This window comes from Podarcis raffonei, chromosome 9, assembly GCF_027172205.1.
Source record: "Podarcis raffonei isolate rPodRaf1 chromosome 9, rPodRaf1.pri, whole genome shotgun sequence".
NCBI classification, from domain to species: Eukaryota; Metazoa; Chordata; class Lepidosauria; order Squamata; family Lacertidae; genus Podarcis; species Podarcis raffonei.
The window spans coordinates 44144724-44288902 of NC_070610.1; the positions used below are offsets into that span (position 1 = coordinate 44144724).

Here is a 144179-nt window from a genome sequence, read left to right on the forward strand (position 1 = left end):
AAGGGTAACCAACAACATCTGGAATCTGACTGGAAAGAAGGAATAACTGAAAGTGCAACTCGTAAGGGAAAACAGAATGCAGATTGCAACCAATTAGCAAAGATCAAAAGTTCCCGTGGAAAGATGCTGTGGTTGAAAGCAGCGTAAAGTATTACAAAAGACAAACGTAGTTGTTTCTTCTTACTTGGAAAGCTTTATTGGAGCTTCCTCTCACACTGAAGATCTTCATATTTAGCTCAGCTTGATATGATATTTGGGCTGCAGCAAATCTACTGAAGTCAGAGGCATGGTTTCCAAGTGGCAGGGCAAAACAAATAGCAACTTGCGTGGCTCTGCATTCAGAGCTTGTATTAACATTTCACAGACTTCTTTCCCAACCCACACAGCAAAAGGCTCGTGATTTCATTATTATCTTAGGAAAGGCAGCCACACAACTATCTTGTGTAATTTGCCACAACGTATCATTGGCTATATATGTTACACTGCATTGGCGCTCATAAATCATGTTATCATCACCTTTTCCGGTCACATGGAGCCAATCATAACTGCCACTCTCCATTTCATGCAGAAGGCAAACTTCAAAGCAACCCTGGGACACCTCCAGCATCAATTTTTCTGTCTCAATGCATGGACTACAGCCCAACGCCTTCTCTTTTGGAGAAGCCTTGTGCCACCATTGAAAGCCCATCTGACGAGGAAGCATTGTGAAATATCTGACATCTCCAGAAAGGCTTTGTGTCTGCCCTGTAATAGGTTGCAGGGGTGGGAAGGAGTCACTCCAGCTTGGAAATGTAGGACTTTCCTGACCATTGTACCAGATTCTTTTCTCTCCCCTTTATTCTTCTCCCTAACTTGGCTAAGCAGTTGGCTCCTTACCTCTCTCGCCCTGACCTAGCCACTGTGATCCACGCGACGGTCACCTCCAGACTGGATTATTGTAACTCGCTCTATGTGGGGCTGCCCTTGAGACTGACCCAGAAACTCCAGCGGGTGCAGAATGCCGCGGCGAGACTCCTTACGGGGTCCTCGCTGCAAGATCACATTCACACAGTGCTATACCAGCTGCACTGGCTCCCGGTGGAGTACAGGATCAGGTGCTGGTTTTAACCTTTGAAGCCCTATACGGCCTAGGACCCTCGTACCTACAGGATCACCTCTCCTGGTATGTCCCACAGAGGAACTTACGGTCTTCAAACAAAAACATCTTGAAGGTCCCAGGCCACAGAGAGGTTAGGCTGGCGTCAACCAGAGCCAGGGCTTTTTCAGCTATGGCTCCGATCTGGTGTAACGCTCTGTCACAAGAGACTAGGGCCCTGCGGGACTTGACATCTTTCTGCAGGGCCTGGAAGACAGAGCTGTTCCACCAGGCCTTTGGTCAGGGCGCAGCCTGACTCCCTCCTTTGGCAATCTTCACAGAACTCTAGCCCAATGGTTGCCATCAAATTTGATTTGAATTAATTTTATAATGAAATGATTTTAGAATGTTGTACTATTTTATTGTTGTTAGCCACCCTGAGCCCGGCTTCGGCTGGGGAGGGTAGGATATAAATAAAATTTAATATTATTATTATTGTTGTTGTTGTTGTTGTTGTTATTGTTATTGTTAGTCTTCCATTGGTCTTGTGGGCCACAACTGTGCAGCGGAAAAACCCTATAGGCCTACAGGGAAACTTAAATGCAAACTACAGCTGCTCATTAAGTCGAGGTTTTTAGTTGATTACCTAATCAATTTTCAGACAAATTATTAATCCATAAAACTTAAATAAATGTGTATATTACCAACACCTCAAAACTGCTACCTCTTGGGAATGCTGAAGGAAGTTCAAGGTGACTTACAATTTAATAATCACAATTTTAATAAAAACAAAACACCATCTGGATATTTTCCTTTGCATTTCCTGCCTTAGTAATGGTCCAAACATAGTTTTAAAGATATAAAATATGCCCTTCAACAATTAAAACCTTCCCCTACCAACCTCTCACTGTTCACTCACATTCTCTAGCACTACAATGAAGATCTTGTACAATTAAACAATGCCATTCATTCCTCAAGGCTAACCTTGTCCACTTTTGGAAAATGGGGGAATAGAGTATCTCCCTGCAGGTGGGTAGCCAAAACTTGTGGTTTTGCCACAGGAGGAGCCATCAATCTAGAAACACCCTTAAAATCTCTAAATCATATCACAGCTGCTTGGATTACAAATGTGGGGATTGCTTTATTTGCTTGGTGTGTGTGTGTGTGTGTGTGTGTGTGTGTGTGAGAGAGAGAGAGAGAGAGAGAGAGAGAGAGAGAGAGAGAGAGAGGGATTCCACTCATGCAACAGAACTTCCCCTTGCTTTCCATTCCAGGCACCCCCACAGTCCTCTGCAACAGATTTTGAAGGTGTGTGGGGAAATACAGGGGAAAGCAGAAGAGGGGAAATTCCATTGCGCAACTAGGTTGCATGAGTGGAACAGCTGCACTAGAATACAACCCATTTTGGAAGTATTTTCAACCCTGACAAAGTGCAACAACATCTGCATTACATTGTAATAATCACTACCCTCTGGAAACTTACAGCATTGTATGACCATGAACCACTGGTGAGCCACATATTATTATTATTATTATTATTATTATTATTATTATTATTATTATTATTATTATTTATTCCACACATTTGACGGGGTTGACCCAGCCACTCTTGGTGGCTTCTAACAAATTATTAAAGCACAGTAAAACATCAGACATGAAAAACTTCCCTATACAGGGAATACTGATGTTCTGTTTGTTCTGCTATATGGTTAATATGACAAAGAATGGCCATGTTGGATGAAACTCATTTTCTATAATTCTGTTTGCACCATGCACATAACAGGCATGTATCAAGTTCTCAAAAATAAAATAAAATGATTCTGAGCTGTTTCACTCATCAGTAATACATAAAAATGATCAAGTTACTTTTGTTGCATCACTGACAAAGCAGCTGTCTGCAAGGAGCGGATCTTTGAAGGGAACATCCTGACATTCTTCCTCGCTTCTGTTCTGCCCATTTGAAAAACTTGCTGTGGTTCACCCTTCTTGCTCCTCTTCATGCTCCAAGCGCATGCAGCGCAGCTGTTTCTACAGCTTCATCGCTTCTTAGGTGTTGTTGTTTAGCCGTTTCTCTTGCCTTCCTCAATGCCTCTTTCATTGAGACACAGAGAGATTGTCAGGAAGAGCAATATTGGAAAGCCATTATACGCGGTTTCTGCCAACAACTAGACCAAAAAAAATGCTATAGTTCATTTAACTTATTCAGATGTTATCTGTATCCCATCCACAAATGCTACTTAGCAATGTAGAGAGAGAATAATTACAGAGAGCTGAATTTTAGCTTTTAAAAAATTAAATTTGATTCTGTGAAGATAAGCCTTGATTCTAGATGGTACATTCTTGACATTTGAGTTATTATTATTATTATTATTATTATTATTATTATTATTATTATTATTATGTGTGGTTTTTACGGACAGCATTTGTTTTTTAAACTGGGCTTTTATTGGACAACTTGTTTGGCTTATTTGTGTATTGCAGTTTATCTGTGGGGCATATCAGCATAAATTTGCAATCACCACATGGACAAAATATCGGATGAGTTTAAAGCAGAGTTAAAAAAGGATGTCGACAAGACTAGTTAAATTAAGCCGGGTGGAGGAGGCAGCTCTGCATGTTCAAATTTCACTTTGACCAGGTCATCAGAAGGTGATTTTACATCAGTCTTATGAATGTAACCTCACATAAGTTCATTTGCTGTACGGGAAAAGGGAATCACTGCAGGAGGAGCAGGTGCACAAGGGGCTGACACTACTACTACCTGTGTGACATCCATTCTGCCTTCAGCCTCCCTTGTTGAGCAGGGAGGCCTGAAGGGAGTTTCCAAGTCCATTTGGTTGACTGCACAACTGGGAACACTGCATTATCAGGTCCCAGGTGGGAAGAAGAATGAAATCAGAGAATTGTAGAGTTGGAAAGGACCCTGAGGATCATCTAGTCCAACCTGCTGCAATGCAGGAATTTGCAGCTGTCCCATACAAGAATCAAACCTGCAACCTTGGTATTATCATGGGAGGAGCATTAGAACAGGCTGGTGCTCATCTCCATGTCTCCTACGCATGTTGTGATCCCTGTCATAGCTCACTGGTAGAGCACATTGTGACTCAACAGGGCTAGAGTGACATCAGGCATTACTACGTTAGGACAGGAGAAATGCTAGCCAGGATCCGTGAAATGGTGAATGCCAATCTTCATCAAGATCAGACAATTTTCCCTTGTCAAAAGTAACATGCAGAGTGGCCCTCCTTTGTTGTAACTTTCTTGTAACTTGGATGTTACTGAATTAGTGCTTTTCAGTCCAACCCTAGCCATGTAAATAAGTCAGAAGAAAGTCCTGTTGAATTAAAGGGGGGCAGGGTTACTCTCAGGTAAGTGGAGGGAGGATTGCAGCCTCATCATCCCAATCTATTTTCACTCAAATAATAAAAACAGATGAATTGTTTACTGAGCACCCGTCTTGATTTGCTTGCAGAAAGGTTGTAGCGTGCTCTTTCTTATTTGTTTATGTGGAAGTTATACAGCAAGGAGCATTCATTCCAATTTCACTGCAATTTGGATGATGGTTGTACATCTGTCCATTAATCAGTTGTTTATCCCACATCTACTTGTGCACTTCACCGTCACTTTCCTAACCAAATTTTTTTTTAAAGTGAAGTTGTTGTTCCAGAGCAGTTTAATCCACTTTAATTGTGCAAATCTGGATTTCCATCATGTGATTGAATCCCTCCTGGAAAATACTGACATACTGAAGGTGACCAACAACAACAAACAGCCAAACAGCAAGAGAGAGGTTAGGCTGAGATAGTGATCTGCCAAAAAGGCACCCAGGGAGCTTTCGTGGCTGTGGAGAACAAAGCCCAGGCCCCCTGCATTCAAATTTTAGCTCATTGAAATAATATTTAGAAGCACAGAGATGTCTGTGCATAAACCAACTTCCTAAAGAGATTTTAAGCATTAAGTATAATGATGTTGGGTTCAATTCAAAGCCAGATAATGGCTTTGAAATGCAGAATATTCAGCAGTCAGATGCAAAAAGAGCCAACAGATGGAAAAATGAAATGTGCTCTCAATCTACTTGGGAAGTTTGACTTGTCTGTAGATGTAGATGTTGATGAGAGATCTCAGGATTAAGTTACCTTAAAGAAGTGAATGGGTGGTCTTAACAGAAATTAATATTTGAGATAAAAATCAAAGTGGAAGGGTACAGAGAGAGGGATAAATTGTTAACCTCTCTGTTTAGACAGGGATTCAGTTTCAGTAGAAACTCATTTTTTAAAAACATGACAGCTTTGGCTTTTTTAGCAGGGAAATAGTTTGTGGGCAGAGGTATGACAAACTTCCACAGCTGCTCAGAAAACGTTTTTTGGTTCACCTGAGGTTTTGCATTTAACTTGATGTGAAATGGTAAAGGACAGCTGTATGTATGCATGCAAGGGGTAAACAGCTTTTTTAAAAAAAGTTTTTTTTTTAACCAGAAGAGTAATAACGCAATTTAGTTGTGTTCTGAGAAACCCATTAAAAGATTTTCCAGAGGGATAGTCATGTTGGTCTGTTGCAGCAAAAAGTGCCAAGACCTTAAAGTCCTAAGAAACCTATTATGGCATATGTTTTATGGACCACTGGAATCTCTACTTCATCAGGTGTATGAAGTGCAATCTTCAGTTGGAAATCAAATACATTGTAAAAATGGGGAGGTTGGCATTAAATGGCAATGAAATGCAAAAAAATACAGTCAGTGGTGATTCAATTGGATCTTGAATGCATGCAATAGAAGCATAGTGGTTAGGCTGAGATAGTGATCTGCCAAAAAGGCACCCAGTGTAATAGATGCTTAACAGAAATAGGACCTGAGTGCAAAAGCAGTTCCAAGCAGCTGGTATCCAGAGGCATATTGCCTCCAACAGTGGAGGTAGAGCTTAGTTGATTATAAACTGATTGTGATTTTTGTTTCTATGGTGCAGTTGTGCATTAAATGCGTGGAAACTTGCAGTCAAACCTAACAATGCTAGTTAGTATATGACGGGGTTAAGGACCACAGAGTTCTAAATTGCTAGAGGGTCACATCCCCGCTCTTCTCCAGACTGTGACCTTGGATTAAGTAAGTAAAGCATTTTTTAATTTACTTCAGTGTGGCCTGTTTCATTGCATGTGAGTAGAAGGGGGCCAGCTGCCTCAAGCAGTTGGAGTGGAATTAAAGGAAGGTTTAATAGTCTATTCCTATGCTTCTTTAATCTGCCTAACAATAGGATTTAAACTGCTACCAGGACTCTTTATGTGATAGCTCTGTGTTTTTAGAAACAGGCACCACCCATTCCCCCTTTGTTAGTTAAAGACTCTCCTCCCTGGAAGAGAGGGGAGTGGTTGTGGGCGGGAGCCCGAGCTCCGCCCCTGGCCGGGGGCCTTAGCCCCCGCCCCTCCTCACCTGGCTGGTGCCCACGCCCACCGGAGGCAGCCAACCAGGTGTCTCCGGGGGGCGTGTTTAGCAGCTTAATGCTGCGGCTCCAGCTCCGCCTCCTCCTCAGTCGTCGTCGTCCTGCAGCGAGTCATCAGCTAGCAGAGAAGAGCCATGAGGTTTGGAGTCGGGGGGGGGGGGGCGGGTCTGGTTCCTTGCATGCCTTTTCACTTTAAGAGGCTTGCATGCGCTCATTGCTTTACTGCTTTTAAAAACCCAGGCATCCAGGTTTGCCTTGCTGTGTGCTCTTTTCCGTGTAAAAACCTACATTTAACCTTCTATTTCCCCCCACTCCTGGTGCTTGATTTGTTTGTGCCCAGCACGTGCCCCCAGCGAGGTCTGAGTGTGAGTGTGGCTCCATCTTTCTTTCTCCCTCGTCTCCTCACTTTCCTTCCATTTTGGCCAGGATGCTTGTATGTTTTCCCCTCTATTGCCCTTGCCTGTCCAATTGCATGGCTGGTCTGGGTGACTGAGTGGGTTTGCCTTACATTTAATTTGTTGGCCAGGGTGCTTATGTGTTTTTCCCCTCCATTGTCCTTGAGAGCCTGTATGGGACAGCTAAATATTTCTGCATTGCTTGGGTTGGACTAGATGATCCTCAGGGCTCCTCTCCAATTTTAAGTCGTGTGTGTGTGTTTGCAGCGTGTGTTTGTGCCTGCCGTTTATTGATTATTACTCTTCTAGCGTGGGTTTAATTTACCCTGCCATCCCTTCCATTGGTACCACTTAAATCGGGAGCCCACTGTAAAATTTAAAGGCTGCTGGGGCTTGGAATACATTGTGCACTTAAACCTCACCCCTCTTGGTTTCTCTAAGCCACCCCTCTAAGCCATCGCTTGATGTTTGGGGGAAGAAATAAGGCAGGGCTCGGGGTGGACAATTCAGGGTTTATGAGCAGGGAACCATTCCTCAGCACTGCATGTTTATACGTTTAGAACCTTTGAAGGTGTGCCTTTGCCTGGTTCTTGTCATTGGCTGCATTTGCCAGTACAGGCTCCCTAAAGAAAACTGCTTTTAAACAACAACAACAAAAAAGGTTTTGGCTTATAGTACCTTACTAAAAAGTCCAGGTTAACTCACGGTTTATATTTCCACTTCAGTTTGGCTCACTATAAAGGACAGCTATTTTCCTTTTCTTCAAACTTTTTCCTTCATTTTACTCCCTCCACCCCTCCTCCCTCCAAACTCCCCCCCACGCTTTCCTTCTCCTCCCTCCACCCCTCCTCCCTCCCTACACCCCCCACCCTTTCAGGAAAGATACATCACATTCACCTTAATAAATAAATAAATAAATAAATAAATAAATAAATAATAATAATAAGGCATCTTTGGATTTCCCTTTGCTTCTTGCCTGAGTCATCAGTTACCAGACAGGTTTTTTCAAATGCTGGGCAGGCTTGATTGTTCTTTGAGTGACCGGCAGATTGTGAGGCATTGTCTTTAAGCACCGGGCAGTTCAGCAGCTCTAGTTGCATTGTCAGTTTAACTAACCAGCAGTTTGACCAATTACAGTCTTTTGTCTATTTAAGCACCTTTATTTCCATCAACTGGTCTTGAGCCGACCTTGTGGGCAAAAAATTTACTTTCTTTGTTTGGCAAAGTTTCTTTTGTTTGGTGTAAGTTTCCCCTTAAGAGCAACCTCACCCCTCCTTTTCAGAGGGCCGCTGGTGTGGGCCTGGAATCTTATTGATTTCCTTTTCTCTTAATTTGGCTGCAGCTTCTGAGCATCCCCTTGTAAGCAGTTATTTTCAATTCTGTTTGATTACTTGGCAATGCTTTGCACCTAGATTTGCCTATCATTTAAAAGGGGCAACTTTTTATTGTAGGCAATTATCTTCTAATTCTGTTTGACTGCAGTTGGGGTTGCTTTGTGTATGGGATTGTTCCTTGGAGCCAGGTGCTAATATGTAGCTGAGCGCTGCTGCTTGAACTCTTGCTGGGTTGTGATTTAACAAATATAAATAAATACAAGCGGTGCAGTTAAGTGACGTATAGCTTGTTCATTTTGTCAGCAGTTACGTGGAGCAATTGATAATAGTAATTTCTACTCATAGCTATAAATACATTGGCTATTAATTGAGATACTATCGATTAATAATTAATTCATCAACTGTGCTTTGAACTTTATTGATGCACAATAATTGTATACTGACATTTAATTACAGTCAAGCTATTAATTGATTGGTGATATTAATACTAATTAAAAATAACCACAACAATAATAAAATAAAATAAAATAAATTTGAAAAATAAATAATAATAAGTAATTATAATAAGTAATTATAATTATAAAAAAATAAAAAATTATAATAATTAATATTAAAAATATAGATAAATAAATAAATAAATGAAAATTGAATTTAAAATAAAATAAAATAATTAGTGACGAAATAAATAGTAGGCACATTTTACAAGAGGAAGCGCACGGGTGCAGTACCAGCACACATTGCAGATGGCAACCGTCGTAATAATAAACCCAAACCCATTTCGCAGTTCCTCAATGCCTTCAGATCATTCAATTTATTGTATTAAGTAAGCTTCTGAGCACATCTGCCTCAGTGGCAATTTATATACAGTATAAATAAAGGAGGGAGGAAGCAAATACAATTTATTATATTTTAAATAGCTTCAACAGTGCAGTTCACTGACATTCAGCTTAATCATTTGCCTCCAGTGGCAGCGAGCTATTGATAACAGTAATATTAAAACTAAGTTATAGATACAATTTCATTGGGGGTTACTCGAGGAACTAATAACAATTGTTTAATATTGAATTCATCTACCTTGCTGTGGACGCTATTGGTTGTACAGTAATTACATATTAACATTACAATCAAGTGATTAATTGATTGCTGGTAATAATATTGATCATTTTAACGATAGTAATAATAAAATAAATAAATAATAGAACAAATAATAATAACAAAAGTAATAAATAAATATTAATAATGATAAATAACAATAATAAGTAATAAATATTAATGAATAATAATAAAATAAATAATAAAATAACAAAAAAGTAAAATAAATAAATAAATATTAAATAACAACCCAACTCGTTAAATAACAACTACACTTTATCACAGCACAACACAGCTCATGGTGCCCTAAGGAAAGCACGCATCAGAAACAGCACGTAATGTGACGGGAAATCCATCACGGGGAGCTAAGCGGAAGGAATTATAACCAAAAGCCCATTTCCCATTTTCTCAAGGCATTTAGGTCAATTATGGATGATTATGAGCAACGTTTTCCCGATCAAAAGCCCAGCCCACCCCCATCCGCTGATGCCTTTCCTGATACAATCCAGAGAGTGGAGCCTATTCTCAGGTTGTTCCAGAGAGCCCTCCTCCTTCTCAGTGGGATGACCTTCCCGGCACCTCGGTTGCACTCTCTGGTGACTCTCAACCAACAAGGGCGGGTGTAAGCACCAGGGCAGAGCCAGTCCGGACTAGGTCCCAGTTACTTTTCGCAGCATCCACTCCTCGGTTTGTTACTTTGCGGCAAGAATTATATAGTGCTTCGGAAACCAAGTGGCTGCTCATACATCTATCATTTCATAGTAGCCAACTGACGTTTCATACAGCTTATTTAAGTTTTCGGGTATATTAGTAAAAGGCGGCGTGCCCCTTTATAGTAACCTCGTGACCTCGTGACCAGTGGGGGGGGGGGATTGTATATTTGAACTAGGAACCTTGTCTTCGTGAGTTTTCACAGCTTTTCTGTACTTTTTGGCTTTATTGCACTGAAGTTACACTGGTCTGGGTACAGCTGAGCACAGCACAAGTGTTGCTTGGTGCATTATTTCATTGCAATTCAAAGCAATCACTAACCAAAGCTAATCTAATACATTCATTAATTGATGTTGGCACGGTCATTTTAATTAGCTTGTTTTCTACAATTTATTTCCGAAGTTGGGCGTAGTCATTAGGGGCAAGTCTATTGAACCGAACGCAGTTGACTGCACACCAAAAAATAAACAAACAAACAAACAAACAAACAAATAATAAATAAATAAATAAATAAATAAATAAATAGAATAGAATAGAATAAATTGAATTCAATAATAATAATAATAATAATAATAATAATAATAATAATAATAATAATTTAATTATTTCATTGCGATTTTGTTGCCTTACGCCCAGCACAGTTTACTTGAATACATTAATTCATGGTAAGTGATTTGGGTTATTTGTTCATAAAGGCCGGTGTCTGTTTAGTATCTTTCACGTCCTTTTTTCGGGCGGAAAGGTAATACAACTCTGTCCATTATTGAGTTGTTATAGATTTGAAGCAGCTGGGTTAACTCAGTTAGTAGAGCATCAGGCTCTTAATCTCACAGTTGTGGGTTCGAGCCCCACATTGGGGAAAAGATTCCTGCCTTGTAGGGGGCTGGACTAGAGGACCCCTTTTAAAATACATAAATAATAAACAATTGATCCCAGTTTCATTTGCCATTAGGGATTAGTGGTTTGAATCTGATTTCTTTCCAAGTGTGGTCGGTTTAATCAATACGGAACTAGGCCGGCTGGGCTAAAGTGTCCTCTGGTAATAAAGGCTTAAGTTAAAAGGGAAAGACACAGGCTGGCGGTTCTAAACAGTGCCTGGCCTGCTTGACCAATTTGCTCAATTGAAGTGATATAGAATCGGCTTTTCGCCTTTTGCCAGTGCACCCCAAGGACTTTTGGCTGCTGGGTTTCAAATTCCAAGAGAAGTATTACATTGACAAGGCTATGCCAATGGGCTGCTCAGTAGCTTGCTCGGCATTTGAATCATTTAGCACCTTCTTGGATTGGGCCCTACGATTCCGAACTAACGCCAATGGGGTCACACACTTCTTTTCGTGGGGAAACCAAACACTGGGGAATGCGCCTCTCTACTTGGGGCCTTTTCAGGACCAGGGTGTTCCCCTAGCAGCCGGAAAAAATGGAAGGTCCGACTACGTGCCTCACGTATTTGGGTATTGAGCTGGATACAGTTGCCCAATCATTCCGCTTACCGGAAGAGAAGATTGACACCCTTAAGGAATTAATTCATGCTACCCTCACACTTAGGAAAGATACAATCCCTGTTAGGCCATTTCAGACAGATACAATCAGACAGATACAACCCCTGTTAGGCCGTGTCAATTTTGCTTGTAGAGGGGTTTCCCCTGGATGCCCTTTCTGTGCCCGCCTAGCCAGGCTCTCGGTGGGTCTCAAGCACCCACACCACAGAGTCCGTCTTTCAAAGACAGTTAAGGCCGACCTGGAGGTTTGGGCGACATTTTTGGGAACACTATAATGGAGTGTCCCTATGGCAGGATGTCCTTAACTTGTCCTCAGATTTTCAGGTCCAATTGGATGCAGCAGGCTCTCTGGGATTTGGCTTGTATTTCAAGGGTCGATGATGCGCCCAACATTGGCCAACGGGGTGGCAGGGCAAGGGCATCACGCGGGATCTCACTTTTCTCGAGTTTTTTCCAATAGTAGTGGCCGTGCATATCTGGACGGAGGAGTTCCAAAATCGCAGAGTGTGCTTCAGAACCAACAACCTGGCAGTGATGTCTCGCTTCCGGTCGCTGGCACCTCGAGCACAGCTGTTGCCCAAACCCTTTCCGGAGCACCTGTGGAACGTTGGAGACGCAAAGTGATTAAGGGAGTATTAGCGTCTGTCGCACCCTCCACCCTCAGGCTTTACAAGAAGGCCTGGCGCGATTTCTTGGGCTTCAGGTCTGGGACATCTGGGCTTTCGCCTAACGTGTCGCCCACCACTGACTACGTTCTGCAATACCTTTCACACCTCGATGACTTAGGACGTGCGCCTAAAACCTCAAAAATACATGTAGCTGCCATTAGCTTCTTCGCTAAGGCCACGTTCTCCTCCGATCCATGCAGTGACTTCCTGATCCGCAGAGCTATCGAAGGCTGGGGCAGGTTACAACCGGCCGAGGGCCGTAAGCCAATTTCTTACGGGTTGCTCTCTCAAATACGCAAAAACAAAACAAAAAAAAAACACAAAAAAAAACTTAGGTCAATCTGTTGGTCCCGGTTTGAGGCCTGCCTCTTTTCCTCGGCATATGCCATCGCTTTTTGCCGCCCTAAGAGTAGGCGAGGTTGTAGTTGAAGGTGGCGCAAATGGTTTAATGCGTGGCCTCCTTATGGAAGACGTGCAGCTGTCCGAGACGAGCATGATGGTACGGAAATGTCAATCCAAAACTGATCAGGCCGGTAGGGGTGTCCTTCTTAAACTCACAGCGTCTGGGGGAGCAGGGCCCATGCCTGGTAAAGGACACTAGGCGGTATCTTTGCCTCAGACCGCCTGGCCAAGGTCCGCTTTTGATTCACGAAGACGGGTCCCCCTTATTGAGACACCAATTCACAAGGGTACTCCGCAAAGCTATTGATGCTTGCGGTTTAGCTTCCCGGGATTGTGCTGCCCACTCCTTTAGGACGGCGCTGCCTCAACTGCTGCGCGCTTGGGCTCGCCTGCGGACAAGTTTAAAGAAATGGGCCGATGGAAATCCAATGCTTATAAAGGGTATATCCGCTAGTATATCCTCCGCTATGTTGAATCTACTTACCCGTTTTCCCCTTTTCCTTTCGTCCTCAGCTGTTCCCAGGTGAAGTGTGTGGATTTGTGGCCACAGTATAGTCCATTGGGCCCGCGTTCGGGCGGTCAGCTGCGGCCTTACCCATCATTTTGGTTTGCCACCTGGGATGCGAGTTTCCTGGTTTTCGAGACGCGGCATGCGTTGGGAAGAGCTTATACCATTGCGGATTGACAGAGTAGCCACGTTTGGCCCTCCTGACATCCTTATCATTCACTTGTGAGAGAATGACCTTGCTAATAGGAGAAGCGTGGACTTGTTGTGGAATATAAAGAGAGACTTGGAGGCGATCGCGGCCTGGTGCCCCAGAACAATGGTGTTCTGGTCCTCCTTCTTGGCGCGGTGCACAGATCTGTATGGCCATTGAAAAAACCAGGAAACTCTTGAACCGGGCGGTAGCCCGTTGTGTACGCTTTATGTATGGCCAAGTCATTTATCATAACCGTATCCGGATCGGCGAACAAGCCATGTACCGGAATGACTGAGTTCATCTAACAGACATTGGGAATGACATCTGGTTGGACAGCGTCATTAGTAGCATTAGGGATTGGTTGCAGCTGTGAGGGTATTGGCGGCGAGCCCCTTTGCGGCTCGGGTGGCGGTTAGGCATTGGATTCATGTGTGTCAAGGGCTAGGTGTGGCCATCGCCTATGCTATCTACCGTGGGTTATTCCGTTAAAGGAATCTGGCGGTCGTGTATTCCGTCCGATGCCTGCTTGGCGGGAGGCCATGGCACGACCCTCGGTGACATCAGGGGGTGAGCCTATAGTTGGATTAGCATCAACAGGCTCCACCTACTGTTGAATAAACCCACCTCCTATAGTCATCCAATGCCTAAGCCAATACCTTTTCACTGCTGTAATCAATAAAGTTGTGGCCTTTTCTTGCCCATTAACCTTATATCACGTGTCCTTGTGTGTTTATTTCACATAGCGGGGGTCGGGCCCTCGATCCACAAAGACTCTCCTCCCTGGAAGAGAGGGGAGTGGTTGTGGGCGGGAGCCCGAGCTCTGCCCCTGGCCGGGGGCCTTAGCCCCCGCCCCTCCTCACCTGGCTGGCGCCCACGCCCACCGGAGGCAGCCAACCAGGTGTCTCCGGGGGGCGTGTTTAGCAGCTTAATGCTGCGGCTCCAGCTCCGCCTCCTCCTCAGTCGTCGTCATCCCGCAGCGAGTCACCCACCCTCCACTCCCATTTAGCTCAGGGTCTAGGTTTTTTGGCCTTGCTATGGACCTTAGGTTGGTCGCCCCGGTTGTCTGGGGGGCCTGGTAGGAATTTTTCCATTTGGCATTAGGCTTTTTGGTTTTTTCGCCTACCTCGTAGCAATTGTCACAACTTTTGTGGTATTGGTGGGTCGGTTAGGCATTGGATTCATGTGTGTCAAGGGCTAGGTGTGGCCATCGCCTATGCTATCTACCGTGGGTTATTCCGTTAAAGGAATCTGGCGGTCGTGTATTCCGTCCGATGCCTGCTTGGCGGGAGGCCATGGCACGACCCTCGGTGACATCAGGGGTGAGCCTATAGTTGGATTAGCATCAACAGGCTCCACCTACTGTTGAATAAACCCACCTCCTATAGTCATCCAATGCCTAAGCCAATACCTTTTCACTGCTGTAATCAATAAAGTTGTGGCCTTTTCTTGCCCATTAACCTTATATCACGTGTCCTTGTGTGTTTATTTCACATAGCGGGGGTCGGGCCCTCGATCCACAACCCACACACGTGGGTCTGTAGAGGATTAAATATAATTAATATATATTCTTACCAATACCCATCATAATGCATTAGCGCTCCTTTTTAGAATGATAATGAAAGGCAAAGTCCCACAGTTATGATGGGACTGCGTCACATCAGAATTCAGGTAGGAGACTGTACTGTATTCTAGAGCTCATACAGTCACATGAGAGGGTTATATATTATACCTGCCTTGTATGCTTACATTAGTTCTAAGGATGGATTAACATGTTTATTTTACCAACGGTAACATTTGTACTCAACAAAATTCCATTGTTTTGTTTTGGGTTTTTTTTTGCACTGGTTCCATTTCATACAAATGCCCCCCGTCATGCTTCACCCATAGTCTGATGTGGCATTGTCCTACATTAACAGCCATGAGCCTTTTATCACCTTAAAGACTAAAAATTTATTATTTGCATTGACTTTTAAATTCCACGTGTCTTCCAAGAAGCTCAAGGCAGTGCCCAGTTTTATTTTGGCACAAGTTTTTATGGACTGGAATCCACTCTAGCACTCCTACAATATGATCATCAGTTTATATAGACCAGGCCTAAAACTTCTACACCAATCACTGTTATTTCCATTTTTAAGGCTGAGGAGATGGAGGAATTTGTCAAGGCAAAACAAAGCAGGCCTAAAGCCAAGATCCTGCCAACTGGACCATACTAGCCTAATTGGAACAAAACATTGAAAGGGTTGCAAGACCCTTGGCAAAGGGAGGCATGACATTTCCCTTCTCCTTCCATCCAACTGAATTTTTCTGGAGTGATGTCCAGTTCCCAGTCCCCACCCAGGCAGCATTGCATGAGGTAAGGGAGCCCTCCATGTAGCCCCACCACTGGGTGCTGCGTTACGCTTTCCCTGCTTGGAAGTCTCTCATAACTACCTCACACCTGGCTATATTTCAAAGATTAATGAGCAGCATCTTGTCAGGTTTAATATATCACCCTGCTTAAGTTTACTTTGACGATGTAATCATAAATTCCCTGACTTGTGGACTACTCCTTCAGGATTTGCATGCAAATTATAAGGAGAAAGGAGGGAAAATACAGAAAGGATCATAAAATAGAATAAGTGCCAGTTTGGAGAAAAGGAACTGTTATTTTTATTAATTATTTTAAAATGTTGGGTTTTCTCTCTCAAGGATTACATGCAGACTAAACAGAGTTGAAGCCATAAAAATTTAAAGACACCAGAAAACATAATAAAAATAAAAATCCTTTTTAGGTATGAGGAAAATTTATACCCAATTATACCACCCAAGCAGAGCTGTTAATTAACCTAATGAGAAAATATGTTCCATTTCCATGCTCCAAAAGCATCTGATACTTCTCAAAGCAACATCCATTCATTATGCTGAAGACACATCCTAAAAATGGTACCTAGAAGCAAGTTCTCAGGCAAAACAGAGAGGACAGAAGAAAATTCCCTGTTAATGGTATGTGTAAAACACTAACAGGTAAAGCTAATCTCTTTGCAGCTATGGAAGCCTCCATTAAACTCATAGCATAGAACATAGGACTGCTGAAGAAGCCTTTTCTGTTTATTTCTGTGAAAAGTGATGATGACTCCTCTGCATTGGGCTATGTGCCGTGTATGTTGTTGGCGCCCCCAAGCAAATAGTTGATCTCACCCATACAACATTATTATTGATGCTATTTTGATGCTAGCTTTCAGATATATCTTCCTTGTAAAAAAAACAAGGTGCAACATTTGAAATGAATGGGTGGAATATCCATCTATGGTGATGTGATGAACCTATTAATCAAGAGGAAGAACCCATGGCTAGTGCTCTTGTAAAATTCACCATCAGACATCCTGGTTAAGATAAACCCATGGGACAATGCTTACACTGTGAGTCTTTAAGTTATCACAATGTGACACGCTTCACATCATTCAAACAATGCCTTAGTCAATGCCTGGGATTGGCAATATGTGACCCTAGGTACTCTGATGCTACAGCAGACGGAAGGAATCTTCACCTTCGATCACTTTGGGAAATGGTAGAATATTGGCCTTGCATACAGAAGGTTCTGGGTACAATCTTCAGTATCTCTATGTAGGGCTGGGAATACACCCAATCAGAAACCCTGCTGCCAAACCCTGTGTTGATACTGAGCTAGATAGACCAATGGTCCAGCTCAGTATAAGGCAACCTTTTCCTAAAGCAAAGGAAAATAGAAGGAGGCAGGTGAGAGCCACACAAGGGAGAACTTGCATTCATCACATTACATTTTTCTAGAGGGGTAGCTGTGTCTACAGCAGGATTAACATCAAAGAGTCTTGATCTTCATGGACCACAGTCCACTCTCTTAGCTGTTGCAGAGAATATGCACCTGCTGCACTGCTGCTGCTGCTCCTGCTCCTTTTCTCCTCACTGCTAACATGGCAGTGATGCTGCCAATCGTTTCCCGGAGATGGTGCTCCACTTTTCACTGGTAGGCTGTGCCTTCAAGCAGGTTCCTCCTAACTTTTGGGTACTTGCTCTTCTACTTTGCCTGCTTTAGGTGGCAGTTAAAGGAGAAGGGACAAGAGGACTGGTGGTGAAACAGAGTGGGAAGGCTGTGCAATGTCTGCAGCTTGTTTTCTGGGATGGTTCCAATTTTGGGAAAGCCCGGGTAGAGCACCCCCTGGTGTATGCCTTCCTTCTGGTAGTGTTTGTGGCCAGCAGTCTAGTAACACCAGGAGGCTAAGTCTACCCACTATTTAAAATTTCCCCTGGAGTGGGGCAGAGCTGCAGAGCCACCCATCTCTACTGGCATCCCTACAACATACCTGGATGGTAATGGGGCAGGGTGGGTTGGCAAGGTTGGGGCTGTGCAGGTGAACTAGTGGAGCCAAACCAGTTAAGCCTCCTTCTGGCTCATTCATGCAGCTCTAACCTGAACACCATTCTGTCCCATTCCTGTGCCATCCAGATACAGCAATGCTGGTATCAAAAGGGTGATTCTTCAGCTCCGTCCTACCAGAGGGGACACTACAGAGGTTGACACAGATCCTACATGTTAGGTGCCCTGGAGTATTTAAAACTTGCAGGCACCAATTTTTTTTTTGGGGGGGGAGCCTTGACAGCTGAAAGCCTTTGCCACGTAACCTCACAAATATCATTCATACAATATACATGGTTCATCAAAGTAAGCAATGTTTTACAGACTTTAATTAGCAAATATATAAATATCAGTTTGAACAGTAAAGTGGAGACATTTAAAGCCAAAGAAACAGAAGAAATGAGAGCAGCATGTTGATTCCTGAATCTTTAAGTTAGATACCCACCTCCAATTAGATCCCCTAAGTCAGTAGCTGTCATAACAGTGCAATTGATGGAGCTAATGTTAGTGTTAGCTTGAGCTGGTGGCATATGCCCAGATATGGTTACAGTCCTCCTAGCCTTCCTTTTTTGCAGTCCTAAATGTATTTGAGCTGCTGGATCCCTGTAAACGTCAATGAAACTTCACTGGCACAAGTGCATTTGTGATCACAGCCAGGATAAGCAACTGGTGTTTTTGAATTGCAAGATGACACAGTTCATAAATAACTCTCAGGGTGGGTCTGACCTCACAGCAATCCACCAGCATTCAAGGGATGCATGAAGTCCCAATGTGCTGAACTACATTTTCTCTCACTTTTGTAAATTTCAGACTTTATTGAATATAAATGTAACATGTTATACTTCTTTATTTTTTTAAATCCCTTTCCTTTGCTCTTGATCTTCTCCTGAGTAATGGAGCCATCAAAGCCTTCTGTGACCATTACAAACTGCAGCTGCAGCAATAATATTACGTTTCCTAGCAGGTGTACTCTCCACCCATTAGTTTGTAATATTGTGAGGAGGTGGGGTCCCAAATGCAAATCCTTTGATTCCAAGCTGATCAGGTGACTCCACCCTTCCTGGCAATTGGCGATGAGCGTCCAGACAGCCTAACACCTGAAACACTCCCATGAGACAGATTGGTTTTTTTTACAAAAAATCCTAAATACAATTCTACTGAAAAAGAAAAATATAACCCAGATGTTGTTTTGAGGTGTTGATGGAATGAAAGACTCATTATTCCAAATGGACACCATCCTGAAATCACATCCTGGCACGTCTCTCATTTCAATGAGATTACTTAAATGCAGTGGCTTGCAGGATGGAGGCCAGCTGAGCATTCCCAGGACTTGAGGTAAAACCCATGTGCAAAGTTCTTCAAAACAAAAATGAAAGGTCAGGTGCATATTAATTACAAGACGTATAAATATGTCAGCAGGTTTTTGTAACTTCTTAATAAATCACCAAAGCAAGCAAAGCCAGCTCATGATGGCAGGACCATATGCTGAGTAATTAGGGCCTGAGCCTTACGGAGTTCTTTTCTGTGCAACAGAGCCTATCAAATGTAACACATATTTTTTTTTTGGTCCTCCCTCTGATATTATAATAACCAGGCGCAACTGGATGGAAGCAGAGGTGCACCTCTCTCCATCACCATGGTGGAAAAGCTGCAGCTGTCATGCAGCTGCTATGGGCACAGCCAGGAAAAATAAAACACTGCAACAGAAGGGAAACGGGTACCTGATTTGTACCAGCTCAGGCTCTTGCCAGCTTAGCTTAGCTTGGCCTTATTTGTCATGGGTAGCAGCAATTCAGGGTCACACGTAGAATCTTTCATGTTGCCTGCTACCTGATCCTTTTAGCTGGAGGAGCCAGGGATTAAAGCTGGGACCTTCTGTCTGCAGATCATGTGGTCCACCACTGAGCTACAGCTGACTATAGCAAAAGTTGGTTGCAATGTGCTTTCATTGAGTCAGCAGCATGTGGGTTAATTACATTAAGGCTGCTATCCTGTGCACACTTACCTAAGCGTCAATACCACTGAATTCAATGGGAATTACCTCTGAGTAGACGTGCCTAGGCTGCTGTTGCTAAATCCCATTTCACTGCTTTTTATTTTCTTGCATTTATATCCCACTTTTCTTCCAACATGGAACCCAAGGTGGCATACATGTTCCCAGGTAGTCTTCCATTTGAGCACTGACCAGGCCCAGATCTGCTTAGTTTGAAACATGGGACTAATAACTGGGCTTCAGTTGCAACCCTAGGCAAATTTACTTAATTTCATCCTTCTCCTTCAAGAGTCATCCCCCCAACCAAAAAAAATCTAAATGTATTTTGTGGAGTGGGGAGGGATATAGCAGACATACTTGGAGAGATTAAAAAGTAGATGTTTTATTGTTATATAAGCAAGCAGACAATGTTTGAAAAGTTGAAGGAGAAATACAAATATGTAATATACTAAACTTCATTAACAATATGTAGGCTTTGTTGTGTAGCATTGCAAACCAAGACTTCAGCTATGGCTCCTTTCTTCCTTGTTCAAACACATGTCTCCCATGTTTTAGTTGATAACATTATGATGTCTATATACACTAGTGTGATAAAGATATGCTACATATAGAATGAGGATATCTATAATCATGTGTGATCTGAAATCAGTGTTAGAGCTGCACTTATTTTAAAATAATTGAAAACTTTTAAATCGTAAAAATGCCATAAAAAGCCATCCCTTACTCCTTGTAAATGCAATCCTGCAAATTATCATGTTACAGGGAAGTTGTGCTGAGCAAGATCTGCAGGCTTGGTACAGGAATGGACCAATGAACATCACTGCTTGTTACTCCAGAGGCATGGGAACAGATATAGGATTACCTTCTTCATTTGTTCAGACCTCCTCCTAACTGGACTAGCCACATATCTCTGCATGTATCCTGTTGTACTGGTGCTTTGTTTTCAAAACAGTAAGAGTTACTCTTTGTTCTGCTTGACAGATTAATCATTAGGCTGGGAATGCTAAAGAGCTGAAACCAAGAAAAGCAGAGCCCTGTTTTAGTGTGATGAAGAACATAAGAGGAGTCTGCTGGATCAGACCAATGGCCCATCTAGTTCAGCATCCTGTTTCCACAGCGGCCAACCAGTTGCTTGTGGGAAATTACTAAGCAGGATTTGAGCACAATAACACTCTCCTCTCCTGTGGTTTCCAGCAACTGGTATTCAGAAACATTACTGCCTCCAAACATAAGGGAACCTCAGCCTTGCTGTTTCCTTAACATTCCACACTGTGATAAGGAATGATGAGGAAACCCAAAATACTGCATTGTCTAGCTTATTACAAAGGGCAGAACCACTGCTCTCTGTATGCCATTATAGGTGCCATTTGAGAGTGGGGCAGGAATGGGTTTTGTTTTGCACTTGTCTACATGATTTCCTCACTATGCAGTCAGGTACTGAAGGGCATAAGCACCAGAGAGGCGTGGAGTGAGACCCAGATAATTTATCCACCTAGCACAGGACCAGCATATTCATACTTCAAGCGTGACCAATCACCCTGCTATTATGAAGTGTCCCGACATCATCCCATCCAGCATCAGCGTAGGCAGCTGAGCCCTGAAAATCCAGCATGTTTGGAACGTAAGAGTTCAGCAGCCCTCTGCAGTTCTGGACACAGTTAGTTATTTTGAGCAGTCATAGTTAAAGGAAATAAATGGAAATAGAGTTGCCCATGTTTTACTTACCAGTCCTTAATTCTATAATAATTCCATTGATAGCCTGGGCCTCTCTACATCCATAGATTTCTCTTACCTTTGACTGTACCAACTGATCACTGCACCTTCAGTGGTACAACTTCAGCCCTTAAGGCTGCAACCCTGTCCCCAATTATCTAGGAATATGGAACATGGTGGGATATAAACCCCAGACAACATACATAGACATGCCCCAAATTTCATGCAGTTCCTTTAATGTGGACTTGGTTGAGTGCCAGTCTGTGGTTTTTGGCCTAATCATAGGCCCTGGACATGCAACATAATAGTCAGCTGACGGAAGAAAATATACAGGCCTGCTATAACTAATTAGAAAATAGCTTAATGATGGCACCTTAATATCACAAGAACTGTGACATTTCTGTCAAATATCCAGGCTCTCAAGAGTCATGTAATGACAGACCAGTGGGTCTACACACACTTGTCACTAATTAATGGTTGCTATAGTTATTTATACATTATTAGTTAAATATTTTTCATAAGAGATTTCTTGTTTGCATTGTTCTTTAAAGGTGAGAGATAAAATTATTGAAATTTATTCAACTTCGTAAGTAGATATACGCATATGCACTGGCATATGCAGAGTTTTTCTGCATGAGAGCACTTTCTACCCCAAAATATCAATACTGTGAAAACAAAGACAATATTTCAAAATAACCTCATTAGAATTGCAGACCAGGAGAGGCTGATGAAAGAAAAGCTTGAGCACAAGTACAAAAGTCATATGCTCTTCTTTGAGCCTATTAACTGATTGCCCCACCGACTTTAATTTTTACTGGGGGCAAAAGTTTCATTGTAAACTTCATTTTTAGGGTCGCATTGTGAGTTGCCATGGTGTGAGCTTAATTAGCAATGAAATTGTCACAGAAATAATCTACATATTTTTGCATGCCATTACTCAAGGTAATTACTATATTCTGTGAAGCCTCTTTTTAAGGCTTAAAGGGCAGTTTTTAGAAATAAGGCTTAAAGTCATCCACTGACTTCTTCAATAATTGTGGTGCTTTTCATAAATATGCAGCTTAGTTTTTCAGTGAATTTACTAAAAACAATTTATTTCCATCAGGGAGTTCTCATGCTATATTATACACTTGTAGGAGACGTTCACAGACACACATTCCTTTCCATATTATTCCAATTCAATATTTTAACTGTGTAGTTTGGGCTGTTTCAGGGCTGTTGGGCTGCTACTCCAGTTCAATATTATAAAACAGACTTTGTGTCATTGCCACTTGCACTGCAATTAGTTATTGCAAATTGGCAAGAGTTTTGGGGGTTTTTTGTATAACCACTAACAAAATAATGCCATGATTTCAGTTATTATATATCCCTGTGTTTTTTTTATGAACCAACGTGTGTGGTTGACATATTTACTCACTTCAAGATTTTAACCTTCTATAAGAATGCAGCCTTGGGCTCTTGTTACCAGAGTTTACCTTCTATTGTTTAAATTGCTTGAAAAACATAGGAACTGAACATATTTGCTTGTCATAGATGAAGTTTTGCTAGCTATGAAAAAAACCCTCTCTTTCTCCCTCACCCAGGTCTGCATGGAAATACCAGCTCTTTGAATCATCTAAATGTGAGTTGCTTGTAAACGTTGCAGTAGCTTCATTCTTACTCTGGCAAAGCTATGTGAACAGTGTAATGTGTAATAAAACAGCACGATTTGATAGATTTAGACAGCTGCCTCATTCTCTAGAAGTTCACATTTTGTTAATGCCACCCCCACGTTGAATAAGAGAAGATTAGAAGGTAAGGTCAATGTACGAAAATGGTTGCCAGGACATTTTTTTTTTAATTGTAAAACTTTTTGTGATGTGATTCAGTAAAAAGACTATAGGGAGAAAGCAATGGAGACAAAGGGCTGCTATTAACCTACAGATGCAGGCTATTGCAGGGTTCATTGCGAGATTTGTCACACTGCTTAGCCAATGACGTGCTAGCAGGACTGGAAGAGACCACCCTTTTCTGGGGTAAGAGGGTAATTTGGTCTCCATGCTCATTTAATCCTGAACCTTCTCTGAATAGAGTGTCAGTTGGGTCTACATTGTGCAAAATTATGCATGCACTTTTTAATGCTGCCCCATTGTTCACTAAGCACTCGACCAAGATTTCTCAACCAATTTCCATTTGTCAGGAGGTCACTTGAAACCCAAGAGGAATCATAGGTGGATGGCAAGTGCAGGCTCTGCTTCCTTCTGCTGCCTCTAAAACAGATGTTTGGACACCAACAGCTTACCTATTGCGTTTTGCTTACAAATTGCAGCAGTACTAAAATTTATGAAGAAATGGCTTGATTTCATTTAGTGACTGAAGAACTCACTCTTATAAATGCATTCCCTCTCCTACAGATACCATTGTCAAGGAGGCTGGGGATGTTTGGTCAAAGTGTCAGGCTACATTGCTTAAAACATTGCACACTGTTGGTGTAGGAGGAACAGGTGTTTGATGAACTGTGGGACGAAGGGCACCCTTGCTCTTCCCTTCTCTCTGTGTGGGAAGACTTCTCTGCAAAAACAATAGCACAAAGAGAAATTGATATACACCGCAAGTATGAACACACAGACTACAGCACAAGTATTGCAGGAATAAGCATTTTAAATTCTGAGGGTGATCCTATAGTTCCAATATTAATCAATACTTTAACAATTCTGAATACAGCATGTACATCAAATTTATTGATACATTTACAAAAAGGAAACAGCATTATGTTAACTCTCCAAGAAACATTTACATTTTGAACCATATTTGGCAATAATCATAATTTTAATGATTTGTACAAGTGTCCTCTTAACACAGGCAAGACTTTAGCTAAAGTGAGCTCCCATCCAGTGAAGTTCCATTCAATGTGAATTCTGTAATAAATTCAAATACCATATAAAAATGGGCCTGTCCTGATATAGTGGAAAGAACTCTATCAACATTTGCAGCGACTGGTTGATTGGCTGCAGCTGTTTCTCCGTCGATTACGAACAAAGGCTGACACAAGGATACATTTCTACATTATGTCCACAACACATTAAAGAGTGTGTTTGCTCTTTTGCTCCCCGTCATTCCAATTAATTTGGAGAAAAATGTAACTTTAGTATTTGACAGGACATGGCAAAGCTGTTCATCTAGATGATGTCTATATTATAAAAAATTAAAATAAAATAATATAAATATGTAACACAAACCCAGTGCCCATTGTTAAATAAGATATTCAGTAAAAAAACAAAAAAACAAAAAACAAAAAAACAGACCTTCTACAATGACTGGTTTTAAAATATGCAGATATAATTTAATTATGAAGAACTTGAAACAGTGTGGAAATTAAGCTGCAATAGCCAGATTTTTGCATCTATGCCAGATAAAGTAGTTAAGTGCATAACATTCTGTTACATTGATAGAAGTGTAGATTACAATCTTACAATGAATTGCCTATATAAGAATGCATTCAGGAGTTCCGAAACATTGTCTTAAAACAGTGGGGTAGATTCACATGGTCATGTTTTTGATACGCTAACTGCAATTTTAACGTCATAATTTGTTCATCTGAAGATTCCAGTGGATAATAGCTCTTACTAAAATACCCTTTTCCCATCCTGTTCAGAGAACAGCTTTTAATGGAAAGGAGGGGAAATTACCAATGTGTTTATTGTTACATGAATTTGATGGCAATTGGTCATTTGAATCCACCTGCCAAATATCTTAACCATGGTTAAAATCAAAATTTAATAATGGCCAACAGTTTCAAAACTCCTTTTCTGACTGCTATACTCAGATAGTTATACACAAAAAATGGTGGGATATCAAATAATTCATAGTGACACTATTAGAAATTATTTGTGGTAACAGTGGCATTTCTGTGTAAACTACTTCACATGAGGAAATATAATTTTGGAATTCCACTAGTTATGCAACCAGATGTTTGTGCGTGAATTGTACGTTTTTGCTTCTCTGAAAAGGTAAAAAGGCAGATCTAGAAACCCAGTGGAATCACTGGAGTTTCAAAGCAGGATAAGAGTCTTTTGGTGGGGGGGAAGAGAGAGAGAGATAGAAGAGAAGAGAAGATTTGAAAAACAAATGCCCATTGAAAATGTGGTATCCAAATAAGTCCCAGACACTATACAATGTAGCTGGTTAGATCCAGCAAATAGGATGTCATGTCTATGATCTGATCAAGAATACCTGCCCTTGTCACTCTTCGGATGTTTCTATCCACTTGCTCACACTGAAGACCAAGATATCCTTTTTTACACATGCATTTATTTGGTCGTATGCAGACACCCCCGTGTCGACAGGCTGGTTCACATTTTGCTGTAAAACACACACACAAAAAAACTCTTATGTAGAGGCTTTCCCAAGAATCAGGGAAAAAATCCATATGTACAAAATGGGAACTATTTCTCTATCATAATGGCAGCAGTATGGATTTATTTAGTTATTTCCAAAAAAATGAACCATTTGCTTTTGTCTGTTTCTCAGAATATAAAATAGGCCATGAAACTTGGATAAAAATATAACAGAAATGTGTAAAAGAATACCTTGCTCAAATATAACAGAAATATGTAAAAGAATTCCTTGCTCATGAAAGTATCTCTCTGATTTAGGGAGTCTACCACATTCTTATCAACTGTTATTCTGCATATGGTCTGCAATTGTCTTTTTCTTTGGTAAAGAAATTCCTTGAGCTGCAAGGAATTCTAACCATCAAGAGCTCCATTTTAAAATTAAGTTTTGTTTTTTTAAAAAAAATATGGCTGTGAAATGTACAAATTAATCTAAAAATGATATGTTTTATTTTGCTCCAACTCATGCAGAGTGAGTATTGGGAGGGTCAACAGAGACTCTTGGACAGGGTAGGTACTACATCCATAGACACTGTTCTAACTCACTAGGATCCCTTCCTGGAGTGCATTGCCCTTAGCTGGCCAGATGGCGGTGGTCAGAATGTCTCCTTTGAACAGAATGACCTTAGGAAATTCCTTCTGGTCTTTGAACAGTATGGTGAGACAGATGTCCCTCAAGGACTCTATGGCTGCATGCTTCAGAGGTTTCCTTGCCTCACTCATTCTCTCTATTTAACCTGTATCCCGCTTCCATCTTCTCATCCTAAGGTCTATTTCCACAGCTTAGCTCCTCTTGTGTGCACAGAGAAATTGACTGAAAGTGTGGAGAAGCATTTGAAGGATGGCAAATGAATATTTATGTTTGGTAACCGTGTTAGTCCCCAGATGTGTGTCGTTTCATTCCAGTGGTCCCAAACAGACTACATATGAGCAACATCCAGGATAGCTTTGGCACAGTTTATCAAATGCACACATGTCATTTGATGAAAGCAAATTTCCGAGTCTCTTGCTCTTTGTGATTTCCCTTCCCCTCCCACCCATTCATTGCTTGCTGATAGAAGCTTGAGTAAATGAGGAATTTAAAATATATGGATTAAAAAAAACCCAACTTTTGTCAGAAGTTGATGGAAGCTTGCTATTTCCATGAATTATTGTGAACGGAATACTAACCAATTCTGCAGAACTCGCCTTCCCAGCCTTGATTACAGCAGCATTTTCCCGTGGGAGTGCAGTGCCCATTTCGACAATGCCTTGAGCATTCAGATGTCAATATCTGGGCAGGAAGAGTTGTTCTTTTGCATTCTTCTGGGACTAAAGGCCTGTAGAAAAATATACAGGCAACATACGTATTTAAAAGTCAGGGTCAAAGAGAAATTGTTTACACATAGACTGGATTCATTTTTTTTCCTCACAAAGAAAGCTGTTTAAAATGGTCCATGCAACAGTTTATGAAGTTGTGGAAAATTATATCTTGCATACATTTTAAGAGTTTTTATGATGATGAAATCCACTGTTTTAGAACAATATCCTATTCAGCAAACATTATAACAAGCAACAATATTTTCATAGAAGCCTGGTCACACTGCTTTACAGTTCAATTGTCCAAGAGTACTTAGGAGGAGCTTTCTGCTAACTTGGTAAAAACAGAACTTTTAAAAATTAGTTTAGGTGCTAATAAGAATGAAGTTGCCATCCTTTTTTAAAATCTCATTTCAAGCACACCAGTATCAGCAGTTAATGATAATGGTGCTACTGATTTTTGAAGTTCTTACTAATATTTTTACCGGAGATATATATGTAGGACTAAAATGGCATTCACATATTCTACCTACCTACCTACCTACCTACCTACCTACCTGTGTATAGAACTACACACATCATAAGAATAATCATTAACTCATAGAGTTGGAAGGGGCCATGAGAATAATCTAGTTCAAACCCCTGTAATGCAGGAACTTTTTGCCCAACGCGGGGCTCGAACCCATGACCCACTATAGTTAGAGTAGTTAGAGGGAGAAAGAACGAAGTATGTGTAGGTGGAAGGGGGAGAGACCTGGGATTGAGGAACTAGAGTAATGAAGCAAGCACAGAACAGGAGAACCAGGAGGGACAACTGGACCTGGGGTCAGAACTGAACTTGAGGCAACTGGAGGTCACCTGTGTTTGCAGGCTAATAGACAATTTCACATAAGAACCAATAGTTTTGTACATGTTGCTTTTTCTTTTCCCTGTGTTTGCTGTAGCTTAATTAATCTTATTTTTAACATGTACGTTTGAACTTGTCTGATCTATCACTGCTTGGTTCAGATGGTGGAAAGATAACAACAGTGGACTCCAGTTTAAACAGAGTGGGAGAATCTCTGCTGGAGAAAGTTGGGAGCACATAAAAAAATATCTCACAAAAATTCCCACGAAAGCTACCATCTATTCATATAGCCCAGAAGCCAAAACTGACACAGATTATTATAGATTCAAGCATTCAGAATGTCTGTTGGCAATCATATATCCCAGTACCACACACTCACACATTAGGATTGCAGCTCTGTAATATACCACAAAGGACCTAGAGAAGCAATCAAGTTTTCATGAATACCGTGTAATGAAATAAACAGAGGACCTTGTCTTATGATAGTGTCACACAATAATAAACCTTCAGGTGCTGAAACTGCCATGGAAGGTATGGAATTCTCCCTTGCTAGAGGTTTGTAAGCATAGACTGGATGGCCAACTCTCAGGAATGTTCTGGTGGTGGACTTCCTGCATTGCCGCTGAGCTAGATGAGTTGAGATCCCTTCCAGCTCTGTAATTCTATGCTTCTATTACTGTATGCTTCTATTACCATGAGCTCCAGAAATGCATTATTGGATACTTTGGGTCATGTTACACTTGTATCATTTTTTTAATTGAAAGCATTTTGCCCCACATTTTGGCTAAAAAGAGTTCCTGAGCAGCACAGAGCAGCCCACAGCCCTCAGGCTTACTATCTTGAAGAAACAACATAAAAGGAAAAAGGGCAGGAGGAGGAAGGGGCTAAAAAAACTTAGACACCAGCTCTTAAAGCTACAGTTCTTACAATGACAAGTTGAGATAGAAACAGTTCAGGTAGACTGATGGAATGTGCATTACTGGGTGACAGATAAGAGGAGAAAAGAAGGGCCACAGGCAGCTTGTCTTTCAGCACCGATGGAATAGCCCTGCTTCCATTCTCTCCCTCTGCTGGAGCCTGATGGAATGGCTGCTGTGAGGCGACACTTGAAGGAAAGACAAAGGCAGCTGGCCTCTCAGCAGAGCCAACAGAATGATAAGTGAAGCCGGAGTCATGGACAAGTCGGGGGAGCAAACCACTACATGAGTTCCAGAGGCTTAAGCTGATCTTCATACTTAGGAGTCTCAATCGATGTGATCTGGCAGCCCTGTGTTCAACATAATCAGTTACCGTACATTACATATAATGGCGCATGTGTGTGCCTGCATGCAGTTTCATGCTGACATGTACATTTATTCCTGAAAGCCCTGTCCATGGGATCTTTTTTTCTTTTGGTTTCAATTCCAAGTCCAGAAGCAGTAAGCTGCAACATATGCTGATGACACACAGTTCTACTTCTCCTTACCATCTACAGGTGTGGCAGCGGGCGTGCTGGACCCTTGTCTTGCCTTGGTAATGGACTGGATGGGAGCCAACAAACTGAAGCTCAATCCAGAGAAGACCAGGGCACTGGTAGTAGGCAGTTCTCTAGACTGCATGGATGAGAGGCTGCATGCTCTTGATGGGATTACACCCCCTCTGAAGGAGTGGGTACATAGCTTGGGGGTAATTCCTGGATCCTTTGCTGTCACTTGAGGGTCAGTTTGTCTTAATGGTGTGGAGTGTCTTCCATCAGCTTCAGCTGGTGGCCCAGCTGTGCCCCTATCTGGACATGGATAGTCTAAGGCCTGTTGCCTATGCTCTAGTAACCTCTAGCTTAGATTACTGCAATGCATTATACATAAGGCTGCCTTTGAAGATGCTTTGGAAACTTCAGCTGGTGCAGAATTTTGGGGCCAGGTTGCTCACTAGGGTAAGATGGTTTGAGCATTTTACATTGATCCTGGCCCAACTGCTCTCCCAATGCAAACCCACCCAGACCCTGCAATCACCATCTGAGTGATCTCATTGTGTGCCACCCCCACAAGCAGTCTGGAGGGTGGCAACATGGGAACATGCCTTTTCTGCAGTGGCTCCCCATTTGTGGAATGCCCTCCCAGGGAGGCTCACCTGGTGCCTGCATTATATATCTTTAGGTACCAGGCGTAAGCATTTCTCTATAAGCAGGTCTTTGGTTGATAACAGTCTATACACCCTTTTAAATGTGTTTGTGGGAGAAGGGTTTATTTTTTCTTGTTCTTCTTACTTTTATTATGTATTTTGGGTTTTCATTTTGTATTTTTATGTTGTGAACCTCTCTGTGATCTTCAGATGAAGGGTGGTATACAAATGAACAACAACAACAGGTTTACACAAACATGCATTCAAGTGCACAAGCACCAGCAATGTCAAAGGCTATCTTTACAACAACAATTAGAGATTTGAGGGGACGTTATGAAATTAACCCCATTCCCCTGTCAGTGGCAGAAATCCCACCTAAAATTGTCTTTATCCAGGTGTGATGGAAGAGGAAGTGGGACCAAAGGAAAGAATCAAAAATTTTCTTCAGAGGACAGCAATGCAAACATTTTCTAATTAATTTCTCCTTAGGCCTAATCACCAACAGAGGCTTCATCACTCTTGATTTTAAAGAAAACCCTGGATATGTTTCCCCCCCCAGTCTGTATTTGGTTAATCAGCTGCATAAAAATAATGTTTAGCAGCTAATGCTTTTGTTTTGAATATAATGGATTTTAATTTAATGGTATGTTTGCTATTACTGTATTTTATTTTATTTAATTACAAACTGCCTTGTGAGAGCAGTGTACCCTAAAAGGCAGGTTAAAAATTCTTTAAATAAAACAAATAAGTAACTACTTCTCTAGCATAAACACAGCACCCCTTCAGGTATGATTTTTCAGTACATTTGCTTTCAGTGCTGGGAGGCATGCCAAGAGCTCATTACTTGATTTACTACAAGGGAATGATGTGGGGAGGAAGAAAAAGAGCCTTCCCTGCTTTCAGATTTTTAAACCCAGCAGCATATCAAATTTATTCTTATATGGTATACTTGTTCATGACCTCTAGTCTTTAAGAAATTCTGTCATATTTGAAAACTAGTCCCCAGCGGAGCCTGTATCAGTGTTAATAGCTGTGAGGTCAATGCAACTGCTAAACAGTTTGTATTACTGTCAGGGTGGTCATGAAAACAACACCTGCTGCATGAGGCCTTGGCAGCTGGGTCAACAGGCACTGTGGGAATTTATCAATTTAGGGGGCCACTTGCATAGCACTTTGACGGATGAATCGGGAAAGAAACTGGCTTACGGGGCTAAAGCTGCTCAATTATGTATTACATTCTTTACGGCAGCAGAGAAAGCAGCTCCGTGCATGCATCCGAAAACAGGCAAAATATAAACCGAAGAGGTATTTTTTTGCCTTATAAAATGAAGTACACAAAGAGGTCCTTAATAGCCAATGTTAGAAAGGAAGGGAGGGGGAATGGAAGTGCTCTGTGCATGGATTAAGATGTGACTTTAAAAATAATACCCCCCCCCCATAACTGATGTTACAAAGTTTAAAGTCTTTGGGTTTACAAAGTCAAAGAACGTTAATGTGCATGTTTCACCTACAAGGAAGGCAGCTCCATGTAGATAGGAAAATGAGCTAATTATGTTATTCTAAATATACATATGTATTTTGAAGCACTCGTTCTGGGCTTCTACAACTGCGAATGACTTTAAGGATTAGGTACATTTTGAATTCAAGGGACTCTCATGGTCCACTTGGGTGGATTCCCCGGTCAACTGCTGTTTGCTGACAGCTTTATATTACATAGTTCCACAGTATTATTTAAAGGCAATCGGGCATAAGAAGATAATTGTGGAGAAGAGGTTTTCATTCTTCATGTTTTACGGAATCATAGGGTTGTAAAAGGGTCTGAAATCATCCTGAGGAACCACTACCTTAAAGTAGGGTGTCCCCCCCCACAAAGTTATATAGAATGCAGTTTTATGCTCTTTATTCTTAATTCATATCTTCTAAGGTAAAGTGCTCCTCACAAATGAAACAGAACTGAATGATGTTATTTGTGCCAGAAGTGTTTGTACAGTGCATAGAAAAACTACTCCAAAAGTACAAGAAATGTGAGCTAAATGTCATTGGTGCTCATTTATACAGGACAGGGTAAATAAAGTATTCTGCAGCAGTTCTTATCTCATTCCTCAAACATGTTCATCAGATTTGGCTGAAAGATCATTATTTGTCTAAGGCTGTGGTGTCCAAACTTTTTTCAAAGAGGGCCAGATTTGATGAAGAGGAGGGCCATAAGGGCCAACCAAATTTGTTGACCTTTTTTTAGGATTGAAGTTGTTGAGGTTTCTTTCAGGATTTTAGCCCAGGAAATAAACTGCCACAAGGGCCAGATTAGGCCCCCGAAACGGACTTTGGACATGCCTGGTCTAAGGCTAGCAAGGTAAGACATAACTGAACCACCACCAGCACAGTTTCATGTTTCTTTCCATTGCCCCAAATTAGTTTGCTCATTTTCCATATACGTACACGCTTCTGGATCACAGATTTGTTTCTTTGTGGGTTTCTTTTGCTCATGACTATTACAGCTTCATGTGTACTAATGCAACATTCAAAAAATAAATCCCTCCAAAAGGGAGGGAGGGAGAGAAGCTAGGTATGTCTGCAAGGCATTTGTTGTGCTCTCCCTGCAAAGAAATTCGGAGAAGAAATGGAGCAAGAAGGTAAATAAGGAAATGTTGCTTTTAAAACTTTATAAAATGTGGGGAATGCCCTCACTGTGGATGAAGGTGAGAATGAATGTACAAACAGGAGCAAATTAAGCTTCAATTAAAAGAAGACAAAACAATGGAACAGGGTTATTGTTTCACGCCATCCCTATTTAAATACTGAAAAACCTGCCTGTGCCCTTGAGCAGGGCTAATATTAAGGGAGTTCAAAAGACCAACAATATGTTGAAAAGATGGCTGAGGGGGACTGTAGGAACATGTGGCCTGCACTCCTTCCCCACAATCTGTGCATTTGGTTGGTGTCAAAAGGGATTTTATACAAGGACTGTAGAGTTTCCTTACATAATGATCGAACGTGCAGATGTGTGTGGCCACAGTGTGTGTCAGCAATGGTAGTCAGACTGCTCTTTGCAGCTCTGCAACCCCCATCTGACTTCTTCCAAAGCATGTGGAGGGCACCTGAAACCCCCTTATTATGATGAAAGTTGTTCCTTGAAGTGTTGTTGCCTTCCTTCAGGCAGCTTGGCAATGAAGACTTTCCTCATCTCTATGAAGGCTGAGCACAGATATGACTAATGAAGTGTGGAAAACTTCTGCTGTACAAGAGAAGCCAATAGCAATTTATTTTACAATATCTCAATGCTGCTTTTCAGGCAAACCTTACAAAGTGGTTTACATTAAAAAAAAAAATAGATCAAGAATCATGAATGCGTCTCTAGAATGAAACAGTAGCAGCAAATTGGAGGGTGAGGAAACTTCTGGAAAGCCGTATTTGTCCTCCTTTCAAGGCAAGATGGTTCATGAGTAGCCCTGTAGTAGCAGTTGGGGGCAAGAGGGAGGAGTCACCTCTCCTGGAACACTAGGAGGTATGTGGTGGACAGCTCTCAAGGCTCCTCACCTTTCTCTTCTCCCCACAAGTGCAATGCAGTTGTAAAGGTGACAGAAGCAGTGTTCAGGGTTTGTTTTGTTGATTCTTTGAAGTGACGGATTGTGTATCATGCATATGAATTTCAGAAAATCATTTTATTGACTTTCATCACTGGCCACTCTATCAAATGTGAGGCAGTTCATGGAGTGGACAGTTCCAACTCAGTGGCTTCCAAAAGCACATTGGGCCACTGACAGCCTCATACCATGACCTATTATCACCTGAAAGGCTTGACTTTCACTTGACTTGTATTTTGATTGTACAGTGGTACCTTGGGTTAAGTACTTAATTCGTTCCGGAGGTCCATACTTAAACTGTTCTTAACCTGAAGCACCACTTCAGCTAATGGGGCCTTCTGCTGCTGCCACGCCGCCGGAGCCCGATTTCTGTTCTCATCCTGAAACAAAGTTCTTAACCTGAAGCAATATTTCTGGGTTAGCGGAGTCTGTAACCTGAAGCGTATGTAACCCGAGGTACCACTGTATTGTATTGTTAATTCCCCTGGGTCTGAGAGCTTTACTTATTGTGAAAATGCCATCTTACCCACTTGAAGCTCAGTTAAGCAAAATTTCTTCAGTTTTTCTGTGCATCTGATAAGATCCAGTTTTTAAGATAAATGTCAGTTCTTATTGACTAGACATCTAGCAGGTCTGTTCTATTTATTCTTGGAAGAAATGCTTGGTGTATTTAAAGGGTATTAGGAAATGTTTTAATCCAGTAATCCTCTTCCACATGTACTTGGTATGTTGCGTGTACAGAAGAGCAGTTTTACATGTTCTATCCCTGTGGGATCCTGCTGCTTGCATCAAACAAGAGCAGAGCTACTGCTCTGCCTTCCACTTACAGAAACTGGTGTGGAATCCTACTGCAGAGAAGTAACAAGGGAATTCTGTGCAGACTGGCAGGGAAAGCCCACTGGTATAGTTCCATCTGTACTAAGCACTGCACATACATGAGAGAACAGTACTATGGCGATGCTGTGCAAAGAGCCACATGGCCTTAGTTGTACAGAGCTCTTTTCTATGTGTGCTTTAGATCTAGCCATTTCATTCAAAAGCTGTACTGAATGTGAAATAATGATTTCAATGCAATTTTGCCCACATGCCAAAACACCCGTGAAAGAAATCTTGTGAAATCCTTTAGTGCTGCTATCTTAACAAAATATTTCCTGGCTTTCCATTTTTAAAATCAGTTTCATTTCGAATGTATGCCAGAGTACATAGTGTCATTAGCACAGTCTATTTTCCCCTCTTGTCTTATTCTAGCCAGATGCATTACCCTCTGCCACACATTAAATAGCTAACCAGGAACTCTGCATTGGGAGGTCTGGCCTTTCAGGTATGTCATTTTGAGACCACCCTAATCGCCGAGGCAACAGGAGCACAAAGCCAAGGTCAAACAAAGCAACCCCCTTGTAATTAGATACTAATAGTGGATTAAAGGTGTAAAATTCGCCTAAATCCACACACCAACAGACTAAACAATCCAAATGAAGCCAGCAAGATTTGTTTTGCAAAAGTACTTTTCCACCTAGAATTCATAAATAAAAAAAATATAGTATGCTTGATTGACTGCAGTAACATCTGCTTCTTAATTAATAACATTTCAGTGGCAGATACATGACAAAGTAATGGAACTTTCCTTTATGTTATTAATTTACTGTTAGGTTGTTCAAAATTCTGAATCACTTATACACCCTCTGTCAAAGCAGAGCCCTCTTATTTCAGCTTCCCTGCCACTTTGCCATTTCCTGCACATCTCAATAGTCTACACATCCAAGTATTGATGGACTACCTTGCCTCTACAGTACCTTCTCCATTTCCAATAAAAAAGCTGTTGTTTTAATATTTTACTCATGATTTTGAAAGCTTATTCATTTGAATGACAAAGAGTGGGTTTTCATAGGGAAGGCTCCGGAGACAGAAAAAAGGGTGGGTGGGTGCTTGGACTATGCCTGGAAATAACAGAGGAAAGGTAAGTGTGGATAAGCCCTTTTTCTCTCTGCTTAGCCGTGTGACTCTTGGCAGTGCTGTTTCTCTAAAAAAAAGAGGTACCAGAACTCACCACGAATACCTCCCTTGTATAATGGCAATGGTGCCCACCTGAGTGGTGCCAGAACTGAGTTCTGGTGAGTTCCAGTGGGAAAAAAAGCCTCCTTATGGCAGGTGAGCCGCTGCTGCTTACTGGGAGGAAGAGGGGAGGGTAGCATGGTGCAAATGCACAGGAAGGAGTGCTGGATTGGTTCCACCTATGTGCTTGCACAATGTCAACCTCGCCACTGCCTCTCCTCTAGGTAAACGGCACCAACTCACTCACTCACTAAAGCATCTCTTACCTTTTGGGGTCAACAATTTTGTAGAGCTTCCCATTGTGAGAGTGTGTCATGCTTTTACTGCTTGCTAAGATGTAGACCTCACCTGTTAAGAAAACGCATACCATAAATGATTAGTGGTATCCACTAAAAAACTGAAAAGTTGATGTACAATTTGTGGCTCTTTCTTGTTGTGTGGCAAGGATATTACAATATTTAATTTAATTCTGCTTTACATTAGTATTTCCGGTTTCTTTTTGTTTTTTTTAAAAGCAAACAGAACTGAGAAAGAACAACTTGGCTGATAAAGCCCCAAAGATCCACAGCAGGGCATGGAAACTGAACCCAGGATCCCCTGGTCAAAGTCTAAAGATCCGAAGATACATTCTGTGCTTGAGTCTCAGTATCTGACCTCAGTCTCAGTCCTTGTTGTGCATTTATGTGAATATATTTCTCCTAAAGCCCCTGGCACAAAAGAGGCATATAAACTTTGCTGGCAATTTCTCTTTCTCTTTCTGTCACAGTGTGAAAAAGGATTAAGGGAGCAATCCTAACTAACCTCCTACAGTCTGCTGCGGCTTTATGGGATGGTAGGGCCAAAGTTATATCCAAAGCTTTGTGGCCAGGACAGAGGGTAGTGGGCAGGCAGATGGCTGTGCCAGCCTAGATCTGATTCAGCCTCACCATAAGAAAACTGGGGTCTTTCTGCTGGCTTCTGCTGCCAGGGTCCCTACTGGGAGCACTTCTGCCTGTCCACATATTTGCAGGTGGAAGAGGGAGTTTCACTCCAGTAGTCAGTGGGAGGGTGAAAGCATCAATGTGGTTTCAATTGCTCTTGTAGCATGAGCAGGGCAATTTGGGAAAACAATTCGTAGAGTTTTGTTATTTTAGAAAAATGAAGAATCAATCATTCTGCAGATATGATGCAACTGATATACTCAGTACACTGCACATTACGGAGATAGCTTGTCCATGTTCTGGAAACCTCCTGTTTAGATATATTCTGGAGCTGTTATTGAGAGTATAGCTTGTCTGTGCTTATGTAGCTCCTTTGGCTTTTGTTCTAGTACTATTCCAAGTGCCAGTGCTTACTTTTAAGGCTCTGCACAGATCAGGATGTGGATATCAGAAGGAAAGTCCACTTCCATCTTTGGAGCCCCTTCTTAAGCACCCACACTACCTGAAGTTTTTATTTATTTAAATGCATGTATAAATTGCTTAATATATAAAAAATCTCTAATTGAGGCAAGAAGTGACAGGGCCTTTTTGGTATTGGCCCGTTTATAGTATTCTCTCTCTAGGAAGGCTCTCCTGGTGCCTACACTAAGTTATTTTGGGTCCCAGGGGAAGATTTTTTAAATTTCCCCAGGCTTTTAATATCTGATGAGCTTTTAATATTTGAGTATCTTATTGCTACTTTTAAATCCTAGTGTTTTATTGTTTGCTTTCATTTTATTACATTTTAAAATATTATCTTGTTTCTTTTTTCTTGTGAACCACCCTGATAATAATGTATTGAATTGCAATATAGAACTTTTATAAATGCACACATAGATAGCCAATTTTTCCTTTAAATATAATAATATCCTAAATAAGCTGTTTTTGTCTTACCTACTTCATCTTCACCAAATCCCAAGATATGTCCTGAAAAGAAACCTCTACATGAACCACTGTTGCCCAGACACAGTGGTTTCTCTTGCCACTGTTTGGTCACGGGGCTCTGCTGCAGTGTTAAAAAATTTCTGTAAACACAAATAAAAAAAAGGGACAAAATGTTACACAGTGTGCTTTGCACCAATAAAATCTAGAACTATAATGAACATATGTAAGATGGAGTCCTTTAAAATCTGAGCCATAAAGCCTACAATCCAGATTATACTTTGTGCCTCTGAACACTGATAAATTCTCATGAAATATGAAACGGATTGACATAGCACAATGTTTTGATGAATCCAGACCTATTATGCTTTGGTCACTGAAAGCTACTTGAGGTGCTCTAAAAGGCTTTCCATATGATTGGTGGCAGCGGCGGAGCAAGCTGATCGGGTGCCTGAGGTGGTGCGTGTGATCTGCGCCCAGGGGCTGGGCCAGTTTTTGGTGGGGCTTTTGATTCCGCCCTCTCTTGGGAACAACAACGGATCTACCACTCGCCGAAAGATGTGGAGCCCTCAAATATCCCACAGAACCTACACACAGTGTATTTCACTCCTGGTACCATGTGCTTTCTTCAACACGAAGTCCCAGATTCAATGTAGTAATTTCAACCAGATATTTTCTAACAAGCAAACACCCATACATGTGGAACATCCATTAACTGAACATAACCTTCCCTAACTGAACAAACTAACCGACAGGCTTGCTCTTAAGAAGCTGTTCATCTTAAACATACAGTAGCATATATCAGCATGGGATGTGTGCACAAAGGGGACTGCAGACTAGGAGAGAGGAGAAGGCATGGAAATGGGGGTGATCTATGCGCAAGGGACAGTTGAGATAAAGTAAGGGGGCAGGGAGAAAAAGGGGTGGTTGCAAAAAAGGCGGGAGGAGGAGGAATGGGAATGTAGGTGAAGATGAAAGCAGGGGCACAAAACAGTCTACAGCATCAGAGGAAATGGCGACTTCATAAATGGGTGAAAAGGGTGCTTAGTAGTTGCCATGTGTGGGAGGAAGAAGATGCAGGTGCTTACTACGAGGGGGGCAACATCTGTACTGCTTTTGTGTGAGTTTTAAAGAAACTTACCCATTGCGGTCTGCAAAAATATAACTTCCATAAAGTCTTTCAGACTGGCAGCCTCTGTATACAAATCCACCAACCAATGGCCCACTACTGAATGGCTTGAATTCCAAAAGTGAAGGCTCGCTTTCTAAAAAGGAACTACCACAGTGTTAGATTAAATGCAATTTCGTTTGTTAAAGATATGTTTTAATTTAAAGAGGAGAGTAAAAAATCAGGATATTTGTATTTCAACAACCCCAGTGCTGCAAACCAGAAAATGCAAGGTAGAATTTAGGCTAAAATAACATTACAGTTTCTTTAGTCAGCAACATTTGTCTAGCATTAGATCTTATGCAGCACAACCCTATGCATGCTTTAATTGAATTTTCACAGTCTACTTTTTGCATTTCATTACCATTTGACTGCATCTTGCACGACTGTTTTCTCTTTCCACTTCACGCCTCAGATGAAGTGGATTCTAGTCTACAAAATCTTACATTTTCATTACTCGTTAAGATGCCACAAGATTCTTCCTTCTTTTCCCAAAATATATAATTTTAAATGATTGGCACAGACATGATTTTTGTTTGCTAGACTCTAGCAAGCTGGAGACTACTGCACTTACTTTTTCCTTAATTTTTGGAAAATGAATTTGCATGTTAAGCTTTTAGGGTAAGTAAGACAATATTATGCAATCTGATAAATTATTCTTTTAAGCAAGGGACCACAGTACTTTACTCTAATTGCATTCTTCCCTGGGTGGTCATAATTTTGCATCACAAAATTGCTTTGTTTCATCTTCATTAGAATCACCCAGAATTCCACTGGAACTGTGGCTTAATAAATCCCTTTTCAAACCACATCACTCTTTAGTATGGCATTTATAAAATGTACCCACAAATATGTACAATAGCTAAAGCTGAAATCTGGAAGAGGGCTAGTCATGCTCTCAAGTTCCACTGATTTCAACGGGTCCTAAGTGCTCATAACTCTGTTCTGGGCTGTAGATAATGCTGCAACATTTTAAAATCATGTATCTGTAACTATGAGACCAGAAATACTTTAATTTGAAAGGAGTGTAATGGTAAAAATATTTTTTTAATCTTCCTTTTGCTCCCTTTCACATATAACATATTAGATATGCCTGTAGGGCTGTACTCACTATCCTACACATTCTTGGAAGGCTATCTAAATATACTGTACTTATTATAGGACTTACCATAATCTTTCCCCTTTATTATCTGAAGGATTCTTGCTGAGGACCTGTTCTTCCCATTGGAGTCTGAACAAAGTATTGTTAAATTAATATTTACATCAGTTGGGTGACGATCCACGGCACACCTGTTCAACAGCATGTTAAAAGAGAGATGAAACAGCAAACCTTCTGTCATTTACCACTTTGCTTCTATACCAGAATACAAAACAATGCATTCCATACTGAAATGCTGATCCTCAAGTGAATGTAAATGACCATTCTTATAAGGTTTGTTTACTATGCAAGTTGGAAACCTTAGCCTGGGAGCTGAATACGGCCCTCTGACCCTCTGGGCCTCTCTGTATGGTCCTCCAGACAATCCTTTAGCCACCCCACCCCAGACCACAACTCGTTCTGGCTTTGCCTCTAGCACTCCATAAATGCTTTTGCATGGCTGGAATGTGTCTTTGAACTGTCATAATGTCTCTTGCTGGAAAGATGGAGTGGTGTGTGGGTGTAGTTGCAGAAGCCTTTTACTTTGTGGCTGGGCTATAACCTACTGTTGTCATGTTGTTGGATTTGCTATTGATGATGCATGCAGTAGCCACTGTTGTAGAACATGAATGAGTTAATTGCTGACGCAGACGGGGAAATTGCTGCCGCATTACAATGTACTACTTATTTATAATTTTATATAAATTATTCAGCTGGTTTGAGTTACTGAGTGGAAATCTATAACACTTTATACTGGGATTGTGGTGAAACTAAGGGGTAAACATGCATTTGGAACCTGGGGTATGTGTTAGTGTTGAGTGGAGAAGGGATTTGGAGTGGAGAAACTGGAAAAGGAAACACAGGCTCTCCTTCTGCAGCTTCTCTCGCCATCGGATTCACCCCTCCTGAATAGGTTTCTCTTTTAAATCAGACCTCTGTTACATGTATACTGTAATATGTAGCTAACCACTAAGTTTCACTAAAGTCTGAGTATCAAGCATTTGCAATTCATAAGTTACATTTAGGCAGTGATGGCCACCAACCCAGATGGCTTTATAAGAGAATTAGACAGATCCACAGAGAGGGCTACTGATGACAACTAGTCATGACGGCCATGCTATGCCTTCAAGGTTGGAGGCAGTAAAAATTCTGAATACCAGTTGCTCGGAACTGTAGGAAGAGAGAGTGCTCTTGTACACAGATCCTGCTTGCAAGTTTCCCACAGGCATCTTGGTTGGCCATTGTGAGAGCAGGATGCTGGACTAGTTAAGCCATTGGTTGGATCCCGCAGGCTCTTCTTGTGTTCTTTAAGGACTACCCGAATATTTTATACTAAATTAGAAAAACAAGCCCTTTGACAGAAACAAAAACCCATTTTGAAAATTCCTGGACCAGAGTGCTTGTTTCTGATATGTGCAAAAACCAAAAGAAATTCATACAACTTGATGCTCGGCATCTGCCTGTCTTGGGAAACAATGGAAGAGTGTGCCTTTGGGGGTGAAATCAAACCATTGGAGAGTTACAGCACCTGATGGCTGTAGAGATCAATAAGGAAGAGAATGTTTTGTTGCAGCTGGGGCAGATGAAGGCATCCAGTTGTGCTGCTGCAGACACACCATGGTTTTTCTTCTTTCTGTGCTCTTCCCAGTGGTCATTCCTGCTCTGGCCACTGCTGTGGATACACAACCTCACTGGTTGTCTCCAGGCACTGCAGTCGTTTGCAAGGGATTTTCACACAGCAGGGTTGATGCTGCCAGCCTTCATGTCTCGTTTGTAGACATCTTTCTAGTGAAGAGTTGGTCTTCTAACAGGCCTGGTGCCTGAAGCCAGCTCTCCATAGAGCATGTTCTTGTTGTGCTTAGGTGTATGGCTGGCAAAGTGATTTAAACTCTAATCTCCCTATGGCAACACCAATTCACCACAGGGGATTTGTTTAGTAGACTGGAATGTAATGTACATACTAATACAGTATTTCCGAACGAACACATGGATCTTCTTTCACAGTTGTAAGACCTTGTTCCAAATATACATCCCCATGAAGTAAACACACACACACCCTTTCGGTTAAATTATTTTCTTGTCTTTTTACTCCTTTTCCCTATGGGCATAGATGAAGGATTGTCTCTGAATATTCAATTTTTAAAAGTGTGTTTATCTCCTTGTTAGTTTATGGTCATGTTGAAAAAGAAATATAACCTACTTACCTGCCTGGATTGTGGAGTCCATGGGCAAAAATTTCAGGAGGCTGATTGGTGCTGTTAAAGTGTGGGTTGCTCCGTGGTATGGAATAAGGCACATGGCAGAAATCAGTGTCTACATCCAGGCGTAACACAGAACCTGTAAAATCACTGAGAAAGTTGGAGGATAACACAATTGTTTTTTAAAAGGATTTTTACTGGGCAGCATTCATTTAAATAGTAGTGAAATAAACAGGAAATTACCCAACGAAAGGGTAATCTCTGAGGGTTTAATGCAGCATACTGACTCTGTGAGATAACATAGCTCTAAATTGCCTCCACTTGTTAAGTCTCAGTTTGGCCTCTTTAAGAGACAGAAATGACATGTTGCATGCACCTATGATTTTCACTGGACACATTTGCTCAAATGAGTTCCTCCATTTTGGAGGACTGCTACTTTTTTTTAGCTATATTGAGTGGGGAGCAGTATAAACAGAGCAGTATGGATAAAATACATTTTCCTCCACTAAGCATTAATACTTCTATGGTGGTCTGCATCTTGCTATTCTAATTCTTTCACTGAAGTGATCAGCACATGAATTGTATAAATATAGTGAGTGAGGGGGATTGGCACATGTTTTCAATGATGAAGATTATATTACTGATCTGTATTGGACATCTAAATGGTAGAATTATTTTAGCGGGTATGGTGCTGAAAAAGAAACAATAAATAAGAAAGATTTTAACCACTGGTAATTATTATACCTCAAACCATCCATCTCCTCCATATCATCTATAGTGATCATCCCATCACCAAGGAATGTGTATAAAAATCCATCAGGGCCAAACAGCAGCTGTCCTCCAAGGTGTTTTCTGTGTAGCTCTGCAACTTCTAGAAAACCTCTTGCTGTTCTCGTATCAACCTGATGTGGATTTTTCCTGTAGCACAGAAGAAGGATTGCGGAATTAATCTCCATTAAAATTATGTTTAAAATGTTTCTTCTCTGCCCCAGAATCATCCTTGCATTAGTTCAGAACGGCAGGGACATATGGTTTTTGATATAAAGCTTTGTCCTAGGTCCTTTTAAACATGGGTGAGGCATGATAGCTTCCACTCAACTGGCCTGGGGGCCAATGATTCCTTAGTGGACTGTGACTGGCCATCAAACACTGTGCGGGGGGTTTTTTGGTACTGTTTTGTTGCTTTGCTTGCCATGTGGCAAAGGTTTTGCATCCTGAATGTATCTCAGGTTTTTGTTGCTGATATTAAGAGATAACCAGTGTGGTATAATAGAGAAGGGTTAGGGAACCTGTGGCACCCCAGATGTTGGATGTTATTGCTGAACGCTAGCAACGCTGCCGGTGCCTGATGTGAGTTGGAGTCCAACATATGAACAGCCACAGGTTCCTCCTCCCTGAGTTAGTCTTAGACTATGGCTGGGGTGACTCAGTCATAAGATGACCATGGACCAGTCACTATTCTCTTAATAGGGTTGCTGTGAGAATAAATTTGGGGAAAATGTGTATGCTACCCCAAGGTCTTGGAAAAAGGGTGGGACATACGGAAATAAATAAACAAATGTTATTCAGCACAGTTGTAGGTGGTGAGGACATAAATTGATAGTGGATTTTAAGGGATCGTTAGAGAGAGGCACAGCTGAACCACTCTCCAAAGGGATCTCATTAAAGAGCATTCTGAGGCATACCAGTAACTAGTCAGTCACATGTAGTATGGCTGCCAACTCAGTTTGAGGCTAACATTCCTCATTCCTTCATGTCCAGGAAAAAAGGAAGTGGGTATGGTCAGTTTAAGCCATATTAAGACTTGAGAAACCACCATCAAGATGAATTTTGTTGCTCAAATGCCACTAATAAGCTAGATCAGAAGAGTAGTAGGTTAGCATAGCATTGTCCTGCATGGAGTCAGACTTTGTTGCAGATTCCTCAGTCAATAGTCAACCTTCTTAATTCCAAAAATAGTGATGTGTCAGATCTTTCCAAAAGACTAAAATTTTGTATCAAAGACAAAAAATGTGCATTACTAACTGTATTTTTTTTGAAATTATTTGGGATATACATTTGAATAAAGATTGGTTCGATTGTTTATATTTCTATGCCGCTTTTCATTCAGGTAAATCCCAAGGTGGCTTACAAACAATTAATAACAATAACATGATAGAATATAATACAGCATTAATCATTATATAATAAAGAGGATTTATTGAAGAGAGCAAGGCACTGCACTTTGCTGCTTTCCTGAGCAGCGTTTGATTGAAATCTGTCACGGAGGTTTACTGACAGTATCCAGATGGATCCTATGTAAATGAGGGTCAACCTGTTTAAAAGCAAGGCATGCAAAAGCAGAAAAACTGGGCTTGGGGACTGACAGATTCCCAGCATATGACACAACTAAGCTGAAGTACAGTGTATATGGGAACTTGCTGCTGAAGCTGTTTACAAAATTCGTACCTGGACACGGTGTATTCTACAACCCTAAGAATATGGTCATGTGGCCCAATGGCCCATCGTTCTTGGTTGGTGGTATAGGACACATACAGCTTTCCATTTTTTTTGTAATTGGGATGGAATGCAAGGCTTAAGAGCCCTCTTTCATCTCCACCCTGCAGTCAAATGGGGAAAAAAGCAAAACAAAGAATTGTGAAGTTAATTATGTTCTTTATTGTGTTTAAGAGGGACCCCCCCCTTTAAAAAAGTTTCTTTCTTTCTTGTGAGTAATCTTTGCTGCCTCCTTTCTTCTTTTCTTTCTTCCTTTTCTAACTATGGCACAAAAAAGGATTATAAAACATTTCATCCGGTTTGGGGAATGAGGAGGGGCGGCAGTGGTTGTTGCTCCTTGAGAGTCGGAAGAGAACAATTGTTTTGTGTAGCTATTGGTATACAAGCCTCCTCACTCCTTTTCTATGGAGAGATCTTTGGGAAGCCATGAAGACAAGTTTAAGTGCTGCAGAGAATTCTTTCCTGGATTACTAGGTTGCTTGTTATAAGCAGAAGGCAAATTAGGAAAAAGGTCTATAATCAGCAGTCACTTCAAATCCAAGTATCCAAGCCCTGAAACACAGTGCCAACTCCCACTGTCTTGGCAATATGTTTAGAAAACAGTTAAATTGCTTGTGTAATATGTAAACCTTTGTTTTACCCTGGAGGCAACTACATCACTTGTCACAACGATGGTGGTCTGTTCATCATTGCTAGCATACTGTAGGTAATAAGCAGCCTCCATTCTCACTGCATGAAAGCATCATTCTGTACGGGGGTCCATAGTGCAAAGGATTTTATTATTTCAAAAAAAACAAAAATAGAAAATGCCCAAACATCTTTCTTTCATTATTTATGTATGCCACACAGATTAGTACCGTTATATGTTTAGCATCAGTTTCATGTACTGTGACAATACAAATGCCAGCAACAAAATGCAGCAAAACACACACGCACACACACACACACACACAAAACCCAACCCCAAAAAGGGAGGGGTGGGAGGGAAAGGGAGGGGGATCTTTCAGAGCTCTGAAGTGCAGAATGCAAAAGAGCACCCTCCAAGCATACTAGCATAAATGTATTTTTGTACAGAAAATATCTAATTAATAAGTATTGATACAAACAGAGATTCAAAAATACACAGAATGGGGTATGATCAGAAAAGAATTTCCTGAACACAATGAATATTTCACACATAAGTTAAATACGCTATTGTTTATGAGGTGCTTCTTAGGCCGTCTCACTCTAGTTATTCCTGCAGCATGATATATTTAAGCCTGCAATCCTATTCTCTCTTACCAAGGAGTAAGTTCCATTGAAGTCAATGGGGTTTACCTCTGAGTAGGCATGTATAGGCGTGCACCATAATGATTGTTATCAGTGAGGTTATTCTTTCCTTTAGCGATCTTGATATATTGTCATTCATTTTCTTCTTCTTCTTTGCTACTTGTACTTAAAGAATAATTTTGAAATGGAGTTCCTTAATATGACAAATCATCCATGATAAAATATGATACAATTTACTTTTGTATGTGGAGATTGTGCTTGTATACCAGTACATTTATAATAGGACATGAAGACTTTGTATATGAATATTTTTACACTATTCTGTTTCAGGATGCTTTTTCTTGTTTGTACAACGGGCCAGAATGCAAGCTTTCATTCTGACAAACAAAACTGTACAATCTGCATAACTTGAAATGCATTTTTATGCCCTTTAAAATAAATATGGGTTAACTTATAGATTGCAGGTTGTGAAATTCTATAATGATTTCAAGAAGAAAAGCTACAGCATGAAAACATTATTTTCATTAATGGCACAATTACATCAGTTCTTTACTCTTGAATTGGAGCTAGACTCTTGCCTCAACTAGACCCATTTAAATCAATGGGCTGAAACATGCCTTATCCTTTGTCAGATTGTGACCTCTAAGGTGAAATTCTGTTATTATTGCTGACTTAGCAATATCAATACATTTCAGAGTTTCTGCAACTTTGGGTTGGATCCAGACTTGGCTATGCATAGACTATCCCCACTGAAATCAATGGGGCTAAAGTTTATAAAGACATAACTTAAATCCTACTGATATCAGTGGGTCTACTTTAGGCATAACCAACTCCAATGTGTTATATGCAACTGGGTGGAAAAATGGACTTAAATGCAAAGTTAATGCAAAGTTAAGCTCCTTCAACTCCCATTGAAATCAAAGACATGGGTCAAGATCAAGAAAACCCATTAGGAACATGCAGGACCTCCTTGCAAATACCAGTGGGCCATGGAACCCCTTGTTTCCCCCTATGATTTTCCCCTCTTTATGTTAAATTAGAGGCCACCATCAGAGACCATTGTTGGACTTCCACTGGGTTTGGGTTGCTGGTTTGTTTGTTTTTTTAGTAACGTGGAGAGCTGCTTTCAGAAAGTCCCCACTGCATTCCCAGTATGGTTCTTTGGATCCCAGCAACAGCTAATTACATTGCACTTTCAATGGCCTCATAAGTGCTCATTCAATTAGCAGCATCTAGGATGAAAGGTTTGGTAAACCATCCATCCTCTTTCTAAGTTCATAAACAAAAACAATCCGCAGCTGCTGCCAAGTTGCCATGATATGCTGATTTCAGTATCCTTACGCAAAGTATAATGGAACACCAGTTATCTGAACTGTGATTATCCTGAACCTAATATCTGAGGTCACTGCAGTGTATTCCATTTGAACTCATATTTGCACATTATGTTTATACAATACATGCATTTCATTCATTCCTTGTGATCTCCAGCCCTGCCAATTTCCCTGAATGGCGTCATGAAGAGCTGCTAAAGTCTGAAGATCTAATTTGCATTAAAGTCCATTAATGCCCAATTTTAGCAACATTGGTTTAATGATGTTATAGAAACGTGGGATAATGATGGCTATTTAATAAGCTAGTCACTACTGATCATTGAAGAACCTTTTGACTTTAGCTTTTCATAACACTACTGTTTGAAAAAAATAGAAAAAAATACTGCCAATACCCAGGTGAATGTTTGTAGCTTAACTTTTCTATAGTGAAAATAGCCACCTGCTATGAATGCAGTCTGCGTGTTCTCAACATCCAATGCATAATTCAACTAGCTATGTTGAGAATATTTAAGCTGCAATTGCTTCATCATGTTCCCAACTCAAAATTCAACCTATATTTGCTATGCAACGGATAAGCATCTGTTCTATGGATGTGACCTTTTGGGCCAACATCAAGCATGCTTCTTCACAGCAAATTCAAGAGGAATTGGTTGTTGACACTCTGCAGCAAAGTTGCTTTTCAAGTGGTTGTGATCAAGTGGAAGAAGCTCAGTGTGCTGAGATTCACCCAGGGAGCCACTGTTTACATAACCAAGTGAGATCATCCGGAGGAGCACTGATAGTTATCCGCCATGTTACAGACACCCAACTGACCTTAACCAAAAATCGACCACTTAGTGTCGCCAGTCCCATGCTGTGAGACACGCTTCCAGCAGAGATTCAGCAGGCAACATTGCTTTTGGCATTCAAGTGAACCTTGAAGATAGGCTTATGTAGCTGTTTGAAATTTTCTTGAGTAGCTAGTCATTTTAAGAATTGTTTTGTACTGCTTTTAATTTTTATTTAATGATTTAAATTGATGTACACTGCCCTGATATTTTATGAGATGGCAGTATATAAACACTCTTATATAAAATGAATGAATGAATGAAGCTGGAAGGCACTATGGCCCATAAAAAGTTGAAGAGTTGAAGCTGCCATGTCTTTTGGTACACACTGCTGCAGCATGAAAAATGCAGGCTGAGTTGCAAGTCTGGGAGAAGAGCAACCTGGATGGATGCACAATGTGCTTTTTGTGGATAATGCCTTGTGGGATGCTACATCAGAGGGTTCCTTGTCCTAATTTTGGGAGAGCATTTTAGGGGCAAAGGGAGCTGCTGTTAGAAATGGGCGGGGAGAGAACTGAAACACCTCTGATGCATGCTTGGAAACTGCATACAGAACTTTGCATCCCGGCCATTGTAAAGCCATCATATGGTCATTTTTACCACTTATATGGATCCACTCGGCCCATATTTTCAATAAACCTATTTGTGGCAGCCTCAACCCTGCCGTGTGGGGTCATCACCCTTGCAGATGAGACAGACAGACAGGAGACAGCCTGGAGACAGACAGACAGGTTGTATATCCATAGTAATGAGCAGAAGAGAAACAACCACAGAGAGAAGAAACACCCTGGTGCATCTGCAGCAGCACAACCAAATGCCTTCATCTACTCCACACTACATCTGCCTGCAACACCTGTAAAATTTCCCGCAGCAGAAGTGTCATATCATGTTTTGTACAACCCAAAGTGTTTTTTCTGGGTACCACCGGTCCTAGCGTCAGGCTGTTCTATATATTTCTATGATCCAAGAGCAGGAAAACATGTCACAATGATTACTCTCTTGTTGTTACACACCCTCATATTTTGATGCAGGGAGGAAGAAAGGAAGGAAAGAAGGAAGGAGATACTGAAATGGTTGGGGGATTTTACCAACCAAATATTACTAATGATGAGAATGCTTGGCTGGAGTAAGAAATACGTGGTTTCTGACTCCTTGTTTCCATAAAGATTATTTTATGGTCTGTAGCTAATATAGTGGTCATGCAGCTAAAGGCATTATCTTCGCATCATTAGAATGAAACATAACACTGGAAATCCCTGACTTCATTGCTTGAGGTTTCATTGGTATCTGAGATTTTATATTTCCCATTGTAAATCTAAATAAGAACTTGTGCTGACCTTTATTAGAGCAAACATTAAACATTAAACAATTTAGTAAGATTACTACTATGAAAGGGAACTTTTTAAAATGTGTTTTGGACCACCAAGAAACAATCATAAATTTAAGGAAATATGAGGTTACGACCATGTGACTTCCCTTGCCGAGTTATGTAACAGATTGTTGTGACTTAAAGGTCATACTTTTTTTAAAGACACATTTTAAAGAGATTTATAAAATTTCTATTTATACAATGTTCATATCAACAATTTAAAAGGTATAAGTTACTAGAATAACATATAAAGTTCATTTCCTATGACCCCCTTTACAAAATACAGAATACTGGGCCAATAGTAAATTATATAATCTAGAGCTCTATTAAACACATATCTTTTAATGGACAGGCAAATGGTTCATAATGATCAAATTTTAGTTAATGCTGAGGAAATGCCAGTCTGCTTATATGCTAATTTTTAAAACTGAGAATTGATATCTTTACTTCATTTACAGCCTAACCTAAATGTAAAGTTGAGAGTGGAGAAAAATAGAATAATTGAAATTAGTTGCACCAGTCCAGCAAAAGCAATATCCATGGTTTGCCCTTCAGTATATCTACTTCTTACACATGCAGCTATGAAGAAAGGACTGGGAAGTACAACTAGGGCAGAACCACATAGGCTGGATCCATGGGGGGTGGGCAGGGGCTTGGGCAAGCTGTCAGAACTCCAGCTTGCTGCCTCCCAAGTTGTAATTCAGTAAGAAAACAACAACCCACCAATCCTCACCCCCTAAATGTCAAGAGACTTCATTCAGTTTGTCCCTTGGCTTAGATCACATCCTGCTTTCCATGACAAATCATTTAACTGTATATCAAAATTGAGTTACATGAAAGCTAATGGGAAGAATAACAGAGCTAGTGGTATCAACTGTATGTTTTGTATAAACAATCCTCACAACAAAGATAAGAGGGGCAGAATTTTTAAGGCTGCTTCTTCCCTTTATAACAATTTACAATCTAGGAATGAATGAGAGCAAGGAAGAGCGAGCATTAATAAAAGTCAGCCACCATTATGATGTCACTCTCCTAATTTCCCCTGAAATAAACTAGCAGGTACAAATAATATTTATAATAAGTGACATCATCCATTGCTCAGACCTTGTGTTATATATAGCAGTGTTTCCTGTTTGTTGTAAAGAACACCTTCTGGGTGGAATGGATTCCATTAACAAAAATCTGTCTTATGTTAAGCCATCTTTGTTAAAACATACGTACACACACCAGACCAGGAATGATACAGATACAATGTAGCAATTTATAAAAACTTAATCATGTGTTACAAATTAAGGACTCCATCCTGTGTTAAAGTAATCCATAGCTACATAAAGAAAACAAGAGTCCAGATAATATGAATAAAGCTCATTTCCTAGGAAATTCATCATCTCTAAACAAAAAAACCCCATATACAATGCTTGATCACAATTATGGGCCTAACTACAAAATGCTGATGTAACCAAGCTTATCGGAGGTATGCTGTGGCGTACAATTTTTTAAATTATTTTTTAGAATCTGATAGAGAAGAAGTCATGATTGTTTTTTGAGAAAAGTCAAAGATCCTGATATTTGCAGAACTGTCGAATCTGTACTGAAAAATCAGTATGCAACATTTATGATGTCCATTCATAAACATCTGTTTCCAGAAAATCTTGATCATTTCAAGTAACATTGTAGGATGATGCCCAGTTCCCCAGGGAATGTCCATTCATGTGATTGCATTCAGAGTTTAATGCCAGTGTGAGGTGAATGCTGGAAAACAGCAATTCAATGTGAACAAAACTAATATAATCTGTGGGAATCCATGATGTATGCCCAGAAGAAAATGAGTGTCTGGAAAGGCTCTCAAAAGTTTCATTAGTAGGATTAAAATATACATGTGAATGAGGAATTTGCTTGTGGTTCAGGTTTTTTTTTTAATGGGAGGCAGAATGCAACCCCAGTTTATATCAGCACCAATATTTGCCTGGGTGCTTCTGAATGTGATGACTAGGAAGCCTTCTTCAATTTCAGCTACAAAGAAGATCCAGAGACAGCTAATTCTCTTTACTAATAATGCCAGTCTTTTTTTTCTTTTAAAAAAATGTTTAGAGCACATTTTGACTCAAGAAAACCACCATTTTATATTTCAAATCGGGGGAAATAAATACAGTAAATGGACAAAAGTACAAAGATTCCCAAAATGTTTAGGGGTATGCATACCCCTGCGCACCCCCAGAAAAAAGCACTGAATAATGCCAAGGAGAAAAAGTGCATTGCCTTCCCATGCACTATCCAAGAGACAAGAGTCACAAGAGCCAGTGTGTACCCAGGCTATCTATATCTGGGACAAGATATGGCACTTGGAGACAGTCACCACATCACCCTAAATAAATGTTGACTTAGTATGATCTGCTCTCCCCAACTGAACAGAACATTTGTCAAACTTGGCGAGGATTAGACCACAGAGGAGGTCAGAGGACGTGGGTGTGGCAGTAGTTTGGAGTGGACAGTGAGAGCAGAAGACCAATAAGCTGGGACAAACATCAAAGGTATGGTGGCCAGAGATGGGTCCTTAAGGACACTGGTCAGATCCATTTTTCAAGTCAAAGATGGCCAGTTCCCATTCAGATATTTTGGCTATTACAGAGGGCTCGTGTGGTGAAGTGGTTATACTGCCTGACTTAGCTTGGGAAGACCCTGGTTCAAATCTCTGCTTGTTCCCAGTGTTTACAATGCTTGAGGCCAGTTAGCATCACTTAGCTTAACCTAGGCTTGTTGTGAGGATAAATTTGGGGGACAGGAATCATGTCCTATACTGGAAGCTCTTTTGGAAGTGGGCAGGATTAACAAGAACAGCAATTTTGCTTGACCACAAGGCAAACATGTTACAAAGTACTAAACTTGAAAAATAACTTAATTTTAACAAAGGGGAAAGGAAGGGGAATAACAGTTTCTATAAATGCAAACAATAGCTACTTTTTAAAATAGTAGGTAATATATATATATATAAACAAGTAACTTAATTGTAACCAGGGGGCCATGTCTGAAACTGCCTAAGCATTCGTTAAAAAGCAATATAATAACTTCCTCTGTATATAACTGCAGAAATACTCCTTCACATTTCTTATGTTCTTAAAACTGATAAACCAAGGTGGCGGGGGGGGGGGGGGACTGAACTGGCTCCAAAGAATGACGAGTGGAAAGAAAATTAGTGCAGTTCCACAAATATATGACAAAAGGTTTACACAGTGCTCTAATTGGCAGGTTCTATAATAGTACTCACATTTCCACTGGTGCAAGAGATTACACAAGCATAAGAATATCCTTTGAGATTCATTTAATTTGTTTCACACAGTGGGAAGCACTGCATCTATGAGTGGAACATACTTTCCACATGCAGAAGGGCACCTTTAGATATAACAGCACATGCAGATTATAGAAAATCGAATGTATGCCATAATGATTGAAGCAAACGATTTATTTACGTTATTTATTAAATTTCCACACTGCCATTCATTCGAGGGTCACAGGGCAGTCTACAATATAAAAACACAAAAATACATAACACAGTAACAAACAAAAGCAATAACGCCTCCCATATATTGTTTAATGTTTTTATTTATTATATTAAACCATTCCATTGGCCAGAAAAACCAAAGGTTTTCTTCAGTCCCTTATGATTTATCTACATGCTGCCTTGATCTTCATTAAGTCATATGTATATGGGCATAATGAATGGTTATATGGCTGAAATCTGATAACAGTTGGGAAGTCTTCACTAAGGATGAGGGAGAAATCCACTCCAGTAAACTCAAGCATGGATTCCTTGCCTTGTGAGGGTTGGTCTCCTTCAAACAAGCACCCGTGTTTTTCACTGTTGTTTTTTTCTTAAAGAGGTCAGTGAACTTTATAACACCATTAATTACATAAGATCAGTTGTAACATTTGTTTCATTTCATGTTAACTTCTCTGGGCATCTGTCGCATTGGCACTTTGGCAAATCCAATAAATGAAATAATAAAAGAACAGCGTTGTTTAGAAGTCTGATGCCTGAAGCAAACTGTATGACCACTCAAAACTATTACATACTCAGAATAAGAGAAACTTAGACATAAAAATTAACCAAATGTTCATCTGTGTTGATGGACTGCATCCAGCCATAATGAAGATTTCTTGAGGTTTTCAGTATTACTGCTACTACTGCTATTATTACTATTGATACTGCTATTATTTGGCTTAGCCCTATGGTTGATTAGAACCTGAGTTTCCCATGGTCAAAGTTAGCACTGTAGCTAAGCATACCACACTTCTCACTTTGTTGTTGTTTAGTCGTTTAGTTGTGTCCGACTCTTTGTGTCCCCATGGACCAGAGCACGCCAGGCACTCCTGTCTTCCACTGCCTCCTGCAGTTTGGTCAAACTCATGTTGGTAGCTTCACCTTACAACCTTAATGTTGTAAGATTCAGGACAGATAAAATGCTTCTTCATGCAGTGCATAATCAAACTGTGGAACTTGCTGCCCCAGGAGGCAGTGATGGTCATCAACTTTGATTGCTTTAAAAAAAGGATTAGACAAATTCATGGAGGAAAGGGCTATCAATCACTAGACATGATGGTTATGCTCTACCTCCACAGCTACAGGCAATAATGCTTCTGAATACCAGTTGCTCATGTTCTGTTTGCTGGTTTCCCATTGGCATCTGGTTGGTCACCGTGACAACGGGTTGCTGGGATAGATGGGCCATTGGCCTGATCCAGTAGGCTATTCTTATGCTCTTAACCCTAACTACATCCCACTGGTTGTGAATATGTCAGCTTGCTGTGTTCTAGCATGTACAGTGGTACCTCGGGCTAAGAACTTAATTCGTTCTGGATGTCCGTTCTTAACCTGGAACTGTTCTTTAAAAATAATAATAATAATAATTTTTTATTAAATTTTCCATTTTAACAATCCAATCAAATCACATTAAATATTCCAAATTATACAAATACATATCATATAGTCCAAATATTCTGCCAAATTATAAATTTTTATTGGGACTTCCCATGCTTCAAGTTCGGGGGGGCTCTGATCATCTCATATTTCTACTGCCTTGAGTTTCCAATAGTTCCTTTAAATCTTCCTGTTGTTAACCTGAAACTGTTCTTAACCCAAGGTACTACGATGCCGCCGCACGATTTCTGTTCTCATCCTGAAGCAAAGTTCTTAACCCGAGGTACTATTTCTGGGTTAGCGGAGTCTGTAACCTGAAGCATCTGTAACCCGAGATAGCACTGTATAATGTATAATGACTGTGCTCTAGTCATTATACCAATTGTTAGTTATTTGACCCTTTCCCTTTTTTAAAATCCTCAAGTATTTAACTTTATTTTCAACACTGCAGGCTAGTTCAATGACAGTACGATATTGCTGTTACATTTTACAGTAAGTTTACAGCCTAATTATGAATTAAAATGGTTTTCCAGATACAATGTGTACGGTCTTAATAATCTCATCCACCTTGCTGTAACACCTTTTTATTTTATTCACATTCCAGAAATTTTCATACTTAAGTGGGTATCTTTAAGCAGCCTCTGTTCTGATCATATAGATTTTAATTTCCTAACTTTCCCCTTTAGGCTATTTCTGGTTTCCGTATTATTAAAAAAATGAAGTTTCCTGTGAAATTATTGGTTTATGTTATGATCCCCCTGGGAGGATGCCAAGTTTAATTACATTATGGTCATTGCTACCAAGTGGCTGAACCACACATTTCCTGAATCGGACATGATTTTTGTCAAGAGCAATTTCTTTCCTTGAGTCTTCCAGAAGTAGCTTATGAGCAATATGTTTTTTTGCTGCACATATCCTCAGAAGGAAAACAATTTAGGGGATAAGACTAGTGGAAGAACATCACCTCCCCCATATTAACAAGCAGTTTAGGGTTGATTTATACAAGTATTAGCCCATGACACACAGCAAATTCACAGCTGACCATGTACTGAAATAGTTAATGCCCCAAACTTGAATCTTCGCATCCAGGAATTGTTCTTTTAATATATTTTTTGCACCAACAAGCTTTACTCTTAAGCTTGATTGTTACTTTTACATTGTAGGTACCCTGCCCTGGAACCAATTGGTGAAGAGTTATAAATAGAATTAATAAATAATAGGCCAAAGTCCAATAACAGACATGGCCTCAGTTGGCTGAAAAGCACTCAAGAAGAGAGGCTGAAGAGGTAAGTGGCAGGTGTGGGGCAGCAAATACTTATTCAACGAACTTAGTAAAGTTCAGATACTGGGAAACACGAGCTGTCCAGCTTTGTTACACTCTTTAAGGAGTATTACTATTTAACAGAGACTTCACCAGTTTTAGACTGCTTCTCAGGCTGCTTACTGGAAATGTAAATTCTTTGAAGAAAGCAGTATGGAACCTGTTTTCAGAGTTGGTTGTGGAATTCAAAAACTATTTATCTGATGGGAACCAGAGCTTTGCTATATGCACAATAGATCCCAGTTGCTAATCAAATAATTCTTTCTCTTTTCTGTGAATAGCCATCCTTTTTTTGTTTTTGTTTTTACAAAGAGGAGACTAAATGAATACACCAGAAGGAGGTTTATAGGTTTCTTCATAGTTAAGGAATAAATGAGAAATGCAATACATGGATAAATAAAATTTGAATTGTTGCAATATATGAAGTAGAATTTAGTTTAGATAACTGTAAATGTTACTCCATTCAGGTGATATTACTGAATGTTTAGGCTCTGCATTGCAAATTCATTTAGCTGTATTCCTGCGCATATTTCCAAATTATTCACACATGAAGGATGTTTTATTTAAAAGAACTGATATTTACATATGGTTGTGCATGGTATAGTAGTTGAAAGGGTATACAGTGAATCTGAAATACCGGGAGTCTTTTCTGTCATATGTACAGTATGTCCAAACTATAAAACTAACAAAATGTGGAAGAAAATACAGTTTGAACAAGTGTTATGGCCATAGTCTAGGGCCCATTCCTTGAATGGGGCCACTCTAGTTGTGGAAAATGGAACACTTTGTGCTTTTATTGCTACCTTAGCTGTTTGTGAAGAATAAATGCATTGACCAACATTTTGACCAAATATGGGTGAATGAGCAAATGTGTGGGTTCCTAGAATGAAGATTGAAGCTGAAGCACTCATCCCCCAGTACAGATGTAGCTCCAGACAAACCAAAAACTGTAATAAAAGTTTGCTCTTGGAGGAGAAAAACCATGAGCCCAGGTTCAGATATAATGCTAAGCCCAACAGTAGCGTAGCTCCAGGTTGTGAGGCAATAACAGGACTGGGGGCGGACTGCAACCATGATCTTCACTCCATGAACCCACACATTTGCTTGCTTGTGCTAATTCACAGTTTGGCTTAGTGTTATGCTGAATCTCTTTGCTACCATTTCTTGTTCTGACTCACTTAATACCTTGGGATGATGAGCTGCTCTGATGTCAGAGTGTGCTTCTAATACTCTTGCAGGTAAGTCAGCAAGGCCTTCAAGGTTCTCTGTGACATCAAAGAGCCTTTTGCAGATCCCAGCTGTCATAGCCTTTGATTGCCACTGCTTTAGTTTTTCTGAAGTCACAGAGGACTCTGCAAGTCTTGGGCCAGACAGAAGCAATAGAAAAACCACCAATTATGAATTTGCAGGACCATGGACAACTTTGAGCTAAATTATTTGGGGAATTCATGAATATACTTATGGTATGGGCTTTCAAATGATGCCATAGTTCTGATAAGTCCAGTAGTTCTAGTCTATCCTATAACTAGACTCAGAGAGAAAACTCTGACTTGGTGCTAATAAGTTAGGATGTAATAGTTATCTATTTGCTCCGGGTCTATTTCATGCTTCTGCTTAAATGCAGGAATTATAATTTTTTGTGGGGCCTGTTGAACACTGGGACCAAATCCTGCACTCTTTATCCAAATGGAAAATATGGATTACCTTTGCTACACAAACCATGGAAAATCTTAAGTATTCACTATATATATATATATATAGAGAGAGAGAGAGAGAGAGAGAGAGAGAGAGAGGACTTATTCACCATGAAAAGAAGTTGCATGAGTGGACTGCTTTGTAACAAAAGGTTAATGTTGCAAGCAGAAGTCTGTCTATCCCATTTTTCCAGACATTTGACCTGGTCCTTGAATATGTTTGTCTACTGGTCATAATTTTGTGCTGTTTCATACTAAGTTTGTTAACAATCTTTTATTATTTTGTGTAATCTCTTGGGTGGCTTGCATTTGAAGTTTAAGGCTTGTTTACACACACTTTAAAGAGCTTAAGTTTATGAGAAAACAGATGCTAAAGAATGATTGTAGCAACAATAACCGTCTCTCCAAATGCATATTGCAGATAAAGTTTAGGGGCAAAAAATGAAGCTAATCAAATTAGATTTCTCTGAATTTGAACAAATCTAGAAGATTTTTTCCTTACCAGTCCTTTAAAAGTGTCCAAGGTTTAGTCTGTGTGCCTACCGGTAAACACTATCTGAAATTGGACAGGGAAGTTCAGAAGATTATGGCTGTATCCTGAAAAATGCTTCACATGCACACACTGTTAAAAATCATATCTCATATTTCACATCCTAATTGCTAAAGGGAAACCATGTATATGCCACTATTATTATTATTATTTTTCTAATATTTGCCAAAGAAGGGAGGAATACAGGAAGCCACCTCATACAGAGTCAGACTACTGGTGCATTTAACTCAGCACCTATGCTGTCTGGGAACAGCTCTCTGGGGTTTCAGAGAGGACTCAGCCCATTGTGGAGATGCCACAGGCTGAATGGATCTGGCAACTTTTACATGCATGGCATGTGCTCAACCAATGAGCAGGGGAGAAAGAAGAAAAAGCATTTCAGAGAATTAAGTGCTGTCCTTTAACAACAAGGTCATTGATTTTCCTTGTAGCAAGGAGTCTTTCATAAAATCTAATAGCACCTGTCACTGTACACATCACAGGCCTAGAAGTACAATCTTCATCCTTAGAAAGAAATAATCTGGTCTTGTAGGCTGGCTTGAGTTGCAGTGATGTAAGCTGCAGTGCTCCAGCTGAAGCTCAAATATTATACTTGGGAAGCAGGATGGAAGTGGCTAGCTCCATCACACTTCTTAAAAAAGTATTTGGCTAAAGTAACTGCTTTGCTTTGCTTTCCATTCCTCCAATGCAGCAAAAGGCCAAAGGATGCCACACAAGCTGAAGGAAGAGATCCTCCATTCTCTCTTCCACTGTTGAATGGAAAGTGTATGGCACTGTGTGCCATGAAGAGAACATAATAAGAGCCTTGTTGGATCAGGCCATCTAGTTCTCACGGTGGCCAACCAGATGTCTATGGGAAGTCCACAAACAGGACCTGAGGTTTAGCAGTGGTACATGGAAAACCAATGGTATAAAGCACCAAAGTAGCTCATGTGCCAATTTTTTATTTTTATATATTTAGCACACTTGCATCCAGCTTTCTTCCACCATGGAAATCAAGACTGCAGACAGTTGGTCCCCAGGTGGTCTTCCATCCAGACATTACCCACACCCAGAAATATGTTGCTTTGACAAGACAGCTGCATCATCTGCCTCCAGACAATGCTTTGGGACAGATTCTAAAACTCACCACATCCTATGAGTGACTACCTCAGGGCAGTGGTTCATAGCTTTTTCTGACTTAACTAAGGCTAGTCAATATGATCAAGTGGGTGAGGGAATGCCTTAAAACTGACCAGAAATGGGTTCCTCTGTTGGTGAACCATTCACCTAAAGATGCTCATCACTCAGAACCTCAAATTTTAATCAAACCAGCCACCTAAATGTGACTTGTGATACGGTAAAAGTTCTAGGTTCTGAAAGGGAAGTGCCCACACCACATGATCAGCTTTCAACATGGGACAACATTTGTTAAGTCAGATTTCATAAATAGGAGGAATTCCTTCTATCTGGCAATATGGTAGTACAAAGTATTTTGTTGACTGCACCTTCTAGTACTGACATACAAAAAGCACATCATAGCTCTTTTCAGATATTCCCTCTGTGTAATTATAATTCCATGGTGGTGGGGCAGCACTCTGCCCCTGCATCCCTTTCCAGGCCCAGATCTTGCCTTCTTTCGAGGTGTGACATCTGGAAAAGGTTGGGGATACTGCATGATGAGCATTCTCAGCCAGGAGGAGACCATATCCTTTCTAGATGATCTCTTCAATGAATGGTTTGGGAAGGGGGAGGAAAGGGATGTGAAAGGCACAATGGTGGAACAACCTCATTCTGCCCCTCCAAGTGATTACAACTACATGGAATAAATGCCTGACATGCTGTAATTCCTGTGTGACACACGCTGGGGTATGATAGGCCATCTGGACCACCTTTAGTATGACCATGGTTTGGTCTTCATCCCTTTCCTAGGTTCTCCTCCACTTTTTTCCAGATTTGCCATGAAAACTGCATATATTTTGATATTATTGTTGACTTCAGTGCCCCTTGTATCTCTTGCACAATATATATGTCAATGGAAGTATACTAGCTGTATCCTCGTTTTGTCAGGACTTGGGAATTGCTTAGAGCAATTGCTATTTGCTTCAGACGGTTGAAGCATAAAGCATACCGTCACCATTGTGACTTTTGTGGGGCATAGCTGAAAACATGCCAGCTGAAAGCCCACCAAAGTGCACAACATGTACATCAAGAAGAAACATTTCCCTATGATTATATCAAGTACAAAGGCCCATACAAGGAAAAGCAAACACATCTGTGCTTAGCACTATGATGGCTAGCACATTATAAATACCTAAGAAAGTAAATTCAGGGACCTGATCTTCCTAGATTAGATAAACCTCTGTGTTGTCATAACAGACCTCCCTGATGCTAAAACTTTGAAAAGTCTGAAGTAATTCGATCACTGAATGTTGGTGCTTCACTTGAAGAAGAAAAACACCCACAGAAGTATAGTGCTCTTTTTCTGAATTTATCTACTTTATACAGTGGTACCTCGGGTTACATACGCTTCAGGTTACATACGCTTCAGGTTACAGACTCCGCTAACCCAGAAATATTGCTTCAGGTTAAGAACTTTGCTTCAGGATGAGAACAGAAATTGTGCTCCGGCGGCGCGGCAGCAGCAGGAGGCCCCATTAGCTAAAGTGCTGCTTCAGGTTAAGAACAGTTTCAGGTTAAGTACAGACCTCCGGAATGAATTAAGTACTTAACCTGAGGTACCACTGTATATTATTTTATAACCTTGTCACATCGTGTAGGCCAGCTCCTCCTAAACATAACAAAAACCTTGACAAGCAGCTCTGGATTAGGCCAAAGGCATATCAAGTCCAGCATTCTGTCTCCTGCAGTGGCTCCCAGATACCTCTTGAAAAGCTAACATGCCCTTGCCTTTCTTCCTTTTACGTCAAGGTCTCCCCCTTTGCTTTAAGAACTGCTGCTTTTATCTCAGGAAGAGCCCTGGTTCTTGCTTCCTGTTGAGAACATCACTACAATAAAGCAGAGTTATTCAACCCTGGGATACCCAATCTTGGGATACTTCCATACTATGGTAACATAATCAAACCATGTGTCTCTCTTCAGTTCACATCACTGGCTGATGCTAAGGTTGTGGGTAGGATGCCGGAGAAATGTTTCTCACAATACAATCCTTGTCATAAGAGGGGAAGCCTGACTTGCTTTTTGGGGCAGGGATCCCACATTCATTGTCATGCCTAGTTCACACCACAGGTTATGGAAATGAAGTCCATAATATTGAACAGAATTCAACCAGAAGTTCAGTAGAAATTTCTATCATAAAGAAGAAGAAGAAGAGTTTGGATTTGTTATCCCGCTTTATCACTATCTCAAAGCGGCTAACATTCTCCTTTCCCTTCCTCCCCCACAACAAACACTCTGTGAGGTGAGTGAGGCTGAGAGACTTCAAAGAAGTGTGACTGGCCCAAGGTCACCCAGCAGCTGCATGTGGAGGAGCGGAGACGTGAACCCGGTTCCCCAGATTACGAGTCTACCGCTCTTAACCACTACACCACACTGGCTCTCAAGGATTCAACTGACAACATGTTTACACCTTGTAAGAGGTCTGTGGCACAGATATACTTAGTTTTCTGATTGTCATTTGTGCATTGTGTGCTGCATAACACAGAGAAGCTTGGCACACTTAATCATATGTCAAAATATGGTTTGAATAACACATACATAGAATGGAAGATGACAAGATCCTCAAGGATGCGCTCTACAAGGAGCAGGCTTCAGGCACTCGGCCTGTGGCATACCAATTCTATGTTACAAAGTTGTCTGCAAACATGACATGAAGGCTGGCAATATTAACCCCACCATATGGGAATCCCTTGCAAACAAGTGCAGTGCCTGGAGACAGACAGTCAGGTCGTATATCCACAGTAGTGACCAGAGGAGCAATGAACATAGGAGCAATGACCACTGGGAGGAGCACACAGAGAAGAAACTCCATGGTGCACCTATAGTTGCGAAACCAGATGCCTTCATCTACCCCAGCTGCAATAAAACATGTTTCACCCGTATTGGTCTCTACAGCCACAGCAGGCACTGTGACTCTCCAACAGTGCTCCCCAAAGCTGCATTTCTGCAGCTTTCAGGATGGGGCAGAGTGATGATGAAAATAGGGCTGCATGGCTGCACTTGTGAAGGCAACACAGCAATTCTGATAATACTTCAGTGTACCCACCACCCTGTCCCCATCAAGGTAAGCTGCAACCTCCTGGTGTCAGGAAGGCACCTCCACCCCACCACATCATCTGCTACTGGAAAGGAGACAATGATATGGTCACTTGCCATGTAAGTATGTTCCACTTCCAAGGTTACAGAACTGTGGCCTGCAATGTAATCACATAGTGGTCCCTTCTTGTGTGATATTTCCACTCTGGCATTATTAGCAGTGGCACCACACTACCCCTGTGGCATAAAATGAATCCAGGAGATCATACATACAGCAACACAGACACAAAGCACAAATATATAACTGGATTCCTTCACCAACTCCTGATTGGCTGGCTTGGTGGGAGTAATTTGGCAACTATCCCCTGCTGGCTCTTTTTCCAGAACTTACTGCTGATTGAAATTATTTTAAAGGTGGATTGTGCTCCTTCTATTCTTACTGAGCCCTTTTGGTTAGCATCATTAAAAAAAAACCCCGCATTTCAGCTTCTGAATTTTATTTCAGTCTGAACAACTTCTATTTTAAATCAAAAACAAATGGGCAACCAGATCCCACAGATCATATACCCACTTTCCCAAATTAAATATAATAGCCAATATTGGTTTAATGGCAATTTATTTATTTTCAAGTAGGAAAAATGTGAGTTTTAGCTGGCAAATTACACATGTGCTGTTGCCGAAACAGCTTCAGCTTCTCCTTGGCACTTATTTATTTATTTATTTATTTCAACTATAGGAGAAGAACACGATCTTCACTTTAAAAGATTCTATGGAAACTAAGACCAGATTCATATGATATAAGGTAGAAATGATGAGCAGAAAGGTAAACCATCTGTCAGCAGGTTTAGCCTTTCAAAAATCATGTTATATCCTGCTAGAGCTCTGCCTGTGAATTAGGAGGAAAAGATTGGAGCTGGAAATGTAATAACTTATCACACTGTGTATAACTTAATCACACTAGGTAATCTAGGTGTCTGACCCCTTCACATGTAACCTCAGAGATATGGGAGTTGATCATCATCCTTTGGTGGTATGTTTGGTGGGTATTAGTGAAGGGTGCAGCTGAGTAGTAGACCTTGCAGAATGTCCATGATTCAAACCCTGGCACCTTCAGGTAAGGCTTGGAATGTACCCTTTCAAAACCCTGGAGAGCCACTGCCAGTCAACATGGACAGTACTGAGTTAGATGGACCAATGGACCGACTTGTTATAAGGCAGCTTCCAATGTTCCAGTGATATAGTTCCGCAAAATCTGGAGAGCTACAATTTCCCCCACTCCCACCTTAGATAAAGTTCATTTGTCCTGATATCTGAGGACATCAGCTGGGGTGGAAAAGGGCGTATTCTTTTAAGAAAAAAACACACTGGGGAAATGGTATAGTGAGATCTTTATGCCTCATGACCCTGATGTTTTGTTTTGATTTATTCAATTATAAGCCCGTTCTTCACTGATAGCCCCAAGGCATATTACATATAATAATATTTATTTATTCAATTTATAACCTGCCCTTCCTACCAGAGGAGCCCAGGGCAGCAAACACATCAATAGCAATACCATTTAAAACATTCCCCAAACAGTTATATTCTAAAAACCCTCACATTCCCTGTGTCAATAATTTTAGGGTTGCTAGCAACAGTTTACCCATTAAATTCCTGGGTAAACAGGGTGTTTTTTTAAATTTCCTCCTGAAAGTCAACAATGAAGGAGACAGATGAGGGGGAGGCATTCCCACAAAAGGGGAACCATCACTGAGAAGGCCTTGGCATGTGTCAATGTCAACCAGGCAGCCTCCAGTAACCTAACCATGAATTAAAACACCAAAAATGATCTAAAACTGGATCCTAACCAATATATATCAAAGCTTTCATCAAAACTAGAATGGAAACAGTAAAATCTAATACACAGCTAGCATATCCTGAACAAAAAAAATGAACTTCTTCAAAATGCTTGCACAGAGAGGCACATCTTCAGTTGCCTATGGAATGGCATCAGCACTGATGCCAAATGTACCTCTGGTAGTAAGTCATTCCAGAGATGGGGTGCTGCCACAGAGAAAGCCCTTTTCTTTTCTTTGCATTCACTCCCTGTACCTCAACTGTGGGTGGGACCATCAAGAAAGCCCCTCATAGAGATTTTAAGGCCAGGGCAGGTTGATATCAGAGGAGGTGCTCCTTCACATCATTTAGGCTCAAGTCATCTAGGGCTTTATAAGTTAACATCAACACCCTAAATTTGACTCAGAAGCTAATCAAGAACCAGTGTGATTCCTGGAAAACTAGCATTATAGGGGTCCACCTTCTGATACCAGTTAGCATCCTTACCGCTGCATTCTGCACAAGTTGTAGCTTCCAAATTATCTTCCAGGGTCACTCCACACAGAGCCTGTTACAGCAATCCAGTCGGGAGGTTACCAGAGCATAGGTAACTGCAGCTAGTCTTTCCTGTCTTTGTGCCTCCATTGCTTGTACTGACTTTCGACAAAGGACCTCAGGATGTGGCTATTCTCTCTCTCTCTCTCTCTCTCTCTCTCTCTCTCTCTCACACACACACACACACACACAGTCAACCTCCTTTCTTTAATTACATTTTCTAAATAACATCTCATTTAGTTGGTTTTGAAAATTTCTAAATAGAATATTCCTTTGCTTACAACAAATGACATGCCAGAAGAAGACTTTTTAAACACTTTTTAAAATTGTTGAATGCTCTAAAATGAGTTGTACACATAGCAAAATTGAAACACAAATTATCTAGCACTGTGTGTGGGATGCAGCTCTAATTCATACACTGCATGGAAAAGAAGCTGGCAGTCTTCACCCTACTGCACACATCTCCATAATAGCAGGGTATAAGGCATACAATTTCAAGGAACACCCACAATGAAAACTATATTTTCCAAATAGAGCCTTGTTTTGGAACAAGTTTAGTTAATTGACACCATGGGATTCCTCTTGAGGAAACACAGAGCATTAAACCTACACATGTTCATGGAAAATGATAAAGTATCATCCTCATCTAGGTTCTTCTAACCCAGGACACTGGGCCCAAAATCAACAAAGGCCATAATGTATTTAGTGTAAAACAGACTGCCTAAATATTACTTCAGTGTTCCACAACTGCAAGCAAAAGCTAATAGTTATCTTGTTCAGAGCTACAGGTCTCTATAGCACTTGGGTGCATTCCATATTTTTCATCTTATTCCAACAAAAATGGAAAAGGAAGTGAAGGATGCTGGAGTTCACATGTTCATCTGTTGTCAGGAATGGAAATCAGTGAAGCAAAAATGATCAGTATTCATTCACATCATCTCTTTATATATATATATAAAAGTCTGCAAATGGTGTGTAATTCATGGCTTTTAAAAACATTGTTTTGACATTTCCTTTACATTGAGATGAATGTAAGTTATGTAAATGGTTACGTAGTTTATGTGAGTTGCATAACTTACATTAAATAGCAGGGAGGAGAATGGCATAGTACTTGGCAGAAACTAAACTACAGTGACGCTGGTGGCACTGTGGGTAAAATCTCAGTGCCTAGGACTTGCCGATCATATCGTCGGCGGTTCGAATCCCCGCAGCGGGGTGAGCTCCCGTCGTTCGGTCCCAGCTCCTGCCCACCTAGCAGTTCGAAAGCACCCCTAAGTGCAAGTAGATAAATAGGTACCGCTTTATAGCGGGAAGGTAATGGCGTTTCTGTGCGCTGCACTGGTGCTGGCTCGCCAGAGCAGCTTCGTCACGCTGGCCACGTGACCTGGAAGTGTCTTCGGACAGCGCTGGCTCCCGGCCTCTTAAGCGAGATGAGCACACAACCCCAGAGTCGGTCACGACTGGCCCGTACGGGCAGGGGTACCTTTACCTTTACCTTTAAACTACAGTGGAATGGAAACGGCATTGATTGTGAAGAACACAGGTTGGGAAATCGCTGCCTTCCTACATCCTTGTTCAGAAAACACCAAGCTGTATTTAATCCTCACAAAATGTCAACAACACACCCTTCTTTACCAAACTATCAGCACGATCCATTTCCTTCTCTTTTAAGATCTAGTAACAGTGGTGCCACACCAATGGGAGATATGGTTCATATGAAAGAAAAGAGAACATTCAAAACACTTTGTTCTGCTCCTCATCACAGTTCTGAAAGGGAGAGGATAAAAAAATGTTTTCCACTCCAATGCAGTGTTGGATAGAAGACTCTCATCCTATCTCTGACCTTCAGTGGGGGCCAAAAGGATTGGTATCCGCTCTGCTGTAACTCTGCCTGTTTGCTTGAATATTTGAATGTAAGGGGAACATGTTTTTTCTATTCAGGGCCACATTCTCTCAGGAGTAATTAGTCAGAGACTGCATGCAAGTGGTGAGCAGGGGCCAAAGACAATGGTGGGCAGGGGCACTGCAGTTTTGTTTTCTTTCAGTCGCCATCTTTTCACTTTCTCTCTCTGCTACTCCCTTTCCCCCTGATTTTCCCTCCTAGCATCCTGCATGGAATCCAGGTTCCCTGACCCACATATTGGGGTCCCCAAATAAAAGCATTTATGATCAGAATTTAGGGCAAGTATTTTCCATTTATAGGGCCGCCATTCAACCCACTTGTGTCGCTTTCAGTGGTTTAAGCTTGCATAACTTCGTGCAAGATTGTGGCTACAAGGCTGTTCAGGCAAGGGTTCTCTTGCCAAGACACTCTTGTGATGTAAATCATAATATAGAAAGTGTTGGTGTCTAGATCTTCTTGTGAGGCAGAGAGAAGTACAGTAAAAATGTAGGAACAGCTCGGTTCACCTGTGTCTGAACTGAGCACATATCCCTTCAGATTCTACAAAGGCAAAAGGTTCTTAGCTCCCTCTGCATTTGGTATACTAGAAATAAACAGCAGAAGCAGCCGCAAGAGCAAGTTAAGGAAAGCCAGATCTTGCAGAACAGGAATGGAGAACCTGTGGCCCTCATGTTGATGAACTTCAAGTCCCATCAGCCCCAGTAAGGACGGCCAATGACCAGGGGTTATCATCATCATCATCATCATCATCATCATCATCATCATTTTTAAATTTATTACCCACCCTTCACCAGCAAGTCCCAGGGTGGGTTACAACAGTTTAAAATTCGTAATTAAAAATAGAACAGAGTGCAGTCATGGTAACAGTGTGGGGCCCTGACACATCCCAGGTGTCAAAGGCCAGGTTGTTGTTTCTTTACAATCAAGAGGCACATATATTTTGTGAAATAAATAAAATAAAGATAAAAATGAGGATGTGTGTCTTCAGCATTTATTGAAAGCTGTATAGTGAAGAAGTCAGACATAAAACTTAGGGCCGGCCGTGGAGAATACTCTCTCCTGGGCCACCCCAATGAACCTCTGAGGGAGGTGGAAATGCCAAGAGGGCCCCCTCTGCTGATCACAACAGCAGGAGGGTCTGGAGGGAAGAAGATGGTATTTCAGATATTTGGGGTCTAAATCATTTAGGACTTTAGCATGATTGCTTAGAATTGGACCTGAAAACAAACTGGCAGCCAATGCAGCTGTTGTATGAGAGTTGTAGTTCAGCAACCTCTGGAGGCTTGTCACCCTGTGTAGAAAGAGGGGTTTCTGAACCCCTTCACATAGAAATCATCTCTATAGTGACAATTTTGGTATATTAAAGAGTGGCGTCCCTGCATTCGTTCTGGAGGTCCATTCTTAACCTGAAACTGTTCTTAACCTGAAGCACCACTTTAGCTAATTAGGCCTCCTGCTGCCGCCGCGCCGCCGGAGCACGATTTCTGTTCTCACCCTGAAAAAAAGTTCTTAATCCGAGGTACTATTTCTGGGTTAGCGGAGTCTGTAACCTGAAGCGTATGTAACCTGAAGCGTATGTAACCCGAGGTACCACTGTAATGTTCAATGCCAGTGATAGAGGGGAAACTGCTGCATAAAGTGTAAAATGCACCTTATTTATCTCTTTATTTTCTTCGTAGAAACTCCATAGAATCTATGAAAGCCTCAATAATGAATAGAAACTGTTTGAAGTTTGCTGCTTTGGAAAGGAGCGCATGTGCAAATGCCAGTGCTTGTGAAAAAATCGGTTGGCAGTCAATCGACTTAAGAACTCAATATGCATAGCTGAAATACCTTTACGTTTATCTGTAATACACTGTGATTGTGGCAAACTGTGAACTTTCGAAATTATTCCTAAAGGAATTATATAAGAATATTTTACCTCCCTCCGCCCCGCAACAAAAAAATATATATGGAAACACTGAAGTATGTATAGTTGGCCTTGCTGAGGGATTTGGCTGCGGAAAGAAACAAAGAAGCAGATGTGGTTCGAGATTTAGGGAAACTTTCTATTAAAATTTAAGCCATTGTGACAAGCAAAAACAGTTCATAGCCTGGAGGGGAGTAGAAGGTGGCTGAGGTCAAGGAGTCTAGCTCATATATTCTTAAGAGCCTATCTTCAGTATCATTTCCCTGACATATGTTTTCTCTTTCATGGGGGTTCTTTCATTCTCTTCAGAGGCTTTGTGCTTTTATCATGTTGTTTTCATTAGATTTATTATTAAAACACTACTATCATTACTTAAACGGTTGATCTCAATACAATAGAACTTTGATACAATAGCTTTGTAAGTTTCAAAGGGACACGTTTTGTTCCATAGTCTGCTGCTCAAGCTGTCTAAAAGAAAAACAGGGGAAGTTTGTCTTATAGCAGCCTTTGCCAACCTGGTGCCCTCCAGATGTTTTGGATCGCAACTCCCATAGCCGTGCTGGCTGGGGCTGATGATAATTGTAGACCAGAACAGCTGGAAGGCACCAGGTGAGCAAATACTGTCTTATAAGAACTGCAAAAGGACCATGTTATGACTCTATACCCTCATATAATTAAGTTACCAAAATAGTATATTGTTATTACTGTATTATTATAATTAATTAAATTTGCATACCGCCCCCCGTCCAAAGATCACAGGGCAGTTCACAACATAAAAATACAAAATGAGAACACAAAATATGTAATAAAACACAAGGAAACCAATAACCCCCTTCCCACTAACACGTTTAAAAGACCATAGAATGTTAATCTCTTAGAAATCATTTAGACATTTCCTGAAAACTGTTATTCAGACAATGTGTTATGCTTTAAAAATATGTTATTGCTGTTGCTTTGAAATTAGTGGTGCTGACGGAATACAAAATAATAAAATACCAGTTTTAATAACAGAAATATGAAAATGTGAATTAAAAAGTACAAGTTCCTCAGACTTCTCAGTTCTTATCCACTGAAACTAGTAAAACCTTTCTTAGTCAGTTTTGTCTGTTGACAGTTCTTTTTCCACAGTAGTAGGACTGTGGAAGCATTCTCTGTTATGATTAATCTAGGTTTGCTATACCATTCATACTAACAGAATAAGACATGCAACAGGTCAATGAATATCTGTCTTTATAATATATATTTTCCCACAGAGATGCACACTTGAAGCTTATTCTGTGGGCATTTCGGTATTATGGGTCAATCAATTTCCTAATAGACAATTAGCACAGTCCTATACATGTCTACTCAGAAGTAAGTCCCACTGAGATCAATGATGCTGGCTCCTAAGCAGGTGTGTGCCATACGGATGGAGAACCTGTAGCCCTCCAGATGTTGTTGGACTCCAAATTCCATCATGCTTGACTGCTTGGCCATGCTGGTTGGTGCTGATGGAAAATGAAGTCCAATAACACCTGGAGGACCACAAGTTCCCCCACCCTTGCAGACTAAAATACATTGAGAGCATTTTCCAGGGGTTCTCACATGCATGGCATCTGCACACCCATTTCAATAAATTTCCTTGAAATAACTTTGCTCACCAAATCCCTAAACTCTATGAACTGCCATGATTTTTATTTATTTTTTTGGAATTGGTGTGAAAATTACTGAAATGAAAAAGCAGGCACATGGTAGACGGAAAGTCATTTCTCCCTAAAGTAGCTTTCACACCAAACTCCCAAACTTCTTTGGAAAAAGGTGGACAATCAGACCATGGGAGGTACTTTAAGGGATACAAGAAAAATATGCGTACATGTTTTTGAATTGCAGAGTAATTCTTATTCACTCAGAAGTATGAGTTCAATAAGACTTAACTCCTAAGTAAGTGTTATAGAGTTGCAGCCTATGTATTTCCCATGAATGTTATAGTTGGAATTGTAATCAGCATGTAATTTTCATTCATTATAAGTGCCAGCGTCAAGAACATGCTCAACTCTCACCAGTTAGGTCTAGTGACAACAGTTCAACAGCACCATCCTATGTGTGTCTACTCAGAAATAATGAAACATACTTCCAAGTTAAGTGTCCATAGGATTGCAACCTGAAATGATTTTGATATATTATGTGTATTTCTGCCCTTGTGTGTTTTTTTAAAAAGTTTTGTGATTTTATTGTTGTTATTTTTTACGTTAGTCACTTTGGTTATTTCTTATGAGGCAAGTTAATACATATGGAAAATGGGACAGATTAATATCAGCTATGAAATGTGTCAATATCCCTCACTGCCCAGAAAGACAGACCAACTGGATTTTTTTTAATAGAAAAGAGACATTTTCATTAGGTCATATGTTGTATGCGTTGCTACAAGATTTGAATCGCACATAGCTAGATAATCACAGAAGATGAGAACAGATTCCTCTTCAGTAATGTAATTTTCTATACCAAGTCTCACCACAAAACTTAAATGCCATTTTGTGTATAAAGCAGTAATGAAATAAGGGAACCCTGTACCTCAAATGAGCAAAACAAAAAGGAGAACAGCTTCTGGTGTTCAATGATGCAATACTTTTTATTTTAACTTGCTGCATTTAGCAAAACACATTTCAGGAGGTTGAAAAGCTGCAAGTTACTTAAAATCCAATCAATTCAAGAAGAAGGAGAACAAAGCATAGTTGCATCTTATCATGCACCGAAAGGCCAAGGAAGAGCCATCCTCTTAAGTAGCTGATGCGGTGAGAGCTCCCCCTTCTGTATTCAACAACGAGAATGGCTAGCCACATTAGGTGTCAAGAAAAAAATAGCTAAAGGATCAAAACTGTTTCCACAGAAATCAACTATAAAGAACCACATTTCAGAGTGGAATAATTTGTGACCTGGATTCAAATTATTTCACTGTAGTGATAATATTATGCACACATTTATGTGATAAAGAACAAATATTTAAATAGAAAGGTTTAAGTTATAGGTGTCAATGGAGCTGAGCATTTTACTATATGAAGCCTTATACTAAATCATGCCTTTTCCTCTGGCTGGTGGCAGCCTTCTAAGCATTCAGGGACAGGGATTTCTCCAACCCTGCCACATGAGCTCCTTTGCTAACTGGCAGTGCTGAAGACTGAACTCAGAACCGTAGACATACAAAACATATGCCCTACCACTGTAACTATATTGCTGTTGAACCTATTGAATTAGCTGGCCAATATAAGTCTAAATGAATGAATCTTAAGCATAATGAATGTTCATTGGGTTGGAACTATGAAGAGAAAGAGGAGAGATGTTTTATTAAGAGATCAATTAGCTGGCACTCTCCTTTTAAAATATTTGCATACTATTTTATCTTTTAAAATCAAAGGTGGCAAAAGTTGAAGCTGTAGAAAAAGTAATGTAGTGAGTATATCAAAAAGCAAATAGGCAGGCAATGGTAAATAAAAAGAATTCTAACCTTTATTCCGCTTTGAACAAGCTTGTGTATGTCCAGAAATGGCTCCTTGATTAAATCCCCTTCAGGTGTGAAAATCTTTACATATCCCTCTTTCTCCAGGATGAACAGGCGCTGTGATCCATCTCCACAATGTGTTGCTCCAACAGGCTGCCTCAGGCCACTTGCAACCTCATGGATGCAAAAGCAGTTGTGTTTATGCTTCCTTAAAAAAAGTAATAAAACATCATTTTTGTTATATCTATAGATTACTGCCTCCCTATTAAAAATGTCCTGCAAGAAAAGCAATTTGCAATAAATCAGAGCATGTGCTACAACAGGCAATGTCTTGCTCCTACTATTCACATGGTTAGCTGTATTCAGCAGGGCAAGGAAAGGCAATGTTGGGTATCACATATTTCAATCTGAAGGTGAGGTAGCTTTCAATCTGACAGAAAGTGACTGAGGGCGATGTGACAACATGCCTCAGCTGCTGGCTGCCCAGTCCCTTGTAAGCCAAATCGCTCACCAATAGTCCAGGACTGCTATGGGAGCTAACAACAGGACTAAGGTCTCCTGATATCTGAGAATCTCTCTCAACTATTTCGACACAGATACTACCTACAGGGAGGTGACATCACTCCAGGTGAAGGAAGGAGGTAGAGGACAGCTACAAGTGGGGGTGGGGTTTGAATAGAGAGGCAAGGAGGGAGCATTTAGAGGTTTTGGTTGGAGATTTTGGCCTAAATTAACTAGAATTGGGGAGGGGAACTGCCACCTGCTGAATGTGTGGCTTATTTGTATTTGTTGTGCTCTGCTTCAGTGTTCACACACATAGGATTGTGGTGCACACAATGGCAAATGAAAAATAATGGGCAGATGCATAACTGACCCATAATCTTACTTAAATGCAACATGTGATTAATTTCTAAATGCCAACATATTCAAAATTAAATTAAAAACAGCACACTATTTGAAAAAGGACTAGGACTAACTTTTGAAATTGTTACAATTAACAGTAATTATAAACAGAATAAAGCCCAATAGCTTGTAGAGATAATATATACAACAGAATGTATAATACATAACATATTATTATTAAATTTTATGCATTATATAATATACTATATATTACAGGATAATATAATACACACCTACATAAATACTATTTACAGATTTTTTTTCCAGAATTGGAAGAATTAGGGGCAAATATACTTTTATCTGAATTTTAACCTTTTTTTAAAAAAAAAGCACAAAGTATTAACCCAAGGGGTCAATTGACCATCATGGGGTAGTATAGATGTTAGAATTAAAACTGAACTTGGAAAAAAGAAGAGAGAGACTGAAGCAAATTTATGAAAAAGGAGACTGTCCTTTCAGCTCCAAACTCATGCTGACCCTAATCTCTCTGTGTTCAAAACACAGGTTAAATTTCCCATTACCCTGGGATGAGTACTAAATACTGAACACATAAGAACCCTTCAGCCTGTGAGGGGGGCAGGTAATATTTACTGCACTAAACTTAAATGATGGAAATCCATTTTGGGTCATAAGTGGATAATGTAGAAGAGGGGCAAAACAACAACCAGCAGTGGTTAACTGATAAGAAATAAGAGGGGAAAATCAAATTACCAACAATTAAATTTAGATAACATTTCAGATAACACATCTGCAATGTATTTGATTCAGAATGAAGTCAATGAATCATTAGTAAAGTACGTATTACACAAGAATTCAATACATTATAAAGAATGGACTGCTAACAACAGCAAGAGAAGGCAACATCTGGATGACACAGCTGGGAAGCATAAGCAAAGACTGACTCAACTCAATGTCAACTACAAAGATTTGTCAGATTTTTTAGATTAAGCAGTATTTATCTTTATGAACCTGCTGATATCTTCTACTCTGCCATATTCGTCCATCTGGTCCAAATAGTTAGAAGCTGGTCCTCGAACTTGTTTTCTTGGAAAATCTGGAAAGCACAAGCCACCATCTTTTCTTGTATAATAGAAGCAAAAATCATCTGCTGTAGTTTGGAGGAAACCTTTAAAAGTGAAGGAAAAAATGTTTAGCTTATTAATGAATATTGATATTTTGTTCATAAATATACAAATAGCCTTTGTATAGACTAAAAAGGAGAATTTTTAAAAAATGCCTCTCATCTTGCAAAAGACACTCTTTAATATGGACAAATAAAAACAAACAAATCTTCTTGTGGCTTATTATCAGACAGTTCAGCAGTACAATGAATGATCTCAAATACTTAAGAAATTAACAGATAAATTAATGAATTGTATTTAAAGCTAGTCCTACTCAGAGTAGTCCTACTGAAATTAATGGGTCCAAGTTAGTCATGTCTATTAATTACAATGGCTCAACTCTGAGTATCAATAATCCAATGTTTCCATTTTAAGAATTAGACCGATCAAAGAATCTACAAACAGAAACTTTAAAATATTATTGCATGCAAACATCTTATATACCGTTATTGTGGGTTTTTTTAAAAAAAGAATGTAATATTGATTTTCATTTGTATTTTCATTCTGCTACCTATTTTACAAATGATTGTTGAAAAAGGCCCATCAGTGTAAAATCCAAGGGCAAACAGCAAGAGAATTTATGATACAGTAAAACGTCATGGCATATGAATGCCTTAGCAATTCTTAAAGCCACTTAGATAACACCAATGAAGACAACAGAGCCATTCACAGCAGTCACTAAAATCCATAACTATTGCTCTATGAAATAACACTCTCTTGTGAACACTTGCCATTTCTTCAGTAGCTCCACCTTTAAATTCCAAAACACTCCACAGTAGAAAACAGAGAAGCAGAGCAGCTGGGCAGCCACAAAAATTACCAACTCTGGTCTAGTCACTATCTCATAGCCTAACAGTGCAATCCTAACCGTGCCTGTAAGAAGTAAATCCTACTGAATTCAGTGGGGCTTACTCCCAAGTAGGTATGGTTAGGCTTGCAGCCTAATTTACCTCACTTTATTTTGAGGATAAAAGAGACGGTAAGTACACCCCCCTAAAAGCTTTGGTGGTAAAGTGGGTAAAATGTATTTTTTAAAAAAATAACCTGCTAAACATTTAGCTCAAAGCATTTAATATGCATGGGTTTGTGTCAAACATTTGTTACAAGTTTATTTTTCTTGATTGGTGACTGCATATTTGCTGTGAAACACCATCTCATGAATAAATAGATCAAGAAAGAATCTGATTAGAAGACATGCCAAAAACTCAGAATTAGAGTCAACATTGAATAAACCACACCACAGTGCTAATGTATTTACAAACATAATTTACAGAAACAATTAATGGCAGGATATCCAATATCAAAACAACAATAAGGCACAGTCAGTGTGGTCTCATAATACAACTGACTGACTGAGATGGAGTTATACTTCTACCCAGTTTGCTGAATGACAACTTTATATGGATTCATTATGTTTCAGCTTTTTGGCCCATCTATGGTTTCTCATTTGCCATTCATAGGAATCTAATCCAGATGAATTTTCATTTTACCCAATAATACCAAGCTCAATCTCCCTGCAGAACTCATATTTCCATCTACCTATGTGGAAATTGTTTGCCCCTTAATGTTCTCCTCTCTTCATCTCCCTTTCATTATGAACATGTACTTCTGAACTGTATCTATATGGCCAATGAATTCTGTGTTTGAGGTGATCCCTCTTCAGCAGCAGGTCACGTCCTCCCCATACACATAAAATACACGGCTTTCCCTCATGAATCCTTGCAACTGTACTTTGTTAATGGTGCTTGGAATTGTAGTTCTGAAACTACAGTTCCCAGGATTCTTTGTGGGAAGCCATGTGCTTTGCATATATGGTGTGGATGTGACCTCACAGACAGAAATTGAGGTAAATTGCCCACATCCTGCTTATCCACCTGTTTCTATAGATTCCCCTTGTCAATCTCAGGGTCCATCCAGTGTCACAGGAAGTCACAAAGCACCTTAGCCAGTATGGCACAGTGATTAGAGTGTTAGACTAGGACCTGGACAAAACCAGGGTTCAAATCCCCTGGGGTGACTTTGGACCAGTCAATATTTCATAGCCTAACTTCCCTTCATAGGGTTGTTGTGAGATAAAAATGGAGCTGGGAACTATGTATGCCACCTTGAGCTTCTTGGAGGAAAGTTGGCATAAAAATACAATAATAAAGAAGCAAAGCCTACTGCCTTTTCAAGATCTTGACTCCCTCATTCTTAGATTTCTGCTTCTCCTACTCTTTCTGCTCACAATCCCTCTAGCGTCACAAAACAGATCAGCCAAGCACAGACTAAGGCTCTTCCTAGTACCCTGTTCTACTAAGACATTAAGGGAGTTCATCCAGTAATGGCTAGAGACTTCACCAAGACACCACTTCCAGCACTAAAGTCCCCTAGTGCTTGATAGATAAGGATGCTTAGGCTTCACTCACTGATATGGATATGCAAATATTTGAGTTACTTCATCACAGATAGAACCATGAAAATGTGATGCAGACAAAGTCCAGGGCACCCTGTCTGGAAGGTGGCCATGTTTATGCCTCTTATCCCAGAGGCACAATACAACATCTACTCTTCTTCGTAAGAAAAACAAACACGATAATAGACAGCAAACCAAGCCACAGCTCTGAGGAAACATGAGGATTTGGATACACTAAAACCAGTCCTGAAATGAAATTGACAGTGTGGCATCCAAGTGAGTCCGCTAGTGTAAGGACTTTGGACAATGCAGATTAATTTCTGCTCCCTCTCCTCCCCCAGTATGCTCCCTAAATCTGCTATGGGTTTACCCATAACCCTCTAGAGCAGATCTGGGGAGGGCACAGGGGCACATGGGGAGAGGTGTGGAAAGGAAGTTCATTGTGCAAACAGAAATACTAGGAAAAAGTACTTAGTCATGCACCACTCAGAGTTTCCAAAGGCATTCAGGAATGTATCTCCACTTGCAGAATGCAACTGGTACTCTGCAGTACTAAGGTAAGCTTATAATTGAACGGTGATGAACTCCATCTCCTCTCACTGGATTCTTAACTTTTTCTACTGCCACTGGACAGTGATGCATTCCCATAAGTGCTTGTCATATTTTCATATTTCATATTTCATATTTTCTAGCTCAACTAGAAAAGAAGGGTTTAAATGTGTATTGCTTATGCATTTGGAACATGTAGGGAAGAGGGGGCACCTGCGGGTATAGGGAATAATAGAACAAGCTATATTCCCTTGATTCACCCAGTTTTTTTAAAAATGCCTACATTTAAAAATGGGAATGTTAACATAACTTTATAGGTAACAAAAACAAATATACAAAATTAAAATGTCATTCCAACCCCTCTTCCAAGTAATTTTCCACTGAAAATTGAATCTGAACCTGAGTTCAAAGGACTTTTTTTTTTTACCTTTTCTGGTGATAATGCATTTTTATGACAAATATTGGTTTGTGACTGGTAGAATCAGTTGTGGGGTGCTTTGATCCTTTGCACTCTAATTCAGTGTCCTTTATAAGCCTATTTATTCCTGGTTAATGTTTCTAAGTTATTCTCAAAGCCTGCCATGATTTTGTGACATTTTGGTTCGTCCTGTTGCTCAATTATGAAGTTTGGATTTTCTTCTTCTCATGGGCCAACACAGCTACATTTCCATTTTGAGATATAACAGGCTGTTGTAAAATTTCCTTTTGTTTCCCATTCTCAGGAAAGCAATAAATGTCAGCTGAATAAAGCCAGGTACTAAAAAAATTCTTTATACATATTTCTTATGGATTCAGCTGTTAGGAAGCAACACCAAAGAGTCCTATGACAGCTTAAAGGTGAACAGGCATAAGCTTTTGCTCACTAGAGATTTTAGGTTGCAATCCTAACCTTACATGGTAAAAAGCCCCAGGAATTCAATAGGACTTACTTGTGAGTAGACATGGTTAGGTTTGCTGCCTTAAGGCAATGGAAGTTTATGCCATAAATCAATTTGTTACTCTTGTTGTTTTTGCTGAAGAAGACTACTCCTCTGGCAATTGTTACAGATCTTAGAAAGAGATGCAAATATCAAATAAACTGAAATCTATATGTGTTTTCTGTTAAAAATTGCTCCTCTCCCCGGTTTTAATATCACAGAACTATAGAATTGAGCCATCAGTTATTTGTCCCAGAAACAGAAACTAAACCTCAGCACACCACTTTCAGGAACCACTGAATGATCACTCTGCCAAACAAATCAGTTAACTTGGTTGGACATGGGTGTATTTATTTATTTATTTATTGTCCTTGTGGCCCACTTTCAGAACAAGTTTTTATAATGATTATTAGCATCTGATTGATGTAGGAAAAATCCTACTCTAGCTGATGCTACAGCATGTAAGCCATTTCCTCCAAAGCCCAGTGCTTAAAAGTTATGTTTTCATCTGGTTATCTTTCAAGGCAACCTGGGTGGTCACAAAAAGCACTTGACATCTTGATGCACTTCAGCAGTTTTACATATACACAAGCTCTGTAGGAAAATAAATTTGTCATTCGTCACCACATATGTTGATCTAGGGAGTGAGGCTCTTTCGACTCCAGCTCCTGTGCAGCTCAGATCGCCCTCTCTCCACCTCCTTTAGCATTTAGCATCTTATTCTTTTCATAGCGTGAAAGAAAATTTTCCTCCGAAACAATGACTTTTGTACACACACACACACACACACACACACACACACACACAATGTTAAAGTTTAGCAGGATGTGCTTCTCATATGTGATAATTATTATTTTTATTTAAATAGTATTAAAAATAAATAAAAATAAAAAGAAATTCTTCTTAGTGGCCTCCAGCATGAGCCAAACATTTAATCTAATCTGTTATCGCTGCTCAGCAGGCAGTCTTGGCAACTCTGATCTATTCTGCTTTGCTTTGGGGAATGCAATAAAGAGCAAAGAACAGCTGGTTTAGGAAAGTCTTAGAAACGTCTCTGTAGTTTACAAAGACAATAATAATATTTTCATATTTGAATGAGTTTAGATACATGTTAAACCACACCAAAGGGGAAAATCAAGCCTTTTCAAAATGTTTTCTCAAGTCAAAGAACACTACAAAAATGTTCTGCATCCCTGAGAGTTAAAAGAAAACAAGAACACTGTACACAAATATTCTTTTGAAAAGCCTTTTTTCCAAAAGTGCTTCACATTCGCCTATGCCTTGTTTTAACTCTTATTATTTATGCAACTTTTTAAAAAAGCTGCACAAATTTCATAAATAATTATTATACAACTTAAGGTGTGATAGAGTTGCACCCGCTAATTTCTTCTACTCTTCACATTACAGTGATTGCATTCAGATGAAATACCAAACCATAGTTTGGCTATAGATAGATGGACAGAGCTAAGGAGAGTCGAGAATCAAGCTTGAGCTATCCTCCCTCATGTGCTAAGGATTTTAAAGTTAATTTCCTGTTTGTCAACAAACCATAGTTTCCCATTGTGTCCAAGTGCAGTGTACTATGGTTTGCTCCAATGACAGTATGCTCTTAAACCAAGATCCCAAATCACAGTTTGATCCTAGTTTAAGAGCAAAGTATGATTTGAGCAAAATAAATTCATTGCTTTTGGATCTAAGAGGAAGTCACTTAAGAATCCTCAGAGGAAGGATGGAGAACACAAGGCTGAGACTCAGTTTTACACAGTTCTGTTTGTGCAAATTAGTGCCAAACCATGGCATTAAGAGTCTTACTGCCTCAGCTTTCTTATACAACAACATAATTTACACTTTTAAGGTAAACATGGAAAGAGATAATGCAAGGAAAAACAGCTTTGCAATTATATAGTCACAATTTTGTATTTCAAAAGGTGGTACAATATCAGAGAGCAGGACACAGTTCATTTTGTGGATAGAGATGGACAGAAACATTTTAAAAAGCAACAAGTAGTGTCTGTGGCCCAGGCAAATTAATTCTCATAAATTTAAATGGAAGGCATTTAAGCATTGTGGAACAATCACAGTGGGAATTAAAAGTGTCTGTCTTTGCCTGCACTGTGCTCATAATCCTTTGCTAGGGGACAGTAGCATATATGCAAAGTAAAAAAAAAAAGCAGAATAATTTATGGTAATTAGGTTAAAGTTGGAGCAGCTGGAGGATAAGACACCCCCTGCAAAACATTTTGATAGTACAGAGAAAGGTGATAGTAGACCACAGGGACAATCCAGAAAAAGTTGAGTGTTCCTAAAACCCATTGGTGACAAAGGACTTAACCACAATGTAAATTTATCTGGATTGTGTCCCATGTATGGTCACCATAGATCTTGTGGCCTAGATTCTCTTCTCTATTACATAATACATTAAGAATAACATTTACTATGCTGTGGTCTCATGTGTTTATCAAACGCCACTATTTTGCCCAATGTGTTTAGCAACACCATGGAACTGGTCCAAATCCTGCAAATATGTTGAAGGTTTGCTTTAGTCCTCTAGATATGTTTAACTTATATTACTACAAAATCAGCTTTCTTAAAAGGACAACAAACTTTTTCAAAAAATGAAAAATGAAGTAGACATCTCATGTAGTCTTCTGAGTCCATATTTGTATTTCAAAATTTCAAGTGAACATTTCTTGTGAACATTTCTGAGGCATCTGGCATTTTGGGGCTCCTTGCTGATGATTTAACACCCACTATTCCACCTGAGGCTGCCTGTGACCTCTGATATGGCCCTTTTAGCACAGTGCTTCAAAGAGGACGGGACATCAACTTCCTTTATTGCTACCTGGCACTCTCCTGTTTCTTTGCTTGCCTTTCCTTTGATCCTCTGTTTGGACTGAGGGGTTTTCCCTGGTCTTCCATTTCTCCCTATGGCTGGGATTACTTTCCTCTGTGACTTCGTTTGGAACATTCCTGAAAACCCAACCTTTTTTCTTGGTCTTCCTCCCTTACTGCTTTTCTGGGTGTGTTTTTGTTGTTGTTGTTTACAATTTTTAAAAGTGTGATAATAATATTAAACTTACATCAACAGTTTCTCCCATATACCATTTCCATATTTGCATATTTTTTCTATGTCCCCTTCCCCAATGGCTTGTCAATATTTAGGCTGAATGTCTTTGGGCAGCTTTCAACTGCAACTAAATGCTTAGTTTATTTTAAGTGCTATACAAAATAATAAATATTGTAATGATGATGATGATGATGATGATGATAACTCCACTTTGAATCCAAATTATAGGGTTGAATCGAAAGAACCATGAGTAAAAAATAAAAAACCCACTAATGCTATTTTGTAAGCAGTGCTGTAGTTGCTTAGGTTCGATAGCAGTTCCCATTCTTCTGCTTGTGCACAAGAATATAGGAAGATGTCTTATAATGAGTCTGGCCCATTCAGCTCAGTACGGTCTGCACTAAGTAGTGACAGCTCCTCAGGGTTTCAGTCAGGAATCTTTCCCAGCCCTACCAGAAGATGCCAGAGATTGAACCTGGAACCTTTTGCATGAAAAAAATTAAGCAGTGACCCTTTTATAGTATTTGCAGAAGCAGGAGAACAGTTTCACATTTAGTTCCACTTTTCTGACACACAACACTCCAGCGAAAGGTATAAAACAGGCCACTTCTCCATGAGAGATCCTCAGAAGAGAAATAATAATGCACATTCTGAGGCTATTCATTTGCACACAGGTGTGATGCTTCAAGCCGGAAGCAAGTTGTCAGTTAGGTGCTGGTCTCTGCCTTCTCTGGGAACACCCACTGGGAGCTCTCCCAGGTCCTGCAGAGCCTGTGCTCAATCCTGATTTACCAGAGTTTGCACTCTGGACCTGTTGCCTAGATCCTGTTGCCTTGAGACTAAGCAACTGGATAAAGGGCAGTGCCCAGGAGTTATGGCTTAGTGTCCCATGGGGAGAACAGGACAAACTGTACACTATGCCAAGTTAACATAATGAATTTTAAGAAAAGAAACACTTAACTGTAGATGATCTGATTATCTAGATCAAATTGTAAGACCCCTGAACAGTATTTTCTGAATAAAACACATTAGGATACACATAGGATGTTTTGCACAATGTGTTAGCAATAAAAGGTATACACAATTATAATATGTTACTATTTACAATGTTGATTTACCTGGTATGTGACCTCTGCAAGTGTAATAGAATTCTTTACAATAATCCTTGCACAGGAAAGGAAGGTCTAGTTCTCTTCCCAATGCCTCCTTCTCAGTTGAGTGGAACAGATTCTGAGCATTCGGCGAACAGTGTGCACATTTGATTTCCTGCAGCATCTTCACACATTCTGTGTTGTTGGTAACTGAAAAGATCTGCAAGCCACAAACCAGAGAAATATAAGCTTTCCCGCCTTCTGCAAAAAGGCCTGTGAACTAATGCAAATATCTGATGCCAGTTTAATCAGGGCAGTTATACAGAAATACATGTAAAAGCAGCAATGTCACAGGCAAACACACATATGTCTAAGCAACCGAGCACCCATAATTTACCAGTATTTTTAGCACAAGTCTGTGCAGTTTCTCTGCAGCCCTGAAAGCCAATCAGTTTAGTCAAAAGCCAACTCATTGCCAGCTCTAGAATGGGATTGCTTGATTATCACTGGCCCCATATCATCTTATGAAGTTGATCTACAGCACAGTAGAAACCACATTCATCAACAAAAATATGAGTATTTTTGCTTTTAACATTTGGAACACTATCTGAATGAATGCACAATGTATAATGAACAGTCACTGAAACTTGTCATAATTAAATTCATAGTTGAATAGCAATAGAGAACCTCAGGCTTAATGACTAAACTTTCCCTTTTGCCAGCAACACATCCATAGAACTGGCCACATCCTGCTTTGGTTTTCATTCCAATCTGATCAACGTGGGGATACTAAACAGAGAAGCTCATGAAGGTGGTAGTGGTAGCTGGCTACTGCGTTTCTGGTAGGTACAACTGCTGTTGGTTTATATGGTTTGGATTGTTTGGCATAGTGATTTCACCAAATCTCATATTTCCTGTCCTGTCAGTATGAAACTTGGGGGCTCATAATGTTTCAAATAAGGATTCATAATTTTTCTCCAGTTTAGTTTTCAATACAAACTGGCGAACAATTTAGTTTATTTTCACCTTTCCATGGTCATCTAAATCCTCTCTCCCTTCCTTCCCTCTCCCATGCATGACAGTCCTCTGTGATATACTTACATGACAAACTCCATACCAGGGATGGTCAACAGGAAGCCCTCAGTCTATGTTAAGATATATTAATCTAGTCAATAGATTTTTCTAAAAGTGGATTGTAAAATATTGCCAGCAGTTGCATTTGAAAGGAAAATTGTTATCAAAAGGTCTTTCTTTGTGTGTGTGTGTGTGTGAGAGAGAGAGTGTGCATGAATGTGATTCCAGACTTTAATGTTCCAACACTCTTTGGATTTTGTATGTGCCATAACGGGGAAATCCTTCCTCCTAGATGACACCAACTTTATTAAATGACCCCATCCCTCATAAGAGAGATTTTCTGCCTGTAGGTCACTATCTGGAAAATATTATGGCTCCCCCAAGAATATAGAAATTGGCCAGTAAACCATTTTGCATTGAAAAGCCCTACAGTCAAAAAGCAACTGCATTTATATATAAAAAAGACATGACAATATTTCACTCCTTGCATGTTCCCATTTATTTGTAACTTACTACCTGAAAGTCAAATGCAATATTTATTTCAGCATGCATATGGATGTCTTTTTATATTTTTTTTTCAGATTTTTAAAAATATAATATGGATAATGTCCCAGCCACATTCTGCATTCTGGGAGATTTTACAACCTAGAATCAATTTGATATTCAACACTTAACAATGTTATTCAGACCATGGAGTATGTGGGATATGTGGTGTTTCAGTCTCTGTAACGTCATACTGAGCAGTTCTTTTGGAAAGAGTACAGTAATTTTTCGCTACATTGCTCCATTCATTCTGCTTGAATTAAACATTTTCTATGCCAAATCCAGCTCTATTACTTAATTCAATTTGGAGTCAGCCCATAATTAGTGTATATTGTATCATGGCTCTTCTGAGACACCACAGTACTGTAAAAAAGTTTGGAGTCATCACATTTATTGGCTTGGTGGCAATCACATAAAACTTGGAGTCAAATTAGATCAGAGAGAGTGTTTCATCGTGCTAAGTGATCTGTCAGTGGTTTCATTACACTTGTGCCAGTGAAATGCACTCAATTCACTGGAACTGTCTTAGCAAAAAAACACACACCTAAATTTAACCATATGACATTTTAAACCACTTGCAAGCATATTTTTCAAGATAGCCTGCACTTGTGAAGCACTGACAATTCAGAAAATTGTACAGTACTCTCCTTTAGTTCTATTATATACTGTTAATTGTTTAAATCCCCAGTGTGGCAACTTGTCTCAGCACTAGATTTTGGCATCTCAAAGCAAAGTTGGCCCTTCATCCTTAAGGTCATAAAGGGTATGTCCAAATGGAAGCTTTCTGCACCTCCAATTCACAACTTCTTTTCCTGGGACAAATGACTGCTACATCTTCCATGGAGGTGGATGTGGCACCACTGCCGATGGAGGAACTGGAAGTGATGGAAGCAGCACAGATAAGGGATAAAGAGCATGATGAGGAGAAGGTAGCACTGAGTTGTTGGTAACTGCCTGAATGCATCACCTGATGTCACCAGGCCTGAAAAGAAGCAGCAGCTTGGAAAAAAGAAGCTAAAACTGTCTGAGTCTAGCAGGAAGCCATAACCAGGAGAAAGACACATAGTATGCTGAGATGAAGGGGTACAGATTTTTTAATGTTAGTTTGACCACAGAGAAAAGAAAAATGCATCAGACTAGGCCAGGCAAAAGAAGTCCACAAATAAAACTCAAAAGATGCACAACTTATTACTCATTAATTGAGAGATTGCCTTATCCCTTACATACTCAGTAGATCATTGCAGTCTGTGGGAGAGATTCTCTTTCAAGTTCCAACGATCTTAGAAGCCTTTTCCACAGTAAGTCAGAACAGGGTTTTTTGTGTGTGACTCCCCTATTCTGTGGAACAGTGTTCCTCTCAAGAGGAGACACTCATTATCTGCATTTGGAGACAACTGAATTTGTTTATCCGATAAACTTTCCCAGCTTGGATGAAAATGCCTCTGCCATGGGTCTCTACTTATGTAGATATAAACTTTTAGATTTATATCCAGTTATTTACTGTGTTGTTTTTGGCTGTGTTTTATTGCGTTTTGTACATCATGTTACGATGTGTATGTATGTGTAGAATATGATTAATAAATTATAAAATTAACATTACACATAGTTTCCTGATGGGCTGTGCACAGCTCAAGTTTTACCAAGAGGTAACTGCTGTGTTTTCTTCTAGGCAGCTGCAAGCTTTAAGCAGCTGTTGGAGGTAATTCACTAGAATATTCAAGCTCTGAGCTAATTCTCATGGAACTCCCCTCCTAGGGTAATTCTAACAGCCTCCCTTCTGATTTCTGCAGACAAGTAAAAACACTGTTGTTTTAAAAACAACAAAGAGCATTGTGGTACCTTAGAGGCTAACAAATTTATTATAGCATAAACTTTTGTAGATTACAGTCCACTTTATCAGGTGCATGAATTTACAGGTATATACATACACAGGGAGAGGAAATGAAAAACAGGGAAATGAAATGCAGAAAAAGAATACAGACAGTGATAATTACATAATGAAGACTGGTAATTCACAAAGCAGTTGTTAATAACACAGACATCCTAACTTTGGTAAGACAATTACCACATACAATGCACTAAAATATTTTGCTTCAAAGGAAATCTGATCAATCTGATGAAGTGGACTGTAGCCCATGGAATATTGTGCTGTAACAGATCTGTTAGTCATTAAGGTGCCACAATAAATAGCACTGACAATTAAATTGACCACTGCAGTACCCCTCATAGGAAGGACCATGGGGTTAAACAACATCCCCAAGCACCACTGTCTGAAGATGACCATCCACGTAGGACTGAAACCACTGTAAAGTGGTACCACCCACTTCCAACTCAGACAAATGTCCAGAAGGATACTATGGTCAATGGTATCAAAAGTCTCTGGGAGATCAAAGAGAATCAATAGCATCATACTCTGCCTGTCTCTCCACATACAGGGCAACCAAGGCAGTTTCCATGCTAAAGCCAGGCCTAAACTCCAATTGAAATGGATCCAGACAATCAGTCTCATCCAATAGAGCCTGAATCTGGTTAGCAGCAACTTACTCAATGTTGCTCAAGAAGGGGACAGTAGCAGTCAGTCAATAGTTGTTTAAATTCTCTGAATCCTGGGGGCATTTCTTAAGTCTAATGTCTTCCTTTAAGCAGTTAGGGATAACCCCCTCTTACACAGAGATGTTAATCACCTCCCTGGTTGAGCTAGCCACCCACTCTTTACTTAGTTTTCATTAGCCATGAAGGGCAAGGGTCAAGAGCAAATGTGGTCACCTATGAAGATCCAACAATTTTGTCCATATTCTCAAGCCATATCAACTTAACAAAACAGGACACGATAGCGTTCTGGATATCTATTGAGAGTCACCTGCTGCAGTGAAAGGCATGGTGGATACAAGGGACAGGGACATGGGTGGCGCTGTGGTCTGAACCACGAAGCCTCTTGGGCTTGCCTATCATAAGGTTGGCAGTTTGAATCCATGTGATGGAGTGAGCTCCTGCTTTGTCCCAGCTCCTGCCAACCTAGCAGTTTGAAAGCATACCAGAGCAAATAGATAAATAGGTACTGCTGTGGCAGGAAGGTAAACAGTGTTTCTGTGTGCTCTGGCGTTTGTCACGGTGTTTTGTGACCCAGAAAGCTGTCTGTGGGCAAACGCTGGCTCCCTTAGCCTGAAAGTGGAGAAGAACGCCGCACTCCATGTTGAATTTGACTGGATTTAACCATGCAGGGATACTTTACCTTACCTTTACCTTACTTGGATACAAGGGATTTTATCCCCAAAATGCTTTACAAAAGTCACAATGGGTCACATTGGTTCATCCACCTCCTTTGGGCCGAGTATAAAAGGCTCCATACTACCCAAAAAGCTCTGTTGTGCAGCATAGTGAGGATGCAATGGAGTCAGCAAAGTGCTTCTTCATTATATTCACTGCTATTGAAGAGACTCAATAATGAACACTCACTAGTGTTCAGTTGCATTCATCTGGATTTTTATTCTACGTGTACTCAAGCTGTTTCATTGCTCTAAGCTCTGGTGATACCAAGAAGTCAATTTGGCTCTACCAAACAGGACAGGGTGCTCAAGGGCAACCATAGTCCACATCATCCACCTCGTCCACAGGTTAACCAGGATTTTGACAGCAGTATCTCCCAGAGTAGCCTGGAACCCAATTGGATCCATCAGCCTCCAAAAGGCAGACGATTCTAATTAGGTCTCCAGCTGCTGAAGAGGGAGAAAGCAGCTGAATACCTAAATCTGAACAGGAAATTATAAGACTATGACAAGCAACTGGAGTTAAAACCCCCCACTTTCAAATCACCCTCTTCCCAGCTGGTGGACCAGATCCAGAGTGTGGTCTGCCATATGCCTTAGGCTGATAGCACCCCATGGTTATTATTGTGACCATAGAAGTTCTGAGGCATCCAAGATTTAGTGGCCTAAACATGAATGCTGAAGTCCCCCAGGATCAACAGCCCGGGTTGGGGGTGGGACAACACTTCTGTTAGCTCAGGCAGAAAGACTGCTGGGCAGCAAGCTGGATGGTAAACTAGCAGAATCCCTAATCTGTTCCAATTGCCCAATAAAAGGCACAGACACACTAGATTCCCACTCAAGAAAACAGGAAGCCTGGAGAGAGAGAGAGAGAGAGAGAGAGAGAGAGAGAGAGAGAGAGAGAGAGAGAGAGAGATACAATTTCTACTGTCACAGCAACCCTTCTTCCCTGACCCCCAAGTTTGCCCTGATACTATACCAAGTACTCAGGTAGGGAAAGCTGGGTAAGATCAGTTAATCTCAGCAAGTACTGGTAATACAAGCCAGGTCAGCTTCAACATTCACAAATTGTGAATGAGGGAGATTTTATTCAAAACTGACCTGGTACTTGATAACAGCATCTGAGGGCTGGCTGATAACAACCACAATTACTCTGGCAAGAGAAGAAGCTGACACAGCCACCAACTCTCTGTGTCAAGTCCCCCTTACTTGGCATGACCCTTCTCTCACACCATACTTCGTCACTGCAACTGGGGCCTGCTGAGCTCTCCCCAACTGATACTACTGCAGACACATATCAAAAATCATCAACCCAAGACTCAAAAGAAAAATAAGACCCCAGACTGTGCTTTTAAATTTTAACTGGGCAAAACAGCCAATGTCACAGAATAGAAGGCCCACATAAAGCCCCTCATTCAGTAGATTAGCATCTACTGGTGGTGGCCCTTGACCTTGAGTCCTCCCCAAAGTGGTGCCACCCACATCTGCCCAGCTCTTGCACCCCCAGCTCCCAGAACTCAAGCGCAGGCAGGGCTTCCACCCAAAGCAGCAAGGGGTGGACTTCTGCACAGCTGACAGTGGAAAGCTAGCATTGTTGTGCATGAGAGAGAGGAGAAGCAGAGCAGCGGTTGGGCAAGGAATGCCCACAAGTAACTTGGTAGTTGCAGCTGCTGTGTCCTGCAAAAATTCAGACTACTGTATTGCACATGAAATGAACAAAAGCCAACTAGGATGTAATTTTTGTGTCCTCTTTTTAAATATCTCTCACTACATTACTTTCTTCCCTTTTCACTACAGTGTTTAAGGCTCTTGGGACACAGGGGTTCCTCCCTCACAGGCCTTGATCTGCTAAGCTGCCCCATTTGCCTCCTCCAAAAGCACAGGAAGCAGCTCTGCAGTGGGCACCCCTGGAATGTGACATTCAAGATTTGCCTAGTTTGCCTTGATGGTTGGATTGGCCCTATGAAATATGCATTAAGGACACACTCACACAGGGGCTTCCCCCACCTATGGTGGCGCGCACACACACACAGCATCAAAGGTGTGCCCAGAGAAACAGGCCTAATGGGGTGTGAGGAAATCTCTATGTGAACATGCCCTACTTGATCTTGTCTCTGTGTGGTATGTTCATTCATACTGCTCTCGTATTGCAGACTTGGCCTACTTTGCAATATATGAGTTCTGGTACACAGGAAATAGGCTTATACCAGGTCAGCTTTATACCAGCCCAATACTTCCTACTTTTGAGTGGCAAACTGCTCTTAGCCTGAGGCCATTCACATAATCTGTTGCCTTATTCTTTTGACTAGGACCTTCTGCATGCCAAGCAGGTGTTCTACCACTGAGCTATGATTCCTTCTCAGATTACAGATCAGTTACCTGAGATCCTGTTAACTGATGATGTCAGGGACTGGGACTTTCTGCATGCATCAGTTCCTACAGACCCTGTTTCACTCACTGGGAAATCTGTCATGGGCATGGCAAATGTGGATTAATCTGAATAAATGTGCCCCTCCCCCCAAATGTAAAATATATCTTTAAGAATGAGCATACATTTTTTTAAAAAATCAGATTTGTTATACTCAAATTAGTTTGCTGTTTCCAAAAGCCATATGTAGAACCATGAAATTATAGTGGCTTAAGCTTGCAGTATGCTTACTAATTATTATGCCTACTGACTGATTCATAACATATGTTAACTCATCCTTTAATCTCTACCCAGGAAGCAGAAGCCAAGAGAAGACAGGTGAGATAAATATGCAGGGACTTGTAGTTTACAAAGTTGGGTTGGGACTATTAAGCTAAAGGTGAAAGGGAACAGACATATAGGAGCATAATTTCTTCTAATTTTACAAGAGAATCTGGCCAACACAACTTGTACCATTTCACATGGGTGCAAGGAGGCAAGTCAGCAGAAAAATCATAGCATTCAGTTCTGATGTTAATATGAAGCAGTATTTGGTATACAAGTAATTATTCCTGCGAACAGAATGCTTTCAAGATGGTTCAGCTGCTACTTTCAGCATATGCTTCATTTGGTACTATAGTACTAGATTATGTCATTAAGGAGTTCAGTTTCAATTTTAGGACAATATGTAAATAGATCATTGTACCAAGGCAGCTGTTACAGGGACCCCAAGATGAGTTATTTGTTTAGTTGGATGTGTTCAACAATAGCTTTTGTTGAAGAAAGAGCCAGAGCAAACAAATGATTGTAAAAGGGCACACTTGAAAACAATTACTTTTCACCCATTCCCTGACAGCCTTGGCTGTGAAACCAACTAAGGTAGAGAAGATCACTGTGTTTGACAGCCTGTAAGAAAACTTTTTTTAAAAATGCACAAAACTTTAATATGTCATTATTTGCTTATGAATTTAGAGAATCAAATGGTAAATGGAGAATAATCCAGAGCACCAGAAGGTAGGGATAAAATGTCAATGACATCATGCAAATAAAACAAAACAAAATAAAGATGATAAAGGGAGACTGTAATTTCATGTGTCTGTGCATTTTCTGTTGCAGCTTTGCACTACTTAAGAGGCTGGCAGCATTTCATTAGAAATACAGATCAATAATTTGATCATTAAATTGCCAGAGGGTTGACAAATGTAGTCTTAAACCAAAAGGCTTTTTGTAATTAGAAATGACTGCTGAGTGTGCTTCATTACTTTTAAAAACTGCTGAAACACTTATTTCTTATCACCCTTACCCTTGTCTGTGGGTGGGTATATCATAAGTGCAGTGTCACAGCACAGCCATAGGGACGTACTTCCTGGAGCATTTCCAGAGCACCCTGTTCAGAGTCTGCTATCACTAAATGCACTAGACGCATTTTGCTTGGAAAGTCATCCATTATGTGTCACGTGAATCAGAAGTGGCAAAATTTCCAAAGCACACTTATCTGAGAGTAAATCCCATTGAAATCAATGGGACTTGATTCTGAGTAAGCATGAATAGGATTGCACTGCACATGAAAATGGAAAAAAATGCATATTTTTGTCCATCTGGTACACAGACGTGCAAAAATGTTTATTGCCAAGTTTTGTTTAAATGAATGATATGATATATATGGATATGACATAGCCTGAAATGATGGGTTGAGATGTACATTAAATCATGTCCTTCCAGTTAAAAGTGTTTTAAATGTCACCAGCCACAAAAGAAAGAGTGCTAAGAAATCAAGTTCCGTAGCTGGGTAGAAATGCAAGTATTGTGTAAAGTCTGTCTCACCTTTAATCCACCACAGAGAGCTTATTTATTACAGGGAGATTTCAGAGAGTCCATCCAGCAGATGCTGCTGCTCATTTCTAGATGTTACTAACAGGATAAACTAAGGACACCCCCCTCCCCGCTTGACTCTGGCATTTGTGGGTTTCAGTTAGAGACTTTAGGAGGTTATCTGAATGTAGTTAGTGTGTAGTTTAATGTGATTACCACACAGGAGCTTTGCTGACACTACCTCTGGCCAAACATGCGGAGAAAATATTCAACCAAACTCCTGCTGCATCTGGTAAGAATAGAGTTTCCTTTGCTGAAATCCCTGCAGCAAAGACAGCTCTCGCTCATCTGGGAACAGAGGCGATAGGACAAATGCTCTCTCAAAAGGCATGAGCATTTGGACAGAGCTGGGGACTGAAGGAGAATGATGTTCTCCAGTTTCACCCATTAGCGAACCAACCAACAAATACAATGGTGTTGTTGTTATTCTTTTGCCATAAGCAACAGGACTCTGTGTGTGGGCAGCAGTTTAGTGGGGAGGAGGATAAGTCGACCCCTTTTTGTCCTATTGATTTTTTCCCTATTTGCATGACTTGAGCAAATTAAATGATGCAATATGGCTTTTTGTTACAAAACAAAGTGAGAGATACCACCCAGACACATATGTTGATTCGTAGAAGCTGTTTACATGAGAATGGAGTGAAATCTACCGTGAACTGAGCATAAAAATTCGATTCAGGCTGGGTATTTTTTTTTTATTATGCTTGGGCCAGAAAGACTGAAACACAAGTTTTCCAAGACGCTCTCAGACCTTGACAACTGCAGTGTTGTAACGGAGGAATTCTTAATTAAACCTAAAAGCTGGAAGGGGGAGCAGGGGGAAAGAGGGGGCAGTGAGAAAGACACCTGATTGTTTATTTCACGTGCAGTGATTCTCAATGACATTTATTCATCACGTTTCCCTCCCTAGATCCAGCATTACACATTGCCCTTCTGATCGAAACAATAGCCTGAAAAACTTAGAGAACACCAACACGCTGGAACGCAGAAGAACAGCAGACCCCTGAACAGGCGCCCTTCTTATTCCAGGATGCCCAGGATTTTTCATTCATCCTCAGAATGCCATCAAGTCTAATGACGTTAAAACTGTCATGCTGCAAAAAAAGCAAATTCTCTCTCTCTCTCTCTCTCTTTCCACACACACACAGTCCAGTAGATACCCTCCTTTTATCCCGTTTGAGAACGATCCATTTGCAACCGCTCCAGTTCGTCGAGGAGCAACTTCAGGGAATCCTCTCCCCCCCTCCCCTTTTCTCTCTCCAGAGCAAGGGACCGACCTAATCGGTGGAAGAGCTCGTAAAAAGTTTGCAGCGTCCTGGCATCATCTGCTCTCCCAATCACCATCTGCTACCCGAAGTTTCCTGACCAAACATGTGGAGAGAATCGTACACACTTTTCTACCCTCAGAAAAAATAAACGGGGAAACCACCGCCACCTTAATTTACAGTCCCACGGCTGCCAGGGAGCGTTGACTGACTCCAAGAAAACCCTCCAGACTTTATTGGCAGCATCTCTGCCCCCCCATCCCGTCCCATGTCTCATCCAGACCGGGACGAAAGTCTACCTGTTTTCTAACTCAGCTTCTTTCTGCTCTCTTCTAGATGGGACCACCTGACAATTGGGGCTTCCAGGGGCTGCAGCATCCCTTCACTATACAGTAGTACACAAAATTTCCCAATTCCCCCCCCCCAAATAAATTGCTATCCTAGATTGTTAACCTGCGGTCAAGGTTTGGGGTTTTTTTGTACAAACTAATTATCTGCCCCGCGTCCAGATTTTGACATCGCCACTCTCTGAAGACCCAGCATCAGCGACCAACCAAAACCTTGTAACAAGTTTTCCAAGGACTGTTGTGTTTGAGGTACAACAGAAACCTGCAGGAACCAACACACACACACACACACACCCGTGCTCCTGAAATTAGCACCCCATCCTAGAAGAGACGGAAAGGAAACAAGGACACAACAGTATCAAAGGTGCCAGTATCCAAGAGGAACAACAGCGCTTTCTTTCTTACACGTTTATGCTCAAAACTAAGTCAAACTATACTTAATGGGGCTTACAGTGCGAGCCAATGGAAGTTCACTTGCAAGAAAGTTCAACGGGCAAAAGTCCGTTTGGGATTGCAGCCCTCTCTCCTTTGCTAAGCCTGAGTTTGGGATAACATGTGGGTTGATGAAGAAGATCTGAGCCACTCCAGAGTTTCATGGGCTCATTGGTCAACAGAAATCAGTCCAGGTGAAGACATCTACCTATCCTACACCTTCACCTTTCTCCTCTACTGCTTGAAGCACCCAAGCTCAGGCCACCTTTGACACCTCCCCAGAGCTGCTGGCCTTCTCACCACCGTTGCAAGCCTGCTGAAGAGGAGAGAGACAGACAGATACAGGTCCACCTCTCCTTGGTTCTCTCCCAGGAGTCTCCTTCCACCCTCCCAGATCACGAGGAGGACCCCCCCCAAAAAAATCCTCCTCCTCCTGCTGCTGCTCAGGTGAGCCCCGGAGTGTGCCGCCCTCCCACCCGCCGCCGCGCGCCGTACCTTGTTCTCCACGTGCAGCGAGCCCTGGCTGTCCGCCCTGGGGCAGCAGGAGAGGCGAGGGTAGAAACCCCGGCACATGAGTTCCCCTCCGAGGGGCGGCTCCAGCAGCATCAACCTCCTGTCTCGCTTCTTGAGGCGCCTGGGGGGGCTGCCGTTCAGGCACCTTCTCCTCTTGGCCCCCCCGCTCTCCCCAAAGCGGGCCTCTCCCTCGAAGAAGCAGAGGACCACGGCCACCAAAAGCAGCTTGAGCGGGAGCATCTTCAGAGCGACCATGCCTCCGCGAGCTTCGCTGGCAAATCCCAAGGCAAATCCAAGAGCGAGAGCTTTCCGTGTTGTGTGTGTGGGGGAAACCCCTTAGATCCGGGGGTGGAGGGGGGGAGAGAGAAAGAGACAGAGAGAATGGGGGGGAGGCCTCCAAGGAGGGAGGGAGTGATGTCTGAGGGACCAAAAAAAAGAGGGGGGGAAAGAGCGCACGTCGCGTGTGGTGTAAGGGGGGGCGGCGACGGAAAGGTGCCGCGCACTTTGCGCGGGGAAGTTTGCGCGAGGGCCGGTTTAGTTGGCGCGGCTGAAGCGTCGAAATTGCCGGCGCGAAGGGCTCCCGCGTTGGCGCGCGAAAGAGAAGACGAGGAGGAGGTGGTGGTGGTCGTGGCGGTGGCGGCAGCAGCAAGTCCCTTCTGGTCGTTCCATAGAAAGGCGGCCGCAATTCAGCGAGGACAGCCTGGCTGGGGTGATGCCTCCTCTTCTGCTGCCGGCGGGAGCTGGAGCTCACTAGGGCTCTCATGTTTCGCTCCCTCTTTTCTTCTTATTTTTAAGCAGCGCGCGGGGAGGTGCTGCCACCGCGCGCCCCTTCACGTCACCGAAAAGAGGGACTAGCGGGGAGAAGAGCGAGAGAGCGTGTGCGTGCGTGTGTGGCCGTGCGCGCGCGCTGGGGAGAGAGGGGACGGTCACGGGGCGCGAGCGCGCGGGGAAGGCGCGCGCGCACGGACGAGGCGACTGGCGGGCCGGCTGTCTGACTGGTCGGCGCGCTCGCGCGCGCTGGGCCGAAATGCCTGAGGGAACAGAGAGAGAGTGGCGGGGTTGGGGGGGCACATAAGCAGCAGCCACCGTTGGCTGAGATGAAGGTCCGGCAGCGACAATAGCAGCAGCCGCTGTGAGGAGGGACAGGAAAGAGGCGAGTGAGGAAACTTGAGGGACTAGCCAGCCCGTGGCTCCAGGGACCCTTCTTGAGCAGTACTCAAGAATAGAAGGACCCCCCCACCTCCTCAAAAGATTTGTGCATTGCAAGGGGTTGGATTAGATGTCCCTCTTGGACTGGTCTAACTCTGCAATGCCTGCAGACCTCCTGTGCTTTCAATTAATTCAGTATAGTGTGAGGTAGCCCACTTGGCCGCTCTGTAGAACTGGCACGGTTACAGGTGCCGCATAATACTCCTTCTGCATTTGCAAGATCTTTTCATGTGGCAGCAGCTACACTTTGCAACTCCCTGCTGGTTGGCATCAGGCAGGCGCCGTCTCCATACTCTCTCTCTCTCTTTTTTTGGCACCTGCTAAGAACATTTTTGCTGAGGCAGGCCTATCAGATCTTGACATGTAGTTGTTGAGGTCTTTACTGTTAATTTTAATATTAACAGTAATGCAGTGGTACCTTGGGTTACATACGCTTCAGGTTACAGACGCTTCAGGTTACAGACTCCGCTAACCCAGAAATTGTACCTCAGGTTAAGAACTTTGCTTCAGGATGAGAACGGAAATCGTGCTTTGGCGGTGCGGCGGCAGCAGGAGGCCCCATTAGCTAAAGTGGCGCTTCAGGTTAAGAACAGTTTCAGGTTAAGAATGGACCTCTGGAACGAATTAAGTACTTAACCCGAGGTACCACTGTAATGTGATTTTAATATTTCCTGTAAACCTGCTTAGAGGTTTTATTACAATCAAGTAGTGTATAAATTTTGTTAAACAAATTAATAAATTAAATGTCCTCTCCTGGAAGCCCTCACCTGCAGAGATTTGGTGGACGGCTACTAGAGAAAGGAAAAACTCTGGGGTTGTGTCTGTCTTTCTGTGCTTAATAATAATAATAATAATAATAATAATAATAATAATAATAATGGATCTCCTTCCCAAAGGAGACCCACCTACTGCCTCTCCAACTATTCTTTAGGCACCAGGCCAAGTTTATCCTATTTATTTGATTTGCTCCATATGGTTTTGCATCCCCAATGGATGTTGTTTTTAACACTACTAGGATGTTTTTTCTTTTTTCTTTGTTCATTGTAATTGTTCATTGCCTTGGATATCAACAATTGGAGATCCATAATTTTCAAATAAGTAAATAATGTTTTTGTACATATTTTATAGCCTTTCTTTATCCCTGTGAGATGAAAGGGGCCTAGCATGGACTGAAGCACCCAGAAACTGGCTCCACGGAAGCAGTGCATGGGTTACTTCAATTAGCTATCAGCCTAATTGCAGTTTTTAATGGTTTAGCCCACCATTGATGAAAACCTGTTCCTTGATCTTAGGAACCATCATCCTCAAAATTTGGTTAAGATATTTTAAGACATGTCCACATCTACTGCAAATAGAAAAACAACTTTCCAAAATACACTCTGTTTTGTATAAGTTATTAACATGTCCTAGAGTCATCTTAGGGATGCAGGTGGTTCTGTGGGTTAAACCACAGAGCCTAAAACTTGCCGATCAGATGGTCAGCGGTTTGAATCTCCACGACGTGGTGAGCTCCCGTTGCTCGGTCCCTGCTCCTGCCAACCTAGCAGTTTGAAAGCACGTCAAAAGTGCAAGTAGATAAATAGGTACCGGTCCGGTGGGAAGGTAAACAGCGTTTCTGTGTGCTGCTCTGGTTCGCCAGAAGCGGCTTAGTCATGCTGGCCACATGACCCGGAAGCTGTATGCTGGCTTCCTCGGCCAATAAAGAGAGATGAGCGCCACAACCCCAGAGTCGGCCACGACTGGACCTAATGGTCAGGGGTCCCTTTACCCTTTATCTTTTAAAGTCAGCTTGAAGGTTGCATTCTGTGATCTTCTTGATGGCACTGGCTCCTTGGAAGTTGTGACAGGGTCAGTAGAACAAGTATGTGCAGAATGTATACATACCTGTGCATGCATGTATATGCATGGTCTTAATTCTTTATATCTTTTTCTGTGCATGCAGCTTCTGTGCACTGGGGAAAAGTCACCACTGGTTTTACAGGTGAGAAGGAGCAGAGGGATCTTTTTTCTTTGGTTTAATGTAAAATAGGCTGCAAAACTGATTATTCTTTCTCATTTCATGAGTTTTTCTGATGTTAACTGGATGCTTCTATGATATACACGTGTACTACTAGATGAGTGGAAGGATCAGAGCTCACTAGGTGGGTTCCATAAATCTTCCCTTTGCAACATGTGCTATCAGTTTAAGGCTGGTGCTGTGGAAACTGTGAGGCTGACACAAACACAGCTTTTCAAATTTGCAAATCAAATGCATTCGTTTCCTTTTGGCAACAGCTAGAAATTGCACCATGTGGATCTGTGAAATTTGTTGAGCTCAAGGCTCACTCTGAATGTTATTGCCAGCAACATCTTGTGCTTTGCAACATCTTGAGAAAGAAAAAGGTAATGCAAGAGTACATAAAAACCTTATCAGCCGCACACCTCCCAGTTTAACTAAGTGAGAAGGAAGCAGTAAAATATAAGCCACATTGAAATTGAAATGTGGTCTGTATAACTTGTGCAGGGCTAGCCCAGTAGCTGGATGACTAATGAACAGATAAAAATTATTTCCTTTCCCTTTAGTGTCATGCTAAATTAAGTATTTATCAGGCTTTATGAGCAGCTGTGCCTGCAACCTCTCATTGCATCCAGTTCATAAACATAATTCTTACATCAGATGTACATGAGGATAAAACATGGATTGTTTATTCTCAACTGAAAAGGAAGTATCAGTCATATTATAAAGTCTTCCTATTTGTGTTCTGTGGCCTAGTTGAACAAAAAGTTCCCTTTGTAACACAAAATGTTCTGTCTCCATAGTTCCTGCCACCAAATGGATCCATTGTGTGTTCTAAGGGTTCACAATATTTGCACCCTGTCTTCTGAGTTATGGTCTCCTTATCAATATTTTTTTTTTCTAGTGTTGGCATGCTATGACAGGGTGCCAAATTAGTCTGGATTCTCTTCTTCATTGTGGCAAAGTGGGTAAATTGGAAGATGGTGGTTTTTGCTCTCCATTGAGTTCTGTCAGTGGAGTTTGACTTACTCCATAACTTGCCAGTGTTGGAGGTAGGATCTGAGGAAGCACAGGACCTGACAACTTCCTATCATGATCCCATTTCCACGTAACTTGGGTTGTCCCTTCACTGGTGAAGTTGTATCAGCAGTACAAATATGCCAACCTGAACTTGTGCTGATGTATCTGCAAAATTATGCTTATAGATCTTTACTGGTGGAGTGTGAACATCTTGAAGTGGGACAGCTGTATAATAATATCCCCATCCCATCCTGCAGCCGGCATATCTCAAGAATGGGGTTGCATCCAGAGTCTGACAGGTGCTAAGTCACCAAAGTTTATCCGCTGACATTAAACCTCTTAAATATATTCTGAGAAGAAATACTCACCTTCCTGGATTATTCTACATGTGCTACAAATACTTCAGATGTTAGTGTCATGGCTGTCTCTAGGTAAATATGTGAATTAAGATTTTAGATTGTTATTTTTTAAAATATTTGTTCTAAGAGAAAATGTAAGCAGGTTGATGCAGTCACTTAGATCAAATTCAGATGCCAATTTGTTCAGGAATTTCGGATATGAGAATAAAACTACTTTATCCCTAAAGAATTCTACCAAAGGCACATCAAGCCCTTATGAACTCTGACTGAACTTAGGGCAGAACCAACCATATTTCAAAATAATAATAGTAAATAAATACATAGCCCAAGATGTGAGAAGGGTTTACAGATGTTGAAACCGTTTGCTCTAGGCGCTTTCTGATTAATATATATATACCTATGTACTTTACTACACAGGTGTTGCTGTCCTTGTACAAAAGTAGGTTGAAAATGGGATATATATACTAGTCCATATATACTAGTCAATCCAGATATATTCAGAGCCCCAGTACTAATGGAAAAGAAACAAATTGAACTGAAGTTTGTCTCTTTAAGAAAAACACCTCAACTTAGGCCTTTTAAGCATCTGCCTGTTTTGCTTTTGCTTTAAAGATTATCATTTTTTAAAGTTAATTTATGAATTGTTTCATATGAGGCATCTCAAAGAAATTTACATTATGACTTCCGGGTTAGCGCCATCGGCTAATGGCGGATTCCCTCCGAGCTCCGGAGGGAATCGGCTCCGCAGGATTGGGTCTTGACCGCTGCGGCGACGCGGGGACCCTCAAAAATCACAGGTGGTGAAGCCTGTGAACCTGGTGACTCGGTGGGCACCATTTGCGCCCCCCGACCTGTGAAGGAGCCTTTTTAAAGGCTTCGGAGCGGGGGACGGGGTGAGCGGCGCGGTGCTGAGAGTTGACTGCTTCTCCTGCGGAGTGAAGCCGCATTGCCATGGTCGGAGAGCGCTGACTTCTTTTTTGTGAACAATTGGACTTTAAAGCAACAATCTGTGAGTAGTACGGAGATTGGAAAGAAAAAAAAATTTTTTTAATTAGGCACGATCGGGGAAGGCGCAAACAGGAAGTCCGTCTCCCCGTCTTGTAAATAATTTAAAGCAAGGACCTGCTAACTAAGGTCGAGAGAACCCTTTCTTTTTTACTTGGTAAAAGACATTAATTTCACGATTTGGCAATATAAGTAATCTTACTGGAGGATAAAGAGCTAATCTTGGGAGCTGAAGTGCCGCCCCCCCCGGACCCGGGAGTGCTCTGCGAGAGAGCCTGCTGATGAGGTATTGAAGAGTTTGACAGCTGTCAAATTTAGCTGTCAAGACGGGAAAAGAGAACTTTGTTTCTGTTGTTTCTGCTGGCTATATTTGTTACAATTTGGTTACAATTTGTTGAAATCAAGGAAGAACTGTTACAAACTAACTTGATTTTTGGATTTGAATTGGAAGGAATATTAAGTTACCAAAATCCCTCTAGAGGGGGATTTGGGACATTACAAGAATGGCTGGAGGAGGGAAAATTCAGGCTGGGTTGGACAAAGTTTTTGTTCTCTTGGGAAAGTTACAAGGCCAAATTGATGTTTTGGCTACAAATGTTGCAACTCTGAACTTAACAGTAAATAACATCACTGAATTTGATAAGGATTTGACTCAGGAAGCCCATGCAGCTGGACAAAAAGAGAAACTTGAGAGCTTTGAGAGTGTGGAGAAGGAGATATAAGTTGTTCCTGAGGAAAAGGAAGGAGGAGCTGTAACTTTGCAGATGATAAAGGAGAGCCAGAGGCCTGACATGATGGCTACAAAGGAAAATAAGAACTTGATGTCGAAAATCTGGCTTGAATTGGAGATTGAAGAATGGAGAGATCTCCTCATGTGGAGATCTGAAGACCCAAGGATTACAAATTTGCTTAAGGTGGAAGTTGGAGCTTTGGGGACATTTGGACTTGAAAGGAATAAGAAACATGATTCGGGCTCCACTTTTAAGTATGGAGGTCTGGCTGGAAGAAACATGGATCCCGTTGGGCCAGAGCTTCTCCGAGATCTGGTGTTTAATATTAAGGACTATAAAAAAAACCGGCAGAGAGGAATTGAGAGAGAATTAAGAGCCTCGGACGTGAGATCTCCAGGCTGATAGTAGACTAAGACTGATGGACATTTGTTGGGGATTGAAACCGGGAAAGGGGGGGTGGAGTTTGGGAATCCAAAGGGTGTATAATTACAATCTGTTTTATTTTTATTTTGTTTTGTTATTTGTATGAAAATTGGGGAATTCGTGGAAGGGAAATTGGGTCGACGTTAGAAAAATGTTTTAAGAACGAGTATTGATGCATAAGTATTGTGTTTAAGTTTGGATAAGGCAAAATTGCTTTTTTAAAATGAACTAAATAGAAAAAAGGTTAAAATTAGGGATAAGAACTTGCTGAACTAACATTTTGAATTGGAATATAAGAAGGGGAGGTGTGGGGAAGTCAGGGAAATATGTTATAGAAAAATAAGGATTGTGAACTTTATGTGTTTTTAAACCTTTTTGTTTTTCCTTTTTTGATTCTTTTTTAATGTATTAAAGTAGAAAATTTCAATAAATATCTTTAAAAAAAACAAACAAAGAAATTTACATTATAAAACAGATAGAAGATCTACCGTATTTTTCGCCCCATAGGACGCACTGGCCCATAGGACACACCTAGTTTTGGGGGGGAAATAAAGAAATTTTTTTTTATTTCCCCCCCAGGTGCGGGGCGGGGGCGGGGGAAGCCCGAGCTTCCCCCAACCCCAGCTCCCAGAACAGGCAGCTCTCCACAAGCCTTGGGAGACCGGCGCGACTTCCCGCCGGGCTCCCACGGCTTGCGGATATCTGCCTGAAGCCCAAAGCAGGTCGGGGAACAGCGGCATGGCGGCGCTGCGTCTCCCCGCTGTCCCCCGAGCTTGTGGGGCTGGCGGTGGGGCCGCCAGCCTCCAAACCAGGTCGGGGAACCGAAGCCCGGGGCGTGCTGTGCAGCGCCCCCATGCTTCGGGCTGCAGGCTGCTGCCCGCAAGCCTTGCGAGCCCACGGGAACTCCTGCCGGGCTTGCAAGGCTTGCGGATAGCTTCATGAAGCCTGGAGAGCGAGAGGGGTCGGTGCGCACCGACCCCTCTCGCTCTCCAGGCTTCAGCAAAAGCCTGCATTCGCCCCATAGGACGCACACACATTTCCCCTTCATTTTTGGAGGGGAAAAAGTGTGTCCTATAGGGCGAAAAATACGGTATAACCCAGGTAACAAATCTTCCCAGTGCAACCAGTTTGCACTATTAAACTTTCCATTAAATTATGTTATTAATTAATACACTTGGTATTACTGAGAATATTCAGCACATTGCATCCCTGTTTCTTGTGCCTATGGCTCCCAAATCTACTGTAGCTCATAAGGTTTTCCAATTAATAGTGTATGATTGCTGACCTATATTAATATCTCTGAAATTGCTGTCATTGGAGATTTAATAGCATCCTCCATCCTCTCATCTAGCCTGTTTATGAAAATCACTAGGCAGCTTGTTGGCCCAAGACTAATTGTAGTACCATATCTACTGTACAATGAACCACACATTGCAAGTTTTAGCAGTCGCAGCAACATAAGTGATCACATTGTTTTCACTCCTTTTCAACTAGGATGGTAACTTCGCCTACTTTTTTAACCCACACCCACTTTCACCCACTGTTGTAACAAGTAGTTAAAATTAGTTTTGATTACTTGTTTAGCGCTGGTGTCAATCTTATGAGAAATCAGGTATGGGGGAGATGTTGATCAGGTTTGAAGAATAATTCCTGGTATTATTTTTCAGCAAGAAATTCCCGTGCACCTTTTTTAACATACATATTGCGGCACAGGAATAAATCTAGTGCAAATCATGGAAACAGTCCACTCTTTCCCCCTTCTATATATTGTTTATTTCACCATGTATTAATGAACTGTAACCCAGGCTGTGTTCCAGCCTGCTTAGTGCCTTTCCCATAGCCAATATTTCTCTCTCTCAAGCTCTGTTAAGTATTGTGCTTTAAACTCATACTACATTAGCATAATTTATGTCATGACAGATCCATAAAACAACATTTTCCAGATTACTGAACACATAGATTCATATAACCCTGTCTGTGCCAATTATGAGTTCATCTACTAACAGTTTTGGACTTTAAAAAATTCAGACAGGGATGAACTGAACAACCCGCCTTCTTTTGTCTTATTCATGTCAAAGAGCACTTCCTGTTTTTGGCAACTTTGGCCACTTGCGAACACATTCATGTTGTGTCCATGCCAGCAATGTTAAGTAATGACTGTGCTAAATTTTGTTCTTTATCTGCATGTCCCTCACATTTTGGAGGGTGGGGGGACACACCTTAAGCATTCTTAGTCTTGACTTTTATAAACAAAGGGATTTGTCTTTTGGGCACCAGGTGGCAACAATATCAATATATCTTACTCAAGTTAGGCTGCAATCTTACCTCACTTTTTGCTGGGCTCTGTGTGTCTTGTCTGTGTGGATTGGGCGGCGGTATCCCTCCACTCAGAGCTGGTCCACCTATGAGGCAGGATGGGGCAGCTGCCTAAGGTGGCAGAACCCAAAGAGGTGGCGGTGAAGCAGCAGCAGCTTCTGGCAAGATGTCGCAAAAATCTTGTGAGATTTCACAAGAGCTCCGTGAGATCTTACCAGAACCTGTTAACATTGCTGCTTTTTGGGCACCGCCATGTGACCTAGGTAAAGAAAGCTTCAGCGGTATGTGTGTAGAACTTTTGTGGGGGTGGGGTGGCACCTTCCTGTTTTGCCTCAGGCGGCGATACAGGATGGGCCACCCCTCTCTCTACCCATCCTTCCCAATCTCCACCTGTGGTGTTACACTGTGGCAAATATTGCCATTTCGGCATCCTTTTTGCACCCATTTTGACTGATTCCAGGTATTTTAAATGTCCTCAAGAAAATTCTTCAACATCTTAGCACAAATTTCTCCTGATTTATGCATTTTTGGATGCAATTTTGCCTAACACTCTCCCCCTCTACAGTTCCTCTGCACATGCACATACCATCTTGGGGAGGGGAGTGTATCTAAAGGTGTTGCCTGGTTCTCGGCAAGAAGTCTATATTCTACCCCTCTGCCTCCAGCTTTGCCATCACTTCATCCTGTTCTGTCCTTCCCTCTAGTTGGTTGAAGGGTCTTTCCTTTCCTGCTTCCGCAGGAGGGGTGTTGGGGAGAGCTAGCAGGTCTGCTTTCTCTCAGATATCTAGAGTCATAAGGGGAGGACCTCTGTCCTTCAGCCCTTCCATTCCCCACATCTGCACCTGTTCCTTCCTCCTCAGTCTTTTGCATCTGGGGCTGTCAAACCATGCCAGATCTTGATGGAGCTGAGGGGTAAATGACAGTTACAGTGTTGTCTACTGAAACATTTAATTTTAATTGAGGTTTCTTTTTTGGTGTATTTTTTGTTTGTTTTAGGAATTCCTATCCCACTTTTGGCATTTTCCTCAGGGTGGTTAACAACATTGTTTTGTTCATTAAAAACAATATAAATATGCTTTGTTCATGGAATATAACAAAATGTGTAATTTGTGATTTATGCAAATACTCTCCCCGAGTTATATAACCGTACTGCCTAGTTCGCAGACTGGTAACATTGTTGTTTACTTCATGGAATAAGCAAAGTCTTTCCTGAATTAGGCAGAACATTTCATCACTGACATAATGAATCGGTCAATTGCATAAATTATTACGCAGAAACTTCATTTCATTAATGAATCAACTGTCATCATTGGCTATTTTGAATTAGGCAGAAGCGTTTCCAATTTTCATTTAATTACATTGGGGATTTGTACCAGTGATGGATTAGATGTGGTTGCCCATTTTTCATATTTTGCTTATCTGAACAATGAGGCAAGAGTTAAGGCACCCATGTAAATCCGTTGTGCAATAATACACTACCTGTCATTAGCATAACTATCGCTGTGGATTGTGAACCTCTCTCCAAGTACACATCCCAAGCATTTGACATGTCTGCCCACAATTTCTACCTCTCCATCAGTCTTGTAGACAAATGCAATTTCACCATCCATTTAGCATATTTGTGTGCAACCACACACATTCAGGTTTGGAGCAAACTCTGGTCTCACAAAAATGTTGGTATTTGTCAAATTAGTGTGCCTTTGCAAAAATCATCATTTTTTACTGTAACCCAAATGCTCCATGACTAGGAAAATCCATTCCACATGCTCCATGTTAAGTCTAGCTTCAGCTGCAAGGAACCTTACTGTGAGGGATATGGGAAAGGTCAGTGCTGCATTCCTCTTTTAAACTGCTCAAAATGGTATCCTCACACCACACAGGAGAATGGGTGTAGCCAACATAAACCGTTTTCTAACCACAGTGCATAAGGATTAAATTATAATAAATTGCACCAATAATTTTTCTTGCTAATGAACAAAATACTTCCATAACCTCAAGAGAGACACACAAGCTCTATGTGCAAATTATTATCCACTTAATTCATGTAACGTAAAGAGAGAAATTTCACATTCATGTGCATTTGGGTCACAATTCAGGAAAAAAATAGGCAACTGAACATTCATGCCTAAACATGCAATCTCATACATGTTTACTCAGAAATGTACCATTGTGTTCAATGGAGTTTCTTCGCTATTAATTGAATTGAATAGAATTGCAGGCTAAGCCACATTGGTTTCAATGGGATGTTGCCATATTTATCTTCTGTTGGCTTTCACGTTTGTTCTTCTATAGTGTCATTAGACTTCCACTGGACCCTGCAAGTGAAGAGATGTAACATTTTTAGAAAAATAGGGCCAACTTGGAAGGTTCTTGCTCACAGTCCAAATGTACCTTTCCTCTGCAGGGGCTGAGCTCTGAAAAAAATGGTTCTGCAAATTTGCAAAAGTTGGCTGACGATGATGCTGATAGCCTGCCATCACTGAGGCCATAAAGAAGACTTGCTCCACTTTTTATAGCACTTTTTTAAAAAAAGGTTTCATTTATTTTTAATATAAGGTAGAAATACATGTGACACCCCGCCCACCTGCCCACAAAAGGCTGCCAGCTGCCAGAAGCATGTAAGGAAGAGGAAAATCTCATGGCTGATGGAGCATTCCATGTGCTGGCATGCACATGTGTCATTGGCAAAACCAGGAAGAAGTTAGGCTCAGGCTGTGACTCAGGAACTGACTTCAGGTACTTTTTTCATATTATATCTGTCTTCACTTCCAACAGAGTAGAGTGCTTGTAGACTGTAGTTCTGTATGCAACCTTATTGTATTGTTAATTGTCATAACAAACGAAAAAGAGTTTGAAAGATAACAGTCAATGTTCTAAAAGAAAGCGATGGCGATGGTATCCAGAACCAGAATAATGAGTCACCATTTTGGCCCTAGGAACTTAAGTTATTGATTCCTAAATTATGCTGTACAGTATAATAGTGTTTATTGTAGTATTGGGGACTGGGGAGCAGTCTATGAAAGGAACCAACAGGTGGTAAAGAATGTGAGTGATCTTAATTTGTATGTCCTCGACATATTTTCTCCCTTTGTTCGGTCTTGAGAAAACTTTAAAGTATTAAACTTCACTTGATTTTTGTATTAAAAAGCTGCATAGAATTAAAACCAGATTTTATTGACTAGCAGCAGACTGTGAATCACTGACGCATAGACTTAATGGCCCGTCTGAGACCAGAGAAAGTTTTTTAAATGTTGAAATTGGCTAAAATAATTTAAAATTTGTGAGGGTGGTGAAAAATCCTTGGCTAATGCTGTACTTTTTTTGAGTACCCATTTAATATAAGTTTCTTGGTGTACTTGTTAACAGCATGTTCAGTCTTTTTAATTTCTGATCTAGTAGAACTGCTTGCATTCTTTAAAAAACATTGACTTTAAATGAAACCAATACAATGACTCAAAATATCTAGTAAGTGTTACTGCTTTTTAAAAAACACAGCAGTGAACTTCCACAAAACTCTGTTGAACCTAAATAAAATGGCTTTGTGGCTTGAGGTGCAAAAATAACACCATAGTTAGTTGTCATAAGTTACGCAGGCTATGGAAGTCTATGCTGCTTGGTTGGAAAGCTCATACTGACACAAATCCCATTATAGAGTGTGCAGAGGTTGCCATATATGGAGCGGTGGCTGGTGCTAGGCAGAGAAGTTTTCTGAGTTTTACTGTGACCTGTGGTGGCACAGTTCCAACTCATTCTGGGACTCTGGCAGTGAGTCATTTGACTTTGGCAGTGGGTCCTTCACAGGTTGCAGAGACAGCTAGCTTCCTCTGGTTTCTGAAAGGACACCTAGTAGGCTAGAGTGAGGATGGAGCAGCTGATTTAATTCCTCATGGGATAAAACTGGCTTCTGCATCTCACAAGCTTTTGGATTCAACCAAAGAAAATAACAAATGTGGCTGAGAAACAGAGGAGACAGGCACAAGAGCCAAGGGAAGGGAGCTAGCTGCAGCATCCATGGGGTCAGAGCAAGTTTGGAAAGGAGACACGTGGAGCTGTCCAGCGAGCATTAAGCCCATGAGATTGAATCTTGGAACAGTGTGATGATCTGCAAGATGTCCAGTTATAGAAAAGAAACTTCCTGATGGGCGTTCACTGTAACAACAAGGCTGATTACCTTAATGACAAGTCTTCATGGAAGGGAACTCTGAATGCTAATAAATTCAAGTATCAAGTTGTTACAAAATAGATCAATAGCCTCCTGCTGCAAAGTGGCAAGGAGGTTGTAAGGGGCTCTGGCAAAGTTACAGCAAAGTAAGTGAGGTTTCCCTCATGGAGAAAGGCAGTAACATTTCCCAAGATATGCAGATTTAGGCTTAGTCTAATTACCAGTAGAATATATTTGCAGGAAGAAGCCTTTAGGACCAAATAAGGGTGTGTGTTTGCATGAGATATTGCAAGGGCTCTGAGGACAAATGAACCTTGCACATTGCTGTCCATGTGACTGTTCAACTCCATGCATAGCTGCTGCTGTGAGATACTATCCTTAAACTAGCATTACCTTCTCTGTTACTTTGCAATGGCATCACATTCATTGCCAAGACAAAGCCAAAAGAGAAACATGATCCTAGGGCCCTTGCAGAGTTCCAGCTTAACCAAGCTTCTTAGTAACAGCAGGTTGCCTCTGGATTGCATTTTACCAATTCAGAGTGGTGCACCAGAACAGAAATAGCCTACCCTCAAGGATCTATGTCCTGTAACATCCAGAAGTAGATTACTGCAATCTACCTGTGGGGCTGTTTCTGAAGATGGTTTTGTAATGAAAATCAGCCCAAAATACATCTGGAAGAGAATAAAGTTCACATTATACTTGTGTACCACCAAATGCACTGGAACTCAGTTCATTTCCAGGCTCATCTTAGTGTTGTTTTTGACCTTTAAAGATCTTCATGACTTGGGACCAGTGCACCTGAAAGACTCCTTGTCTTCATATGTGCCAGCCCACACCCTGGGATTTTTAGTGGAGGACTTTCTTTAGGTGCCAGCACCATGTGAAATGTAGTGGAGAGTGGCAAGGGAAATGATCTACTTGGTGGTATATCCCAGCTATGGAAAACTCTTTGCAGGGAGACTTGCCTGGTACCAAACTAGATGTCATTTTGATAATAAGCCAATACTTTTCTTCTTCTTCTTCTTCTTCTTCTTCTTCTTCTTCTTCTTCTTCTTCTTCTTCTTCTTCTTCTTCCCCAGGGTTCTTAATCCTCCACACATTACTTTTATATTGCTTTGTGTTTGTTTCTATCTGCTGACAACTTTTCACTACTCTTTTATGTTACATATTTTTTACTCTGTTTTATTGTAATTTTGACTTGTTGAATACTGTCCTGGCGCTTGTTGAGGGGTGCGGTATGAACCTGTTAAGTCAGTCTTTGCCAACCTGGCACTCTCCAGGTGTTTTAGACTACTTGTCTCATCTTCCCTAGCCACCACATGGCAAAGGCTGCATCAAATAAACCAATAAATAAAAGCCCCTTTCCATCTGTAAAAGCCCTGTTGGATGAGACCGTGCAGATGCAATGAGATGCAACATCATTGCTTCAGATGGTTCTAAGACACGTTAGGACAGATTTGTACCAAGTTTTGCTCCACTTATGTTCAAGCCATCATCACAACTATATCATATCCTGCACTCTTCTATGAAAACCAAGGGAAGACCAGGGGTTTGGTGGCTAGGAAAGGATGTGTAATCACCACTGTGTCCAGCACTTGAGTCAAGTCCTTATTCCATGAAAGGACTAGGGCTAACTTTAGACAACTAATCCCCTAGAGTTGCCTGATTCAGATCTTTTACATCAATGACAGAGTAGAGACAAACTAGAGATGCAGCGGAATATTATATAGCACTTGTATTATTCACTGACATGGATACTCTCAGACTTCAGATTCTTCAGAAAAGTTTTAAAAGGCAGGGTGGAGATCGAGATTGAGAAAACCCTTGATCAAGAGAACCTTTATTTAGTTGATTTTGGGAAATAGTATTAAAGAAATGGAAGTGAACGATTTCTTAATCTCTGTAACATATTGTGTCTGACATAACTCTGTGACAGAGAGAACTTCATAGTGGCATTTACATTTTGATTGGAAAAAATCCACATTATTTTTCCTTCAGAGATCTGCAATAACAATTGAGATGGGAGGTATTTCCTTGAGATTAATGGCTGGTTAAGAGGAGTTGATGGCCCAAGGCTCAACTGGGGGCCATTAAACACAGCCGGTCATTATTCTGCAGGAAATGCTCCAGGCTGAAGTCATTACATCTAGTATAAAATGGAAATGAAACAAGCCATAGGTGTGTGGATTATTATTATTTTGCAATAAAGCCATTTCTATTAGTATTAACAGGACATTTATAGGGATGTCTGTATTACAGAAACTCAATTGCTTGAATTAGCACCCATATTTCATTTATTCTGTGACATTTTATAGTTATAGGATTCTTTATATTTGCATTAAAGTTGGGATCACATTCACTATTGTATCTGTTTTGTTTTTTAAGCAAAATGGTCGTTAAAACCAGGCCCAAGTGAGAAATCCAGATTTACTGACTCAAAATTTCCAGGGAGGTCTAGCTTTAGGATCAGATTTTTACTTTCATGAAGATAACCCCCCCCCCCATGCATATTTTATAATGGTAGTGTTTCAATACTGTCTGCATTAAAATGTCAAAAAGTATATATGTGTGTAGTCTAAATACCTTTTTTCTTATGCACCTGGTTACTAATTTTTCTATTTTGGATGGGGAAACTCATTGGATTCAAATGAGTTGGCATATAAAGGGTGAATCTATCAAATTTGTGCTTTCCAAATCAGCCACCCTTCCAAATTCACACTTATCCAAATTTTGTGAAGCAGTTCTCCAACCAGTGTTTACAAAAATGTACTATATTAGGTAAAAGTGTGCAAAAACATAAATACATTAGTGAAAATAACATACAAGGATGCACTCTATTAGGAGAAAATACTTGCAGAAATATGTACGTTGGTCAAAATTACATCAACATGTGTTTATTAGGCGACATCTTCTCTAAAACGCTGAAGAATTTTCATGAGGTTTTCTTTTTATAAAAATATTGCAAATTGCTGCTGAAACGTAGGGAACTGAATTTAAGATTGGAAAAATGAGAACCTGTGGGGTTCTAGAAGCAAGGCTTCTAGAAAACGGAGATAGACAGCAACAATAGCTTTTTAGCAAGTGCCATATTTTCTGCTCATTTCAATTTCTTCAAACATGGAATTTAAATGTTTGAATTTAGTCTGACTAAACTCTTAAAAGATGAGTGCATGATATAATTTGGGTCAAAACAAATTATCCAGAAATCCCCACCCAGGACATTAGCAAAGAGCATCTGCAGGGCACCAGCTTGGGCACAGTTGCCTTACAATTAAGTGTTGGTTGCTCAACCAACAGTTTATGTAAAACAATTTCAATTACTTTAACCATACTTCGTATATCACATTTAATAAATTTGGTTCTGTACAGTGTATGAATCAGCCATAATGTTAAGCATAGTTGCACATGTCTCCTCCTTGTAGAAAATGTGATCTGATGAGGTTATGTTTTATTGTAATTGCCATAAAAGAATACATGGGGTGGTGGCTCCTAGCTGCTATGCTGGGAGCTTTATATAAAATGTGCAATGAGTACTTGCTAATTAAATAAAATGAATTATCCCATTTAGCTAAATCTCTTAAGCCTTTATCAATGATGACTGGAAATCCAGCACATAAAATATGTAAACATCTAATAAAAGCTGAAGCACATCATGAATACATGGCAGTAAAAGTCCAGAGAGCCATAGAATAAATTACTTACGTTCACTTTAGGTGTTCTGGAAACATAGCATCATTTTTCCAGTTTTGACTCATATCAAGACCACCCTGAAGAACAGCTTAATTGAACCAAATCCCCAAAGACTCTGTATTTATCATTTAGTTTATAAGTTTGGCAGCTAAGTAGACATAACAAAATATGCAAATTAAATTACATCTGACGATTACACAAAAGCTCACGCTGTTTGCACCACAGAATAGCAGTGTTTTTAATTTGGTAGTAACAGCCAAACCTAAGGGTGGTAGGGGAGAGGAAGAAAACTTTAAAATAATTGACAAAAAGATGTCATGCTTACCCAAGTGTGACCCAAATCACAACTGATCCTTACATGCCTGTCTAGTGAAATAGTTTGTGAGAGACTTAAATGTGCATGAGAGGATAATGATGTGCATCCTTTAGTTTTAGGAGCTACCAAGGGCAAAGGGTTTGGGGGAGTCATGTATAGCAATGTTTTCTCATAATGCTCACTATAGTCAGCAGTGCATCAATACGACAGAGGTTTTAGGGCAGAGGCCAAGAACCTGTGGTCCTTCAGATGTTATTGGATTCCAACTCCCATTATCCCTGACCACTGACTATGCCAACTGGGATGGGGGATGGAGAAATATCTGTAGGGCCACAGGTTCCCCATCCCTATCTTTGGGAAATAATGGAAAGGTCTAAATATACAAACACCTCTGGGTCTTGCCCAGAATTTTCAAATAAAGGAATGCTGCAGTTAAACACACACACATTATTGGAGATATATCAGTACAGGAAGAAATAGCAAAGTTGCTCCACTGTTTCCTGTTCACAAATTCTGTTGGTAATGTGTGTGCGTGAGTGCACACACACAAAATTGAGGAGAAAGCTGATATTGTGGCTTCCCAGTTTTTGCCATTTTGACCCCAATAAAAGTCTAGAGAGTGAGGAAATTAATGTTCTTTACTGGCCAATGGACTCTTCTGCAATCCACTTTCAATATTCTTGTAGGATACTTGGCATCTGATTCTTTCATTACTTTATTACTTTATCCTTTTGTTTATCTTGATGAACAACCCCTTTAGGATTGAATAAAACTGCTTAAATCTTTCTTTTGGATATGCAGCCACAGTGTGTAGCAGGAGAAGCATCCATTGCATATTGAACTTCCCTGGCAGTATATCTGTTTTGCAGGGAGAATTTGCAGCCTTTATATACTCTGATGTACTATGACATATAGATTAACAGTGTGAATATGGCTCTAGTCAAAGACAGGAAGTTGAGTGGTTATTGCACTTAGCAAAAGCAGCAGAGTCTCTGAGCCAAACCCGAAGAGTACAATGCCAGCATTTGACAAGCCAAATCAGTAATGCAGGATTAGACTGGAAGCCTGGAACGAAAGAACTAGCTGATAGGTTCAAATCTACGTGTGATATTCAGTCTTTCCACATCCTCCTTTTTTTATTAGCTTCTTCGTGTTTCAGCCTCTTGTCTCCTGCTCTTTCTTATGAGCCTACTTTTCTTTCATTTACTTTCCGCTTTGGTCTGCACTTCTCAGTCTGTTGCCTACACTATATGTTTTCTTCAGCTACCTGTCTTCCAGCTTTCCCACCTCCCAGGATCTCTTTCCAGTCTTCTGCCTCCCCACAAAAGTTACTGCTTGAAACACCCACACCACACATTTAAAGCACATTGCTCCCCCACAAAGAATCCTGGAAACTGTGTGTCTTGGGCCCTGTGATCTCAACTGGCTTGGGGCTAGAGTGGCAGTTGCTGTCAGGTGATATCATGGACTGGTTGGACGCAGAGGAATGGTGGGAGGAACCAGCTGGGGAACCACTAAGGGAAGAAGGCTCAGAGCCCAGAGAGTAGTGGTGGGACAATGATGAGTGGTCAGAGGGAGAAGAGGAAGACTGGGAGGAGGAGGTGTCAGAAGCTGAAGAGGTTAAGAATGCTTAGTGAGCTGGGAGAGTCTGTGGCCGAGAGAAGCCCAGTCTCAGAGAAAAAGCTGGAGAGGAGGGAAGCCAAGCCACAGAGATAAGTCAGGCAGAGTCATTGGTGTCTCCCCCTCCTGCTGTGATAAGCTCCCCCAATTTTCCCAGAACCAGAAGAGGCATGAAAAGGGCAGAGGAGAGGTTGGCTGCATGAAGGCGCAGTCACCACATTGGAACTCTAGTGCTCTGCTGCAGCTAGGGGTGGTGTGTCCCATTTCACCACTCTGCCCTGCTGCTCCTGCCACCACCTGCTTTGCCACCGCTGTGTACTCTGCCCCATCTGCCACTGATGGAGAAGTGCTACCGCCATTGGAACCAATTTCAAGTGAGATTGTGCCAATTTTGGGTTAGAGCTCATAAAAAATGGACACAATCTCACCCAAAGTTGGCACCACTAGAAGATGAGGTGGGGTGGGCAGGGAGCCCGTGAGAGTGCCACTTTGAGGGCTTTTGCTGTCCAAGACAGTGGATTCACCCTGCCCAATGTCTCTGCTGCTCCTGACTACAGCTAAGCAAGACAGGGACTCACAAAAGTCACTTTGGGTGGGGGGCACATCTGGCATATCCTGTACACATGCCTGTGCTTGGAATGCTCATGAGCATTCCATGTCATCACAGCAGCCCAGCCACTCAATGCTAGAGGCTTCATGGCCACAAATATAATGCAGTGTTAAAGAAATAGTATGGTGCAGGATACAGGACTGTATAATATCCTAACTATGGCTTGGAGGCGGCATCAAGAGCAGTAGTTATGAGTCATAATATATACACCTGACATAACAGCAATATACACACGACTTGATGAAATCCAGAGAACATTCCTAGGCATTCCTGTTACTATAACTACAGGTGCATGCTAGCAGAACACATGTTTATGGCAAATAATGCAGCTTTAGGAAAAATGCCTTAGCGGAAAATATAACAGCCTGGAAAAAGAGGAAGCTGAACTGAGTAGACAGTCCATTTTGTTCAAGTCTTAATCCTTCATTTCGAGTTTGTAGGATAGGGTTCTTCTGGATAATTTAAACCAGGGGTGGGAAGCCTGTAATCCTCCAGATGTAGTTGAACACTTAACTTTCATTAGCCCCAGCCATGCTGATGTTAACATCAGGCAGTAACAATCTGTAATCCCCACCTGCCTGCCTTCTTACAGCCAGTTCAATGGGTGGCCCTGGCTGTCAGCTTCCTCCTCCTAAGTCTCAGGGTTACCCTTCTAGAACTTGGAAAGTTGGGGATGGGGACAACACTGGAATCAACTGGCTCTCCCTGTCATTGGCTGTGGCTCCACCTATCCTTGGTGCACATTCATGCCATACATTGAAATCACTATGATACCACTTTAAACAGTCATGGCTTCCTCCAAGTAATTATTGGAACTAAAGTTTCTAAAGAGTACCACAAGTTGTTACAAGACCCCTGTTCTCCTCCCAGAGCTACAATATTCAGAGTGGCTTCACTATCTGTCCCTCTTCACAGGGAACTCTGGAAATTGTAGCTCTGTGAGGGGGGAGTAGGGGGTCTCCTAACAACTCTCAGCAACTTTGTTGTTGTTCTTTAGTCATTTAGTCGTGTCCGACTCTTCGTGACCCCCTGGACCAGAGCACGCCAGGCACTTCTGTCCTCCACTGCCTCCCGCAGTTTGGTCAAACTCATGCTGGTAGCTTCGAGAACACTATCCAACCATCTCGTCCTCTGTCGTCCCCTTCTCCTTGTGCCCTCCATCTTTCCCAACATCAGGGTCTTTTCCAGGGTCTTCTCTTCTCATGAGGTGGCCAAAGTATTGGAGCCTCAGCTTCAGGATCTGTCCTTCCAGTGAGCACTCAGGGCTGATTTCCTTAAGAATGGATTGGTTTGATCTTCTTGCAGTTCATGGGACTCTCAAGAGTCTCAGCAACTTTAAGAAACCACAACTCCCAGAATTATTTGGGGGAAGCCATGCATATTCAAAGTGGTATCATAGCCCTTTAAATGTATGGTGTGAATGTGGCCTTGGTCTTCCTGCCCTTCCGGTTTCAATGGTCATCATCAGTCACTGCTGCCAGCCCCCTGTGTAATGGCAATTCTTTTAGTAATAGCATGTATGGAGCAAAAGCAGGTGGGCAGAACGCTTTGTTCTTAAGGTACTTTGGTGCACACTCTTAGGTACAGCAGAAAAGGGAATCAAGAGCCTGATGTGGGGGATGTAGTCTAGTTAAGGAAGAATATATTTATTAAAGCCCAGCACATCTTTGATTTCCATCTCATTTCTTCACTGTCCTATTCAGGTAGGTCATGGGCTACCCATGGATGAGAAAAAGGCAGGGTGGTAGCAGCAACACAACAGCAGTTACTACCGCAGAGAGCTAGCTCAGCTTTCATTGCTAATGAAGCAGTTTTCATTTTCCATTGTTGTTTAGCAAAGAAAATAAAGTCCTAAATTAGAATTTTGGTTTTAGAAAGTAGAATGGGGTAATACCCTTCAGCTGGTTCTTTGTTAACATTCTGTTTCTTGTTACCTTGTTGGGCAGTAAATAAACGGAAAAACCCCAAATTAATTATTTCAGTGTCTTTAATATACCGATTTGCCTTCAAGCTACAGTCTGGAAAATTCTAATTATAAAGCAATTCGGTTTGTTTATAACATGCTTTTGATTTTAATTTTACTGTATTCTACTGTTGGAAAATCCTTTTGACATCTGGTTTGGGGAAATCCTAGCAGCCAGCTTGTGTGTTATAATAGTACGCCTTGTTTTAGAGACAAGAAAAAGCTGAGCTCCAACTTAACGGTGAGATTTTTAAAAACAAACCACATTACCGTAACTTTGTTACCAATTATATCGGCCTCAGATTCACTGAACTGCAGCCCTGCAGCTACTTTTCAGTGGTAACTTTTTTAAACTTTCAGTGTGTTGATAGAAAGAAGAGGAAATTGGTGCTTTGGATGTGCACTTGCAGCTTGGGTAAGAGGCACCATGCACCCCCAAAACCACAGTCTTTTTGCACGGTAAATGCATATCTCAACTGCCTCCTGTAGACCAATTAAAAACGATAAACCAAGTAAAGTGATTATGTTAATCTCAACAGAAAACAACCTGTAGCTGCATGGGACTTGAGATTGTGTTTATATATGTTTTAATGGTTGATATTTTTTATTGTTAAATTGTTGCAGGATGTTTTATGAGAAGTGATTCACAAATGGAATAGATAATTTAAAATAAATAATTTCAACATATAAAAACATCATACAGACAAATAATGAAATACTCCACCCTAATCTAGAAGCTGGTGTTCAGGCAAGGCTTACAAAATAACAACCAAATAACTTAAGTTCTTATCCCCAAATACAATTTCTACAGAAGGCAATAAACAATTTAAGTTTTATGATGTGAACAAATGAAAAGGATAAATATAGAAATATATGTACAGTATTAGCCTTATCCGTTATAGTTAACGTAGCTAAATTTTGGGCTAACGCCGAAAGCTAATGACTGGTACCTGAGTAATGCTGATGTTTGCTGTTTTTATCAGAAGATCATATGACAACAATTCATCAACAGCAACAATATTAGAGAGTTTAAAATATTGCCACACCTGCTTCATAGAGTGCAATGCTACCTAAGATGGTTTTGATGTGTTCAGGAAATGGATGCCAGCTTCACTTCTTAAATGTGCCCCAACACATTTAGAAGATTTAGGGGGAGGTGTACTGAACCATGGAAAAGGAATTACATTTCTTAATTTTCTTTCCTGTGCTCCCATTTTTGGTACAAACTTGTGCACACATTATTGTGATATAGTTAAACCACAATTTTGCACTGCATATGTTTTAGTTATTTGCCTTCCGGGTGCATTTTATGTATTGCAATCTTAACCTTGATCTTGCATTTTTAAAGTTGTTCTTCACAGGCATGTGATTGATGTGAAAGGCGGTATAGGTGAAAGACAGCATAGAAATGTCTAAAACTCTAAGTAAATATATCTGCCAGGAGACAAATCTCCTTGTTCTTGTTTTTAGGCCTTTGGAGAAATCATGGAGGAGTAGATTTGAGCTGGGTTCTAGTTCTGTTTTCACGCAAACATATAGGAGTATAACCTGAGCATATATGATGTTGAAACATTTTCGGTAAATCACTGTATGCCATATTCAGAGAATGTACTTCCAGGTTTGGATGGAAGTCGCTGCTGTACTATGATTACTCTTGCTTTCTGCTTTGAACTTGGGGAGGGGACATAGCTCAGTGGTAGAACATCTGCCTTGGATGCAGAAAGTCCCGTTCAATCTATGGCCATCCTATCTGAAACCCTAGAGAGCTGATGCTGCTCAGTACAGGCAATGACTATTGAGCTAGATGGACTAATGGTCTCACTCAGTATCAGATAGTTTCCTACATTAGAGTGATGGACCCAGGAGACCAAGGTTCAAATCCCCAATCAGTCTCATTGTGTGACCCTAGGCCAGCTACAGTCTCTCAACCTAACTTACCTCTTAGGATTCTTGTGGATAAAATGGAGAGGGAGGAGAACTATGTACACTCTCTCAAACTCCTTGTAGGAAAGATGGGATATAAATGTATAAATACATACAATAAATATAATCCTGATGATATAAAGGAGCAGCCATCAATGCCAGACTCTGAAGATCAATATGGGAAACATTTGGGTGATATCCAGTGTTAGCCACACTCAGAGTAATGCGAAGGACTAGCAATTTAAGTCCATTGATTCCAATGAGTCTACTCCGACTAGGACTTAGTTGAATATTGTCCTTTACATTTTTACATTTAATGAATTAACCATTTGGAAAATGACATCTAAGATCTTAACAAAAATAGAGTTATTGTAAAGCAGTGTGTGTGTGTGTGTGTGTGTGTGTGTGTGTATATATATATATATATATATATATATATATATATATATATGAAGGATAGGTCAACCTCGTCTGCAAAGCAGTTCAAACAGCAAAATCTCTCGCAACACCTCCATAATTTAGTGATGAAGAAATCGCCTCTGTAGAACAGAGCGTGCAGGAACAAGTTGCTTCAGAGCCATAGAGCAAAGGAACTTTTCCTCAGCATAGTTTCCATAAAATAGTGGTTAGAATTGTGCAGCTGTATTCCTGATGTACTATAAGCAGCTGCCTTCGGAACCTTTTCTCCACTTGCCAATCCCACCACATGTTCCAAGGGAGAAATGAAACAATATCCCGCCTTCATATGTTGTGTCAGTTTAGTATGTGAATCGAAGACCTCACAAGAACACCTAAGGAGTGGTAATAAGAAGCATGTCAGGTGTCAAATCCTGCCATTTCTTGAACATAATAACAAAGAGGCAGTAGCTCAGGGATGGAGCACATGGTTTTGGTGCAGAAGGTCCCAGGTCTGTCCCTTGCACCTCCAGGTAGGGCTGGGAATGACCTCTGCCTGAAACCCTGGAGAGTCATTGCCTGTCAATGGTCTGATGTGGTATAAGGCAGATTTCTATGTTCCTAGAATTGCCAAGACACTCAGATGAAGAACATCTTGAAGAAAATGAGATGCTCCCATTTGTATTTGTGTTCTGCAAGGCCCATTACTGCATAGAACATATACGAAACAACAGGAGCAGAAGAAGCAAAGGAAAAGTAGGTGATGCAGCCTCCCTGCCCATTGTGAATACAGTTTCCCGCTTTTGGAAAAAGCAGAATGTCTGAAGTGCTTTAAAAGTGTGTGACAGTTTAGCAGTTGTATCTTCTGCTCAGAAGCATCTTCCTTATGAGGAACGACTAAGGGAGCTGGGCATGTTTAGCCTGGAGAAGAGGAGGTTAAGGGGTGATATGATAGCCATGTTCAAATATATAAAAGGATGTCACATAGGGGAGGGAGAAAGGTTGTTTTCTGCTGCTCCAGAGAAGCGGACACGGAGCAATGGATCCAAACTACAAGAAAGAAGATTCCACCTAAATATTAGGAAGAACTTCCTGACAGTAAGAGCTGTTCGACAGTGGAATTTGCTGCCAAGGAGTGTGGTGGAGTCTCCTTCTTTGGAGGTCTTTAAGCAGAGGCTTGACAACCATATGTCAGGAGTGCTCTGATGGTGTTTCCTGCTTGGCAGGGGGTTGGACTCGATGGCCCTTGTGGTCTCTTCCAACTCTATGATTCTATGATTCTATGATTCTATGATCTTTGTCATGAACTGATAGGGAGAAGGAAGAGGCAAGGGGTGTAGCCAGGACTGGGACATACCAGGGCAAGCAGGTGAAGGAAGTACTCACAGGGTGATGGAGGATGGCAGGGGAATGGGGGTTGATACACTGGAACCAGAGCAGCAGGACCCACCACCAGAGCCAGAGGGGCTCCTGTCTCCATGAATATGGTGGGCTCTGAGGCATAGGGAGCAGGGGGGAGGGATGCTTTAGGAGGCTGAGGCAGACAAGGGCCCAAAGCCCAGCTCCCTAGCTGGCTAGATGGCGCTTACTAGCACTGGGAGGAGGGGTATAATTCCTCAGCTGGAGTAGGCTTGGAACAGGTGAGGGTCACATGCCTCGTTAAGCCCAGATGCTGCAATCAGCATGCAAAGTGCAAAAGGGAAGCAGAGCTGAGGTTCTATCTCATGTTGTCGCACCTTGGCTTGGATGCACCTGGCGTTCTGTAGGGTTGTGCTTTAGGTTTGACTCTGGACTGTATCCTGACTGGGGGACTTCAAACTTGGCTACTTGGATTGACCCTGGATTGTGTTTCCTGGCCTTTGGATTTTCGATTGGGCATACTGACTTGCTGCCAGGTAGGCCAGGGGTTCAGGACAATCTTGCATTAGGATAGCCATATTTGTTACTACAAATTAAACTTTATTGTGCCATGTCCATCAGTCTTTCCCACAGCGGTGGACATTGTACACAACACAAAAGCATCTAGAAATTCTGGGCCAACTGCACTTGATGCATAATTGACATTTTTGACATTTTGTTTTCTCGATCTGCACAAGGTAAAACTGGGAAAGGGCCAAAACTCAGGAGCAGAGTATGTGCTTTCAGTACAATCCTTTGGCAAGTCTAGTAAGGACTGAGAAAGATTCCTGTATGAAACTCTAAAGGGCTTTCAGGGGCAGATTTAGGGCAGTGTGACCAGTTCTACTGCACTGGGTGCCAAGCCTAGGGGATGCTGCAGGGCGTCACAATTATGCTTTGCGAATTGAGCAGAATGAAAGGTGAGAGGTGGGGGTGGTGCTGAATTCAGGTCTCACAGAGGGGACTGCTGAAATTTGAAAGACCCAAGTCTGCTCCTGGGGCATTGCTGATCAGTGACCCCAATAGCTAGATGGATCAGTGGTCTGAGCTGGTACGGGTTAAGTAAGGCAGCTTTGTATGAGAAAGTGTCAGCCTGCAGCTGGAGGTCCTCACAGAAGGGGTGCATGGCTAGTGCCCCGCCATGCTTTAGGACCATTGATTTGCACTTGCAGAACATGCTTGCTAACAGGACAAGAGGGCTCCCTTCTCAATACGTGTCCTACTCCAGTCTCAGTTGGATCTGGCATTGCTTATTTCCTGACATAAAAATCTAGGTTTCCCAAGCAGATGGTTATTGGAAACATTTGCCACATCCCACCCCAAAGATGGTTGCATTCAGTCACGGGTGGAGTTTTCTCTAGCTATAAAATGTATCCTCCTTCAACCATCAAGTACATTGCTTTGGGTGGCATGTGGTGTGTATTATTAGCACTGTGGCAAGACTACTGTCTCATTGCAACTTGGTGATGTGCTGGCACAGAGATTCAGTAAGTATCAGCAAGTCCTTTACAGAAGCGACATGCTGAACAGCAGGAGGCATAGGCATGACACGGAAGATGTTGGAGCTCAGGGGCATGCTTTGCACTTTGAAATCCCCAGCATCTCCAGTCAGAAAGATACTGGGTGGCAAAACAGGGAAAGGCTTCTGCCTGACATCCTGGAGAGTTAACTGTTGTCAGAATAGACAAGGCTGATTTAGATGGGCCAAAAGTCTGACTTGGTATAAGACAATTTCCAATACTCATTTGAAGAGTTTTTCAGAATTGGAGCCTGTCTTGTGTGATTTCTGATACAGTGTGGAAAAAGGAATGGAAACGAGGCCCAAGATTTCATCTCCGTAGAAGTCAGAATGGAGAAACTGTTCAGGGATGTTTCATTCTAGTGAAAATATTGCCTTTGTAATGTTGCCAGTTTTCTCTTTCATGAATCAGTTCTTTGCTCATCTGTGGTTGTTTTCTTCTCCATCCTTTCCCTCTTCCTCTTTGATTATTCAGACCAAAATAGTCCCCAGCAGCGGCCATTGCCCCATTTTTGCTGAGGCAGCTATCCATTCTGCAGGAACACTTTAGGAACAGCATTAGTCAGGGATACCATACTTTCTTCTCTGTACAGGACTCCCTCTTATTCCAGAACTTTCTAGATCTAGGTCTGCTATCTGCAATGGGAGATGCAAAGCCTCATAAAGGTGTGAGTGTCAGGTTTACTTTGGTCCTCATTCTCCAGTACATACTTGTGTGATATAGATGTCAAGTGATGATGCACTGTCCCTCCAATGAATATTTTAAACGTAACATAGGAGAGTGCAAAAAAGTTGGCATAGCCAAGCAGTTGCTGGAGGAAAAACGGGTCAGTTAAGTCCAGTGAAACTTGGAATCAGGAAAATGCATGCTGCTGAACTGCAGTCCAATGAATGTGATCTGCAAGCACAAACATATTTTTATTCCTAGATTTCCACTACAGAGAGTGCAAGGCTTGTTGTGGAAAGGGATGTGGACCCACAGGCAGCATCAATATGCTCCTACACCATCTAGCCTTCCCCAGACTGGTTCCCTTCAGGGTTTTAGACTGCAATTCCCATCATCTTTGACTATTGACCATGCTGACTGGGTATGACACGAATTGGAGTCCTACAACATCTGGAGAGCACCAGGTTGTGGAAGGCTGTAACACATGCACTACTGAACAGGTCTGTCAGCAGACAGCATTCATTGAGTAATTATTTCTTGGAGCAGGGTGGGGTGTTTGTTCCCTGCTGCTTCCTAACAGGTGATTGGTGCCATTAGAGGCAGTATTGGGTGCAATCCTCCTTCTGCTTTGGGTTCACTCCTCCTTCTGCTTTGGGTTAAATAGCTTTGAACTGCCACCATCATCTTCAGTGTCTTGAGAAACAAAGCTGCTAAGAAATGTGCAAGGAAAACTCTTCCAGTTCTTGGGACTGAAAATATCATTCCAAAAAATCCAGACAAGTTTCTGTTTGTGGGTGGTAGGATGGAAGCTCAATTACACTGGCTTTCCACCCTGCAAACAGTTCCATGACATCCTTTACTCTCTCTGCTCTTTCGTTCTTGGCTTTGTACATTAGGACAACCTTCCCTTGGCTGAAAAAATGTGTAGCCTGTGTGCACTGAAAATGGCCTCATAGGGTTTTCCCACCCTATACGTCTCACTGTAAATTTGAATCACAGACATAAGGGTGGTGTTGCAAAGCCTGTATCAATTAAGAGTCGCTGTACATGAGCTAAGCATGAGGAATCACAGAGCTTGCCTCTTTTTTTCCATGGAAGGCGTGCCATGCAAACTTTGCATAGATCTAATTCATGTGAAAAGCCCAAAGACAATGTTATTTCAGCTCCTCTGTTAATATCTATAACTCCCTCCCTTTATAAGTTCTGTAACTACTTATGAATTTATAAGTTCATTTGTAACTACTACTACTACAATATTTTCTCAAGCGAGAACAGCTCAGGGTAATTTGTGCATTAAGCTGCCCTGGGTTTTGGCAGCTTGGAGATGCATGAAATAACATGATCACACCAAAACTCTGAGCTCACAAGAATAAGGAACAGGTCCAAGTTCCCAATGATTTATAACCTGAATTAGGTATCGACTCCCTTTCCATGTGTGCTTGTGAATGAAGGGTCAATGCAAGGTGAAGTTCTAGGTTGTTGAAATACAGACAAGTGTAACTGAACTTGTGGGTGTATCTTAAACATTTTACTTTAAATTTTTTTTTTTAAATTCACAATCTTTTTTTAAAAAAAAACCTTATAATTAAAAACAGAACTTGCAGATTTGTCAAAACATATACACAAATTCTGCACTATATTTATAACAAGGCGAAAACATTGAGAGGGTGGATATTCTCTTGATAGTTATCATTCCAGAACATAAAGAACAAAGACCATTTTCCCATAAATCAGTTTGGTTTGGTGATCTTGTATTTTCCTACAGTATGACAAGTTAGTCAATATTAAGATGGACCAAATTTTGTTAAACAAATTCTGTTATTTGGGAGGCAGAGTATAACATAATGAATAAAATCTTAGGATTTGGACTGGGCGGGGTGTGTGGTTTTGAGTTCCAGGTAAATGCACTGTGAAGGAGCAGCTGAGTAATGAGATTAAGGGCCCTGCATAATGCTAATGTAAACAGTTTTTAAATTGTGGGAAATCTAAGTGATTTGCTGCTAAAACAAAATGAAAAATCTGATACTTCAGGAACATGAGGTGAAGATCTTATAAAATTCATATTGGACATGTTTCTCCTTCACAGCCAGCACAACAACCTTTTGTTTGTGTCAATGACAGTAAAGCCAGTTTGCTTATATTTCATAGGATATGGCTGGAAATTAGTAAAGAAAACACAATGCAGAATGCCCATTTAACTTTTTTGATCTGTTATCAGGATCAAATGAAATTAGACACTCCCGAACTACAATATACTTCCTGTGTTTCTCATGTATAACCAGCCATACAAGTTTTTATAACCTGGAAGAAGCACTTAATTATGCATATTGTGAAAATCGTTCCAAATATCAAAAGGCATGTTTGTATACTACACTGCGTCGCTGCTATCCATGATACATGGGCAGAAACCAAATATGAAAGGAAATGTTACATTAAGGTGATTGAAGGGGTGACACTTGATTGATGAGGAGTGGCACCACCCTGCTGGCCCGCCTGCTCATGTGTTGATGTAGATGTGCAAGCAGCTACTCAGGCATAGGTTTTGCCAGCTCAGATCTCCATGGACACAGGGTTGGTGTCAGCAGTATCAGATTTAGGGTGGAGTGGGTGGTTTCCCCCCTCCCGCAGAGCACCAAGCTGCAGGGGTGCCACATTGAGAAGATCCATAATAGAGAAGATCCATTTGGGGGTGCCAAATTTTGGCTTCACTCAGGGCACGGTATTACAAAAGATTACCAAAGTAGCCCCTGGGTGTCAGAATTCTGGGACCTTGGGACAGTCTGGCTGACAGGCCCTCTGCTGCCGATGGTTGCCTGCCCCTCCCCTTTGGGGTGGCAGCACCTCTTCCCCCTGACCCCCCTATTCTTCTTCTGTATCTTCACTGCTGAAATTGTGGGGACAGGTCTGGTATCTTCTTCACACCCTCCCTCAGCACCTGGCCTCTGAGAAAGGGCTAGGAGGGTCCTTCTCAGAGTGAGGGTTTTAGCGGGAGGTGGCTCCACCAGTTTGCTGTGGTTGCTAGAAAAGCTTAAACTGAGTTTTAAATGCCTTGCCATGTTGCAGAGAATGCCAGGCTCTGAAAAGAAAGGTGTATTTGACTTTCTCAGAGCCCAGACTAGTGGTGAGTGAATGGGTAGTAGGCTAAGGAGCCCGCCTGAGTCCTGGGTCTCTCGGCCAGGGCCCCACCTAGCCAATCACCTGCATGGTCACTTGGGGTTGCAGGAAATGGGACCAGCAGCAGAGTTCTGCTCTGCTCCACGGTAACTGTGTGGCACCTGCTTTGCATGATTTATGGATGAAAGGAGCTAAAGAAATATATTTTTTCTTGTGAAAGCAAATCACATTGTTATGTACTGAGTTGAATAGGATCCAAACAGCAGCAGTCTGATTGGTCCTAGAACAGTAGGATTCAGAATGCAGCAGTCTGATTGGTCCTAGAACAATGCAGCAGTATGATTGGTTGGCAGGAACCACCCAATCATGCTCCAGATAGAAGTGAATCCACAACCTGATTGGCTTACAGTAGAATTCCGGAATTAGCCAATCATGTGCAGCCCATTGTGTAAATAATGTATATAAAGCAGATGCTTTGAGGGGACTTTCATTCATTCCTCCTCACCACTATGAGCTGAATAAAGAGCATGAAATCACTTTGCGACTCTGAATATATTTCACACATACTGTATGGATAATACATATTTCCTTTCCCCAACTGGTGCTTAGCTTCACACATAAGTAAATGCGAAAATAAAAAATAAAAAAATGTAAACATAAGAATACAACCACCCTCATAATGTAAACTCTCTCCCTCCAGCTCCCCTGAAATTCTTGTAGTAATCAAAGTACAAATTGTGCAGCATTTTATCTCTCTTAGGTTTTTATCTCTTGAAATAAGCTCTACACTTTGGAAACCAAAATGACTTTATGTCATGGTATGGCTCAGATTTTGTCATCAAACAATTGATTAGGTTAATCAATGAAAAACATTTTGGCAGGCTGAAAATTTGTGTCCTATTAATCAGTTATCAGGTTAACATTCCATTATGAGCAAGGGGAGGCATCTCTTCTGGGATGATGCCTCCTGCAGCAAAGGTGGAGAACCTGTGGCTTTCCAGATGTTGTTGGACTCCAACACCCATCATCCTTGTCCCCTGGCCATGTTGGCTGGGGCTGATGGGAGTTGGAGTCCAACAACAACATCTGGAGAGCTGGATGGAACAGGTATTCCATCTCTTATTTTAAAAAACAGAGAGATCGTTTCTCTTTACAGCCCACCCCCACTAATATGGTTAGCAGATTAATCAACCAAAAGTCATATGATTGATCAACTAAGATTTCTTTACAAATTCCCCCCTCTTTTTAGCGAACTGGTGCTAAATATTTGCTGAGTCATAAGTCTGTTTTATGCTCCCATGTCTGAGGCACATGATTTCCCATGATCTCGCTTGCCTCTCCATCACTCTGCTCTCCTTTTCGCCATATTCCCCTCTTACCCTAGTTAGATGGTCACATATTCTGAAGTTAGGAAAACAGACTAGTAACCGTCTGTTCCTGCCATGAATGCCACTCAGTGAACCAGCCACTAGGTCATGCTCAAGTGCAGTGCAATCTTGTTTTCCCTTACACAGAAATCTTGTTTCACCTCCACAATGCTTTCAGTTTTTGCCAGTCTGGCACTTAATATGAAAATACAAGCAACAAATCAAGCTTAATTAATAGCCTTTCGCTATTGAAGTTGACAAACTGAAGCTAGGGGAGCATTAGCTAGGTTTACTCATTCGGCCAGCTTTTATGGATTGCCCAGTCCTATGAATCAGCTTCAGTTGCCTGCTGGGCTGTAGAAAGCTGCAGGCAGCAAACGGAGTAGGCATCCCGCATGCACAAAATGAGCAGCCCACCCAGTTCTTTCAGGTGTTGCCTGTAAGATCAGGTTCTTAGATTTTTCAAAGTCTTTCAATGTGGCATCTGTGAGGATACTTTTTCTTCTGTCGTGAGTTCCTCTAGCAAGTTATCTGGCTGATAGAAGCTCTTGCAGTGAGAAATTTATAGAAGTTAGAGCGCTACTGCAGAGTGAATCACAAAGTAATTCTAAGGTCCTATCTGCGCCATGCATCTATTTTTTAAAAAAATATTTTATTTATTTGCATTTCAAATGCAATTCGATATTGTTATGTCTTTTATTACTTTCAAAGATGCAAACATTTGTGGACTTGCGCACCATACATCTAAAGCACTCTTATCAGTGTTATTTTTCCTAGAAAAAGAGGTGCTGGAACTCACCATGAATGCCTCCCTTGTTCTCTTCAAATGACAATGGTGCCCACCTGAGAGGTGTTCAAACAGAGTTTCAGGGAGTTCCGGCTGAAAGAAGTCATATTATACCCTTTAACAGAGGTAGCTACTCCCAGAGAATGCTGGGAAGTTTGTTAAGAGTGCTGAGAGTTTTTATGAGGCCCCTATTTCCATCACAGAGCTACAATCCTGAGAATTCTCCGAGAAGAGGGTTTTATTGTTAAAACAATTATGGGAACTGTAGCTCCCTGGGGGGAATAGGGGTCTCCTAAGTGCTCCCCACTTCCTTAACAAACTACAGTTCCCAGCATTGTTTGGGGGGGGAGCCATTACTGTTTAAAGGGATATGAGACTGCTTTAAGTGCAAATGGGGCCTAAGTCACATCATCATAGTGGATCATAATGACCAAGGTCATAATCACTGTGATTGTGATAACCAGGGCTGATGGAAGCAGTACTAAGGAGGGCACCAAGATGGACCCCTGGGCTGCGAGACAGTGACTTCATGGTCAAGTGGACATCTGAAACAGGGTCTCTAACCACTGCCCAGCATTACATTATGTTCAGATCCCAATTAATGGCAGGAAAGTAACAACAAAAAGCAAGGCAAGACTGTGTGAATCCAGTGAGTATTCCACATTTGGGATTTGCTTCCGTATTGGAATTGGGTGTAGGATGTCTTGAGCAGGTGTCCTGTTATAGCCTGGGCCAAAATAAATAATACAGCAGCACTGTGGACTAGGGATATAAAAAGGCCTTGGGTTTTTTTTGTTGCATCCTGTACTCATCGCATGCAGCATTGTTTCCATTCTGCTGCAGGTCATCTTCTGCCCAGAACTACATTCTTTGTCTCACCATCAACTGTGGTGAAATTTTGTAACTTGGATAAATAATTATGTAAATTATATCACCATTATGTTATTGCTCTTCATTCCTTTCAATGCAAATATAATGCAATGCAAATGGAAGCAAGGGGAGTATAGTCAATTACATATGGTCTGCAAAATGAAAGCAACAATCACAGTGAATACTGAACATATTTGCAGGATTGATTTCTATTCCAGACATAGGGAAAAATAAGCAAACACTGGCAATTTCTGCTCCTGTTTGCATTTTTGTCAGAATTCTGCAACATCCACACTGTGGACATAGTTGTCTACAGTGGTACCTTGGGTTACATATGCTTCAGGTTACATACACTTCAGGTTACAGACTCCGCTAACCCAGAAATAGTACCTTGGGTTAAGAACTTTGCTTCAGGATGAGAACAGAAATTGTGCTCCGGCGGCGCGGCAGCAGCAGGAAGCCCCATTAGCTAAAGTGGTGTTTCAGGTTAAGAACAGTTTCAGGTTAAGAACAGACCAACAGAACGAATTAAGTACTTAACCCGAGGTACCACTGTATTTGTAATGTAAATATCACTTTCATATATGAAATTTTACAATGGAACCCTCTTACAGGATATTCCATTATCAATTTGCCCTCTCCTCAGTCTTCCATCTCCCATAGACACACAGTGTTCTGTGGCTACTACTGAGCATGTGCAGCCATATATTTGTATGCATATATGATCCACATATACATATACTTTATTAAATTTTAAACATACAAAACTTGAACACTTAACCCTCCCTTCATGTTACATCATTGAAAGAAAATACAAAGAACAAAGACCAGCTCATTGTGACCACAGTCAAATCCTGTACATGCTTGTGGAGATCATGCTCTCTGAATAAACTTATACCAAATGAATTTAAAATTATATTTCCTTTTCTGTTCATGAGCAACTCTTAATTTCTGTGTTAACTTTTCAAGCAAAGCTATCTGTACTCCTCATTGGCCTTTATGTGTGGGTGTAGGCATACATTTCTCACACACACACACACACACACACACACACACACTTTTGCAAACCTTGGTGTTCTCTTGAGCTGGCTGATACCTCCCTCTTTCCCCCAAACATGCTCATTTTATCTCTAACCATGATGACACACACCATCTGAACTCACTATTAGAGGGCCTGATGATTCCAGTTTTCAAATTTATTTTCTCCTTCCTTACTCTTCCATATCCGTCTTTGGCTAATTACTGCTAAAACCTCCAAGCAAGAAACTATTGTGTTATAGCTATCATAACAACATCCAGGTTTGCTAAATTAAATCTACATTTGCAGCATTTGAGTGACATACAATAGGTCCTTTAGAAATAACAAATATACACAGAGGTCATTAAAAAAAACACCCACCCACATTAGGTTATGAATAAAACAGCTTACTCTAAATGTTTTTGGCAAAGAACAGGGGTGGGGAAGTTGGTCCTGAAAATACCATTAACGTTAATTATTTTAAAATCAACACTGTACTCCAGTTTCAGGCTTACGTCCAGTTTCAGCTGTGTATCTCAGATAACCCAGCTCACAAACACAAATGGCCCGCCTAAAATGTCTTTTCCCCACATCCTTGCTCTTTCCATTTAAGTTTTTTAAATAGGTGAAGGAAACACAGATCCAGGGGGGTGGGGGGAAGCCCACTAAGGAATTTTATTTATTATGATTGGAAGGCTGAGGTTGGCCCTGTAAGGATCACTTTATATTTTATTTTGATTGGTGAGATGGGAGGAGGAGATATTTGTCCTGCCAACCACAATTCTTAAATGCTTCTCTTGCGCATGGGAGCCATGACCTTTTGCAACAGACAGAATGCCACAATACAAAGTGTTAATGCCTGGTGGGATTTTATTTTTATAGGAACCAAACGAGTCACTAATTTTCTTTTGCTGTCAGATTTTTTCCTTTGTTGGCCTAACATTGCAAAAGCACAGTTGTATCCCACACCATGCTTTGCACATAGCTGGCTGCTTATTTCTTTCTACAGTCTTCCCTTCCCTTTGGAGATTGGGGAACAACTCAATTTATTAGGAACCTATTTGGAAGTGCTCCTTAGGGAGCACCTCAGTTCATTGCAAGGCTGCTTCCTTTCATTTATTTATTTATTTATTTATTTGTTTGTTTGTTTGTTTGTTTGTTTGTTTGTTTATACCCCCTTTCCTTCAAGAAAGTGAAGGCAATGTACATGGCTCCTTGTTCCTCATTTTTATCCTCTCTACATTTCTGTGAGGTCAGTTAGGTTAAGAGGTAGTGACTGGCTAAAGGTCTTCCAGTGTGCTTCTGGGCTGAGCTTCTTGAACCCAAGTCTTTCCATTCCTAATATGACATTCTAATGCAGAAATAGCCAGTTGCCGTTGGGCTCTAACTCCCATCCGCCCCTGCCAGCATAGTCAATGACCAGCATAGTCAATGACCAAGTATGATGGAAATTGTAGTCCAACAAATGGAGGGCACCACGTTGACTATCCATGCTCTAACGAAGACATAACATTAGTTCTTTTATCCAAGGTTATTGCAGAATAGTGGATTTAAAAAGCAATGGCCTTCTTATATGGGCAGTATTTTTATACTTGTGTATTTGTTTGGTCTCCTTAACCTTCTGACGTGAGCCTTTCTGATGATCCAGCAGAGCTTCAAAAATAACATTATTTATTTACTTATTACATTTATATTCGCCTTTTCCTCTAATGAACTCAAGGCAGCATACATGGTTCTATCCCCTCACCTTTATTCTCATGACAACCCTGTGAGATAAGTTACAATGACCGTCAGTGGCTGGCACAAAGTCAGCCAGTGGGCATTGTGTGTTGAGTAGGGAACTGAACCTTGGTCTCCCTAGTCCTAGTCCAACACTATGACCACCATGCCACAAACACACACTATATATACATCAATGACCTTCCCCTTCAACAGTGACTTAGCAGTCTATACTAATGCTGAATCAAAGGTGCTACAGACCCTCAAATTCAGATGTAGCCTAGTTTGAGAGGGGAGGAGATGTTAGACCCCTATGAGCAAGAAGACTCTGTGACATGCCTCTGCTCTGGAACTAGTGACTTTGACCACCCAAGTGGGCAGCCTGAATCTGTCAATGAGTAAGCAAGCTGAATGCCCCGAGGCTTCTTTCATCCTGTGTGATCCCTCACTTACTATGACAGATGATGACACACGCAAAGGCTATTGAGTAGAGTAGGAATGCTAGGCCAGGCCCGTTCAGTTCATTCCATTCTCCATGGAGGTGTGGGGTTTAGGCTGTCACCAAGGACAGCACCAGGACGTGAAGCCCCTGTTTGTTGGTTTATTATTTTTATTTACATACTGTCCTTCATTCCACATAATCCCAGGGCAGTGCACACGACAGAATAAAAACAATTTGCTTGCCCAGTGTCAGTATGTAACATTAAACCACTAAATAGCAAATGGCAAAATACCTCTGTTCATGGCATCCTTGATCTTTCATAGACCTCTTTGAAATGTCTGAGGAGAAAAGATGTGCTTTAAGCTGTCATCTATAAAACATCAGTGAGGGACACAGCCTTATTTCTAGAGGAAGGGAATTCCACAAGTAGGGGATCACCACAGAGAAGGCTTTATTCCATACACTCCAATAAGAGGCAACACTCATTTATGGGATTGTGAGAAGCGATCTGCAAGGAAAGCCCAGGTCCTGAGATAAGTGGACAGGTGCTCTTGCATGTAGTTCAGTTCTGAGTCTTTAGTGTGTAACTAACACTTTGGGCCCACTAGCAAATAGGCAGCTTGTGCATTTCCAGCTAGATCAGTGTAATATAATTTGTTTTTGCTGCACTGTTCACAGTTTTCAACAGTCTTCAAGAGTAGCCCCATGTATAGCACATTACGGAAATCTAATCAGGAGATCACCAGGGTATGGATCACTGTTTGTTTCTTCATTTTATTGAAGCAACTTTTCTCCTGCCTTGAAGCTTCCCGTGGTTTTACAAATCCTGATTCCAGCCTTTGTCATCCAAATCCATCAACCTCCATCCTGCCATCTGTCCCCAGTGCCCAAAAACAGTGTGTCCAGTTGGAACCTGTCATTGTTCGCTCACTTGTTCATACCCCACTAAAATGGCTTGGAACCCAACTTTTGTTGGGTATCGGATGGTGTGTTAGGTCAAATCTATCTATACGGTTAGGGAATGGGAAGTGAGGTTGGTTCATTGCATGGCCATAATGGCATTGCGACTTGCAAGATGTTCAAGGCTCCAGTGAATTCAGCAGATCCTAGGATTATTGGAACCAGAGCCAATCCAACATCTATGTAGCATCAACTGACGGTGTAGGTGATGTGTCCCCTTTCAAATGTGCTGCTGAATATAAGAGTGGAGAAGAGGGAATCCCTATGTCCTATGGACCTTTTATGTCTACAGAGTTCAGAGGACTGTGCTGACCAAAGCATATGGAATATGCTTTGAAGGATGTTTGGACAAGATGCCTTTAGTGACTCATTCCTCTTTGGGTGTGCTCACCTCTTTCCTGTTATCATCACTTTCCATTTGCTTGCCCCTCCATAGGGAACTGAATAGTGACAGAAGCCAGGAGAAGGAGCTAGATTCAGACTTGGTATGCTTAGGACAGACTTAGTGAAATTAATGGAATTTATGTTCCGTCATAGCCTGATTAGATTTCTAATCTAAGGCTGTGCAAGCACACATTTGAAGTACATTTGCCCCCTCAAAGGATTCTGGGCACTGTAGTTTGTTAATGGTTGCTTATAATTCTTTGAAGGGAGAAATGTGTTTTGAATGTGCTTTAAGGTTATACTGCACACCCAGCCTTGGTCTGGATCCAGCCTTATATATTCAAAGTATTTAGCTACTTTCCAAGGCTCTTTCTGTTATATACGTACCTGAAGCTCAACCTGTTTCTCAAACTGGCATCTGGATGGAGTTACAGTGCCGGCAAAGGCATATGCAGTATAGAAATGTAGACATAAGAATTCCATTTTTATTGGCCATATGCTTATAATTCTTCAAGTGCTGCAGAACATATGTTGCATCTTACTCCTGCCTATTTTAAGAGATTCTTTGCTATGGGATAATAAATAGAACTGGCACAACAAATGAGATTGCTAATGACATGCCAACATTTTTATAGCACAAATATTTGAGTCTAGGGTTGCCAGAAAAGTGTGATAAAGAGAATGTTGTGCATTGGCTGGATTTCCAAAAGAGGGAAGGGGAGTTGCTGATGAAAGCGTTTCTCTTCCACGTACTCACTTTGAAGAGCCCATTTGCCATTGCCTTGTACGAAGTTGTCTCTAGCTGTTGTGTGTGGGCAAGGAGTCTATAACTTAAGTAGCAAGTTATCTTGCCCAACTTGAGATTCAGAAATTGTCTTTTCCCAATCTATACACTTCTTAAATCTGATGTGAACTCTGATATCAGGCAGTAGAAGGAGAGGATGTTTGGGAAAGCAGGTTATGAAAGAACACTCTGCATACCAAGTCGAAAGATATCCACTCCCACCCCACCTTATTCCAGGAAGATAAAGTAAGTCTGATAGATCCCTTATACTCTCCTAGGCCTTTTTGTCACCCAGCCTCTCCTACTTCCCACCCAACCACTCCTTCCTGCCCAACACCTGCTTCTCCTTCCTGCCCAATGTCCTGCCCCATGACAGCCCTGGATTACTCTGGGTAGCCCAATCCAACTTGCAGTGATCCAGGGCTGCTTCCGGACTGCAGCAAAGCCTGCATTCCCCGCGCCCCATAATTTGGCCCAATTCAGTTTGGGATTCAGGATTCAGCTGAATCTAGTACACATCCCATTTTAAAACGAATCTTAATAGTATTGGAGGTGGGGAGAGGAAAAAATTGTCCCCTGGAAAACTAAACATTTATCAAGAAGACATTCTCTTAGGTAGCTAAATCTTTCCGTGCAGCTTTTGCCCTTTAGAGGATATTGAGCGCCAATGCCCATCAAACCAAGACAGCATGGCTAATGGCCAGCAATGATGGAAGCTGCAATCCTGCAATATCTGGAGGGCCACAGGTTATCCACCCCGCTATAAAATGACCATGGAGATTATGACTGTGGTTTGGAGAAAGCAGCTCAACTTGTTAACGGCAACACTAAATTGACATGTTTGTGTGTCAGAATCGGGCCAGGATTAAATGTGTATATGTCAAATTACTTTTGAAAGTCCGAATTGGAGCGGCTTTCTCAATACAAATGAGAAAATTTAGAGATTGTGTTTTGAACTAATTTCTCCCCACCCCCATTACGTTTCTAAGATGTACTCTCATCACTTCTGGCCTCTTGATTTAAAGTAATTGAGTTTTGGCAATTTGACTTGGACACTGGGCATTTGGCCTGTTCACATGGCTTATCCACTTGAGGTTAGCACAGTAGGTTATTTTGTTGCTTGATGCCTGAGCGTCAGGGGTGGCCAAACATTCTTGACATGTTGGCTGCGCAGTGATTTACAGCTTGAGGCTCCGGCTGCAATCATGCCAGCGAGGCCGCTGTTCTCTCTCGCTGACACATTGCACTTCTTGAAGCCACAGGCTCTTTCCCTGGCCACCCTACTCAGCCTCATTATAGTTATTATCCTACATTTCCTTTTGGCACAGAGTGCTGCATTATTTCTCCTTGGCACAAGGCTCCCCTCTTGACTCTTCCCCAGAGGACCTAGCAGAACTGGACAGGAATAAATACAAGCAGGTGATTATGGCAAAATGTTCTCTCTGTGCGTGTGTTTGTGTGGGATTGTGAAGACGTTTAATCTGCCTCCATCTCCTAGACATGTCTTGAAGCACATTTCAGAATGAAGTTTAAAATACTGATGAAAGCCAAACAAAAATATATCAGCCCGATATTGTTTGTTATTCATTGGTTCATATTTCTGAGGCACCCCACCCCCAAACCTCAGGGTGGATAACCATAAGTTAAGATGATATATAAAAAGCCTCCAGTTACTAAAGTTAATACTTGCTCTTTGGATGTTAAATTGTACAAAGTATTCAGTATTTGAACTGCAACCCTCTATTTCAGGAGCAACCAGAATGGTGCTCTGCAGATGTTGCTGGACTACAACATCCATGTTTTTGGCCAAGCCTATGGGAATTGTAGTCCAAAGTATTTGGAAGTCAACACATTTGCTATCCTCCTCTCTATTTTACGTAACTTGTGTTCAAAACCGTGCTGGTCTGTTGAAACCTTGACCTCCGCAAGAGGGGAATTTGCCCCATTGGCACAGATTGTTGCGAGAGGGGTTGTAAAAGTTCTGAAAACTAGATTTGCATAGTAGGTGACAGCTTGCCAGGCTAATAAAAGAAAACTATTTGTAAGGCAAGGAGCAGGGCACAAACCACCACTGTCAGGGAGAGGCAAACGGGAAAAGATTCAAGAACAGAAACCAGCACTTATAGAGAGCCTAAAGAGATCATTAGCAGCCTGTCGTCTGACAGCGAGTCTGACACAGGGAGGGAGGAGGATGAGCCTGGAACGAGTCATTCTGTACACAGAGGAAGTCAGGGGCGGGGTTTCCGCAGACTTGCATGCTGGGTAAAGAAAAGGGGAAAAAAGTAGACGCGGCAACTGTGCCACAAGGGTCGGGCGTAAATTGAAACGCTGGAGATGTACTTTTGAACTTTGTCAATAAATCAAATAGATTGGAACTGGCCGTGAGCCCGGAGTTTTATCTATGCCAGCTTGACAGCATAAAGCTTCTGACAACCACCACCAATTATTTGAGAACTAAGGATGGGGAAAGATATTGACGGTTCGCATTTTAAGGCAATGCAGCCAAATTTGCACTCCCCTCCCCAATACCTGAAATGAAATGCAGCCACCTGAATTTTGCACATCTCTGAATTTTGCACTGCACTACTCCAAGCAGAACTGTATACCAATATGCAAATATGAGGGAACAGAATGAGCAAAAATGCCCAATGCTAAGGAAAATTGCTTGCAAAACTGTCTATATTGGCGAGGAAATTATATTTAAAAGTGCATGGGTTTTCATTTTTTAAAGAAAAAATGCAAACTGATGCTGAAATGGGGTAAACTGAACTTAAGAATGAGAAACTGAGAGAAACTCAATTTGTTTCTCTCCATCCCTAGTGAGAACTGACTTTCCTATTTACTAAGTGACTTTACACTTGGAGGTAAAATGAGTTTGCATAGTGAGCACTTCCAATCCATGATTGAAAAGGTAAAGGGACCCCTGACCATTAGGTCCAGTTGTGGACGACTCTGGGGTTGCGGCGCTCATCTCGCTTTATTGGCTGAGGGGCGTACAGCTTCCGGGTCATGTGGCCAGCATGACTAAGCTGCTTCTGGCGAATCAGAGCAGCGCACGGAAACGCCATTTACCTCCCCGGCGGAGCGGTACCTATTTATCTACTTGCACTTTTGACATGCTTTCGAACTGCTAGGTTGGCAGGAGCAGGGACTGAGCAACGGGAGCTCATCCCGTCGCAGGGATTCGAACCGCCGACCTTCTGATCGGCAAGTCCTAGGCTCTGTGGTTTAACCCACAGCGCCACCCGCATCCCTCTAATCCATGATTAGGCATTTGCTAATGTGGGGAAAGGGAAATGTGAATTGGGTAGCGCTTGACCCCAACCCTACAGAGCTCTCTGTGACCAGAGCAGCTGGAATGTGCTGCTGTGATCATTTGAATTGATTATGAGCTCATCCTTATACAGCCCCCATACTGTATTTTACATGATCCAAGGCATGCTCTTGGCCAGAAGGAGCTTAGTGCTGTTTGTGGATGGGATCTTCAGAATGTGTGTTGGTCGTAGCATCGTGCTGTGCCAAACATTTAATCTGCACACCCACCCACCTTTCTCCATCAATTAATGAGAAAAGAAGACCTATAGCTCCTTGGCAGAACATAAACTTGGGGTGCAAAAGGGTCAACTTTCAATCCCTGGCACCTCTACGTATGGCTGGGGGAGATCTCTGTCTCCTGGGGCTCCTGCCAGTCAGTGTCAGTAGGACTGAGGCAAATGGAGCAATGGTCTGACAGTATAAGGCAACTTCCTTCATTAAGAAATTATCAGAGGGGAGATCAAATTTTAGTGAAATTCTCATGAGTGGGGCACAGGGCTTGTGTTGTTGCTTATCCTGCTTTCAAGGTATCCAAGTATTGTTAGCAAGCATCCTTTGAATTATTTTATAGTGGTACCTCGGGTTACATATGCTTCAGGTTACAGACTCCGCTAACCCAGAAATAGTGCTTCAGGTTAAGAACTTTGCTTCAGGATGAGAACAGAAATTGTGCGCCACGGTGCAACAGCAGCAGGAGGCCCCATTAGCTAAAGTGGTGCTTCAGGTTAAGAACAGTTTCAGGTAAAGAACGGACCTCCGGAACGAATTAAGTACTTAACCCAAGGTACCACTGTACATCTAATCTCTTTCATGCTCTACACTCTGCACCCTTCTCAGGTACCTGTGCTTCTTGAAAGCCCCATGGCATCCTCAGATGGGCTTTCCTGTAAGCTTGGGAAAGTGGGGAGGCTTCTTACTATCTATAGATTTGGCAGCTGTTTGTCGTTTTTATTTTTAATGTTAAATCTTTAAATTTTTTTAGAGGCATCAGTGTTGGATTTTTTTTTTTAAAGAGGTAACAGGAGGAACTTACCTTAAAAACAAAATCAGTGAGCCTATGATCAGTAACTGGTTTCCCATGGTTCAGCTGAAGCTGAGAGGAAGCTCAGGGTGTGCAAACAGCTGGGAAGACATGGAAGTGTTGGTGAAATGCTTAATGGAAAGGGAAGGGGAAACAAACTACCCATGTCTGCCTTGTAACAACAAGGTAAACTCCATCCCATGCTCGCCAAAAGTAAAAAGACATTATAAAGCACTCTGAGAATGAGGTAGAAAGCTGGAAGCTCCTTTCACAGGGTAGGAATTATTATTATTTTTGAGAAATTTGAGAACAGGTTTCAGAATAGCATGAACTGCTGAGAGGGGCAAGCAGAACTAAAACCTATATTCTGCTAACTCTGCTTAAAATCTTGTGAAATGCAGTGAAGACTTGCTTTGCTTACCCTTTATCCTTTTGTTAGTTTGTTTAAAATAAAAATGCTAGCATCAATGATACGGGGAGGCACACAATGGAGAATTGGGGGGAGCTGCTCAACATGTGTACAAGATGTAAAATATTGATTCTGAGACAACTCCCTTCAGAAGTTTGTATCTTAAAAGTGAATTAAGGGAGAGTGAACTGATTTAGAAAAACAAACAAGGCAAATGTGCTGTTCTAAAATGTTTCCAGACCAAATCCAAGCCTTTCCCAAATGTTTTTGCATGAATTCAGGCTTGTTTCTTTATTTTGTTTTGTTCCATCCTCTGTTTGGTTGTCTTGTGCTTCTCTGGTGGTCTCATGTTGGTGGCATGAGACAATATTATATTTGCCACCAGGTCTGTCTCTGTCTCATACATGCTCCTACTGGAGATATTTATGGACTCTTTCCCTCCTTTGTTTCAACAAAATACCAGAGAGGTTGCAGTGAACTCTTCCCATGTATTTAAACATCACCAAAAATTATTGTCCAATATGAGATATATGAGATCCAGAAATAGTCTGTCTCTCATTGTATGGATTGGAAAAAAATTAATGAAAAAAATTAACTATTTGACTGAAGTAACTGCAGACTTGCTTTTCATACAAGTTATGGTACAATCCAGAGTTGGGGATCATGTCACCCAGATACTGTTGCACTCTAACTCCCATCAGCTCCAGCCAGCATGATGGGTGGTACAGTGAAACATCTGGAGGCCCACAAGTTCCCCACCCCTACTAAAATCTCAGCTGAATTTCATTTTTTCCTAATACCTTTAAGGTGAATTTTCTGGACTTGGGGTCCCTGTGGAACTAGAAGCAATCTGTCAATCCCCTGGCAGCATATGACATCAGGTCACTGAAAATTCAAAGGAAGATTATTCCTTTGCAGTCCTGGCTCTTTCTTTGCATACAAGGCTTGGAACACTACAGCAGGGGTAGGGAACCTCTGAACTGTGGGCCATATCTGGCCCACTAGGGGTTCAGATTTGGTCATTTCCCCCAAACCATGCCCACTTGCCCCACACCAGATGTCACATGTGATTTCAGGTGTGTGGCAAGTTGAGATGCAGCTGCCAATTCATAGGAAGCCTTAAAATGCACTCCCATTGGCAAGGGAAAGCAGAATTTGGCTCAATCATGCAGCCACTGAGAGCTGAAGCCTGCTGGATCAGGTGTGCTAGCAAGTTCTCCATTCTCACTCAGTCAATGCTTGCAGAAATCAGGCTTCATCTGTACCATCTATTAGCTGATGAGCAGTAAAGTCAAAGCATAAGGCATTCTAAATCACCACACAGGGCTCTTTGCAAACCCTACATGATGTCCTGACTTTGTAATCTCAAAGTGCCAAATCACCTGACAACATTATGATAGAGGTGACTGACAAGTGCCCCCATCTGTCCAATTTGGCCAATAAGGCTAGATATGATACAAATCAGGCCCACAGAGCCAAAAAAGTTCCCCACTCCTGCTCTACACTATAGAGCAAATGCTATATGGTTGACAAGTTGCTCAGAGTGCGGTCATTGTTCTTGTTAGAAGATTTATTATTCATTCTTTAACATAAGTTTCCAAGGAGGGTCACAACAATTTAAAATACAACACTGAAACAGATATAAAACTCACTGGGTGACCTTAGGCTAGTTACTGCTTTTCAGCCTCTTCACAAGCTTAAATGTGGAGTCGGAGTACCATGTAAACCGTATTGAGGTCCTTGAAGAAAAGGTAGAATATAAATGCTGTGGCCACAGACATGTGATCTGACAGTAAGTTTGGAGTAGCCCAATGCAAAAATCCTGAGGATCCATGTGGATCCATGCTTTGTAACCACGTTTTAAGTGGGGAGGGAAGGGAAAGCACTCAAGGGACAAGGAGCACGCGTGGGGTGTGTGGAGAAGGATGCTGCTAATAATGCAGGCGAGGGATTTAAGGGGAGAAGGAACATGCGTGGGGTGGGTGGAGAAGGATGCTGCTAATAATGAAGAAGAGGGGTATAAGGGGAGAAGGCTCCTCTCCTCTCCCACTTTGCTCCTTTAAAGCAAGCAGGCTCTGCTTTTCTCCCTCCTCCCTGCTCATCCCCAGCTTAGCGAGCTGAAAAACTTTGCTGTTATGTAGCGAGCTGAGTGGGGAGGAGAGAGGGACAGGGAGCCTGCTTGCTTTAAAGGAACCAACCGGACAGGAGCCGCTTACACTCGTGTAAGTGGCTCCTCTCCTCTCCCGCTTTGCTCCTTTAAAGCAAGCAGGCTCTCTGTCCCTCTCTCCTCCCCACTCAGCGGCTCTTCTCCTGCTTTGCTGTTTCAAAGCGAGCCACGGAGGAGGGAAGGAAGGGGAACCATGGATCCTCTGCTCACGACTGCAGCAGATCCCCCCCGCCACCCGTAGGCATTTCCTCCATAACACGCACAGACATTTCCCCTTACTTTCTAGGAGGAAAAAAGTGAGTGTTATGGTGCAAAAAATACGGTAAATGCCCTCTCTAACATTGTGGAGCTCAGATATCTCCTGGCATACTGGGGAACTTCAGGCTCTGAAGCAAGAAGGACAATGGCTAGAATGCAGGTGGCAAAAATTCCTGAATGAATCTGACTGAACATGAGTACGAGCACATCTTTGTGTCTTCCATGTAGCGGTGGTGATAGCAAATAAGGCTTCTTTCTCCACTACCATAGCATCCTCAAGTACCAGATGTCTTCCTTCACATTGACCTGCCCATGTTCTAAGAGCAGCAGATGAGGCCCTCCTGGTAGTCCCTCCACAGGTGAGATCTAGGAAAAAGAATCTTCCATCACAGCCTATTGCCAGCTTCAGAGAATGCTGAGCACATCACCGCCTTGGTATTTCCTCTTGAAATGAACGGTGGTATATAATAAACTAAATAAATAAAATCAGTTGAGGGCAGGCTTAAAAGCTAATTTGTAGATCCCCAAAAGGTAAAGAGCATGTTCAAAAAAGGTCTCGACCAAAATAGCTTTCCAGAGATGGGATGCTTTAGATTTTCCTGGTTCAGCAAAAAGGCTTGGCCATAGCTATGCTGTCAAAGAGGAGGTATGCAGCCCTGTTAGAACCATGTCACATTGTGACAAGAGGCATGCAATGGCAATTTTTCATCTCTCAACTTAAAACACAGAAACAAACAAGCAAACAAACAACTGCTGCTACTAAGAGAAACATTTTTGATGGCTAATGAATAAAGACTGAGATATACAGGTCCCACGAGGTCTTTAAATTTGTAACAGAAATACCAGAAAGACAGTAAACAAAGCTATAACAATAAAGGAATAGCAGTCTATGAGTTACAGCTAGTGAAAACAGAATGGATTTATAGGAGACAAATTTATTGTTAGGAATTATACTTGGAAAAAGGTCTGGCTTTGATGCAAAGCCAGAAGCCACCAATAAGATGCTTCAGATCCCTTGATGTGGGTACCTGGGCTGCAGATTGCAGAGCATTGTGTGGTTTCAGACCAATAGTTTTAAGGGGTCAAAACAGAGTATGAGTAACGGGCAAGGGTGGAAGAGAGATTCTTATCTATAAAATTAAATCACAGGCAGAAAAATAGAATAGTCTCAAATCTATATAACAAATAAACTCTAGTATGTTTTCTCATTTGAAAAAAAAGAGAGAGCATGCCTTAGAAAGGCTCCCTTGAACTTTCCATTGCTCAAGGAAGGAGGGAAGAAATAACATAGCCTCTCAAAATGATATGTTAAAAGGGGGGGGGGGTTCAATCATCTTTGTGTGTGGCCTACTTTTTACTGAGGTAACAAACCAGTATCTGGGGTGTATCTGCAGACTGCAGGTGGAGACTCTCATAGTTTAGAAGTTTCTCCATACAAACGGAGGAAAAAATTCTTCCACATAGAGAACTAGCATGTCAGGAACAAGGCAAACCTGGGGTGGGCAGAAGGTGATCAGTATCTGTGAGATCTGCAGTAGATCGCCAAGGATTTCTGTCTCCCTATTTAGGAAATCCTTTTTGACATGATTATGAACTTGGTTTTTGTACTGGAAAAAAATCATGGCACCTAGTTCCTTCACTCTTCCATCGCCACCGCTATGTTTCAACCAGCCTCAGCTTTGTTCTAGTAAAAAGCAAGAAAATCTCTCAAGTCTGCTATCCATCCAATACCCCTTTCCTTTTGCACCAAGTTTCCATCTAGTCTCCAGCTAGATGGCTAGTCGACAAATTCAGAAAAGGAGCTATCACAGAGTTCTAGAGATCACTAGTTCTTCAGTTATGACTGTGGAGGAGCCAGGAGCAGATTCCAGCATCTATGGGACTGAACTTTGGCCCAGTAGCCAGGACCTCACTTGCAAGCTACTAGAACCCCTGGAATTAGATACAAAGCCATACAACAACAAAAAACCCCCTAAATTGGACACACACTCCTCAAGAACTTCTATGCTCTCCATGGGAAACTTCATGACCTTCTAGCCTCTGCCACCAGAGATGCTAGGAAACCCACTTTGAAAGAATGGGATGGCAACAAGGACTCCAAGCAAAGGGGCTATCCCTTTAAAAATGTCCAAGTGTGGGGCAGACCCTGGATTAGTAGTAGGGACAACAGGGATGTAAGGTCTGGTTCTGCAGAACAGTAGTAGGAACATCAGTATGGGTGGTGAAATTGCACTCTAGCCTCCCCCACAATGCAAGCTCAGCTATAGGAAAGATTTAGCATAAGAACAGAAAAGCCTGGAAGATCAGGCTGGATCTGTCCTGCCCAGTAAGGATTTACCTCTGCTTTAAATCTCTGTATAGCGACTTCCTGGGAGGTGGGGCTTATCTGGGAATCTGCTTTCAAAGGGTTTTAAGGACAGTGACGAGGAGAAGGTAGGCCCACATACAGGATCTTGTCCAAGGCCTCCCCCAAACCTGGAGTCAACAGTGGTTGCTACTAGATCATGCTGTAGCTCAGCTTCCAGGTATGCTTTGAGTTTGCCAAGGCTTAATTGATTACACTGAGAATGGTGGGTTGTCACATCACACTATCATGTCATTGTTAAATACCACTCCGTAGTTCATGGCTTTTATATATGGCTGGAGATCAAAGGCACTGGTATTTTCTCCAGATCCCTTAAGTCCGGTGGACTTAAACATAGTGAGGCTGCAGCCTTAAGAGCACTAAACTAGAAAGCAAGCTCAGCTGATTCCACTGGGACTTAACTTCTGAGTAAACAGGGTTGCACTGTGACATAACTAATGGCGAGCAATTTAACATACAATTTAGCATATGACAAGTCAAGGGAGTCTGTGGCAAAGTTTTATGAGAATATTATAGACTGCTGAAATCAAAACACACTTGTAATAGAAGACAGGCCTTCTACAACCGTAAGTACCAAAGTATGGGCACACTTTTTCCACAGTAATCTTACTCCATACAGGTCATTTGTCAACATTTTTGTGTGCTGCATAATGGCATTGCACAGCATGGTTGCCTTTTGAGATAAATTCAGCTGCTGTACTCTCCCCTTGACCCTTTGGATGAAATGTACAATAATTTGATTCAGAATGATTTGACTGAGCAACAGAAGACCCCACCTTCTTGACACAAGTGTTAATGTGATAGATCTGGTAGTTGCTGGTTTTTCTTAGTCATTTGATATTTCCACTTTTTGTTGAAGCAAGAGAGCATAAGACATAAATGCAAATTCTTTTGCTTCAATAAGCCCAAACTTCCAAACCTCAAAACCTGGGCTTTTGCCTTAGCTCAAGTTTCATTAGTATTAATTATTTTCATGCACATATTTTCAGCACTCAAACTCAGTACGTTGTGAGAAAGTTTTGGCATTGATTTGACTTTTTTTTTTTTAAAGAAAAAGGCTTTACACAGATTGGTTAGTCACACCTAAAATGGGTGCACAGTAAGAAACTGTAAAGTGTAATATAATAAACACAGCATCTTTATTTATTTATTTGTTTGTTTGGTTGGTTGGTTTTAGATTTGTAAGCCATTGGAGGTGTGGATTTGATTGAGAGTCTCTTTTATAGGCTTCCAGGTATTGGATCAAAATGCTTTGGTAAAAAATAAGCCCACTGAATCTAGTGAAATAAGTTAAATTCAAAAGTTCACACACACTGAACTAGTTTTTTTTATTTAAAAAAAGTATGTGTGCTTACCAGCCAAAAAAATCAAAAGATAAGAACAGGGGAATGGGAGCTGGCTAGCAGGCCATATCTTTAGCTCTCCTACCTCCTATGGGTCAAATTTGACTTGTGGGTGGGGCCGCTCACCTGCCAGTCACCTGGCATCACAATGATGTCGGCTGACGCTGGTTTGGACTTCAAAACATCACACAAAGCTTGCAAAGAACTATGCACAGTGCTTCGATGAGCCACTGATCACCAGGCTTGAAGTAAATGCAGCAACTTCAAGCCTGCATTCCGCTTGAACTGACTTCCCCACAGGGAAGTCGATTGCATAGCCAATCCTCCGGGCTTAAAGTCACCACTCAGCAACCAGCTTTCTGCGAGGATGTGGGAGGATTTAAGTCACACAACTGTGTCTCTACCTGCCTCATCCCTGATGCCACATATGAGGTCATGGGCTAAGCTGGGACACATGCCAGGTCAAATTTTAGTCACTAGAATATTAAATCAATAGCTAGATAAGGGCCAGAAGGAAGCTATGTAGTGTGAGCTCTTCTCACTACTGATGCTGGTTACTATTATTTATGGAACCATATTTGTTTTGGCTCTACTAAGATAGACTTTAGAGTTCTGCAGATGTTAAATGCACACAAGAGAAGCAAACTGAGGAGGGGGCTGCAGTGCATTGGTGGGCCCACCCCAATTTTGTTCCACTCCTGTCATGTCTGAAATAACACTTGTAAATATGACAGGTTGCTTCAGACCTTGAAGTGAATAAGGTCAGTTGAGATGGATCCTGCTTTGACTACTGTATATCCAGTTTTCTAATTTTTATGGTCAATTGCCTTTTTACCACAACCCACAGGAGAGATATTTCATCATCAAATTGCCAGTTCAAAAGCAGATGAAATTTTGCTACTGTTTATTGTTATATTTATATTCTCATAGTAATTAATTACTGCATTAAAAACATTGTTATATATTTGCTGGCCCTGGGGCCTAGCAGTTGATGGTGCAGGATATACATTTTACATAAATAAATGCATCTTGGTCAGCCTTAATTTGTATATTTCAACCAAAGACCACATTATGGAATGTTGATGGATTTTGGTGTCTCTGCTGGACTACATTCCTCAGGTTTTGCACAAGACAGTTGTCTGGTTATATATTGCTGGA

General features: G+C 41.3%; 1 protein-coding gene and 1 long non-coding RNA gene across 6 annotated transcripts; one reads left to right on the forward strand and one right to left on the reverse strand.

The window, feature by feature from the left end:
* The first annotated feature begins 4230 nt into the window (after nucleotides 1-4230).
* LOC128421042 (uncharacterized) lies at nucleotides 4231-25044 on the forward strand. Of its 2 annotated transcripts, none has more exons than XR_008332210.1 (4): nucleotides 4231-4443; nucleotides 16173-16291; nucleotides 20437-20625; nucleotides 22971-25044. It is a non-coding gene; the product is annotated as an uncharacterized LOC128421042 (long non-coding RNA). The 2 variants fall into 2 exon arrangements; XR_008332211.1 differs by lacking the exon at nucleotides 4231-4443 and adding an exon at nucleotides 4749-4865.
* On the reverse strand, nucleotides 23656-94228 carry HHIP (hedgehog interacting protein). 4 transcript variants are annotated; one of them, XM_053403270.1, is made up of 14 exons: nucleotides 93355-94228; nucleotides 81681-81873; nucleotides 73483-73639; nucleotides 71617-71818; nucleotides 44436-44587; nucleotides 42732-42905; nucleotides 41994-42137; nucleotides 39820-39941; nucleotides 38625-38748; nucleotides 37496-37626; nucleotides 35909-35990; nucleotides 26931-27079; nucleotides 25600-25728; nucleotides 23656-23937 (listed from the first exon to the last, which is right to left on the reverse strand). In XM_053403270.1, the coding sequence occupies exons 1-14, from the start codon at nucleotides 93625-93627 to the stop codon at nucleotides 23813-23815; spliced, it is 2157 nt and encodes a 718-aa protein (XP_053259245.1). In that variant the 5' UTR covers nucleotides 93628-94228; the 3' UTR covers nucleotides 23656-23812. The 4 variants fall into 4 exon arrangements, with proteins under 4 accessions (XP_053259245.1, XP_053259246.1, XP_053259248.1 ...); XM_053403271.1 differs by having other exon boundaries at nucleotides 23658-23937; nucleotides 25604-25728; XM_053403273.1 differs by lacking the exon at nucleotides 23656-23937 and adding an exon at nucleotides 24010-24556 and having other exon boundaries at nucleotides 93355-94227.
* Nucleotides 94229-144179: the final 49951 nt, after the last annotated feature.

Excerpts from the sequence above, each read along its gene's own strand:
- HHIP (XM_053403270.1), bottom strand. The coding sequence starts at position 93,627 with ATGGTCGCTCTGAAGATGCTCCCGCTCAAGCTGCTTTTGGTGGCCGTG. Across the intron at positions 71,819-73,482 it reads AGAGTAGAAGATATCAGCAG|GAAGCATAAACACAACTGCT; the intron begins GTTCATAAAGAT and ends ACTTTTTTTAAG. Across the intron at positions 42,138-42,731 it reads GAGGAGATGGATGGTTTGAG|TGATTTTACAGGTTCTGTGT; the intron begins GTATAATAATTA and ends CAACTTTCTCAG.